The sequence below is a fragment of the Coccinella septempunctata genome, chromosome 3 (assembly GCF_907165205.1).
Source record: "Coccinella septempunctata chromosome 3, icCocSept1.1, whole genome shotgun sequence".
NCBI classification, from domain to species: Eukaryota; Metazoa; Arthropoda; class Insecta; order Coleoptera; family Coccinellidae; genus Coccinella; species Coccinella septempunctata.
Window position 1 is genome coordinate 8,202,579 of NC_058191.1, and position 144,179 is coordinate 8,346,757.

Here is a 144,179-nt window from a genome sequence, read left to right on the forward strand (position 1 = left end):
AATACATATATCATTACTATTATATGAAAGCATTAACAATAAACAGTAAACAGAAAAAAATACGAGCCAGTTGTCTTGTCAATTTATTCTTAATTTATGTGAAATTTTGTTTCAAGCTGAAGTTCTTTTTGCCATGAAAGTACCTCTAATGATTTTGAATGACTTCCATTGATGCAGGATGATTTCTGTTGAAGAATTTAACATTCTTGTAATTATTCGTTAATTTCTTTGAGAGATGCCCATTACCACGGAATCGGATGCATTTCGTCTTTGGGTTGATTTATATTGAATTCTATAAACTGATGTCTTCAACCTTTAGCCAAAGAAGATAACCAACATGAAACTTCATATACTGCATATAAATTTTAGGAATCCCTTCATTCAGATTGTATAAATATCAATTATATTCATCATATTTTCCGAAGTGATTCGACATTGCAATAAAATACGTAATTACTGAGACTTTTATGTAAAACAGACAACATAGCGCTGATTTAAAACCCAAAAATATTTTGACAAGCGTCATAACCTCACATTTCCGTAATATGCAGAGTGGAATGTACCAAATTTCCATGGCCAATCGAGTGCTAAAATAAAAGTGTATGGGGTATACATTTCTGATATTATATAAAGGGTGTTTTTAGAGGATGTCATGATTTTTAAGAACAACTTCTTTCGTTGTATACGTTTTGGTGAAAAAAATTGAAGCTTTCGATGGAGCGAAGAAAATCACATGAAAAAGGTACTCTTATCAAAATACAAAAAATTGAACCGTCTTCGAGATATTTGAGTTTTTGCAGTCACATGATGTCAGCAGATTCATTCATCGCGAGATTCATTGATGAAAAAACTTAAATTTCTCGAAAATTTTTTGTATTTTTTCATGTAATTTTATTCGCTGCATCGAATGCTTCTATTTTTTTCACCAAAACGAATACGACGAAAGAAGTTATCCCAATAAAAACATGACTCAGCCCCTAAAGGAGCTCTCTTCATAACAAGAAATGTAGAAGTATAAAAAAAATTTTTATTTCAACAACATACATTGATGCGCGAAATTTCAATCTGGTGGATTGGATTTTAGAAGTTATGCAGAGAATTTTTTTAATTTTATCAACTTTGGAAGGATATATCTCCCTCAATATGCATTTTGGGCCATATCACCACCAGAAAGCTTGGTTCACATTTTTGACTCACCCTGTATATATAAAATTTGTTTGGAAAATAGGTTCGATTATTTGGAAAAATTTATTATATTTATTCACCTCAATGATAGGGCAATATTTATATTATAGTTCCACCTGTAAATCTTCTATAGCACGATCGAGGATAAACGAGAATTGCTGCTTTGAAACTCTAAAATATGCCTCAAGATTTCTTCTCACAAAATTTTATCTTGCAATATTGAAAATGCCAAAGTTTTTTATTACTTTTATTTGATACACTCTCACCATAACGGTCAGTATGCAACTCACAAACCTAGTAAAATACTGCAGCGAATAGCGAATTGGATGTTGCGTTGCGTCGGTCGCATAACGTTTTACGCCGCGTAAAATGTGTTTTCCTATTAGTACTAGATCCCGCTGCAGAATCACTACGTTTATTACGTACAGAGTCAAACACACATTTTTACATACGTTTATGGATAGGAGAGTACACTGATAACACCGCAGCCTGTCAAAAGTGGCCGCAAGTAATTTTAATTAAATTAATGTTAATCAATATTCGAAGAGAAATTTCGTTCACTCCGTATTGAAATAAAATATCATCCACATCATAGCAAATCATGTAGAGAATACTGAAATCCATGGCTGCCTTTGCACACTTGGCCGCAACTACCTCGCAGCCAGGTGTAAGCAGGTAACATTTCGATGTATTTCTACGTTCATAAAGTACACGGATGTTTTTGATATCAAATTAAAGCTAATTTTTTTTCGAATATGATGATATATGGCTGCCATGAAAAAATGGCCGCAAGTTAGGTCTGCCATCTGTTGAAAACGCGAGATATCCGAATGAGAGTTAGGCTCATTTCGCACCATCGGGTTTTTACCCGATGTTCCGAGTTACACTGATATAATGGGATCTTTCACACGTGTTCCGGTTTAGTTTCGCACCGGAAAACAACCGGATTGCACTTTCGGCGGCGCTTATCGCCGCGAGATTCCCACCATATGGATAAAACCCGATGAATAATTTTTCATCCGGTTGTTTTCCGCTAAAAACTCGACGAAAAAACCCGTGGTGTGAAAGGAGTCTAGGGTTCTCAAGAGTGCATCTGCATTTTTCTTATAACTACGCGTGTTGGAGCTCGTTGTACACAACTCTGTTGATATTATTTATGTAATAACCCTGCGTTGGGCGCTATAAGAATATTGAGAGTTCGGGCGCAATGCATCAAAGGTTTTGATTCAACCCACATTTTACCGTGTTAGAAATCATTGAAACAAAAGATGCTACGGACCATTTTGGTCAATTCGATGCGGCTCAATGCTACTGAGTACGACTGTGTGAAGTTTAGTGCGGAAAATAATGGTTGGCTACTTCTGAATGGTTCCCTGAAACCAACATGGTTTCTGGGAAGTTCAACTCCCAGACAGGTTGAAAATGTATTACGTACCTCAGCTAACAAATCTTCAGATGATGAAGATAAGTCTGATTGCGACGACGATAATGACAACTGCGATTATGAAAGCAGCGAGGAATCGGAGGAAAATGTAATACTGATTTGAAATATCACTTGATTCAAGTGATTGATTTTGAGAAAACACGAAAAACAATTCTTGATATTTAATGACATTTGTACTGAGTGAATGAACAATTTTTTGTTATAAAATAATTCTCTTTATACTTTAAGTTTTTTTCATAATATCCATTAGGTAATTATAATTTTGGATTAAATGTAAAGTCGTTTCTACTTGTTTGAACCCCTTGCTAAAAACCCTATCTATCGACGCACAGAACACAACTGATTCTCCGAACTCGCACAAGCTTACGGAGCTTCTGAGGGGTACTTCGGTACCTATGGAGAATCAGGATAATATGAATATGAATATATATAAATATGAATATGCGCAATGGCTTTAAATACTCACACGGCTAGCATACACATTCCTAATCTAACGAGTGGCGTTGCGCGCCATATCTTTCACTTTATTTCGGATATCTCGCGTTTTCAACAGATGGCAGACCTAACTTGCGGCCATTTTTTCATGGCAGCCATATATCATCATATTCGAAAAAAAATTAGCTTTAATTTGATATAAAAAACATCCGTGTACGTTATGAACGTAGAAATACATCGAAATGTTACCTGCTTACACCTGGCTGCGAGGTAGTTGCGGCCAAGTGTGCAACGGCAGCCATGGATTTTAGTATTCTTTACATGCATTGCTATGATGTGGATGATATTTTATTTAAATACGGAGTGAACGAAATTTCTCTTCGAATATTGATTAACATTAAATTAATTAAAATTACTTGCGGCCACTTTTGACAGACTGCGGTGTTATCAGTGTATTCTACTATCCATAAACGTATGTAAAAATGTGTGTTTGACTCTGTACGTAATGAACGTAGTGATTCTGCAGCGGGATCTTAGACTATATGAAAACAGTGCTTGACGAGACTCTCGCATGAGGCTCGAGAAGAGACTTGGTCCCAGCTTAGAACATAGATACATGGAATGGACATTCAGTGCTACAAATGAACATTGTTTTTTCAATGTTTATTTTCCATTCCATGTATCTATGTTTTAAGGATCCCAGTCCCATGAGACGAGACTTTATATCTTATCAGCAAGACGAGATGAGACTATTGAAGTCTCGTCTCGTAGGTCTTGTGGGCATCAATACCTTGGCGCCCCCTGGAAATTCATTTTTGACAGTTTCAAAAGCAATTGAATAGAAAGATTTATGTATTTGATGGTTTTATTTGTGGCTATTAACGCCCTCTGGATGGCTTCATCGCCCACTTCATCTAGAGTAGAATCATTAACTATTGTGCTGAATACCCAATAGTAAAATGGAGTTTATTTTCTGCTGTAGCAAAGATTTTGTTCGGGGCAGTCTTTGTCGATTCAAAAAAAATATTGCTGTATTTTCGGGTTATCTAAATTAGATTTTCAACCAAGGAGATAATGCAGAGGAGGTGCAATGCAGTTCAGAGTGAATTGAAGAGGTCATGACGTAGAAGAATTCTGTTATTCGTTATCAGTAGCATAGCACAGACAATGGCTAAAGTTATGAAGAAGAAAATTTCAAATAAGTTCAACATCAAAGGGAAAACGCTTTTTCCCATAACGACTAGATCAGTAAGTGCTGAATGGACTTTCACGAGTTAGTCGAGGTGGTAGATGGAAATAAATTATTCAAATTCATTACACAGCAACGGCTAACTATAGTGTGGTGACACCGAATACCATCTCCTATTGCAACCCTATATATTTTTGCTTTCAGCTGAAGCTTGCATTATATTGAACAATATTTCTATGAAATTATTGTTCCTTCACGTGTTATAATTTTTTGTCTGATTGTAATTATTCGATAGTTATCCAAGTATCCTGCTGAAATTATTATTGTTGTTAAGTCTTCGTCAAATAATTACAGTTATCGCGCAAATTAACTCACTCAATTCGACACCAATAAATATTTGTTAAAAATTTATGTGAATTGGGATAATCTGGCATGTAACTTAAAATCTACAAATTTGATGGATACGATATTGAGAATACATGTTCCCTTTATCTTTAATTCATCCGCTAATTATCAAGAACTTCATTCAAATTCAAATTTCGAAATTTTCTCAGAAATAATATTTCCGTGTTCATTTCATCATTAGGAGTGCTCTCCCCTTAAATTATTATTATTGTTTTAAGTGAATTATATACTTCTTGGTTATATACAATCTTTTTCCAGGAACAAGTGGTTGATAATTTTTGAAAGAAACACTAGAATCAAACTGTATATTACATGATAATATTTGAGGTTTTCTTGCTCTGAATTTCATCCCCTATACAAGAGTCAACAACTTACCTGTCAGTTTCTAGTGTATTAAAGCATAGTACTGTAATGTTTTTTCATCAGCTGCTGTGTTCCCCTGATTAGTAAATATTATTTTGACAACTGATACAAATGACGAAGTATATGATGATGAATCTGTGGATATGTTCAGGAATGAGGTGGTTAGCATTGAAATAAAAAATAATGATTTTTATTATAACTTTTTTTAATATTCTTAACAATATTTCGTATTTCGAGGCAACTTCCCCAATATCATTCTTCTTAACATTACATCAACTGATTTATTTGCAATTGTCAATAACAAAGGAACTTTATGTACAACGTCCCTCAAAAAAGAGAATATATACAATATATTTGAACATTTTTGTGCGCATCACTTACACAACTTGGTGAAAAGAGAAACTTGCTTTACGGATAACTAGATCAAGTACACAACCCCAACTGATTTCGAAAGATATGTACATAGTATTGTTGTAAAGGAACAAGTTGACATCAGTCTGAATAACTTAAATTTAACAATAGAGTTTATGTACACTTGTAATATAAATTAGTACCTATTACATATTGCTTTGGTTGTGGAAAACTGTCGTGAAACTAATTCGTGTTAGTCCCTATCGTGCATCGTGAGCTGAAGTGGCTGACAAGGTGGTTGTTCTTTGGATGGTGAATCTACGACTTCGACAGGACTGGAGAATCTCGATTCGGCGTCCTCCAAGTCCGACTCGTCGTTCACGTTGATCTCCTCTTCGGAATCCGACAAGTAATCGCTCATTTGCCTTGCATTTTCCTTCGAATTGTTGCTAGGTACCAGAGCTTTGAAGGCGCTATTCTCCCCTCCCATTTGGTGTAATAGGGAAGTAGCGGGAGCAGTCGATCGAACCAACGTGGAGTGGGGTGAGCCAGGGGTGGAACCTCCTGTGTAGATTGGGGAGGGTGTGAGTCGTCCTGTGTATATCGAGGACTGATTTCCCTGGGTATTGGGAGAAGATCTTTTGAGCAGGTTCATACGTTGGTGCCGTCTCCATTTGGCCCGTCTGTTGGAAAACCAAACCTAGTTACAATATTTACTATTAGTTCAGACATTCACCTACAACTAATCAGAATATAATGATTGCACAGACTGCGGGTTTGTCAAGAGATATTCAAAATAGATCATAGTATCAATCAGAGTACTCGAATGCGCCAAAAAGTGTGTATCTTTACAACGAAAGCGGACATGCAGAATTGCCAGTTTGATCTGACAGTTAAACATATCTGCTACTTTGACAAAAGTAATTGCCAGTTTGCTTTGACGATTATATACAGAGTGTTTTTAAACAAATGCGAAAGACTCAAAGAGATGATTCCTCGATGAAAATAGGAACTGGTAGTTCCTATAATTTTTTTTCGAAATCGACCTCTCTTCCAAAATACAGCCTTAGGAAGGCGATGACGAGTTGACAGTTTTTGATTTTTTCTACTTGTTCTAAAGAACACTGAGTGATGATACTATACATAATATGAAGCACTTAGTAGATGTTACTCATAAAATTTTTTTTAGAACTCATAACTTTATTATTAGGGGGTGAAAATGACAACCCCTGATGATTTTTCTTCAAAAATTGTTTTCGTGGAATATATTTTCGAAAAATAAAATTCTCCTATGGTTTCCCATTCAATTCTGGAGAAAAAAGTCTGTTGCAAAATTTCGATACAGTCGATACTTTTCTCGGAAAAAATAAAAAAACCTACAAGCAGTTCTGATCACTGTTCCTTCGATTTCATCGTATAAATGTTCCATAGAATGACTACCTCCTGCTAAAATACATGTTGTTATTTTCAACCCCTAATGATAAAGTTATGAGATTTAAAAAAATTCTGTGAGTAACATCTACTTAGTGCTTCATATTATCGTATAGTAATAAAAACTGTCAATTCGTCATCGCCTTCCAAAGGCTGTATATTGGAAGGAAGGTCGATATCGAAAAAAAATTATTCGGGAACTACCTCTGCTTATTTTCATCGAGGAATCATCTCCCTAAGTAGTTCGCATTTTTACAGACACCCTGTATAATTACCAACTGTGACTTCGCCAGCTTCTGAAATCAGAGGGCGGGAGCAAGAGGGGGCTAGAAGTTTTTTGAGTTGTCAAAATAAATTAACACATAAACAGTAGGAACATGGATTTTTGAAATCAGCGTTTTTTTCCAGTTCGAAAATTGCAAATTCGATAATATTTTGCATTCACAAAATAACAAATTTACAATTATTTCAGAACGCCGGTTGATTCTATCTGACAAGAACAATCGTATATAGGGTAGGTGACCTATTAGACGTTTACGGAGGACGGATCATAGTATTGTTCTGAGAATTTGGGAACTACGGGCTTTTTTCTGATTAAAATATTTTTAATACTGTAACTTTGCCGCTTATGCGAATAAATATAACAAACTTCGTGACTTCAAATGAAACACCTTATCTATAATATCTTCTGTCGCTTCTCTATCCCCATCTGATTATTTTTGTCACCTATCACCTATCACTATTCCTGATACTTTCGGAAATATCACCGGTTTTCTACAAAAATTGCCAAAAATGAAATGGGCATAGAAAAGACAATTCACATTTTAGGCTGAAATTTTGAAAATACGTCACTGATATCCTGAGGATGAATTTATGGTGAGAAAAACTTGGTTTGTGATATACAGGGTTTTTCAAAATTCTTCGTCTAGTCACTCGGTACAAAAAGAAAAAATATTTTTTCAAATGGAATACCCTACTTTTGATCTGATATTTCCAGAGAAAATCAAGATGTACATCTAAAGATTATACATGATACGTCATGTGTCTATACGAAACCCTATGGTTTCGGAAATAAGTAAAGTCAAATTTCTATGAAAGTGAGGGTGTTCAGCGTCATTCATTCATTCATTGCTGTATCCCGTTACTGAGAATAAATCTACAAAAAGACTCGAAAACAAAACTATCGGTGCGATCAAACTTATAATTTCTTAGGACTTCTTGATTCGACTGTGTGCCCTTCTGGGACTGAATAGACCCAACCGTGACCTACAGATCCTTCCACACTCCGGGCATGGATAGTCACCATCCAGATCTGGCCGCCACTGTATTCTTCACGAGTCTCCATTATAACTGTGGACCAAATACCTCCACTGTGATCTGTCTAACGCTAGTTGTTCCCAGTTATGATTAACATTGGCTGATTTAGGGATTGATGCAGTATATACTTAAACCTCCTGGTTTCCCAGCTCCCTCTATGAATTCGCCATAAAGAGCTATTTTGGAAAGAATTGTGTCTTGCAACCTCAGAATGTGGCCGCTCCATCTGAGTCGGGCCCTCGTTATTTGAGTCTCCATTGTTATACAACTCGCGCGCTGCAAGACTTCTGCATTTGAAACTTTGTGGAATCATCTGATGTGCATTATTTGTCTTATATGACGTTGTTGCGTTTGTTCAAGCTGTTTAATATGTCGTCTGTAGGGCATCCAGCCTTCGCTTCCGTAAAGAAGCGTTGGGAGGACCACTGCTCTGTAAACAGCTGTCTTGGTCTTCTGATTGAGGTCGCGATTTTGAAACACTCTGTCCTTTGGCTTCCAGAATGCCCGTGATGCCGAATTGATACGGTTGTGTATTTCCGTGTCCAGGTTAGCCCTAGTATTTATGAAGCTTCTCAAGTAAAGTTCAGCGTAAGACTAGTGTTGCTACCGCAGAATTTCTGCCACATTCATTGAGACTCTAAAAATCATTGAAAACTTGACTGAAAGTGTTTGTCTCATTCATACAAGGAAATTTGTTTTTAATATATAAAATTAACTAGGCATCTGAACTTCCTCACATTCATAAAAACTTGACTTCATTTCCGAAACCATGAGTATTTCGTATAGGATCATAATACACTATTAGATGCGAATGTTAATTTTCTCTGAAAATATCAAATAAAATGTAGGGTGTTCCATCTGAAAGATTCAACTTTTTGCTGTTTTTCCATCGAGTGAAAAAACGATAATACACCTCGTATTTCACGAACCAAGTTTTATCTACACGGAACACATCCTCAGGATCTCAATGACCTATTTCCAAAATTTCAGCATCCTAAAATATGAAAAATCTTTTCTATGCCCATTTCATTGGATTCATGTTTTTGCCAATTTTTCGTGGAAAACCGAAATATCTCCAAAAATATCAGAAATAGGCATATGGAAGTACAAAACAAAAATACTCAGATGGGGATAGAGAAGCGAAAAAAGGGATTCCCATTTGAAATAACAAAGTTTGTAGTATTCTTTCGTAAAACTGGCAAAGTTGAAAATATTTAAGTCGGATAGATCAGAAGCGTAATCCCAAGTAACCAATTTTTCAGAAACATCTATGATTCGTTCTCCGTGAACGTCTTATATAAGCCACCAATCGTAGGACACCCTGTATAATTGTCAGTTTGAACTGGAGATTTGATAATGTGATACTAAATAATGCTTTTTCATATATTATTGGTTTTTGGTTCTGAGTTTTTTGATCTTCAAAAATGCTCTTTGAAATAAAAACAATTCGGCACATTTTACGAACCGTGTGATTTTAACTATGTTCGACATATGCCTGTTCAATTTTCCGACGGATAAAAAAATTAAAATATACCCAAATGTCCCTTGATACAAAGTGTAGAGTAGGCCTTTCTAATTTTTTCAATAGTTAGACGGACATTTTCAGGGAAAAAGTCTAAATAGGTATCACGTTGTCTTTGGTTAATATTTTGAACATACCTACCTAACGTTTCGGAAGTTTAAGTACTTACAGATTGAAATTGAAGTTGTAGTGAAAAAAAATTCAAAACACGCTTGAATGAAAGTTTAATAGTAATTCTGTTTTACTTTCATGTTGAAAGAGCAGGTGCTGGACCTAGTTCATCTTGCGAGCTTCAAGGCCTAATACCACTCAAAATGAGCAATATAAGAATGAAGTTTGAGAACATTTTTTCTACAATTCAGTGAATACAAACTAATCCAAAAATCTTACCCAAATTGTTCCGGGAAAAAAGCACTTTTGATCGTGTGTTATAATCTCGATGGTTATGAATTTGCACCATTACACGAAAGTTTCTGACTTCACTTAGCAGCCTTGCTTATTTGATCATAATTCAATTCAAATTTATCTTATATCCCACACACACATTCTATTTTTGAATGACAGATCCGCTACTTTACAAATCAAATCTTGCATTGTTATTGAAAACTCCTGAGAAATTAAAATGTTATTACTTTTCTTACCTGTACTCTTGCTTCCGATAATGATGTCTTGGAGGCTAGCCTCTCTCTCGTAGAAACACAGGGGTAATGACTTTTTTCGAACTCTTTTTCGAGTTCCTCAAGTTGATCAGGGCTGAAAGTGGTCCTGTTTCTCCTGAATTTAGGTTGCTCGGAGCTGTCCATGCTGGAGTCGTCTTTGTTATCGATCATATTACCAGGGGAAGAGCTCAGTAAGCTTCGGTCCTGATGCGGTGATCCAGAAGATCCTGGGGATCCAGCCATCGCTGTTGAACCATGTCCTGATGGCTGAAGTGCCAAGGGAGCAGCAGGCCAAAGGGGAGAATGCCAAGGGAACGCCGCTGCAGCGTAAGGATGAGGATGGTATAATCCATAACCAGCGGCTCTGGCGAATTCCGCAGCAGCTCTTTCTGCTGCTCTATTGCGGAGAATTCTGTTTATACTACTGACCGACGGTGCTGTTGCGTTTGTACATACACCTGAAAAGAAACCTCTTTCGCTTAATACCTTTTATTATATCAACAGGATATTTCAGTTTTCTTCAGGTTAATCAGAGGATGGATAAAATATACAGCACATTCAAAACCTACCATAGTGGCACTATTTGAGGTGCCACTGCAATTAATGGCATAATAAGCTGAGGGTTAATAATTTAAACTCAAATGACTAACCACATTACTCCAAAAAAAGTGACAATATAGTTCACCCCTACTTAACAGCCAAAAATTCTTTCTGTAGATAGCATCATTGAGTAAAACGAATTTAATTGATAGGTACTATATTTGACCAACTTTTATAAAAGAAGTGTATTCAATTGAAGAATTTGAACTTTTGATATTCATTAGGATTAGGTTTTCAGCACCACACGTGTAAAAGTGAGGATCTGTTTTCACTTTTTCAATTGTAAATACATTTCTGAACCAATTGTAGTGCTTCAGGTTTTGGGGGTCACTGAATCATCGAAAAAAATCGAAAAGTGAACCAATATGAAAGTGGGATCGAAAAAACTATCCAAAAATTAACCATTAATGAATAAACTGGTTTTCGAAAAACAAAGCCGAATATTGTTTGACAAAATTAAGTGGTATATGGTGACTATTGGTGACCATTTATGATCACGTGAAAACGGTTTGTGCTCAAGATATTTATAATCGGAATAACGAACATTGAACTGGATACGCAAATCTCCCTTTTTTTTTCTATATTTTGAAAATTATTTGAATGAATACAATGGTTTCAAGAGGAATGTATTCGGCATTGAATTCTAATTCATATAAGAAATGAAAAAATTGGAAAAAATATTTTTTTACAAATTTATTTTCACTCCTTGTATAACCGGAAATGATCAGGCACCAAAAATATTTAAGCTCAGTAGAGAATTTCGAACAATATCATTGTCATAATTTTCAAATTTCAAATATGAATATGTCATATGTCCAGTTCTATTTACAGAAACGTCTAATAGGCACTCGAACTTGATACAGGGTGTATACCTACTGTATACATCCCTATTTTGATTCATATTTTCAGAGTTTGATTTCATTGTATTATATACGAAGACGCTTTGATATATATCATAATCATAATCATAATCATAATCTTTATTCATGCTTTACAATCGAAAATTGTTTGCACTCGTCAAAATACAAAATGGACATAATCACAATTTCATAAATAAATAATTAAAATACAAATTTAAACATCGAAATCGATACACAAGTTTCCTGCGGGATCAAGACACAAGTTCTCGTTCAAAAATTCCTCTATTGCGTAAAATGCATACTTAATCAAAAACGTCCTTATAACAGTTTTAAATCCCTTCAGGGAAAATTCTCTGATTTCAGTAGGAATTTTATTATATAGTTTAATGGACATGTAAAATGGGCCCCTCTGTGACAAAGTAAGTCTGAGGAAATCTGCTTTGTAAAGATTTCTACTCCTGGTTTCATACTCATGACAACTCCCATTCTGCACGTAACTATCCTTGTTTTTATGTGCATGTATCAACAATTCCAAAATATAAAGACTGGGAAATGTCAATATCCCAAGCCTGATGAACGCTGGCCTGCAATCATCCCTATACCTCAACCCACCGACAAGTCTAACAGCTCTTCTCTGCAGAGCGAAAATACGACTGCTAGAGGAGCAGTTGCCCCAGACCAGAACACCATAACGCAGCACAGATTCAATCACCGCAAAATAGGCAACTCTGAGTACTTCGCCTGATAACCTATTCGACAACGACTTGAGCAGGAACACATTACGCGATAACTTTCCAGCTAGATGATCAGCATGGACGTCCCAGCGGAGGCAAGAATCCAGAGTCACTCCCAAAAACTTCGCAGAACCTATCAGATCCCTGTCATCACATTTTTTAAGGGAAAATATTAATTCAGTGGTCTTTCTTTCATTCACGACCAACCCATTCGATGTGAACCAGTCAAAGGCCCTCTTCCACGCAGCAGCGCTCTCCTCCAGCACCACAGACAACTCCCCCGAGGTCAAAGAGATAGTTGTGTCATCAGCAAAGAGAATGGTAGTATACTTCTTCAAGAAACCAGGAAGATCATTTATGAGAATTAAAAATAACACAGGGCCAAGGACCGAACCTTGTGGTACACCAAGTGTAATTTGCTGTTTACCCGACCAACTGTCATTGTAGTATACAGATTGATACCTATTCGAAAGATAAGAATCTATCAGATCACAACTATCCTTCGAACAACCATACGCCGCAAGTTTCCCAAGCAAAACCGGACGCGCCACGCAGTCGAAGGCCTTCGCCAAGTCCAGAAATAGCGAATAAGACCACTTACCTTCTTCAAAACATCTAAGGGTATGATAAACGAAATCCAAAATTGCCCCCGAAGTACTTCTACCCTTTCTAAAACCAAACTGGGCCGTACTGAACAAGTTATTAGTTTCGAAGTAATTTACTAATTGTGAACAAAGCAGCCTCTCAAAAATCTTCGACAAAACCGGAACCAACGATATAGGCCTGTAATTCTCCACCCGCTCAACATCGCCACCCTTAAACAAAGGAATAACCTTCGAAACCTTGAGGCAATCAGGATACCTATTATTCGCAATGCACAAATTGAAGAGTCTAGTTAGTGGACCCACGAGATTATTCACATTTTTTTTTATTAATACCGAGGATATACCATAGAAGTCCGTGCTCCTACTACTCTTCAATGCTTTTATGGCATCTCTTACATCATTGAATGAAACTTGGGAAAAAGAAAATAGAGTTCCACTCTCATTCGTGACCAAGCCAACAGGATCAAAAACCCTATCCGATAGTTCCCTGATGGTTTCCTCGGCTACTGACAAGAAGTAGTTATTGAAATCATGAGGGGAGATAGAGGGGCAACAGCGTTCACTCGTAGAGTTTTTTACCGTGTTTATTAAATTCCACATTGTTCGAGGGGGGTTAGTAGAGTTTTTAATAATGTTATCATTAGCATTTATTTTAGCTTGTTTAATTTTTCTTTTATAAATTTGTTTCAATTTATCATGAGCCATTCGTAATTCAGCAGTCTGATAATATTTATACATATCTTTCAACAAAGTCAATCGATTACGCATTTCATGCAGTTCCGAAGAAAACCACTTCACTCCTCCATCACTCTTTTTTGCTTTGATCCCCTTTTCAGGAAATGACGTCAAGAATGAATCGACAACATGATCATTAAAAATACTGAACTTCTCATCAACATCCCCACTGTCTTCAACAATAAAATCCCACGAAAGACCACTCAAAATGTTATGGAATGAATTTAACCCTCCTTGAGTCAAAGGTCGAACCTTTTTCGTCACAGAAGTAGTTAGCCTAGACCAGTTCCATGCATAAAAAAATATCGCGTTATCCTAGCAACGAACAATAACTCATTAGAAGTGTCAGTGTGAAGTTTGAGGTCAAAAAAGTGAACCAAAGTTATGCAAATTGTGAAAATCGAAAAATTGCAGTATCGATCCATCAAGTACCTGCATTTAAAAGGGTTAAGAGGTAAGCAGATTTACGAAGATATGCTTAATACCCTTGGTGATCAATGTCCTTCATATGCGACCGTGAAAAATTGGACTGCAAGCTTCAAAAGAAGGAAATTTTTTATTGGAGATGATGACCAATCGGGAAGGCCAATTTCTGTGTCAGTCCCCGAAAATATCGATGCAGTTCATGACATGATTTCATCAGACTTTCGAATTGAGCTAAACGGTTATCTGAAGCACCAAATATTTCATACGAACGCGTTCATCATATAGTTCACGTCAATTTGGACATAAGAAAAATTGCTGCAAAGAAGATCCCCACATGTTTGAATGTTGATCAAAAGCGTGCAAGGGTAAAAGCATCGCGTTCGATCTGTGCTCGATTTGAAAACGATATAGACTTCTTAAATCGAATTGTTACTATGGATGAGACTTGGGTACATTTCTACGATCCAGAAACAAAGCAACAATCCATGGTTCCCCAAGACCTAAGAAGTTTTGTTTCCAAAAATCTGCTGGAAAAGTTCTGGCTTAAGTTTTTTGGGATTGTCATGGAGTAATCATGATTGATAATTTGGATAAGGGTAGAACAATAACCGGACATTACTATTCGACATTACTGACCACGATAAAAAATTTAAGAGAAAAGACGCGGAAAGCTTTTAAAATGTGTTTTGTTTTTGCAGCACAAAACAATCATGTTGCCATGCAAAAAATTCGTGATTTTGGGTTTGTGTTACTAGAACACCCCCCATATTCGCCAGATTTGGCTCCACCCGACTATCATCTCTTTCGTCAACGAATAAATGTTTGTTTAAAAGGTTCTTCCATTGAGGAGGTAATAAAACCTGTAGAGGTCTGAATTGCAGGACAAGAAGAAACATTTGTTTTTGAAAGGTCTAGAGACGTTGCAGGTTCGCTGTTATAAATGTATCCAATTAAGAGGAGAATATATTGACTAATAAAATATTTTGACATTGAAATTTTGTTTGGTTCTATAGTAGGCTAAGAATTTTTCAATATATCCTCGTATGTATTTAATTTTGTAATTTCAACGTCCATACCCTGAATTCAACCTCTATGATGATGATTATCTCTTCCTACAACGTTCTTCGAAATATATTATCAAATAATTAGGATCAACAACTACGTCGATGTCCATAATAAATTTTAAAAAATAAGCATTCTGCGCGAGCTTGAAACCTAGTCCCAACCTTAGCCGTACTGCAGTTTACACTATTTTGAAGTGAACACGTCTGACGTCATCAAACACTCCCTATTAGTTACGGATCATAAAACCTATCATCAATTCTTGCGTCAACCCTCCAACTTATTTACCCACTTAGAATATCCATTTCTGTAATTTACAGATGATTTATATGATTCAGTAGCTTCGGACTCGAGCCGGGCATAATTTCGACCTGATCGTGATATTTCAACCAATGATTATACCTCCGAGTTCACGGTTGATTTTCGAACCAATTTAGTAATTAAGTTATTAAGTCCAGTACCAGGAATGATAGAAACCCATGAAAAAGTTGGAACGGAACTACGCAATGTCCACCTAGAATCGACCACCTGGAGTCTATCTGCCATTGCTACCCTCCATGGCGATCTGCGGCGCAGCAGGCATCGTGATTGCAATCGCAGCTTCGACACAATCTGAGATGCGTGAAGTATCTGTTAGGAGAAGGAGAGACTTCAAGTTTTATCATTCGAAAACGGCAAACAGATTCGAAGAATGTTAGTTCCTTGATAGGCTTCACATGTAGGTGGGTTAAATCTAAAATGGCAAGCCCATTGTACCTACTTCAACTTCTACCATATTTTTTGTTGGATATGAGTTTTATCTCGGAGAAGTAGGATTTTATAAATTCGTAGAAAAACCTGGGGATAATAGTCCTAAGTCGACCACGGAAGAAAAAAAAGGGCTTGGGATTATAATTTTTGAATTCTGATCTTGAACACCCATATCAACAAGGTATAAAATTTTATAACGAAAGTTGAGAACTTTACGCACCGTTTAATTTAGGATATAAATATTGAAATTTTTAATTTTTAGTGTGTCGCCTACAGGTCAGAGTACAGCAAAAATCATAGGGGAATAACGATTATCGATTGGAAGAAGGTACTTCAAATATTAACTAAGATGTAAATTTACAAATTTTCTTGTTTCCCTTCCTTAAAAATTTTGTTGGTAGTTTTCAAATTTTTTAAAGTACAATTTGATCATGGAGTACATTTTTTGAGTATTTCGAATTCGAATTCAAGGTCACCTATAAGGTGAAACTCAAATATTCAATGGAATATATTGGTCAGAAAAAGTCTGCTAGAATTTCTGAAACTGCATATTTTTTTTATTTTTCCTTCTGATCAATGTTTAAATTGCATAAATTTATTTTTTTCAGATTATTTACTGGATTACTGGATTTATTAGTAGTTGAAATGTATCCTGTGCCTTATTACAAAAAAAGGTCAAATTAATGTACCATGTTGCCAGCCGCAAATTTATCACTTGTTTTTTCTCAATATGCGTTCCTAAATTAAAGGTACAAACGAAAATAGAAGGATTCCTTGAGTAATTTCAAGAAAAAAGTCTCAAAAACACTGTCCCCTGTTTTGCCCGAGAACTCTTCTTAATTGAGCCACTGTTTTTTATTACATTTGAAGAAATGTGAAAAAAGCTTTGTTTTTACTGTACTTCATGGTCTCTCTGTATCTTGAAAACGAAACGTTTGCGATCCCATGTTCATGGGACTTTTTTTCTTAAAATTACTTAAGGAATATCCCCCATATCTCGAATTCAGGAACACCCTGTATATTTTCCTGAATCGCACATCGATCTGCATTAAATACCACTGTGCACAATATAACGATGGTCAACTCAGTATTTTAATGGGACGATATATGATTGGTTAAATGTACAAGGTGGGCAAATTTCGATGTTTTAGCAGTACAGTTTTTAAACCAGAGGAGATACACAAAATCTGATACCCCATTCTCGTTCTCTTTTTCTGAGAAACTAACAATAGTAGTAGTCATTTTTGGCCACTTTCTTTTGTTTTCGAGTTATAAGCAAAAAGTGGAAAAATGAATGAATGACATTGCCAGAAGGAGACTGCTTTTGTTATAGGAAACTCTATTTTTCTGTGCTCGTCAAAAGTTGAAACCATAGAAATATTGAGAAAAAGTGTTTTTGACCGATTTCCATTATTTATATTGATACAAACCATATGATGTTATATATTTTTGAAATCAGTAAAAATTGAGCTTTCAAAAAATTGCACAGAAAACTAGTGTTCCCATTTAAAAAAACATAACTTTGGGTCATAGCTTCGTAATTAAAAATCCTGCTAAAAAGGCGAGCACGCCACTGGATTCTACGTAAAAAAGTGCCTCTATAATGTTTCAATTTCAGAGCTCTATCATCAGTATTAACGGAGATATAAATTTATTTCGATATCGCCATTTTTCCAATTTTTGCTTATAACTCGAAAACAAAAGAAAGTGGACAAAAATCACTACTTCTATTGTAAGTTTCTCAGAAAAAGAGAACGAGAATGGGGTATCAGATTTTGTCTATCTCCTCTGGTTTAAAAGCTGTAGTGCTAAAACATCGAAATTTGCCCACCCTGTACAAATATTCCCAGGTGACCACATTACAGAGCAGAAACATATACAGTGTTACTTGTTTTGTAACCTTAATATAGCATTCAGGGCACAAATAAAGAACAGTTATATGCTCCTATGACCACCTCAAACAAGGAACACATCTCTTCTCCGAAAGGAGCATAAATAGTTGGAACATGGATCATGCAAATATTTGTTTCATGGGTTTCATGGGAGATCACTATTCAACTGACAAAACATCTAAATTGCTAAATGATAAATACATATCCACTTATCAAAACGATGTTATCAATAGCATTTTCTCAGAATCCTCTATGTTTGTTTACGTTTTGCAGCGCCCTCGACGGCAGTTAAAACGCTTATTGTATCATGATCTCAAAATGATACGTGGCAAATAAAGAACAATGTTACAAATATGTTACGTGGATATCATGGAGCGGGAACATGAAATTTACCAAATGTGGATAAAATTCGGATACAGCACAGGTACATCCCAAATATTGTACCTGACACGTGATGGTTCCGGAAAAATAACACATAGGTAACAAAGTTCCCCATTAGATCTGCCAAGAAAACATAACAGATATCGTACTGGACTGGTCACCTCGGTTTTAATGGGGCATGTTTTTCTGAATACTTGTATGCACAAATATTGCATCCTTTTTTGACCAGATTTTTCTTCTTGAAATGTACCTGCAGTGGCATGTGAAAAAGAAGGAGAAACATAGACTGAAATAAACACTCGTGATTTCAATTTGTTTTCAACCACGAGATATATGGGGATTACTTTGAAGTATTATAAGTTTTGTCTGACGACTGACGTAGATTTGTGCAGATTTGCGTTTAGTAAACGTCAAACATCTCGAATTTCTGAAGCTTTTTTCTCAGTTCTGATGTGACACTCGGGTCGAGAGTATTTGCTGGACACGCTCCGGTTAATCGTCTTTCTTTTGGCATGAAGCAGTTCACTCGCATATAGTCATTTCTCAACCCTCTAAATCGGCTGACTTTTCCCTCGTACTTCTGCCACTCGTTGCTTACAATATTGGTATATACCGACTATTGCCACCACCTCTTCGGATTAAACCTGGAGTCTAACCTTTAGACTCGAGTAAAACCGAATCGCCGCAGACTAGTAGGAAGACGATTTCCAGGTTAACTAGATTGCTCTCTCGACCGTTCGTTCTCTTCTTTGGCATCTCTCTGTGTCGTGCCAATGATTATCTGCAGCATCCGTTTCGGATTTATATACACAGAGAGCGGTGAAACGGAAAAAAAGGCCGCTGCTGAACGTGCTTGTGATCGATTGAGATCCTGCGTTCATTGTTGAGGCTTGTTAATGAAATGAACGGAGCAGGTTCATATCAAATCATCTTATTGAGCCCTGTTGAGAATCGAACGGAAGTGAAATAAGTCAAGCTCGTTCAATTGTAGCTAAGATATTGTCCTTCGAGTAATTCGAAAGCTGATTTTGGTATGGATAAAAATAAAATACTTTATATAAAGTACAGTAGTTGAACTCAAAACAGACTATACGATTTCCACCAAATGATTTATTGAACCATGACACGTGTTTCGCTATCATAGCATCTTCAGGTGGGTCGAGGTAAACTCACCTGAAGATGCTATTGTGCATCTGGTGATTCAAATTTGATTATGCAACTGGACCTTATAATAACAGATAACCGCAAAATTGAAAAAGATGAAGATTGTTGTGTGAAAACCTACCAGCAGAAATGCAAGCAAATTTCCAGCTCAAAATTGTGATATGATTTTTCCATCAGCGTCTGATACCCAATCATGGTGAATCACCCTGTATTTAAAGTTATAGTTTGAGCAAAGCAACGTTTTGAAACTATGGAAAGAATATAAGGTATCAAGAAAAAAGACTTCCCCGACCTATAGACATTTTTACATCTACATTTCGGTGTCAACAGCAATAATATTACGAACAATCTGATTCCTTTCTGAGATTTTCTTTATATTTATATCAAGAAGAAATAACATAAATCTAATTTTCGACGACCTGAACAAAAAATGACATTTTAAGTACTAATTTCCGAACGGAAAGTCGACTATTTTTGAAGGCGAGTACTTTTCGTCGTGATTTACTTTTCGTACTGACTTACTTTTCGTCCGGCTGTTCGTCACTAATATATTAGATCCCGGAGCGGTTGAATCAATTTTGTGAATACAGAATTTGATGTAATTATAGGTGCCTGTGACAGTAACTGTCAATTTGATGTCACATCTGAATTAAAAAAAAAGGAAAAATTTTGCATGGCGCATAAACGATGTATTTATTGAACTGAAAATTATTATTAAATTACTCCTGATAACCGAAATCCTTCAATGTATTATATTCTAACGTATAAAAACGAAGGGATGAACACATGTAAATATCCCCTATTAGGTAAACTGTTGGGAACACGACCAATAGGAAGATTGTCCCCTAACGCACCTACAGCGAAACCATAATTCATATCATCAACCGAAATTCAAACCCTCGGCAATTTTCTGTGGTTTGGCTAATAACGCCACAGAGCCGCAAGAACGGCAATGTTACCACACTAACTATCCCTCGCAATTTCGAACTAAACATTGTCATTCTTGGGTTAGGAATTTGACCCTAAGGCTTCGGCAGTTCTCCGTGTTCTTCACGAAGAAAAATGTGCTCATTTCACACGGATGGTTTACAAGCTCATGTTCACGTCACGAATGCGTTTCTTTTAATTTTATTCAATTATGTTACAGTCTGTGAGTGACAGGGAACACGCACAAAAAAGGTATGGTTTCCTCAGCTCACATCTCCATCTAGTGCTATGAATGATGTTTATAAAAAAAAACAATTAGGGCTCAACTGTAATGAACAAGATCAGAAACGCTTGCCAATCTTGTAAATACTCGAAACTCTTACAGTGGAAACGTATCATTTTTGGAAATTATATGTGTTCCTTTCGGTTGCTTTGATCATTTTACAATACTTGGAATTGTGCCGGCTTCCATATTCCAGTGAAACTACATAAGGTTTTCTGTGGTACAGTATCAAGGCTTTGTATCAACTCTATGTGCAGTCGCATTATCTTTAATAACTAACTTTGACATTTTAGAACTTTTTCAGTGACGAAACCATCATTGTTATGCATAAAACCATAGATTAATAAAACACATAAAAAATCCCAAATAATGTCAAAAAACAGTTGATATCAAAGTCATTTTATATTTTTTGTGTGGCAACAAAATCATAGATATTTATCTTCGAAAATGCTTCGAAGGTCATTTTTTAGGTACTTATGAATTCATTTTTTGATAACTAATTACTCCAGCTGTCTCTTTCGAAAAAGTGAGATAGACATAGAAGTTGAAGCGAAGCATTATGAGTTCTTTGAATCATCCCAACCCATTCATTATAACACGTCGAATATGAGGGCTGTTCAAAAACAAGCAGAAAATATTCGCTAGGCGACAAAAATACTTGAACGTACTTACCCTCTGATATCAATCTTTCTCGTATTTCCCATGCGAAAATTGTGGGGTTTTCCCTTTTGTACTGTTCTATTTTCGATACTACTGCTGGTGTTGCTACTTTTGGTTTGCTTCCGCCGATCAAACCAGGGGGCCTCAAAGTACCTGTAATTGACGAAAAATTATTAACTTAAATGAAAATTAAAAACTACGAATTAGAGAACTTTCCCCCGTAACTTAGAGTACCTAGGGTGAGTTTTTGACTCGTACAAATATTTTGACATTAGATCAAAGAAACACTTTTTTCCTATAAATTTTTTTTCGATTCGGCCTTGATAAAAAGATAAATCCATTTTGAATTTTCATAATGAGCTGTGCCACACCTGGAAAAACAAAATTACCTTCTGAATAACTAGCTTAATCTGTGACACTTACACATCTGTGGATCTTTTGTATTCAGCCAAAGTACCAAATTTTTCAAATTCCCCCAGATACTTTTTAATTTTTGAACATCAAATTACTCGAAAACTACGCATTATACGAAGAAATACGAAGAACACTTTTATTTCACAAAACTATCTAATATTCATTGGATAGCGTCCAACTTAGTTTCAAAAGTTGGGTTTTTAGAATTTTTGGTAAAATATAATGAGAAAACTGTAAAACGTGTATTCGAAAAAGATTCATTAAATGAACGAAAAACTATATTCCGAAATTAATTTCATTCGATAAAAACGTTTGTGCGACAGAACTAAACTTTTTTACGGTATTTCAACACCCTTCATCTTTGAAACCGAACCAATTTGGGAAAAATGATAAAAAAAAGTGTTTCTTTTGACCTCAAGAATCTACTGTTAATATTTGTACGAATCAAAGACTTACGCCGTATAGGGGGTTCAATACTCAATGGTCGTACTTTCTATGATTTCGTTCTAGGGTTCTAGTGCAATATTTATTCTTATACAGTGTTTTTGAATGTGTGGGTAGCATCTCCCTAGCCTAGGGGGTCGCGAAGCTTCTGGAGGGAGGTTGCAAATGACTATTCGTCCATTTAAACGTGAAAATTTAGCCTATTTTCAATCTATCAATTTCTTCCATCGCGGATCTCCTACATTGAGAATTAATTCGTTCTCCAAAATACCTAGGAAATTGAGCTTGTTGAATTTTCTTTGGAAGATAGATATACGAACGATAGTGATAGGATTTGAAGGTAGTGTAGGTACCAATAATGTAAGAAAATCCTGAATGTTTCAAATCCGTATTTCACTTATTCTTTGGGAAAAAGCAAAATATGTAAAATGCGAAAAAAATTTCCCAGGTAGGTATTAGTTTCAAGAGCTCCATGAGTTAATAGGACTCGTTAAAAACAAAATATATTGCTTTAATTCCAATTAACCATGATACTGTTCTGACATGAAAAGTTTTTTTTTTGGAAGCTCGTCCTTTGTGGTGTTTAGGAGTACCACGATCTTTTTTGAATAATTTGAAGCAAATAGCACACTTTTCATTCACGGTCATCGATAAGATATTTTATGAATTCAATAAAGGATGAATTTGGAGAAAAAATGAAGGAAATAAAAAAAGAAGGGTAGTGGGTCGCGAAATACTTTTTCTTACTGTGGGAGTTGTGTCATGTAATAAGTTTTAAACTACTGTTCTTATACATGTAATTGTATTCTCGAACTGCAAACCGTTTCTGAAATGTTAAGCTATTTCTAGAAAACTTGCCGTCATTGATGAATTTATAGCGTCCGAGGCTTGGTGGTAAAGCATCGGCTTAGTATACCTTAAGGTACTGAGTTCGATCCCGGGCTAGAGAAGAAATTTTCTAGTCGATACGAGAACGGGCCACCATTCACTGTTGGGTGCTGTACGTAAAGTGGCATAAGGACAAGCCTGCATAGAACTCGTACAAGCTCACAGAGCTTCTGAGGGGTATGTACTTGGGACACTCCGGATAATATATCTGATATATGAAATGATTTAATATGAAAATGAGTGCGACTTTAATCTGCGCCAATAAATGCTAATAAAAAATGCTCTTTACACTCTCTACAGCACAATTCTCAAAGAATATTTCGCCAAATATATACTAGAATAAAAAAATGGAAACAAAATTAAAAAAAGAATAAAATCCAACAGAAAAATCATTGTTACGTGACGGCTGAGGCAACCAACAGAACTCTAAAATATAATTAGAATTGGAACAAGAATTTTCCATCGTTTTCGAAAGAATTCGACCTCGAAATAAAATATCGACAGAAACAACGCCAGTACAACGAATTCAATGTTTGTCTTCCTATTCAGGAGGGATCTGAGCCTCCATGAGCATCGTCGCATGCTTGATAGCTCTCACGCTAGTGCAGCTCGTTGTATGGTCGCCCACAGATCAAACAATTCCACTTTTATGTCGCTTAATTCTTTTTGTCATGAGACCAGACATTGTTTATTTGGTTACATACTGCTCAAGGTTCTTCGAGCGTGACTCCACGTTTCTCTCTGTTTGTTGTTCGCGTTTCGATAATGGAAATTGGGTAATTTGTGGAGATTACCCACGTCAAAATGGCGCCCGACATAGAATATGACCAGTTTAATTGGGTGTGCCTAGAATTTAATGATGATAATGGAAGTGATTGCTGTGAATAATTCAATGGGAATTTTGGGACATGAAACTGATCAAAATTAAGGAGGAAGCTCATCTCCAACTATTCCTCTGTGTTGTCAACTATTTCTTGAGGTATTGGATATTTGACTCACTCACTCTTTTTCAAGAAACCTTCTGAATTTTATTGAACAGTTGGGGAGCCGACGATGCTACATCAGACTTTACTCGAACGTCGTGGAGACCTGGTGGATTTTGAAGATTAGATGGTAGAAAGAAAAAAAAGGTTCTATGATGTATGCACTTTCAGCGGTGGGGAAAGCGTCTGCAGGGTCTCAAATATGTAAAAAAAAATCGTCAGGTGTACATAATCAAGCGTGTCAGATTAAGATACTGTATATGCTCTACGTGTCTATGATAATGAATTCATGCTTATCTGACAGTTTGCGCGGTGGGACTGGCCGTACGGAAGAGTTGAAAATGGTTAAAAAAAATTTCTCCGGCGTGTCAGATTTTTGGAGGATATGTTAATTGGACCAAAAGGAAGCTACTTTTCAAGGGACTGACAATTTGGACGTGACGCAAGGTCAGAGCGGTGAAAATTTAATTTTCATATTAGAGCGTGTCAGATTTTCATACAGATAGTTAATCTGGCTGTTGTTGACGTGTTGACCCATTAATCTGACACTAATCAGGGGGGGTTTTCTCAATCTGACACTTTGAAGATGATAAAAATCCCTTTTTTTCGAATATTTCCCTCCCTGTACCTCTAATCGTTTTTGTATTCATCATAATAGTTGGAGATAATAAAATACTACACAACTTTTGTCTGAAGCAATTTTACATACTCTTAACCGTTCTCGAGTTAGAGGGCGATAAGGGCGAGAAGCTTAGCCACACATGCGGAAGGGCAAGGTCAATGTAGAATGTAGAATCCCAGTCTAATCTACAATTGTCAAAATGACAATGTATTTCTATGATGAATTTCGAAATAAGTCGCGAAAATTTTAGTATTGTCTGTGACTGAACCTTAGAATATACTATTTTCGAACGAGTGAATTTTCGCTTCAGCATGTATCGCTAAACACCTCGCATTAATCGCCATATATATAAAACGTTTGAACGCACAAAAAATTGCTTGAGACAAAATTTGTAGAAAATGTTATGCTCTACAACTTTTATAATGAATGCGAAAAAGATTTGAAGCCCAGGGAAGGAGATAATTCGAAAAAACTGATTTTTGTGACCTTTATGGCCAATTTTTATTGTTTCGGCTTGCTTAAACTGTCAGATTATATTTTTTCCATTATTCTTGAATCATTAGCTTCAAATTAAGAAAAACCGCCACCACGCTGAAGAATGTGCACGTGACTTTTTTTTGCAACTTTGGCGCCCTCCCACACATTTTCGACAAGGTTAAATTGTCAGATTAAGAGAATATATACTTTTCAACTTGTAATTGACCACATATATCTTAATCTGACACGCTCGAGTATGTACATTGATCGTTTTTTTTACTATTCTGACAGGCTGTCCTAGACTATTCCCCCTATATACTAGTCTAATTTTTGGTAGAGGTACTCTACAGGGTCTAAGGTATGTCCCCTTATATTAATCTGACACTCTCGAGTAAATCCCGAATTTCCCTCTTCGGCTCCCCAACTATTAGTTCAACCTAAAGAAATTGTACGGAATTGTCAAAGTTGAGCTGGGTTCAAATCTGAACTCAGCTTGAACTTGAACTGTGCAACTGGGACTTGATGTATCAATCTTTCGAATTCATTCTTGATTTTGAAGAAAAATTACTTTTACCTGCTACTGAAATCGAAGTAGCCTCAAAAATAGGTACTAATATTGAAACTATAAACCTTGTACTACACCTTTATCATACTTATTTCATATCAAAGTGCTCAGTGATTTGGTTCGGAAAAAAATGAGAAAAAAATAATTTCCGAAGTCAATATACACAATAATAACACTATCGAGAGGTATATGAAACAACAACAACGAGGAGAAAAAAATCCAATGAATCGAAAGAGCTGCGGTCCTCCATTCAAATTGAATGGCGATCCTTATTCGGCAGTTACAATTACCAAGGCTCGCTTGATAAAAACCGAGAACTGTTTCCGAGATTCGTCATTGCCACCTCGAATACTTAGCAGCATTGCTTTATGTAATTGCCGTGATAGCAATGGGCTACAAAACCGCTCACATTAGAGTCAATCATATAGACATGTTAAATCTTCGGCGGCTGCGTGCCATCACGAGCTGCAAAACAAATCAGAGTGGGCTTCAATAGCTATCATTGCGTCCGTCGGTTACAAAAGAATAAGACCTGTCCGCATGCTATGGCCATAAACGATTTTATATCACTTTAATGACTCAAGTTTTTCCGATCCGAAATTTATAAGGCCGGCCAATGTGTCGTGAATTTATAAACAGATACACGGTGTAAGATGACGTGTGTAGATGGATGTACCCTTAGTATGTATCTGGATCTCCGATGGCCAGTGACGGTTAAACGTGACTGGAAAAAAATTCAGAACCCTAAAGGTCAGTTCATATTATCCGTCCGTCTCGGTTCAGTTCAGCTCAGCCAAAATATCTTTCAATGTGTTTTATATGGACTAATTCATACTATCCGTCTCCGACCCTTCAGCACCTATCGGCACGCTTACGGCCGACCGACTGGAATTCTTCCAGAGAATATTGTGCGGATGGACTGAAGGGCGTGGTTGGACTGAACGAGACTGAACGTATAATATGAATAAGCAACCGCTCAGTTCAGATCAGTCAATCGAGGGTTTTCCTTTGTTGTGAAAGCTTCTTTGAACTTTTCTTTTGTATTAATTGCGAAATTTTTCACAGTATACAGGATGATTCATAACTATTGGGACAAAGGCTAAGGGCAGATTGTCTGGACCAAAATATGGCGATAGGACCAAATATACCTCAATAAAATATTGCTGTGGAAAAAGATAGAGGACGTTAAATTAATTTTTTTTTTCGTTTTTTGCTAATAATTTCACTGTAGATTTTTTCATCCGTTTTTAAGAAAAACACAATTGAACAGTTCAGAGCATCGGAAGGGGATTTGAAGTAACGACTTATTTATTTTATTTATTTATTTCGACGATAAAGCATAATTAAAAACAATGTAACATAAAATGAATAAACTTAAATTAAGTGTTCTACGTGTCCTCCCCCTACATCTGTGCCTTTTCTAATTCTTTCAATAAAGGACTTTAAAACTTTGAAGAAAATATTATTCTCTCCCCTTATAAAAAATTCAACTTTAACGCCCTCTATCTTTTTCCACAGCAATATTGTATTGAGGTATATTTGGTCCTATCGCCATATTTTGGTCCAAACAAACTGCCCTTAGCCTATGTCCCAATATGAATTACCCTATATAATCGAAATGATTTCCTGTTCATTCTAAAATAGCCATGATGTGTGGACCAATTTTTTTTATAATGTCCAATATTCACCTTCAACTTTTCTCTTTTCAAATATTGGTTAGACACCCAATCCTTTTACCGACTTTTTGTTCCTCTTCATCTTCGTCTAACAATAATGCAAAAGCACAACATTCATTCAGGCGTAATTGCAGCAATAGTTTACGTCCTATGAGATAGGGCACGAAAGAGAAACAACGAAAATAATAATACTGATAATTTAACAATATTTTATAGGGTCCTCGTTGTACTGTTTTGATCAAAATGAAAGGCTTCATGTGTCAAGTGCTGGTCAATTCGAATGCAACCGAAGATTCACGACACACGAAGCGGAATGTGACTGAGACGATCGTGACTGATAATATGAACGCAACCTCCGTCAACGGCTAATGATCCTTCCGCCGGCCTGAACTGAGCGGAACGTATAATATGAATCGACCTTAATTCGAATTGAACAGAAACCAGTCAATTCCAGGACAAAATCAAAGAGCTCATTATATTTTTAGAGAAAAATGCTGAACATTTTTGTCAAGAAGTAGAATAAATGCTTTGAAGGGCTTACTTCCTAGCCTAGTGAGTTACAGTCTGATAAATCACTGCAAGGAGCTCATCTCTTGTAGGTTGGAAGCATGACTTATGCATCTTTATATCAATTCTAGTTAAGTAATGACGTCAGAAATCTGATAGAAACATCATTTCAAGACCGACAAAAATATCTTCTTTTAGGCTTAAGTTTATCATAATACGAAGATTGGTGTGTGATCATTTCGAAGTTTCGTGAATTTATTTAAAAAAAGTAGTATCTAGGCATAAAACAGGCATAAAAAATCCATGATGAAGAAAGATTTAACGGAGGAGTTTACCCGAAGATTGAGAAGGATAATGGGAACTGGTCCTAACAGCAAGAATCTGATGAAAGCGATTAATACCTACTCTTTCTCAGCACTGAGCTACTCCTTCGGTATTATCTCTTGGACCACCACGGACTTAGCAGCCTTACAGAGAAAAATGAGGACGATGCTGACTAAACACAATGAACATCTCCCCAAAAGCTTAATAGAGCGGACAGAGCTGCCACGACATCTTGGGGGTAGAGGAATTGTTGATTTGTCCAACCGTATGTCCCAGGAATATGAAGGACTTCGAAAATATTTCCTGAAGAAGAGGCTACTTCGTCAGAACTCCATCAAGTAGTTTGTGTTGCTGATAGTTCTACTCCGTTAAAACTACAACAGGACCACTTGGAACAGACGAACACTCCGCAGAAAGCCAAATGCAGAAACTGATTGGCAAACCTTTGCATGGAAGGCACCAGAACGAGGTCAATTATGATTACGTCGACATATCTGCGTCGAACTACTGGACGATTGCCGGAAGTTTGTTTCCCGAGACGTAGGACTTCTCTGTCTGTACTGGAACTGGGATCGACCTTATGGCTACCTAGCAAAGGGCCAGCAAAAAAACTCATCAAACTTGACTATACTTTCGTGGAGATTACTTTATCGGAGGTCTATTAATTTCTGTTGTAGGGTTTCCTAAGCTGACTTGTTCACGGTGACATCACTGCATTGCTAAAATGAATTGACTATAGTAACTACAGCTTACGCAGAATAATTTCTGTGATCTGCTACGAATGTCGAGTCGGTGTCACCTGTCTCGGAACCACTAAGTGGTCTAGGTACTTCATTACTCTTCATGGCCACTGCGGGGGTTCTTTAACAAGAAAGCGTGAGCCAACGCCTTGTTTACACAACATTTTATACGGGATCTGATTATTCCTACTATTTTTCAAGACAAAAATCCTGCTATTTTGCTGGATTTGAAAATATTTTCTATTTCAATTTTAAATAGCGAACAATAACTTATGGAACAGAATATCTCTTTTATTGAGAAAAAAATTTAATTCAACGAACTATAACGCAGACGGATTTGTTATAACTGAAAATTAATGCATTGAAAAAATATTCCGGTAAACCCATTTGTCGACATTTCAATTTTAACGACGCCTATCAACGAGCCTATCAATAAAAAAAATCAGTGGTTAGGTATGCGGGTATCTTTATTTCTTCTCATTGATTTTTTCAAATGTCAATTAGAAACACATATTGGTACATAAATACATGTATTGTAAAGTTTGAAGGACCTTATCTTATCATAAAACTCCGCTCGGAATCTACTAACTAATGCAACGTGTCACTTCATAACTTATATCCACCTATCATACCTACTTGGTAGGACCCAAAAATGTCTTTTTTTACCCATTAACTACATCGTGAAATAAAAAAAAAATTCAAATTAACAAGGAAAATACGAAGATATATTGGAAAATTTTTAGCCTACTATAGAACCACACACTATTTCAATGTCAAAATATTTTATGACTCAACATATTTTCCTCTTAATTGGATACATTTATTACAGCGAACCTGCAGCATCTCTAGACCGTTCAAAAAAAAATTTTTCTTCTTGCTCTGCAAACCAGACCTCCACAGCTTTTATTATCTCCTCGTTGGAAGAAATCAATCATGATTACTCCATAGCAATCTCAAAAAACTGAAGCAAGAACTTTTCCAGCAGATTTTTCGACACGAAACTTCTTAGGTCTTGGAGATAGTAGAAATGTACCCAAGTCTCATCCATAGTATAGTAACAATTCGGTTTAAGAAGTCTACATCGTTTTCAAATCGAGCACAGATCGAACGCGATGCTTCTACCCTTGCAAGCATTTGGTCAATATTCAAACATTTGGGGATCCATTTTGCAGCAATTTTTCTCATGTCCAACTTGACGTGAACTATATGATGAACTCGTTCGTATGAAATATTCAGTGCTTCAGATATCCGTTTTAGCCCAAAACTCGACGGTCTGATAAAATCATATCATGAACTGCAATGATATTTTCGGAGACTGACACAGAAACTGGCCTTCCTGATCGGTCATCATCTTCTCTCCTCTTTTGAAGCTTGCAGTCCAATTTTTCACTGTCGCATACGAAGGACGTTGATCACCAAGGGTATCAAGCATATCTTCGTAAATCTGCTTACCTCTTAACCCTTTTAAATACAGGTACTTGATGATGGCTCGATACTCCAATTTTTCGATTTTCACAATTTCGGTGGACATCTTCTTTCTTTTAATTCATTGCGTACCTCTGGTTTATTTTTTCGACCTGAAACTTCACACTGACACTTCTAATGAGTTATTGTTCGTTGCTATGGTAACGCAATATTTTTTTATGCATGGAACTGGTCTAGGCTAACTAGATAGCAATACATCCCCGTGGTACAAATGAACAGATTATTATTCAAGAGTGTGGTAATGATGAAAGGCACTAAAATGGGAATTGAAGATCAATGTTCATACAAATTGATAAAAGCACATACGACAGGAATTTTTTTTTTACACATCAATGTTCGTACGAATTATAAACATTCGTTGAGTTGCAGTGAAAATATTCAAAATAGACAACTTAAGTCCGTTCTCAAAAACCCGATCATAATAATTTGTGAATTTTCAATTTTGAGTGTGAACGTAAATAATAAAAAAATACATTGGATTATTATATTATCCATTCTTCTCACCGTTGCCTATTTCAACATAGTCATTCATAGTAAGAATATGAGAAAATAAAGGTCTATTTTGAATTAACTATATCTTCGTCTTCATTTTGGAGAAGATTCATGAACTGGCCCCTGTAAAAAATTATCAATTCCCGATGATTACTAGCCGAAGCAGGTTCGCGTGAGAATCTCTTCGCATGCAGTGGCGTTGTCTGAGCTTTCGCCCAAGGGTCGGGCTACTTGGAAAACACCACACACGGAACGAACCTCAATTACCAGAGTTTCTTGTAATCCTTTAGTATTACGTTATTTGTTTCCTGGGGACATTTCGCTCTTGCCATAGAGTCGCATTATGTTATTAGCCGTTCCGTATCGCGGTCAATTATCTCGATATTTATGTGTTACTTCAAAATCATGTTATTTGTAAATATTTGATTTTATCTTAATTGGTCGAGTGTGTATGAGAGTCGATCTTGGAGGAACTATTTGTAACGGCAGGATTGCAAATGTCACTATTGAATAATTCATATGGGGGCCCGCGGAGTGAGGCTGGATTGTTGTCTTCATCGGTAGCTAATCGGTGCGGAGCTTTCCTTGATTTATTATCGAAAGACGCCTCCACTGATAGATACTAGCCTGCTGTCGATCTTTATTCATAGCGAGTTGCTGCCAATTCCTGATAGAGACACTATAATGCCTTCATTTTTTCGCTGTCACATGTTGATGACAAGCCGAGGACTCGTCCATATGTTCACGTCCTTTTATGTATCATTTTTTATATTAGTGCTTACGTTGCCTTATCCGCAAAAATTTAAGGAATGAAAAACTCTGTAAATATTACACTTTATTGCCAAACCATTATCGATATCTAGGTAATGTTTAAAGAGTTCGTCGTCAAGTATACGAGGATGTATTGATATCTAATTAGCCTAGACCAGTTCCATGCATAAAAAAAATATTGCGTTACCATAGCAACGAACAATAACTGATTAGAATTGACAGTGTAAAGTTTGAGGTCAAAAAAGTAAACCAGAGTTAGGCAATAAATTAAAAGAAAGAAAATGTCCACCAAAATTGTGGAAATCGAAAAATTGGAGTATCGAGCCATCATCATGTACCTCTGTATTTAAAAGGGTAAAGAGGTGAGCAGATTCACGAAAATGTGCTTAATACCCTTGCTGATCAATGTCCTTCGTATACGACCGTGAAAAATTTGACCGCAAGCTTCAGAAGAGAAAAAGTTTCCATTGAGGAGGATGAGCGATCGAGAAGGCCAGTTTCTGTGTCAGTCCCCGAAAATATCGATGCAGTTCATCACATGATTTCATCAGACCGTCGAATTGGGCTAAAACGGATATCTCAAGCACTGAATATTTCATACGACCGCGTTCATCATATAGTTCATGTCAATTTGGACATGAGAAAAATTGCTGCAAAATGGATCCCCAAATGTTTGAATGTTGACCAAAAGCGTGCAAGGCTAGAAGCATCGCGTTCGATCTGCGCTGGATTTGAAAACGATGTAGACTTCTTAAACCGAATTATTACTATGGATGACACTTGGGTACATTTCTACGATCCAGAAACAAAGAAACAATCTATGGTTCTCCAAGACCTATGAAGTTTCATGTCCAAAAATCTGCTGGAAAAGTTGTTTTAGTTTTTTTGGGATGAGGTAATCATAATTGACTTTTTGGATAAGGGTAGAACAATAACCAGAAATTACTATTCGACATTACTGACCCCTCTACAGGAAAATTTTGAAGAGAAAAGACTCGGAAAGCTATCCAAAGGTGTTTTGTTTTTGCAGGACAACGCACCTGCACACAAATCTCATGTTGCCATACAAAAAATTCGTGATTTAGGGTTTGAATGACTAGAACACTCCCCTTATTCACCAGATTTGGCTTCATCCGACTAGCATCTCTTTCCTCAATTGAAAAAAAGTTTGAAAGGTGAAAGGTCGTAAATTTTCTTCTAACGAGGAGGTAATAAAAGCTGTGTAGGTCTGGTTTGCAGAGCAAGAAGAAACATTTTTTTTGAAAGGTTTACAGACGTTGCAGGTTCGCTGTAATAAATGTTCCAATTGAGAGGAGAATATATTGAGTTAAAATATTTTGACATTGAAATTTTGTTTGGTTTTATAGTAGGCTAACAATTTTTCAATACCTTTATCCTCGCAGGCTGTACCTTTTGAATGTGGTTCTGAGCATGATAATGCCTGTCTTCTCTGACTCTGACTGAAAATTACGGATGCATTCAAGTGGCCGAATTGTTCAATAATCAAAATACTCACCTTGACACAAACTCCCTGATTATATTTTTACATAAGAAAAGCTTCCAACAATGTTTTTGCATTAAACTAGGAATTGAGAACTACATCAACTCCTACACATTAGAAACGAAAATCCTTTAGAGTGTCTATGCAAATTACTGTTGATTTCATTATCTCTATCAAGAAATATACCCTGAAGTAACAAGAGAAATAATTATTTGTCGTAGATAATATGAATTGAATAGGCTCGATCAACGAGTCACACGCATACATGTTTCATTATAATCTTTCGAAGTTTCATTCAAGGATTCAATGCAAATCATTGAAATAAGAGCAATATCCGCCAATTAACTCTTATGTCTAGAACGCTTGATTAAGATCTTCGATGTGAGATAATATATGAAAATCGAAATACGAAGGTTGGGAAAGTTGATAGGAATGTAACGAAATACATAAAGAACAGCAAAATTGAACGGGCTGATTTTGAAACAATGAAATTAAAAAATTTCGAGGGATTTCTTCAGCGCAAAATGAGGAAGGTCTTCAAATCACAGTATTCGCAGTTTGGGGTCAGAATTTACCCCAATATCTTCACCATAAACGAATATACAAAAATGAAATTCAGAAAATTCAATAATATACACTACTAAAAATTGAAAAAAACTGTGTACGTATGTTCGCGTATTACTCAAACACACACACACAAAATATGGTCCTCATGACACTTGATGGCTCAGTGAAAACAAAATAACAAGAAACTCGTTTCTTGTATGTATATGATATTTTTGTGGTCGATATGGACGGTAATGGGTTATTGCAACTCATCTGATGTTGTGTAGTATCAATTGTGGATTAATTATCACGAGTTCAACACCGTTTAGAAGTCTTACATCTAGAACAACGAAGGTCTAACTCAACAAGAAGTTGCTAACAGTCAGCAGGTTTCGCGAAATGTAGTTGGAAGAGCATGAAATCGCTATCGTACTAATGGAAATGCTTCATATACTCATGAGCGTGGAACAGGAAGAGTTACAACTGTCGAACAAGATCGGCTAATACAATCAACTTCACCACATAATCCCTCCTTCACAGCATCCTGAATTAATAGCTCATTTGGGCAAGCATCATGTGGGATAGTGATCAAACAATACGGAAAAGGGCAAGAAGATTCCCTAGGCACTAGCGATTGAGCAGAAGGCAGTGGCGTGTTTATAAGGTTGGGAAAGGTATTTGTTTTGATGGGAGCATACATCTTATTATCTCATTAACGCAATGGTTACAGCGGTAAAGTATCGTGAATTGATTGTAGTACCTACCTCTTATTGTAACCTTTCGTGCAGCCATCCTAAACGATTTAATTCATGTCAATCGACGATAATGCTCGTCCACGAAGGGCCAGAATACATACAAATTACGGAAAAAAATGTCTTGGAATTTTTCGAGAATCTCGAACATAGACCAAATATACAGGGTGAGTTTTTGACTCGTAAAAATATTTTAACTGTAGATTCTTGAGATCAAAAGAAACACTTTTTTCCTATACCATTTTTTTCGATTCGGCCCTGATAAAAAGATATATTTTCAGTTTTCATAATAAGCTGTGCCAGCCCTGGATAAGCAAAATTACCTTCTTAATAACTAGCTAAATCTGTCACACTTAACATCAGTGGATCTCTTAAACAGAGTTGTATTCAGCCAAAGTATCCAATTTTTTATATTTCGCAGATACTTTTTAATTTTTGAAAATCAAATTACTCGCAAACGGTGCATTACACGAGGAAATATGAGGAATACCTTTATTTTACAAAACGTTCAAGTATTCATTAGATAGCTCCCAACTTAGTTTCCAGATTTGGGTTCTCTAAATTTTGGGTATTTTTTTGGTACGTATTGGTCATAATGAGAAAACTGGAAGACTCGGGTGATATCTTTCGTTCGAAAAAGATTAATCAAATAAATGAAAAACTATATTCCGAAATTCCTTTCATTTATTATGGTTTTTCAACAGCCTGTATCTTTTAAACCAAGTCGATTCGGAAAAAATGGTATGAAAAAAAGTGTGTTTCTTTTGACATCTAGAATCTACTGCTAAAATATTGGTACTTGTCAAAGACTCATCCTGTATAGCAGCTCGAGAACGAATAGAGATATCTCTGATCTGCTCTGATATCTTATTATTTCGAAGAAAAAGATCCGAGGTCCTTGAAGATTTTTTCTCTTAGTTTTATAATTTTCAAAATATGATTGAATAGAACATCGTTTCATACTGGGAGACGCTCTGTGTAGCTGTATAGTTCTCAGTAGCGCTTGCCAGTATTGAATAAGGGTCTATCAATTCCAAACGTTCTCCATCGGAGAAAAAGCTATGTTGCTCTGACGAGGTTAAATGAGACCTAAACCATGGTCAGCATCTGCTTTTATTCGATGGAGCGTACTCCATTTGGGACCCTGACGATGGCAAATTGGCTAGTTCAATTCAGATCGTAGCACTTATTGATATTTTCAACAGCGGGTGGTATGCATCTGAATTAATTCTTATTATAGTTTTCAAAATGTTCTCAGTGAGCATCGAATTCGGGACACCTTGTACGCAAATTATGATCTTGAATTTTTGAGAAGTATATATGTACCTATGCAGTAAATACATACTTTTTCATTTCGGATATCGAAAGATATCTTCGATTAATGAAAGTCTCTGAAATAGACCCGTGCAGGCAACCAAATCCATCAAATACCCCATTAAACTTCGCTTGTACGAATACCGAGTAGCCCATAAAAATATTACGGTTTATTGAGTCACCTCCATCAAAATTCCGAGTTTATTTGATTGGTGGCGAAAAAATCGATGGTGCATCGACGCACCTTGCCATGAAATATTAAAGTAGCCGAAAAAATAATAGAAAACTGCGCGGAAACGTCGCAACTGAATAATGGCGGACAGATGCTCGGCACACGGCGGATCGATTGATTCCGAAAAAAAAAACACTGAAAAAGGCCCTAAAGCTGTAAATCGACGACCACGTTCGGTTCGGTTGTCTATAAATTTGTTCCTGCGGTAGCGATATTTATCGGCAGTGACATTCTTCGGCGTTCGCCATCAGCGGATGCCTGCTTTTTGCCCCAGTCTCCTCAGATTTCTTGATGTATTCTGTGTGCAAAGGTCTTATTAGTGCTGTTTAAGGAGTCCATTGTGTCAAAGCTCGGTTTTTTCGCGATTTACGCCAAAACAACAATGATCAACTCGCCAATAAAGTTGTTGCCTTTTTGGGTCTCAAGTATTTACTGTTTCAGGAAATGCGTAGCCAGATTTTCAGTCGGATCGTGCCTTGCGGACGTAGCGCCATCTACGGACTTGAGAAATAAATGAAATTGCCGATCGACTGATTACACTTGCTCGGAAAAAAACTATTCGTCGAAGGACCATGCTAACACAATAAAAGTGCTCTGTCAATTGCAAACAAGTTGTTCACAACATTTGGTTGATTTTCTCTAATATTTCAGATCATTTTGTGCTCCAAATTATACAGCGATTTCTCAACCATCTGAATCATCTGATTTTTCTCTCTTATGAAAAGAGTATATCTATGTATATGTTAGGACTAAGGATAGGTCAGCATAAACTTTAAGATTAGCCGGCTAGACTTAGGTTTATATTCGAGGACCGGCTAAAGTTCGATAAAGTATTTATCTGCGTCAGGGAATTTCATCTTTAGCCGGCTAATGTGCACATTATCTGAAACGAAACGGCTAAAAATGTATTCGATGGATACGCGGAGGGGTGATGTCTTTTGAACGGTCGGATGGGAGAAGACGAACGCACGCAGCCACATTTTTGTTTCAATTTTTAGAATTGAAATATGCAAAATAAATACAAATACCTATGTATTGAGGTGAGCCTAAGTTTTTTAGAATCAATTCACATACAGAAGTAAGATAAACAGTTTTCCACAGGACAATAGAAAAGTGGATAGTCAATTGTCCTGTGAAAAACCAGAACCTCACATTTAAATGAAATATTAGATATTAGATATAGAGTATTTTTTTGTAAACAAAAGTTTGTTTTCCTTACTATACAATAATTGAGATTCATAGAAAAATTTTCTACGAAATAGAAACGGTAGTTTCTAAAATGTTAAAATTACTTTCCAACGTCAATACTTTTGCAAAAAAGAACAAAAAAAAACTATGAACATAAAAATAGTTGAAAACATTTTTTCCATCTGATTTTGTTAAATATTTCTTCCCAAGTCATTGAACATACGGATTCCAAAATACGGCCTGTCGCCACCCTTGATGAATCATCCCGGAAGATTCAAGTGCAGTCATCGTCACAAACAAGATTGTGTAGTAGGTAATACTCGAGTTTCAAGCTTTATTGGAATTTCAGAAAAAAAATAAAAACTGAATTTTAGTCCCCACCTTTTAGGAGTGATATCTCGTAAAGGGGTGGGCTGAGGAAATTTTGTAACAGGAAAGACCCATCTTAATTTCATCCGAGCCATCACCTCCTGAATTTTGTCGCATGAATTCGGGAACGTATATTTCACATATTCCAGATTTCAACGACATCTCGGATAACCTACTGAAAATGAATTGCGTGAAAATATCTCCTGTAGTTTTTCGTATGATTTTGGGTGGGATTAAGAAAGAATGACCCTGTATACTAGGTATGCCCATATAAATGAATAGATGCTACTCATTTCTAAAACCCGTTTGCAACAGCCGAGAATTCTCTACAAAATTCTCGCAAGAAAAGGGCGGACACTATTTAGTACGCAACTGAACAGAGAATTCTACCGAAAGTGCGTATGTAACGGTACATAATTCACGGCGCATGAAATCTCGAGTAAATTTTCTAGAGAATTCTCGGCTGTTGCAAACGGGCTTAAGACTAAAATGTTGCACAACTTAAAATTACATGTCAGCGGATGCATAATAATTTAAAAAAATGATTTGCAATTTATAACAATTCCAAACAATTCGCGAAAATTCATGACAATTCACAACAATTCCTGACAATTCACAACAATTCTCAACAATTCCTGACAATTCACGACACTTCATGACAATTCCTGGAAATTCAATTCAATTCATGACAATTCATGGCAATTCAAAACAATTCCTACAATTTGTACACCACAATTCACGACCGGTTCACCCCTCGGTAATACTTATATTCCTCCAGAATTTGACATTTGGTATTTTGATGAAGAAGTTTGCCGGCACCATTTTTGTCTTCTTTCTCTCCTTTTGCTTACTAATTCCCTTGCAAATTATGAATAATAATAAGGTGAAAGATAACCACTGACTCTACAGTTTTCCCTCACACTCAAAATAGCATGTTCATCTAGAATTTTGTCATCAGGCGTTTAGATTATTAGATTCGCTAATAAGAATGCGTAGAGACACAGTAGAAACAAATATATGTTCATTCTCAATTTCTAAACTTCTTAACAGAATGCTTTTCTGCAATTGAACGTATGTGAAATTCAAACAAAAAATACAATGCATCAATAGTTTGATTATTTCTATTACTATTCCTTTCCATCTTTTTTATTGCCGAAAATTTGTACCCCTCAAGCCTTGGCGATACTTTTCTTCTTTTCTATTAGCTTCTACATTTTTAACCGATGGGCTGTGGTTACACTAAAGTTTAGCCAGCTAGACATAGAAGAAACTAACATTAGCAAATTTCCGATGCTAAACCTGAGTTTATCCGGCTAATCTTACGTTTATGTTCACACCTATATTAAGCCGTAACATAACATATACGATGAGATTCACTATACTCACAAATGGAGTTTCAGTGAAGGTCATGACCCGAAAAGGTGTTTAAGAAAGAATATTTTCGTATGTTCTTAGAATATTTCGGGTGAGAAAAGTTGAGAAACGCAACTGTGCTTGCTTTAAATACGTTCGCAAACTAATTTTGTGAATCTTTCTGTTCGTTTTCCAAAATAATGCAGTGTTAATGTTGAATTCGGAAATTTCACACTACCACGGGTTGAAAAAGTTTGTTTATTTTAGTGTTTGTATTAATGCAGCAAACTTACGAGTTACCAATACTCTCGATTCATCCAATTCGTTTGTAGACATTTAGGTTATGGGCTATAGAATTTCCTGTGAACTCTCTTTCACTGATAATTTCAGGGCGTGATTCGAAAGATCGCAACATGCGTTTATGATTTACTCAGATGGATCAGCAATTCAACTACCCAACTGGATCATCCGATGGATGCCACAACTAAATTATATAGAAATAAAAAGAAAAATTGTTACGTCGATCAATACAGTTAGACACAAGATACTTTAATTTCAGTTTATAGACTAATTGGAAGATTTCCCTCGATAATTACTTATTTTTCGGACACGAAAACAATGTTCGAATCTGCCTGTCCCTAACGCAACCAGCCCACTCCATAATTATCACCAATTGTAGTAAGTAACACTGTATAACACATTGCACTACCCGACGGCAAAGTAATAAATAATTCGTAGACGATACCAATTATACAGGGGTACCCAAATTACAGAGGTATGTTCAGATACTCAAGAGAGCTTGAATAAATAATAACAAAGCCAGCGTATTAATGCGATATGATAATTCCAGTGATTAGAAATGGAAAATATCGAATGGAGCAGGTCGCAGGACGGCCATTTTGTGAATCGCATGTTCTGAAAGCCTTGGACGTAAATAATATGCATGATGCTCGCACAAGGATATCTCATATAACCCTGGCACTGGTACTTAGCAGCATAAGAACAAGCTTATGTCATTAAACAACATAGACGGACGTGGCTGGTTCTGTCTTTATTGCACGTTCATTCGCAGCCACAAATGGAGTTAGGCTGTCCGGAGGTGAAGACTTGTTCAATTCAAATGATCGATGTCAAGTTGTCTAGCTGGATACCTAGTTGAATCATTGATTAGGCTTATTGGAGAGTAAAGATTTCTTGTTTAGGATCTGTTGACCATATTTAAAGCGAACACGAGGTATAGAGGGGGCTGTGTATGATTCCGCAAAAAATACTTCGCTGTCAGCTATTAATTATGACTGCGGATCAATCAAGGAACATGATATTAACTTCCATGATTGTCTGGCTAGTTTGGATCATTAGTTCTAATAATTAACCCTGGAAACTTCACAGTATTTGTCCTGTGACTTGTGGACTTCACAAAATTCATGAAAAAAATCACCACCCGAATCTAGGCAATTTCTTGGAAATTACTAAAGGAAACTCCATGAATTGTTGGCAAAGACAAGACACTGTTGTCCCTGATACTACCGTTTTTTACTAGCATTCAGCTTATTCACAAATCCTTATGCCCAAAGCGATTTTTAAACTAGAAGTGACTTAGTTGAACGCTACATTCTAATATAGACTCTACGGATAATATCATTAAGAAACAGGGATTTCAGTGACTGCTTAAAATTTTTTAGAATTTAAATTTCTTCTGGTTAAGCGATATTTTTTTATCAGGGTTGGGAATAATTTTATTTACTCTTAATTGAAATATGTACAATACCATTCCCAATCTACGAGGATGTATTGATATTTAGCTTACACCAGTTCAATGCATAAAAAAATGTTGTGTTACCACAGCAATGAACAATAACTCATTAGAAGTGTCAGGGTGATATTTAAGGTCAAAAAAGTAAACCAGAGTTACGCAATAAATTAAAAGAAAGAAGATATCCACCGAAATTGTGAAATTCGAAAAATTGGGATATCGAGCCATTATCAAGTACCTCTATTTTAAAGGGTTAAGAGGTAAGCAGATTTACGAAGATATGCTTAATACCCTTGGTGCTCAATGTCCATCGTATGAGACCGTGAAAAATTGGACTGCAAGTTTCAAAAGAGGAAAATTTTCCATTGAAGATGATGACCCATCAGGAAGGACAGTTTCTGTGTCAATCCCCGAAAATATCGACACAGTTCATGGCATGATTTTATCAGACCGTCGAATTGGGCTAAAACGAATATCTGAAGCACTGATTATTTCATACGAAAGCGTTCAACATACGGTTCACGTCAATTTGGACTCGAAAAAAATTGCTGCAAAATGGATCCCCAAATGTTTTAATGTTGTCCAAAATCGTGCAAGGGTAGAAGCATCGCGTTCGATCTGAGCTCGATTTGAAAACGATGTAGACTTCTCAAAACGGAATTGTTACTATGGATAAGACTTGGGTACATTTCTACGATCCAGAAACAAAGCGACAATCGATGGAATGGCGACACTCTGGTTCTCCAAGATCTAAGAATTTTCGTGTCCAAAAATCTGCTCTAAAAGTTCTTGCTTAAGTTTTTTGGGATTGCCATGGATTAATCATGATTGATTTTTTGGATAAGGGTAGAACAATAACCGGAGATTACTATTCGACATTACTGACCACTCTACGGGAAAAAATTGAAGGGAAAAGACCCAGAAAGCTATATCCAAAGATATTTTGTTTTCGCCGGACAACGCCTCTGCACACAAATTTCATGTTGCCATGCAAAAAATTCGTGAGTATCTCTTTCTTCTACTGAAAAAAAGTTTCAAAGGTCGTAAATTTTCTTCAAACGAGGAGGTAACAATAGCTGCAGAGGTCTGGTTTGCAGAGCAAGAAGAAACATTTTTTTAAGGTCTAGGGACGTTGCAGGTTCGCTGTAATAAATGTATCCAATTAAGAGGAGAATAGGTTGAGTAAAAAAATATTTTGACATTGAAATTTTTTCAATATATATCCTCGTGTAGCATTATGAGGACTAAACAAACAAAAAATTTTATGCACTCAAAAATGAACATGAATAACATTTCCGTATATTGATCGTAACTGAAAAGAATCATATATAGTAAAATTATTCTGGAATTTTACAAAAAAAAAAGAACGAAGAAGAAAGAAGTTTCGTGTCCAAAAATCTGCTGAAAAAGTTTTGCATCAGTTTTTTGGGATTGCCATAGAGTAATCATGATTGATTTTTTGGATAAGGGTAGAACAATAACCGGAGGTTACTATTCGACATTACTGACCACTCTGTTTTAGCAGGAGAACGCCCCTGCACACAAATCTCATGTTGCCATGCAAAAAATTCGTGATTTAGGGTTTGAATTACTAGAACACCCCCCTTATTCACCAGATTTGGCTCCATCCGACTATTATTTCTTTACTCAACTGAAAAAAGTTTAAAAGGTCGTTAGTCTGGTTTGCAGAGCAAGAAGATATATTTTTTTTGAAAGGTCTAGAGACGTTGCATGTTCGCTGTAATAAATGTATCCAATTAATAGGACAATATGTTGAGTAATAAAATATTTTGACATTGAAATTTTGTTTGGTTCTATGGTAGGCTAAGAATTTTTCAATATATATTCGTAACACAAATTCCTTATCATTTTTGAGGAAGTAATATAATCTTCAAATTTCAACTATTTCTTCACAAGGTACAGCTCTTGAAGCCTCTTGATTTTTGCCCCAGCGACTAGACATTACCTGTTCGCAGACCAGAAAAAAATACTTGCAAGAAAAATATTTGGCTGGAATGGAGATTTGATAGCCCAAACTTTAAACTATATTGAGGCAAAAGATAAATCGTTCTACAAAAAACGTATCGCAATGTAAGAGCTACGCGACGTTTTTTCTCAATAATGAACATCGTTAAATATTTCAGATTTTTGAATTCATTGCTGAATTACAGCCATTCAGTGAATTTCATCCAGCAGCAATAACTCCAATGAAGAACCCGTCTCGAAATGATAGATGATAGATATAATAATCTAATGATTATTTGTTAAAAAAGTTGAACGGGAGTCCATGTCCATCTTAAAGTACCTACTCGAGATGCTCTCAGTGAGCATCAAATTTGGGACAAATAATTTTTCTAATTTCGACATATAAATTCGACACTTTTTTTAACTCATTGACGTTTTACTTTTCGGAACCAGTTAAAGTAAAATATTTCGCCATGATGATGAAACGATAGGTACTTGCTTTCATAGTAACAGAACGAAAATTGAAATTATAACCCAGGCAATCTTGTGTTCACCCCTTTTCCGAGGCTCAGTGTTGTATGTGTATGAAGAGTAAAAGTCGCCATGATGGGCCCCTTGGCGCGTTGTGTCTTTCTTCCTCTCCTGAGTATTAGAAGGGTTATAATCGAGGTTATAATGCTGATTTTGCTTCATAAAAATCATCTACTGGTCAATGACTAACGTCAAGACCATTAAAAAAAAAGAATGAAAATTCAATAATTTCCGTCACTAGACGATTTTAAAGGAATCTCCAAGAGAAGCTTTTTAAGACGTTTTTGGTTCTTTTAATTCGAATTCATAGCAACATCCTATTCAAAATTAGAAAATATATTGTGTGAAACACCTTGAGAAACACTATTTTTCAAATTTCGTTCTCTTGCGCAACTAGTGAAGCGCTCATTACGAAAAATAATGTTTTTTCCAACTGGTTGCACAAATAACTATTTTATCCAGGAATCCAGGTTTATGATATAAAATGGATATGTCATTGTAATGCTTCAGGTATTAAGTACTGTAGAAAGTGTTCCGTTGAATAAATTTGAAATTGCCTTCACCTAGCCTAGAGTATACTCGAAGACGACAAAAAAACTCGAATTCATAAATATAAAAACGGCATGGCTTAAAACAAGATTTCACGCATGTACCCAATAAAACCATCGCACCAGAAGAATCGTGATAGTCGAAGCTCAATCAGCAGAACCGATGGTACCTATTAATAATCGAAAAAACATTTTTCCCATCAGATGCGAAGAAAGCAGCGAAAGAACGATAACAATTACCTTTCAATAATAAATGGAGCATTTTGTTTCGCAACATTAATCCGGTATGCGGAGATGGCATCCAGATATTTCGTACTGTTTCACGCTGTAACCAATCTCTAGATATGTATGTGAATTTACATTTAACTGTTTCGAAATCGGAATGAATGGCGACCGGGTAATCTGTATCGGAATATGAAATATTACAAATAATAATAGACCATTATGCATTTTAATCCTTTTGGCGAGAGAGCGTTCCTGTGTTCCTTCCGTTGTTTGTTCGGAGTCAAACCATGACGCGCTTTGCGGCTTCTCGAACCATTCGAGCCAACTTTTGTGTTACTGCCGTAATTATATATGTGATATTTAAACTGTAACGTTTAATATTCCCCGTGGATTTCTTCTACTGCGACTGCAATCTTCCCTCGGTTATCTCGATAATGATACGTTTCCAGCGGTAAACGGGGTTATTTCTACGTTTGCTACAATGAATTCCTACTCGGCTTTTCGGAATGCGAAGATGGAAATCACGTGAAATGCACTTGTAGGTATCGAAGAAGTTGACTTAGGCTCCAATTTAGGACTTTTCTTTTATATACAACGTGGGTAAAAAGTAACCCAGAACAGTCATATTTTCTATATTTAAGGGAAATGTGGACAAAACTACATTTGAGGACATAATGGCACGCAGACGCACTGAGATTTTTGCGCCGGATTTCACAGTGCACAGGTGCCGTTTGTGATGTTGGCATACAGCCAAAAAATTTAAATCCATACGGTTTTAGTGGAACTGCTACGAATTTGTTTACGTCGGTTAAAAGTTGTTTGTTCACTAGGCTTCAGGTGTGTTTCATGATGTTATTATTTGTTGTCAGTCGGATGTAGGCCTCCTGGTGCTGAGCATTATTTGGTTGATTTTCCATCTTTACCCTTCTTATTATAAGGGTTAAAATTCTTGAGCTCAATAAATTCGAATGAAACTCACGTGATTACAAAAATTAATGAGCATGTGATTGATACGTTCTTTCATCTTTCATCAATAAGTACCTCAAGAAACAGAGGATAACACTATCATTGACCTGAAAATATTTGAGAAAAATGTCCAAATGGGGAATTCTCCGCAATTTGGGTTATCACAGTATATACAAGTTTAAACGGAATAATTATGAGTTTCATTCATGAATTTTCCAAATGCTGCGCGGAAACTGTTCGAAATCATTCTTCAAATATGAGTTTTCAAAACTTAAATCGCTTCGTTTCTAGTTTACGATTTGTCAACAGCGCCTACTATAAAATCAAAAGAACAATGGCTGCTTTATAAAATAACAGCTGTTGATTTACAGCCATCATAAGTCGCGTACTCACTGGCGAGCCTCAACAGCAACCGGCCATAAAAATCCCATAAAACTTGACGACCTTCCTCGTTCGTCGCAGACTTCATGGACAGCCATTTTTGTGTATCTCATCAAGATAGTGTATTGGTTGTCCTTTATTATCAACGCATATTTTAGTCGATGTTGCCAACTTGTGCAATAGAAACGAAACGCTTTAAATTTTAAATACCCGTTTTTATTTTTCATTTTTAAGTACTTAACAATTTTTTTGAGAAACGGTTGAAATGGTTATTTCAAAATGTGACATTTCAAAGAAATTTCATGAAAAATACCTCATTTTCGTCAGAAGGAGTATTCCTTATTCGGATACAATGAGTTCAAACATTTTATCCTCATAATGAAGAAACATCCTAACAACAACAAAAGATATAACCATCTCAGGCATAAAATGTTAGGGTTGCCATTTTCCTTCCACCCTTCGTTGAGGCTGCACAACGAACCAATCAGTTATACATGGAAATTATAGATATTTGGAAATCAAATCGACCTGTTGGAGCATTTTTCTGTGAATGAAACATACCAGAGATGGTATGTTTTTGTATGTATTTTTTCGTTACTTTTCAAACACTCCGTACATAATGCATACCTATATAACTATCAAGACAGTCTCTGCCGAATACTCGATTACACAATTTGAATTGTGGTAATCGCAGCAGGTTGAATTGTATCACACTTTTTTCTAAACTTTCACTAGAATTGTCCGTTACAATTAGAGACAATTTGCAGTAATCGAATCTAGCCACGTTGATTCTAGGTTTGTTACACGTTACAACTATTCTCTTTGTAACCAAAAACCTAACGAAGAAATAACGATGAAAACTTCTTTCGAAATTACATTGTTGAGAAATAAATTTTAGACGACACAGCAATGATTTTTGTCTTTTCATATAAGGTCTTGAGCTTTATTTTATTCAATTATATTTTCTATTCATTCTGATTATGTCTTCTATTAACCGTCAATGATCGTTTCCAATTTCAGACAACACAAATATCCATACTAAGCCAGAACTGCAACCAATAATTGCAGTTGCAATGTTTCTTGAATTGAAATAAAGAGGTGACTCAATTTTTATTACTTCCCGGCAGAACAATAATGAAAGTATACCTACTTTAGAAGAATAATTGGGTTACTTCATAAAACCTTACTTTATCATTTGGGAATTCAATAATAACGCTAATGGTGGGTACCTAAACAAGAAATCAAAAGTTAATGTAACGTTTCTTACTGATTAAAAGGTTGAAGTGACAGGCTAAGGGCACGTTTTATATTGGTTACTAGAGTAACGGGTTGTTGAATTGTTTTTTATTCAACGTTGATATAACGTGTTTTATTCCTTATTGGATATACGTTGTAAAATCACTATAAAGACGCTTTTCATATTGGTGGTTAGATTAACGCGTTTTCAATAGTTTTATATTCTTTGCTGATGGATGGTAGGAAGGTATATTATTTATTTGTTGTCGTTTGATAATAGCCGTTATAAATTGATTGCTTATTATTATTGTTGATTATGGGTTGAATCAACGTGTGGTTGAATTCAGGTTTCTAGAACCACGCTACGAAATTCAACGACTAACCTCTATTCAACATCACCTTCCATAGTACACTAAGACGTATAATGAACGTGTATGTGTTTATTGGGAGTAGTCAGCCATATATAATGCATATGATCGTCGTGAACGCATGTTGTGTTTGTCGATCGCTCTTAAAACTTTGATAAAAGTGCGTTTACTGTTGTTATTCAATTCAAATTTCCCTGTCTATCGTGTATTAAGAGTTTGAAAGACTATTTTGGATTTTAACTGCCCCCTGTTGTTGTTTTTTCGACTAGTTTTGAAAATGTCTCAGTGTAAGAAATGCAGCAATCGAATAACTAGAAAATCACCCGGACTCACGTGCGGAGGTTTTTGTGGGGATTCTTATCACACTAACGGAACGTGTAGCGATGTTACCAAGTCACAGCTTGCGCTTATCAAGAGCCTGCCAGGGGCGGGCTGGAAATGCGTTGGTTGCCGTACGCGTTCTCCTGGTCAGGCGGGATTGGCGTCGTCCGGGAGTGGTCTCTATCCCGATCGGTCCTTCATCGGACGCCATCCATTGGAGGAACTATGCTCGAAGGATGTTGCTGGTTGTGTGAATAACGACTCTGAGGATGACATGGCGGGGGATTCCACTGGGGTTCCTGAGTTGGCTGATGGGTCTTCGCCTTTGTCCGTTTTAACGAGAGAAATAAAAGCATTAAGAAGGTCAGTGAATTTCTGCTCGGATAAGGTTACTGAATTTGATGGTAAATTGAAGAAATTCAGTGAAATTGTGGCTAAGGTTTCAAAGCTGGAGGCTGAAAATGTGACCTTGAAGAGGGAGGTGGCGGTTCTGAATTCAAGGGTCGAGAGCTTGGAGCAGTCTGCTAGAGCCAACAACGTTGAAGTTCAAAATGTTCCAGAGAAATCGAGTGAGAATCTGCTTGATATTGTGTCCAAGATAGGGGCATCTGTTGGACTACAGATTGAACCATCCGCTCTTGATTACGTTACCAGAGTTCCTACTTCCTTACCTAACAAACCAAAGAACATCGTGGTTAGATTCATATCAAAAGCCAACAGAGATAATTTTCTGGCAGCTTACAAGGCGAAGAGATTGTCGAGTGGACAAACCAGGCCAGGTTTGAGCGTCGATGGAGTGTCGCCGCGTTTATTCGTGAGCGAACACCTAATACTTGGGAGAAAGATACTGTATAAAGATGTCCGTATTCTGGCAAGGGAGAAGCAGTATAAATTTGTGTGGATTCAAAATTCTAATATTCTGGTTCGTAGAGATGAAAAGTCAAAAATTATTCAAATCAGCTGCAAAGACGACCTCAAAAAATTGTAAGTCTTTCACCGATTGCAGTGCGACCACTTTACATCTGGTGGTGTTTGGCGTCTAGGATGGCTCTCTCGGTGTATTACCAAAATGTCCGAGGTCTTCGGACGAAACTTACTGACTTCAGAACAAGTATAATGGCTTCAAACTACGATATCGTTTTCATTACGGAGTCTTGGCTGAGTGAGTGTGTTTTGGATTCCGAATTAGTTGACACTAGTGAGTATTCAGTTTTTCGTCGTGATAGATCTACAACGGGTAGCTCTAAAACTGGTGGCGGTGGTGTTTTCATTGCCGTGAGGAATGGTCTCAGTCCGGCCCTGCTTCGAGATTTTCAAACTGACGCTGAAGATGTGTGGATTCAGATAGAGATAAACAATTGTAAAATTTTCATGTGTTGTGTATATGTTCCTCCGGGGGAAATGAATGCTATCGGATTGTTTGCCGATAATTTAGTTAATAATTTAAAATTAAAACTAGAGAAACATATTGTACTTCTGCTCGGCGATTTTAATTGTCCCGGCATATGTTGGTCTTGGGATGATTCTCATTCTTTTTTAAATCCTCAAGATGTTGAAACGCGTTTCATGCATTTAATTGATTCTTTTTCTTTCTCTGAGTGTATGCAATTTAATTTCGTGCGCAATGTTAATGATAGGATTTTAGATTTAGTTCTGTCGAACTGTCGAAGAGTAAATAATTTGAGACACTGTGATGACCCTCTTGTGTTGGAGGATCTCTATCATCCGGCCATTGAATTTTTGTTCAGCATAGACCGCTTTAGATATTTGGGTGTTGTCAAACCTGGTTATTATGACTTCAGGAATGCTCCCTATAGCGAAATTAATGAAACTTTATGTAGTTTTCCATGGACAGAACTGTTAGATGATATCGATGTAAATAAGAATTTGGATGTTTTCTATGGGGTGCTGAATGAGGTTATAGACCAGAGTGTTATTTTCAAGGTGAAAAATAAAAACTTTCCGAACTATTTTTCTAAGTCTACGATTCAGGTTGTGAAGCGGAAAAACAAATATCATTCTAAATGGAAAAAATATCGTAATATGGGTGACTTTTTTGAATTCAAGAGATTGCGTTCTAGGTCAAAACAATTAATAAAGGCCGATTATTATAGGTACTCTCTGTTGGTGCAGGATGAATTGAAATCGAACCCAAAGAAGTTTTTTAAATTTATTTCAACCAAAAACAATAATCGTGAACTCCCAAAGAGGATGCTTCTGGACGACCGGAGTGCTGATACAGGTGAGGGTGTCAGTGAGCTTTTTGCCGATTACTTCAAGAGTGTTTATACCATAGGACAGGATGACATGTGCCACGAGAATAGGGTTAGTGAGGCCAACCAATACCATCTGGGTTCCCTTCAGTTTAGTTATCATGAGGTCGGGTGCGCTCTCCAGAGTCTGAATATATATAAAGGTCCAGGACCTGATTTAATTCCCCCTTTTTTTGTTAGAGAGTGCAGTGAATCCTTGAAATTTCCTCTTACAATAATTTTCAACAGATCACTTGCTACTGGTGTTTTTCCAACCTATTGGAAAATAGCTTCTATAGTTCCGATTCATAAGGGTGGCGACAGGGAGTTAGTTCGTAACTATAGGCCGATCAGTAAACTTTGTGTGTTCGAAAAGATCTTTGAATCCATAATTTATCCTCATATTTTTCATTTGGTGAAAACCCAGATCATTCCTGAACAATTCGGATTTTTTAAGGGGAGATCGGTTGAGACTAATTTGTTGACTTTTGTTGAGTATTTAAACAATAAGCTTGATAAGCGAGAACAGGTTGATACTGTGTATACGGATTTCAGCAAGGCTTTCGACAAGGTTGGCATATCTGGCCTTCTCTCTGAGCTGAGTGCGGTCGGCGTTCATGGTGTCCTGTTGAGGTGGTTCTCATCTTATTTGGGGGGTCGGAGGCAGTTCGTTGCGGTTCAGGGTTTCTGTTCTGAGCACTTTGATGTGACATCGGGTGTACCTCAGGGGTCACATTTGGGTCCGTTACTCTTCTTGATTTTCATTAATGGGGTTAAGAGCTGTTTTACGAGATGCAAAATTCTGCTTTTCGCGGATGATCTAAAAATATTCATCGTCGTTCGCACCATAGAGGATTGCATTGCAATGCAGGATGAGTTGTCAAGTTTTAGTGAGTACTGCAGAAGTAAAGGACTAGTCATTAATATTTCTAAATGCGCAGTGGTGTCCTTCACGAGAAGTAAGCAACCGATTTACTTCAATTATTCAATTGAAGATGTAACTATTCGTAGAACTCTGGAAGTACGAGACTTGGGAGTTATTCTTGACTCGAAACTTTCATTCCGTCAGCACATAGAATCGGTTGTCAACATCAGTAATAAAACGCTTGGATATATTACAAGACAATGCAGAGAATTCAAAAATAAAGAAGCATTATTAGCTATTTACTACGCTTTTATTCACAGCAGATTAAATTTTGCAACCTCTGTATGGAATCCGCATTATTGTGTACATATTATGAGACTTGAAAATATCCAGAAAAAATTCCTTCGATATCTTGGTTTCAAGTTTGGGCTTAGGACTCATAGAGGTGACCCCGAGAACTATGCTATCAGACAGAAATATTTTAACGTGGTTAGTTTGGAGTGCCGAAGGGATGTGACTGATGTGTTGATGCTGCAGAAACTTTTGGGTGGCTCGTTGGAGCCGGGATTTCTTCTTGAAGGTGTCGTTTTTTATACCCCCCGTGTTTCCTTTAGGAAGCATCAATTATTTTACCTCCCTAGAAGAAATACCGTGGCTGCTCAAAATTCTCCTCTTTATAGAATGCAGGGGAACGCTTCCAGGCTCGGGAAGATATGTGACATATTTTTCGACAGTTCCAGAACGGTTAAGAGTAAAATGTTGGAGGAATATTTCAATCAACTCTAGTTTCGTTGCTTTATTCGGGGAGTTTTGGATTTCATTTATTTGTATTTTTTATTCCCGCCACTTGATGGTGTCTATGGGCGGAAATGATGGGTTTTGTAATTAAATTTTTTGTTTTTTTTTTCCCATATTTAAATATAGCTCTAAATAAAAAAAAAAAGAGGAAAAATTTTTTTTATATAGATTAATTGAATTTTTGAAATAATTCTATGTTTATAACGCACTTTATAAGTTACATTGTGGATACCTTTTTGGGTGTGAAAATCACCTGTGTGTATTCCTAATCTATAAATAAATAAATAAATAAATAAATATATGAGAAATCTGAGTTCGTTGAAGACTCAATGTCGAATCGATTAATGCAGTAGGTACTTCGATACGGCTATCTACTGGATTTCAACAAAAAGTTATATTTTCCATTTGGTCGGCATCGTTGTTTGAGTTATGCGATACTGAGGAGCTCAAATAAGAGCTAATCTCCTTCGATGTCGGTACGCCCCCTATGGTATACTCGAAATGTAAATTTCGTCCAATTGTTGATGATGTATTCTATGATGTACACTTCAATTATTTGAAACATTCAATGAAACAATACATTGAAAACCAAGACAATGTATTGAAGTAAATTCTATTAAATTTTACGTCATACAATACATCCTCAAATTTGTAAAGTTGTTGTGACTAGATTTGATTACTGAACATACTTAGTAGCTGTCCAAGGTTCTCCTTATGAGGAAAAAAAGGGATATTTTCACTTTCTCAATCTTTATAATATTAAAATGTTTTGTCACTATTGGTAGTAAAATGATGGCACCATCAGTTAGCTTTTCGAAGCTACCCACCTCTCCTCCTGAGTGCGCCAATGGAATAATCTCAACCAATTTTCATTGTACTTTCCCGCAAGTTCAATATTTTATGCCATCATTCACTGTCGAAAATTCGTGATGAATCCGTCAATTCTAATAATGATTCCGTGTGATATAAACTCACCTCGGATCTAACCTGGAATCAGCGCGTTTCTCACGTTCAATAAACATTTATGCAGATGATGCATGATCAGACTACTTATAAAACATTAATAATTGCAAATTATACTAGTCAATGCATCTCTAAAATCCTAGGCACATGTCCGTTTAGTCTTGAGGGATAGGATAGACCGAGAAATCGTTCATCCATGCTTAAATAAGTCATGCTTGGAGTTAATAGTAGCTGTGGATAGTAGGGGGTAATAATCTTTTCTCCATATTCTCTCGTATTTTGCCGGTCGTTTTGATAAATGATAGGGTGGTGTCGTTTTGGTGAATTGCCCTAATTATATGCTTGAATCGGAAGTGGATTCGTGGAAGTTACTTATTTGAATACGAGGAGAAAAGAACTCCAGCAAAGTTCGTTGTACCACGTGAGGTTCTACAATTGAAACGGATGACATGCATCGTCTCTTCAGTTATGTTGGGCGGAATTATCTTCTTCGACACGTATTATTGAATGTTACAGTTATTGATATTGAAAGCATTCTAAAAGTTTCAAAAGTTGGGTCTTTTTTCAACAGAAGGCAGAACTCGTCAAACTTCACAGTTTCACCAAAAATCATCTAAACGAAACTTTCAAGATGACGTTATTGGAAAAAAATGATAAACAAGATGCTCACACGACCCTAGAATGTATGAAATATAAATATGTTAATACATGCAGGGACACTTCCCAGAAATATTGTGAGGGTGCGACGATCTGCTAGATAGTGAAATTTTCACTAGTTTAATTTTGGTACTCTTTGGCCTTTTTTGTGTCATAATAAATAAATATTCACAATGTCTTATTTTGTACAATATATGTACATATCACCAAATCATTGAAATAAGTCTTAAAAAGAAATCTAAAGATTACTGTTGTAATTGTTGAGAACAAAGTTCAAAACAAAAAACGAATTGAATGTGAATCATACTTTAAACTGAGAAATTTTCTTGTTAAAAATCTTTTTCTGAAAGTCTCCTAAACGTGACTCTTAACTCATTCAAGAAGGTGTTTCTGCAAACAGTTGCATGATCTCTTGACTGATTCGTTCGCAAAAGTTTCAAAGTTCAATTTCATCATTATATATTATTAAAAGTAAATGACAGATGACGAATATACATCTCAGATACACACACAAGAAATATATTAACAATATCCAATCAAGAGGCGTATAATTTTAAGTAAAATCTCTTATCAAATAGGTGACAGAGCGCTTTCGGCTCTTAAGCCATCTCCACTACCGCTGAAATAAGTTTATATGATCTAATAAAGAAGATGGGTTGAAAGTTGAATGCGCTCTACCGAGTGTTTAATCAAAGTTTTTACTCAAAATTATACGCCTTTTGAGTGAATATCAATATTTAGTTGAGCCTCCAAACCCCCTTCACGTTCGACCTTATGTTCTGAAATTACATATAGATAAAAGTGATGAAATAAGTTGAGAAAGAAATGGTGCACGACAAAGTCCACGTGGTTTTGCTGTAAAATAAAAGATAAAAGATAAAGATTTTGATGACATCAGTAGGCCAGGAATAGGATGGAGCCAAGGACAGATCCCTGAGACACGCCGCTACTAACCACAAAACTCTGAGCAGTAATGTCAGCCACTCTCACCTGAAGCTAGCGATCCAGGAGAAAAAAACGAATTCCAAATCAGTGAGAAAATTTTTTTCCTGACAATGAACGAAAAATGGAACTTTAAAAAGATAACTTCGTAACGTTTCGGAGTCTACATCAGACTGCTTGATCAGACGACTTCCTGATAATCTTCTGAATTGTAGTTTCTCTAATGACATTTGTCAGGTAAACATTTTTCTAATCTGATTTGCTCCTGACAAATAAGTGCAGGAGCAAATCGATTATTTCAATTTTTTAATTGATTTTGTTTTAGAGAGTGAAAACCCTTGAGAATTTCAGAAGATGCAGTGTCCTTCTAGATTCAATTTCAATCGATATCACACATTTATGTCGCGAATGTTAATTAAAAAGAATAATCTCATACAAAAGGAACAATGTTGAGGTTTGTAAACAAACAACATTAATGCGAAGATTATCAATTCGATGTTATTGAAATAATCAATCAAAGATGAATAAAAAATAACCCAACAAAGAGAAACCCCAAACTAAAGAAAAAACCAGAACTTTAACTTTGGCCTAAACTATCGATAAAATATTGCGTTTTTATTATCAGAAAATTTTATTTTACCAATGGCAGTGAAATTTAGGTTAAGCAAGAGAAAAAAAGCTTTGTTACTAAGAACGGCTTTTAACTGTAATGGGTACCAGTTTGATAGATATAAGTAATTAGGGTTGGCCAATATTGTGCTTTTTGCATCGAGGTGGGACTGCTGTTGCTCTCATGAGATCAAATAAGACAAAAACCATGGTAAGCATCTACTCTCCTTCATGGTTTTCAAACCGGCAGATTACCAACCCGGTTGGCAACCATGTTGCTCGTCTGTGAGTTCGAAACTTCTTCTTGATGAAGTGAAATAAAGATGGTTCTTAATTTTTTTTTCCTTTTTCTGATCCCCAAATCGATCCAACTGTCTTATCTGTGTGCTTTCCTTCGATTGATTCCGAAGGTTGATTACCGAATGAAATGAACCAAAATAGAACGGAATTTTTGGTTTTTCAACTAGCGGTAGATTTTTACCCGATAAACACGCATATGCGAACTATTTGGGTGTGTAGATCAGAACGAACAGCCTCGCAGCAGTGTCAACATCAATAATAATTCTCAATGAAATATGGCTCGTGTTACCAATTCAATGAAGACCAGTTTACCCGCGATATAATTTTTTTTCGCCTTCTAGAATTCTCGGTAATCGCGATGCGAGAATTTCGATCTGCAATTAGCATTGTTCGTGCCAAGAAAGGAGCATACGAGATTTACTCCATTTCATACTGGTCTTCCTCCCCTCCCCGGCTTGGAGGATAATTACATCGAATTTGAAGGCACGATATGATCTCCTCGGTGCAATTACGTGATATAATTTTCAGCAATTACGGAATTATTATTATTTCCAACTTTCCAGTGACAAAATTTCAAGGAAATGCACAGAGTTGCATGTTGCTCATAACATATGTTTTACAACGCTTCCAAACTAGCAATTTGTGAGGCAGAAATATAAATTGGGACCAAAAGTGACGCCTCTCTGAGCTGCGGTAGTGACGTTGAAAATCGATTCTTCCTGTTTTAAAAACATTTCATTCGATTAAAACGACGAAACTGAGTCTTACATTTTCAATTCTAAACGTCTGCTTATAGCACAGTGGATGGAAAGTCTACCTAGTAGGTAGTAATTAGGTTTGTTCCTTTATACTTGAGAATCAGTTTGAAATTAGACGGAGTGTTCAAAACTAGCTTTCAAACAGCAACTTGCAGGGACGGCTTCTGTTTGGGAGTATAGGAAATATTTTGAAGAAAATGAAAAAACAAGAATAAAACTGTTCAAATTTAAACGATAGAGTTACAATTTCGAGTGGAGATAAAGTTTTTGAACCCACAGTGGACTAACGACTCACTATGAATAAAAAATTTTTTTGTTGAAGGTTGATTTTCACCATACGTTCCATATTCTTTTCATATACTTTACGAGTACGTCAAATTTTCTAGTATTCACGCTAAACCTGAATATACTCAGACCTCAAAAATGTGTTAGCAAGAATATTTTATGGATATGGTATTTAGACGGAAGATATATGGAGAGGTATAGTTCTTCAGAATGATTTTAGATTTCTGCTTTTAAAAGTATCAGTTTAGTTTTTTTTCTTGCTTGAACCTTTTCTCTCAGAGCAGATGATTCATTTTCTTCAACATTCATCTGAGTAGTTCCTCTTGCACTGTGCAAGTGGATTTGAAACTTCAATTCTAGACGATGTATACAGCCTACAATCTATGAACACTTATGATTTTTACTGAATGAATGCTGGTGTGTCTCAGTACTCGACAATCGTTCCAGCACTTCTCATATTTTATTTTATAAGGGAAGGTTCTAATAATGAATAATGTGAAAATCCTTCGGAAAGGGATGCAGATGAAGCTTGCGTTGGACAGGAACAGGTAATTTCGGACTCGCGGAAGGCGTTATAATAAAAATTACCCGAAAACCACCCAGTAGACTTACAGCAGACATATCTGACACATATCTCACAATCTGATACACCCACGGCGACATCTGGTTTTTTACTCTAAGCTCTTGTACGAGGATGTATTGATATCTACTTATCCTAGACCAGTTCCATACATAAAAACCATAGAAATAAACATTAACTCATTAGAAGTGTCAGTGTGAAGTTCGAGGTGAAAAAAGTGAACCAGAATTACGCAATAAATTAAAAGAAAGATGTCCACCGAAATTGTGAAAATCGAAAAATTGGAGTATCGAGCCATCATCAACTCCCTGTATTTAAAAGGGTTAAGAGGTAAGCAGATTTACGAAGATATGCTCAATACCCTTGGTGATCAATGTCCTTCGTATGGGATCGTGAAAGATTGGACTGCAAGCTTCAAAAGAGGTAAATTTTCTATGGTAGATGATGACCGATCGGGAAGGCCAGTTTATCTGTCAGTCCCCGAAAATATCGATGCAGTTCATGACATGATTTTATCATACCGTGGAATTGGGCTGAAACGTATATCTGAAGCACTGAATATTTCATACGAACGCGTTCATCATATAGTTCACGTCAATTTGGACATGAGGAAAATTGCTGCAAAATGGATCCCCAAATGTTTGAATGTTGACCAAAAGCGTGCAAGGGTAGAAGCATCGCGTTCGATCTGTGCTGGAGTTGAAAACGATTTAGACTTCTTAAACCGAATTGTTACTATGGATAAGACTTTGGTAAATTTCTACGATTCAGAAATAAAGTAACAATCGATGGAATGTCCACACTCTGGTTCTCCAAGACCTAAGAAGTTTCGTGTCCAAAAATCTGCTGGAAAAGTTCTTCTTTCAGTTTGTTGGGATTGCCATGGAGTAATCATTATTGATTTTTTGGATAAGGGTAGAACAATCCCCGGCGATTACTATTCGACATTACTGACCACTCTACGTAAAAAAATTAAAGGGAAAAGACGCAGAAAGCTATCCAAAGTTGTTTTGTTTTTGCAGGAGAACCGTGCACACAAATCTCATGTTGCCATGCAAAAAATTCGTGATTTAGGGTTTGAAATACTGGAACACCCCCCTTGTTCACCAGATTTGGCTCCATCCGACTATCATCTCTTTCCTCAACTGAAGAAAAGTTTAAAAGGTTGTAAATTTTCTTCCAATGAGGAGGTAATAAAAGATCTAGAGACGTTGCAGGTTCTCTGGAATGAATGTATCCAATTAAGAGGAGAATATGTTGGGTAATAAAATATTTTGACATTGAAATTTTGTTTGGTTCCATAGTAGGCTAAGAATTTTTCATAATATCCTCGTATCATACGCCAAATTCTATGGTACTCCGTTACGCTAACCTCTGCTAAAACTGTATCTCATACACGTGCTATTATTATTGTTTGGTGATAAAAATTGCTATGCTGTAGGTATATCAAAAAAATATATACCTATATACTTCTTAAATAGCACTACCTGTTTCCTTATTTCCCATCCATTGTTAGTTACTAATCTCAGACTGAATCCATGTCGCTTGATAGTTTTTGAACGTTTTCCCAAAAATTGGAGAAAACTGCTGTAATTTCCTCTGTTTTTCAAAATTTTGATTTGTAATACTTCACTTGTACAGGGTGGGCAAAATTCGTTGTCTACTGAGGGGATCTCGAGAACTATAGCAGCTAGAAGAAAACAGATGAAACATTTCAGAGCTCATTTTCGGAGAAACAAAGAATGGTGAAAACCGCAGCCTCCTACTTTACTTCGTTTTTGAGTTTGACAATTTCGTGAAGTTCTCATAACTTCTTTGTCTTTGAAGTTACAAATCTAAATGCAAACTTTTATTGAATTTGACATTTTTGTATTGGAAAAAAATCTTTTGTCAGTAGATTCTACGTATGAAAGTGACTAAAAAGGTTCAAGTTTCAGGTCTGTAACTTCAAAGACAAAAAAGTAATGAAAACTTTTCAGAATCGTCAAAATCTCAATTTTTATTTATAACTCGAAATCTAAAAATGATAGGTCGATTCTATTTTCAGATTTGGATTAGTCACGAAAAAAGAGCTAGAGAATGTGTCATCCGTTTCCTTCTAGATGCTATAGTTCTCGAGATACCCTCAGTAGACAACGAATTTTGCCCACCCTGTACAACTGAATGGTACGTTGCATATACTCCTGCATTTGTCTTGTTTTTATCTAACATCACTTTTCCTATGAATACACTGTAATGTTTGAAACATTTTGAGAAAATCGTAGAGTCATTCGGGGCAACTGTTCGCACTTTTGCCTTTCAAGCCATACCCTGTTTCAAATGTTGAAGCTAGGAAAATTAAAACATAATCATAAGATAGAGAATTTTCTTATCTATAAGAAAACATCAAAAAGCAAACAAACAAAAAAGTTTCCTTTCCGCAAAAAAGAATTCAATAGAGAAAGTCGGAGTGCGTTCACATGCCCCGTATTGCGGGTAAGTGTGCGCACCCTCACAGGGTAAGTGAACGCAGTGCTTAGTGAACCACACAATCAAAACAAATTACAAAATAATGTCATCAAAATGTTACAATATTAGAGAAATGCTGTTTATTGTCAATACAGAAGCGCCATTTTACAAGCAGCGCATTATTGTTCGTGCCACAATTCTTGGTGAACACAACACTTGATACATTCCCCTGTTGGTGGCTCTTCATATTTTTCTGAACAAATAGGACAATATTGATCGAGTCTTAACCAAGAAAATCAACAGTGTCATAATTTATTCCTCACTGAACAAATGCCCATATAATGAATCTATGCGCACACTTACCCGCGCACACTTTCCCCAGTAAGGCAAAATTTGAATTGACGTTCTTATAGAGTTGAGCAGCTAAGAAAACCTAAAATTTTTTATTATATATTTAGATTAATATGCCTATGATCGAATAAAATATTGTTTAACACTGAGGGACTCGGAACTTGGACCTGGCAGAATGTGCAGAGATGCTGAAAATTAACAAGAAAACTAGTGAATTTGATTGATTGCAAATAAAAAGTTAAAGAAACGTGGCACGGCGCACTCCTATGAAAAACTAATATGGCGATTCTGCGCCCTTGCTTCACCCAAATGAACCCCTCTTTCATACATTGCATAGTCGAAATATACGCACTGCGCACACTTACCCACTGCGCTCAGTTACCCCGAATGACTCTATAATCTTTTCTATGTTTATTTATACTTCTCATCTCTGCTAGGTGTTTTTTTTTTGTTCTCGATTCCAAAGGTTCATTATAGACATTAAACAACTAAAAAATACAGTATTAAGAATGATAATGAACCAAAAGTAGATAATATTCAGCTTTGCTCAAGTTCTCATGCGTCACGACAGCGAAATATTTCACGTGAGCGAATCGGGGACGTCAAGACACAAAACCCCCAACCCTCCTTATAATTAAGCAGTAGGTACTTTATTCATTTCGACTCGGGCCGAAATTAGCATATCAGATGTTGCGATAGCCATCTCGTCCAGCTCGACCAACAGTTGGTAGCCACAAGTCACCTTTATTCCTGTAATGATCACCGAACGGCCTTATTGTTATCAGTTCGGAGGAACCACTAAGCGTCATAAATTTCCGCTTAATTGTTGGTGAAAAGTCAACGCGATTTATAAAACCCGCCCGGAATTATTTATATCTATAATTCGTAATAAATGATGGGAGTTCTGGTGGTAATCCGAAGATTTGTTACAGATTTTAATTATACGACTTGGGGTCGATTAAGATCTTCATTTTTTTACAAGCGCGTCCTCCGATAACCATCAACGTAATCATATGGATACTAAGAGGAAGCCATAACATTATCTGGACCAGAGTGGTAATTATATCGATGGGTCGAAGAAATCTCGGGGCATTGATTGATGTTGCCGTTTCCCGATCTAATTCGGCGTTGAGAAGAAAATATCGACGAGATGTTAGTTTAATAGATCGATTTGATTTGTTGGTAATCTAGACTAGCTTGTTTTGTATTTACAATTCAGATTATGATCTTTTTTCTTCATTTATTATATTGAGTCGATTGTGAAAGGAGTAACGCAGGAAGCTTCATACCAATTAATGAACATAAAGAGTCTGTTACGATGCTGAGAAATAGAGAACATAATTTTTATCAAACGATTTTCCAGCTTGATTCTTTTCTCCCTGTCTTCTCAGTCAACCCTAACCAACTTGATACTCGAATATGGTAGAATAATCTTATTATACAAGGTGAACCTTTGGCTTCTACATATATTTCAACACTAGATTCTTGGGGTCAAAATAAACACCTTTTTCCTTCACCATTTTAACCGATTTGGCCTAGATAAAGAGATATAGTCATTTTAGGTTTTCATAATGAGCTGTGCCACCCCTGGAAACCTAAAACTGAAGTTTTTCAAAGTACCTATTGAATATACCTATCATTCTGACCTTGGAAATGACCGTGAACCCACTTTCTCCATTTCATTTGGTAAACGAAGTAGGTAATGTTTATAGTTAGCGAAAAACACTGAATACTCTTTTCTTTATTTCTCTTTCATTTTCTTTGATAACGAATTAAGCCTACAACCAACCCTATCAGCTCTGATATCTAATATTCATCCCCAATATGTTATCATTTATGACCGTTGTTCATTTCATATCGTTCAAGAGTTACCAGATTTAGACATAACCCATTTACCCCGGGTTTCATAAAGCTTGATCGGGGAATCAACGCTTGATTGACGAATAGCTGTCAATTAGATTTCCATCGATAATTCAGTCATGATCATTCAGAATATCATTTTCGCATCAAATTAGGATGTTTATACGTCCATTCAATTATTCTCAATTGCTACTTCTTCAATATAGTCAGAAATGAAAAGGTTTCAGTGTTTTCATTTGAGAAATCGAGTGACCGTCAAATCGTTGATCGGACAATCGAAGTGTTATGAAACCCGCTGTTTATCTTTTATTTATATACGGGGTGAATCCTTGACTCATACAAATATTTTAACAGTAGATTCTTGAATCGAAAAGAAACATTTCTTTCCTATAACTTTTTTTCCGAATCGGCTCAGTTTAAAAGATACAGGCTGTTGAAAAACCATGAAAAATGTTATTTTTCTCACAAACGTTTACGAGTAATTTGAAAATTAAAAAGGATTTGTGAATTTAAAAAAAAATGGGTAATTTGTCTGAATACAACTATGTTTGAAAGATCCACAGACGTGTAGGGTCAAAGATTTAGCTTGTTATTCTGAAGGTAATTTTGTTTTTAAAGGAGTGGCACAAATCTTTATGAAAACTTAAAATGGCTATATCTTTTTATCAGGGCAGAATCGAAAAAAATGGTATAAATAAAAAGTGTCTCTTGTACTCAAGAATCTAAGGTTGAAATATTTGAACGTTCTAAACGTTCTATAATCAAAGAGTAACTCTTTGTTTCAAACGTTGTCAATAGGAACACATGGCCATAAAAATTCCTTCAGAATAACAAGCCAAATCTATGATAAAACACATATATATGTGTATATTGTGTTATGTTTCAAGTGGATTCGTTAAACAGAGTTGCATTCAGCCTAATTACCCAATTTTTCGAATCTCAGATTTCATTATTTTTTTTTTATTATTACTCGAAAACGCCACATCGCACAATAAAATATTATGAATACTTTAATTTCAAAAAATTGTCGAATATTCTTCAGTGAGCGTTCAACTCACTTTTAAGAGTTGGGTTATTTGAATTTGTGGTATTTTCAGTGTATGTTATAATGAAGGAACTATGAGATGCATACGAAATTTTTTTCGAAGAAGATTCATCACATCAATAAAGAACTACGAGTATATCACAGAAAATCATTTAATTCCATTGCATCCTTAGTGAGATGTAACTAAAAATCACAATTGTATCTGTATCTCTTCAACCCGGAAAGCCGGAAAAGTTGGTATGAAGAAAAAGCGCTTCTTTTCACCTCAAAAATATTTTGTTTAAATATATGTACAAGTCAAATACTCTGTATATCATCAAAAGGTTTACATTTTTTTTCTGTATATGCCTCACTTTTCAAATTTTTCCGCATTCGTAACTAGCAAAAAGCGTAATTTCACGTCAATTTTCTCCTTCTTCTCACCCTGCATAATACGGCCAATGGTTTCGGAGTTATATAGGTTTGGGACAAAACTTGGAACATAGATACAAGGAATGGAAAATAAATATTTGTTGTTTTCCAAAGACTGGAGTGAGATAGTTGCTTAGTGTCACCAATCACAATTGAGAAAATTGACTCTGACGTCATCGTCACATCAATTTTCATTTCGAAATGGTAGGAGGTATATAAGTTTATCCATGTAAAGCTACTGTCTTAGTGTCGTGCTAGACAGAAAAATATCGAATATTTGTAACACAACAAATACATTCGTAGCACTGCAATGGCCATTCCATATATTTATGTATGTTCGAAGGGATAAAGTAGTTAACCAAGTTTATATCTTGGAAACTGAAAAGAAGAAAATTTTCAGGCAATTAAAGTGAAGAAAAATAAATAAATAATTACTTATTCGTGAGGAATCGAATAAATTCTACAATTTTTTTCCTGGGTGGGGGAAGTCGATATTGGGTAGTTGGGTGCTTATGCTTATAATTATATTAATTATATAATATTTTCTAGTACGCGCCAACATTCGATATAGTCAGGAAATTCTGAATATTTTTCCATTGTATTTGATTTGTGTTGTTCTGAATGGATAAAATAAAATCGAAATCATTGTCATCATGGTCTCTCCATCAATGAGATGGTATTTCTCTCGACACTGAACCGAATTTATAGAAGAATTTGTAAATAGAGTGAATTAAACCTTGTATCTATACTTCTCGTGCGATCAAGAAATAAAATTGTTGTCCATTTATTTATTGTATAACTGCGTTTAATTCAATTTTTCCTCATAATATCGTAAATTCTAAATAAACTTTGTGACAAAATTTCTTTTTCCACCGACCTCATTATAATAGCTTGGTTTAATGTACACGAGATCACCTATTAATGACCCATTTTAATGGTAAGATTTCTCATAAATGCATAATTGTCATGGGCAACCGAACATAAAATTATGGAGAAGCCATCCGAATAATCAATTCATTTGTAAGTCTTATTGATTTTCAGAGTGACGGTTGCATGAGGAAAATTGAATTGTAGTAGGTATAGGTTGCAGAAAAATTATGATCGTTCAAAAGTAACCAATACTGAAACTTAGGCTTCCACTATATAGCTCCACTAGCTATGGACAATGTTCAATTGGCAGCATGAATATCAACATTCTGATATGAGAGTGGAAAATTTGTCTAGGCATTGATGTAAATGTAAATAATAACCTATTTCAATTCAAAAAGAGGTCTACGGAAAAATCTTGTAATCGACTCATTTTTGGATTTAGCGATTGGTAATCTAGAACATTAATAGCTGTCATGGATAAACTAGTTCATTGAATAACTACTATTAATTACCCAATTTCGATATTAAATTTTGAATTTCTGTTAGTTTCCTCAGATGTCCTACATAGGGAGAATTCATGTTTCAAGCTCTTTTTCATTTCAGACTACCTAGTCAAAAAGTTTGAATTCTCGCACAAGTAATAACAATACCAATACCATCCCCTGACCAAGACACAATTCACTCACCTAGCAATTTGGTCACTGCTCCTTGTTGCGATAACATATGCTGAGCAAGGTCGTAATGCCTCAGCCCAAATCTAGAAAGCTCCAGGAATCGCTGTTGTGACACCAGCGAAGCCAGGGGATGACCGGGTGCTGAGACTGCGCTTCCATATAAATCTCTCAAGGCTGAAGCTCCTAGAGAACCGGTTCCTGTGGGAGTGGAAGGTGCCACCGAGCTAGATATTGAGGGTGATGAGGCCACTGAAACCAATATATTATATGAATGTTCATGGATACTTGAAACCAACCAAAATCGTGTCAAGAGTTATTTGGTTTGTGTAATAATAAAGATAATATTTAAAAAGAGAAGAAGGAATTGAATTTATTGATCTGACTATCACACGGCTTTCAGCCGCAGTCTTCGGACAGATAAATACAGTTTGTTCAACAAAAATTCAATATAAAACTAATTGAAAACTATTGGATGGTAATAGTTGTTATGCTAATGATTTCAGGTGTTCGAAAAGTGGCAAAGCTGGCAACTTTATCTTTGGTGTAGACTGTCTCTTGTAGTGGGGTATCAATGGCTCGTTTATGTTAATTTTATTTTAGTTTGAGATGAATTTTATGCTGAGTGTACGCATTTTTTCCAGTATTTATTTCATTTCTGTTATGTGGTATAACATCTGATTGATTATTACCTATTTCATTTATTTTATTGCTAACGCCATCTTTTGTTTGCAGTAACGTCTTAGTGAAAGTGATCCATTTCAAATGATCATTTATTAAGACTCAGTAAAAGGCTTGGTCTTGTACGATTTCAAGTCAATTTGTTGGTACTAGTACAGGTTCCTCTATAATTTAAATAGTTTGTCTGTTCACGACTGAAGCTCGAAAAATGCTGATACGATAAAACTAATAGCATAATTCTAATTTTGGTGAAATTTCAGGCATAATAAGAAAGTACAAAAAAGAGCCATTTGCTGGAATTATAAAAATGCGATATGGAAAAATTGAATAATTAAGAGGACAATAATTTTAATTTAGAATGGAAATTGAATATGAAATGAAGTTATGCTGACTTCTAATAAGATTACGAATACAATTTATCACTAATCAATTAACATCAAATCGAAATACTCGATGACATTCCGTATGCATAATGTCAATTCGTTCCGTAACTAATTAATAATTCTTGATGAAACTTTGAAATCCAACTCAATGCAAAACCTCATATTCAATCTAGAATTTCCCCACAACTTTTAATTCTAAAATGTCATCAATCATACATCTTATCGCAAACGAGAAACTTCAATAGCTGCGACTATAAACCAAAGAAAATTATCGATAGTCACAAGTTGTTTATATATTCCATGTGTAGATTACCATAAAATACAGATAAAAATCAACAGATCCACAATAATGTATTCGGTTAATAAATCAATCAATAAGTAGTATTGGATTTATGAAGTTTTTGCAGGCCCAGGAGTTTGCGCAATGTTTAATATAATAATTAATATTTATAGAGCGTTTCATATTCATATACAACTATATGATACACATTGTGGATCTGGACTGGCAAACCTGTAAATCTTGATAATTGATATCAATTAAAGTTATTACGATACCTACAAAAACCGACACAATTAAAATGTCGATCCAAATACAAAAATGGAATGACAAATTGCCTTTCCATATAAGCTGAGTCCATTTAAAAATTACCCGTTGGTGCAAATTAAAAGTTTTAATTAATGTTCTTTGTCGATTGTCAGTCAGGGCTCGATGCCGAAATATATGTATCTCTAGGCAAGACCAGCAATGATCAATTATAACAACCAGTTCTTTTGTATCGAAGATTCGCCCAGTGCATCCTCAATGAGTGAAGATGAAGCGCAGTCGGACGAACAATCCCTCATAATTTTTTCCATTGTATTATGCATTTAATGGTAATTCGAAATGAAATGGCTGTGAACTCAATTAATGAAAAAATATACTGTCCAACAAATTCCCTAGTTGCCTTCTATACAGGATGTATTTGAAGGTAAGGCTTTTTTTCAACAGATAATCAAAATGGTCAAAATGAAGAGTTTCATCAAAAATCACCTATACAAAACTTTCAAAATGACAAAGTTGAAAAAAAATTGAAAATTATTACTGAAATAGATCCTAATACGACCCTACATTTTTGTTAGCTGAATTATCGCAAAGCAGTGGGAAAAAACTTATCTCCTGATTCGACCATGTAGTTTCGTTTAGGATATTGGCATGAAAATGGAAACTTATGTAGGATTGCCGAATTGTACTCATTATTTTTTAGTAACTTACATGATTTTATGAAATGGCTCATTTCGATACCTACTGACAGAATATACTTAGGACACTAGTGTAAAAAAAAGAATAATACTTCAAAATCTCATCAGTAAAATTCGTCTAAATTATTCACTATTTTTTTCAGAATGGGCATCACAATCTTCTTGTTCGAACATTCCAACAATCGTCGTAAAAATGGGATGAAATGGGGAAATATCATAACACTTTGTCAACATAACTAACATAAGCACTTTCAAGAAACTGCCTCGATTTTCAAATTTTTTTTCACCCTAAATCGCACGATACAACAATAATGATTCTCTCAAAAGTGACCTCATGAATCCAATCCGATGAACTTGGTACTGAACCAGTAATTTTCCAGCCATATGTTTATGTTTTGTTTCGTTTTTGCGATGCTATATTCACCTTCCACAGTCCCGTACTTGAAATTCAATGAAATTTTGTCGAAATTCTAGGGGTTGTATCTCAGCCATCTTGAATATTTTATATGGAAAATTTTTGGTTGAACGACTTATTTTGATGAGTTCTACCTTCTGTCAAAAAAAAAGCCTCATCTTTGAAATAGCCCTGTATATGATTGAATATTGGGATCCATTATATCTTCACGTATAACCTTCGTACTAAATATTTCCTTCACCATTTTTTGGTATTTTTTTCAATAACATTTTCAAGAGCATCGAGTCTCATAATTTAGTATTTTCGATAATTCGATGCGGGTCGTAATAACATGCATTCAAAAAAATTCATCGTTAAGTAGGCTATGGAATTTTGAACTTCGATATTCCGAGTCTAATTTAAATTATGAGCTTGTGCTGTACTATTTTTCAGATGAACTGTCAAGTCAAACTTTTTAATTCTATTAACATTATCTGCAAAATTTCAAAAATCATTCACCTACTATTGAATCCTACTTCAAAATTAGGGAGAAAATAGAAAGAGGGTTGAAATATTCTATTCTTAAATGTTCCAGCAACTTAGAGTTTCCCAATGTTGATTTAGAATCAGATTTTAATGAATCTTCCCAAAGAGCACATTGGAAACAGTGGTTTCGCGATGTGTTGACATTTTTCGTGAAACACGTTTCTTCGAACAAAAAAGGAAGCGGTTGACCAAAAAAGAAAACCCCAGAGATATTCAGCAATGTTGAAAAGTGAAAATATGATGAATCACCACGGATAAAGGTGACTAGATTCTCCGTTGGCATATGCCACACCATTTTGAAGAAAGACATCAATTTGTTTCAGTTAAAATTGACATGTCACTAGAAAATCAAAGAAGTTGATTACCTATTTGTAGCTTCCAAAACCTTTGTATGCATCAGTCAAAGGCAAATTGTAGGACGTATTTTTTTATGGAACTTCGACAGCAGAATGAGAAATTATATCCCTATCTCAAACTATGTGATATTTTCCTCAGGCCTCATTTGAAGAATTCAATTTTCTGAATATTTAGACTAGAACCATTGATAAAAATTCATCATGTTAACAATGATTCCTTCATTTTCTGTAACGTTTATAATATGACAGAAGATGTGAGAAGTGTTAGGAGCAAAGGGAAGGAAATTTCCTGCAACTACTTCATCTATAAAAACACTGAAACCTGAAAATCATTTTGATGAAAATCATGTAATTAAATTTCTTCAGTTCAGTTGTCGATTTTCATCAAAAATCGATCACAATTCATTATTTATAGAGAATTAAACTTATAGAGATTCCAACCGAACATATACAGGGTGGGCTTTTTAAAACGAAACAGACGAGATAACGGGCGGAATAAATTCATTTAGGAAAAATGCTCGGACACGTCGATTTTTGTTTTGAGGGGGACCACTTTCAAGGTCAAATTCACAACTATATCACTTCAACCCTTAGTGTTAGAACACCAACCCCTAAATTTTGAATAGGAAAGATAGGGTGAGTGATACCTAGTGCTGAATTCAGCGTATTTATTTTTTTCTCATTCAATTCATTCGTTTCGAGATATTCTATTTTGAATTTCGTACAGTACCAGTCATTCCGCTAACCATGCTATGTGAAATCAATAATTATTTGACTAATTCATTCTGTGGTTACGATGGTAACCGTTAATTGTCGACATTAGACAACGAAATAATTATTATGGGTTCTTACTTTCTTCAACAATTAAGGTGAAAATGGTTTATTCTTTGGCAGAAAGAATTGAAATAATTTCTGTATTTTTCATTGTTGATGAGAGAAATGAACATTATTTTTATGTCTGGTGTATGGAAGTTATGGAGTTCCATCAAATCTACAAAATAAATGAATAAATTCGCTTGATTCAGACAGCTTGCTTGACGATAATACCATAGTTGTTTCAAATTCAAATGTCAATATTTCAAGAATCAATGAATCAATAATGAAAAAACCAATATGCTGAACTCAGGATGAGAAGATCTTCTAAATGAGGTGAAATTTACCCTATCTTCCTTATTAAAAATTTAGGGGTTGTTGTTCTAATACTAAGGGTTGAAGCGATATAGTTGTGAATTTGATTTTAAATGTTGTCCCCCTCGAAACAAAAATCGACGTGTCCAAGCATTTTTTCGAAATAAATTTATTCCACCCGTTATCTCGTCTGTTTCGTTTTAAAAAGCCCACCCTGTATATTGAGAAACTGAAATAGGTAGAACCCTTTAATATAATAAATGAAGGTATAAAAAACCTAATACCTCGATTCATGCCAGATTCAAGACTTCTACGTACGAAAATAGTGAACTTCGGTTAATACCAAGAATTTTTCCATCCGTCTCAGATTGTTTCAATTCTGACTCAATAAAAATGCTTCTCGTGCGTTGGGAAAAACCATCTACTCTTTCCTGAAAAGCCATTTTCCATACAAAATAACGATATACAGGGTGAGTCTTTGACTCGTACAGATCTTTTAACCGTAGGTTCTTGAGGCCAAACGAAACACTTTTTTGCTGTACCATTTTTGACGATTCGGCCTTGATAAAAAGATATAGCCATTTTCAGTTTTCATAGTGACCCGTGCCACCCCTGGAAAAACAAAATTCCCTTCACAATATCTAGCTAAATCTGTGCCACATACACATCAGTGACATTAAACAGAGTTGCATTCGATCAAAGTACCCAATTTTCCAAATTTCACAGATACTTTTTAATTTTTGAACATCAAATTACTCGAAAACGGCGCATTGTGAGAGAAAAAACGATACTTTTATTTTACAAAACGTTCAAATATTCATTAGATAGCGTCCTACTTAGTTTCAAGAGTTGGGTTCTTTAAATTTTTGGTATTTTTATGGTACGTAATGGTCATAATGAGAAGAACAGGAGATGTCGGTGATATATTGTGTTCGAAAAAGATTCATCAAATAAATGAAAAACTATATTCCGATATTCATTTCATTCTATCAAACCGTTTGTGGGATATAACTGAAAATAACATTTTCTTATGGTTATTCAACAGCCTGTATCTTTTAAACCGAGCCGATTCGGGAAAAATAGTAAAGGAAAAAAGTGTTTCTTTCGACCTCAAGAATCTACTGTTGAAATATTTGTACAAGTCAAAGACCCTGTATAATGAGCTATTCGATGCAGATTATGCATCCTGTATATCATAATTGTTCACATTTTGGGAAGATGAAGAAATTCAAGTCAAGGAAGGACATACATTCAGTCACAGACACTGATCTCTTTAAGAGTTCACTGGTCACAGATCATAAACCTTCAAAATTGTATAGCCTATTTGACGACAATTTTTTGAACGCACGTTATAATAACTGTATACTGAATGAATGACACATGACTTTCGAACAACTCGTATGGATAATAAATGTTCCAATAAAAAAATATCAAATTTCAAGAGCCTTTTTCATAGGCTTGTTATATGACTTTGGTAGTTCTATCAGAGGTATCAAAATCTGCTCTTCCCAAAACTTCGAATGCTAAAAAAAAAGTGATCATTACGAATTCCTCTGGTAGCGAAGAATCAGAAGAACAATCTCTTTCATCGATTCATTTCGTAGCATAAAATATTCCGAACCATTTTTCTTCCAGATCAAGCATTCAACATAGAAGTGGATATTCATGTGACCAATAATCAAATTCAATATCTTAAACGAAAATGAAATTTCTCGGGCTTCATTCCTGCATAAAATTCAACCAGACCAGCGCACCGTGAAACCAGTATTTCAATACCATTTGAGCGTCGATATAAAATATCGCTCCTTAAATATTCCAATTAAATGGTAGCCTCCTCCTTTGACAAATTTCGAATTAATCATCGAGACCATCTGCGAATAATGATTTTTATGAAATCTGTTGAAAAGACTTGTAACGGGGGCTATCAACACATGCTCACCCCGGTGTTAATTTGTAATGGGTTTAGATAGTATCTCTTGCAGATTATTGACCGGAAGACTTCGTAAGCGACGTGAAGAACACCTGTGAGTTTGTCACTTTTCGTTGAGAGGGAAATTATAATAAATTCCTTTCAGGAACTTTATGGCGAAATTTGTTTTGACAGAAAAAATCAAAGTAAAAGAATATATGTTTTTCATCTTTCCACATAAATCTTCGATAAAATAGTCCAATGTCTTTTTTTTATCCAGTGGAAAAAATTTGTGGGCTGAACAAAATTTTCAAGTGATTTTCAACAGACTCTAACTCAAAGATAAATGGCACTACAACAATTCAATAGAGAGGATGTTGTAGCTGCAGGAGTTAATTTTTCTCGGCGCCGGACTTTCTTTTCGTTTTACTTCTTCATCTTCAATCAGATTCCATTTATCCGGTCTAAGACCATGATGTGGCCACTTCTCGCTGAACTATCATAATTTGAACATCAATGGTTGCACTAAAAGTAATTCCGATTTACATATTTTATTCTTTCATAGAGTGACGAAAAAAAAATGAAAAGCATTTTGACGATCTTTTCTTACCCATCAGGTAATTCATCTCAATAATCTCCAATGATTTCCAAAATGGTTAGGCCGAATTACATAATTATATTCATTTTTGATTTCCTGTCGTAGTAGGACGCCACTTATCGTAGCCGAAAGAGTTTTGTTTTGTTACAAATCGAAGAAGAAGTTGAACGGATACTATCGTTGCGTACATACGAGGATGTATTGATATCTAATTAGCCTAGACCAATTCCATGCATAAAAAAAAATATTGCGTCACCATAGCGACGAAAAATAACTCCTTAGAAGTGTCAGTGTGAAGTTTGAGGTCGAAAAAGTAAACCAGAGTTACGCAATAAATTAAAAGAAAGAAGATGTCCACCGAAATTGTGAAAATCGAAAAATTGGAGTATCGAGTCATCATCAAGTACCTGTATTTAAAAGGGTTAAGAGGTAAGCAGATTTACAAAGATATGCTTAATACCTTTGGTGATCAATGTCCTTTGTAAACGACCGTGAAAAATGGGATTGCAAGTTTCAAAAGAGGTAAAATTTCCATTGAAGATGATGACCGATCGGGAAGGCCAGTTTCTGTGTCAGTCCCCAAAAATATCGATATAGTTCATGGACATGATTTTATCAGACCGTCGAATTGGGTTAAGACGGTTATCTGAAGCACTGAATATTTCATACGAACGCGTTCACGTCAATTTGGACATGAAAAAAATTGCTGCAAAATGGATCCCCAAATTTTTGAATGTTAATCAAAAGCGTGCAAGGGAAGAAGCATCGCGTTCGATCTGTGCTCGATTTGAAAACAATGTTGACTTCTTAAACCGAATTGTTACTATGGATGAGACTTGAGTACATTTCTACGATCCAGAAACAAAGCAACAATCGATGAAATGGCGATACTCTGGTTCTACAAGACCTAAGAAGTTTCGTGTTCAAAAATCTGCTGGAAAAGTTCTTGCTTCAGTTTTTTGGGATTGCCATGGAGATGATTGGTTTGTTGAATAAGTGTAGAACAATAACCGGAGATCACTATTCGACATTACTGACCTACGGGAAAAAATTGAAGAGAAAAGACCCGGAAAGACTTCCAAAGGTGCTTTGTTTTCGCAGGACAACGCCCCTGCACACAAATTTCATGTTGCCATGCAAAAGAATCGTGATTTAGGGTTTGAATTACTAGAACACCCCCCTTATTCATCAGATTTGGCTCCATCCGAATATCATCTTTTTCCTCAACTGAAAAAAAGTTTCAAAGGTCGTGAATTTTCTTCCAACGAGGGGGTAATAAAAGCTGTGGAGGTCTGGTTTGGAGAGCAAGAAGAAACATTTTTTTTAAATGTCTAGAGACGTTGCAGGTTCGCTGTAATAAATTACAATTAAGAAGAGAATAGAAAAAATATTTTGACATTGAAATTTTGTTTGGTTCTATAGTAAGCTAAGAATTTTTCAATATATATCCTCGTATAGTATTATGAGGACTAAACTAACAAAAAATGGTATGCACTCAAAAATGAACATGAATACCAAAAAGAGGTATCATTTCCGTAGATATATTCATCGTTACTGAAAAGAATCAGATATAGTAAAATTATTCAATTGTTGGAAATATGCACAAAGATTCGTTCGTTAATTCGTTCGCTGTTTCAACCTGCTTATCAATTGGTTACACTGCATATAGTAGGTACCGAACAATTTTTCTACTAAATTCAAGAAGTATTAATATTGAAGGCCCTCTTGATGTGTTCAATCGAAAAGTCTTCGAATATTTTCTAGTAGATTTTTTCGATTAACAAATTTAATACTTGAAATATATTTTCAAAAGTTATCTGTCCAAAAAATGTCGAATTTCGGGCTAGTTACTTTACAGAATTTTTCTGATTGTACAACTTGACGATGAGGTTTTGAAATTTCTAAGATGTCCTGTTCGCCTTTCAATCAGATGTCTGCAAATAATAACAGGCAGTTTCATAATCAATTTTCCCTTTCATTCCAAAAGTTTTCTGGAATTTCACTAAATAAAAGAAATGAGCGAAATAGGGACTGAAATTCATCTTGAAACTGGCTGTATATTGATTAATAAGTAAATGAATCTATGGATATAGGAACCTTCAGTTAATTTGACGATGTTTTCCTTTAAACTGATGAAAAATTAGGTGTGTGTAACCTATACCAGCCCAATCACGCTGCCAAAATCTCCTCGGGCTTTTATTAACGAATATGGTAGAGAACAAAAGATCTACATGGTCGCAGGCTAACCGAGCCACAACGACCCCGGTTCAATTAAAAAAAATACAGCAGCCCAATCACGCTGCCACAACCGGAAGCATTCCACAATTTGTTACAACTTTATTACAATTTATTACACCAGTTCCGAATTTTATTAGGTACGTTTGCCAATCCCAAGTTATGACTGTTAGGTGTAGGTTTTATATCTAAAGCTACACCACCCACTTGAAACTGTTGAAATAATTGTGATTTGGACTAGAATTTATTAAGATAATAGTTTAATGTCTGGAAAATTAAACACAATTGGGAATTGACGGCATACAGAATTTATTACAAATTCATCACAACGGACTTATCTATGCAAATGTCAATTTTGATCCTTATTCTATATGGGTGTTGTGACCCTTCAGTATCCAGTCGACCTGGTGTAATGAAGTACCAAAGGTAAAATTTTCGATAATACATACCAAAACGAACCATGTCCTTGTCAAAACCGAATCGATGTTCATTACAAATATTAGCTAGGTACATATAATGCAGAATACAGGGTGACCATTCATCACCTGATGGTCTAGTGTAATGAAATATTTCACAATGATAATTGTAGGTCTTGGAATACAATCAGAATTTTCAATTTGAATTTGAGTCTGTTGTAATAAATTTGTAATAAATTCCAGTTCACATCCCATTTCACAATAAGTTCAAAAGGTTACAAGTGGGTATGGTGGCTTGTGGCTTTCGATACAATCTGCACCAAACGTACATAACAAGGAAATGGCGAGAGTAATAAAATTCGGATGTGGTGTAATGAATTGTAATGAAAATATAAGAAACTGTAATATGCTTCCCGTTTTGGCAGGGTGATTTGGCTGATGTAGATTCAAATCAGTGAAAAATAAACGGCAAACATTCATATAAATTGATTAATTGTAGAAAGTCGATTTTCTAGTTGCTATTCTTGGCGATAAAATATTGTTTGAACAACGATCAAATTTGAAATAGGGGCACTTGCTAATGCTATCTCATGAATGTCGTCCTTATATTCTCATCAATTGTATTTCGGGGTAGAACTGAATATTTTTCAAACTTTTATAATGACATTATTTATGTTGTCTCAATTTTCATTATTGTTTTGTATTATCAGATAGATTCGTATCATTTCAGGAAAAGAAGAAATACTTATCTACATTAAACATATAGCAGAAATAGAAAAAATCCTTTCATCTTGCGAAAAATTCAATTTCAGGTAGGTAGGTATATCGATTGAAATTTATTCTGGGATGATTCTGCATTTTCTTAATCTTTTTAGGGTTTTCACTCCCAATCTCTGAAACAAAATCAATTAAAAAATGAAATAAACGGTTATCTCCTGCGTAAATTCTTGCACTAATTTGTCAGGAGCAAATCAACTAGAAAAAATTGTTGCCTGACAATGAACTGAAAATAAAGAACTGAAATTATAATTTTAATGACGGAGCCTGACCATTATAAACGAAATATTAGAGAGTCTACGTGTATTTTATTGGATCAAGATAATAATTTGGCAAATTGTTCGGTAGGAATAGATCATATTTGGATCAATTTACTGAAGAAGGAACTGTCATCCGGTAATCCGGCAAAATTAAATGAATTAACGTTTCTATGCAGTCTCTGTTTCTATGCATTGACAATTAATGTCAAACAAAAGCTACAATTAAGAAGATTTTCGAAAATTGATTTTCGTCTGATTAAATAGTATGATATAGACTCCGAAACGATACAATATGAAATTATAATTTCAGTTCTTTATTTTCAGTTCATTGTCAGGCAACAATTTTTTCTAGTTGATTTGCTCCTGAAAAATTAGTGCAAGAATTTACGCAGGAGCAAATCGTTCATTTAATTTTTTAATTGATTTTGTTTCAGAGATTGGGAGTGAAAACCCTAAAAACATTAAGAAAAAGGTAGGTATATGTCTTGTAATTTATATTATAAATCGAAGTTCATTAGTCATTTTTCGATGGATTGTAGAAGAGTTAATGCAGATTCTAAAATCTTCAAATGCTCAACATCTATCAAGTACAGCCTACAGTCATGTAGGTACATATAGGTATACTTAAAAGTGACTGTCAAAGAAATATACTGAATATGCTCGAAATACCTTGCAAATCAAGAACCACAGTACACTAATTTGGAGGCATATTCATGGAAGTTTCTTTATGTGACTAATAGTCGTTGACAAAATCAAAGTGCCTGTTATAGAGAGTAGAATATAAGGAAATCCTTGGAGATTCCAACGTTCGAGCAAGCGACGAACCTCCGTGAAATATCAGGAGCGGTACTTATCGAATTGGGCAGTTTTTCGCTCCGCTTATTAAATAATATTCGATCTACTGTGTTCGAAACGTGTCAACGGTAGTCCTTTTCATGGCACGGTCGTGTCCAGCATGCTGCAGACTCGTAATCCGACACGTTTTTGGGAGAAAATCAAGGATATCGTATTTCCCCGAATTCGATATCGCATCCCTGCTTCGTATTCGAGCAGGGAAATCGACAAAAATGTTGAAATTTTCTTGGAATTGGAAGCGCATATAAAAATCAAAAATTACTGGATATCACATTGGTTTATGTAATGTGTTCACTCAAAATCGATTAGAAATATTTCCCACGAGGATCATTTCCTGGGTATTTGTTGATGAGGAAAAAGCTAGTCTGTTTTATACATATATACATATTGTTAATTAAAAATTAATTTTTCAAATGCGTGGAATTGTATTATGAGTTTTGCTTTAGTTCAAACATATGCAATGTATATTTTTGTTCCACTATTAATCATATATTGAGTAGATATTCTTGGTTAAAATAATTTACAAGAAAATTTAATTCCTGAGGGTTTTGACAGATTTACGCCGCCATCTTCAGGCTGTTAATAAAAAAATGTGAAGTGGACTGTTCCTTCACATTTTTCTATATACCTACACAACAGAAAGCATTACAGGAACAAATCAAAAATAGATATAAACCAAATATAACATTCTTCAAAAAATTTTTCTTACAATTTAAAAGTGAACAACATAACGAATTTTTATGACGTGCTTTCAGTTGTGTGTACAGAAGACGACATTTTCATGAAGAAACATTTCAATAAAAATTCATTCACATCCCGATGAAGACGGTAAAAATGCCGATGTGATCCTAAGGGTGTTGGCTGTTTTCTTTAAATTTCTTTAACCAATCCTTTCTGCTACTACCGCAAAGTAATTGATGAAAAGAATTAAGGAAGTACTAATTTGAGTCAAAGGCTCCATAACCTGGTTCAAATTCATGATCAGGCTCTGTTCAGAATTTTAGTTTCATAGATATAATAGTTTCACAGATGTAATTTTTTTTGAGAATTGTATTATTATTTTGTGGTTGAAGTTTCCACAAACCTTTCTATCGGTTTTCTTTAAAACTGCCTATATCAACAGAGTTTCAATTCAATTGTTATTTTTTGGATGTTAAGACCAAATCTTGAATATGTGTAACTACAGAATCATTGTCCCCATAACGAACTCAACAGCGCATTTGGAAATTACAAGCTCCAATCTGTGTTTTTGAGAATTCAGAAATTTTGGCAAAATGCATTTGTTTGAAGTTAAAAGCGCACAAAATTGCAAAGAAGTATTTTTTTACTATGACAATAAATCAGTAGATATATCGTTCACCAAACATAAATGCGATACATAGATAGATGTTTGATGTGAAGAATTTGTTGTTCTTGAAAACCATGAAACTAAAATTCATGTTCATATTTTCATTTATCTACTTATTGGAAAGATTAAGATGTTTAAAAGAGATTACTAGGTATGTTTTAACAATATTTCAGAATGAATTTTGGGGAATAAGAAGCAAGTTCAGATTCTGGCTAAGTTCAACTTTGAACCTGACACAACTTGTCAAAATATTACAGACTTGTCGAAGTTAAGCTATGGAGTCTGCTTGGACTCAAACTGTAGACTACAATCGGACCTGAATGCTGAATGTCACAAATGATACGAGACTAGGACAAAACTGAAAAGGATACATATCTTCTTCTTCTGGTATAAGTAGGTATATACAGGGTGAGTCTTTGATTCGTACAAATATTTCAATAGTTAATTCTTGAGGTCAAAAGAAACAATTTTTTCATTTTTTCCGAATCAACTCGATTTAAAAGATACAGGCTGTTGAAAAACCTCAAAAAACAAAATTTATTTTCAGTTATATCTCACAAACGGTTTCATCGAATGCAATGAATTTCGAATATAGTTTTTCTTTTATTTGATCTTTTCCGAACACAAGTTATCATCCACGTCTTCCACTTTTCTCATTATGTACCACAAAATTACCAAAAATTCGAAAAACCCAACTCTTGAAACTCAGTTGAACGCTATCTAATGAATATCTATTGTAAAATAAAAGTGTTACGATCAACAATAAAAATATCTGTGAAATTCGAAAAATTGGTTACCTTCTTTGACCGAATGCAACTCTTTTTAAAATATCCACAGCTGTGTAGTGTCAGAGATTTAGCTAGTTATTCTGAAGGTAATTTTGATTTTTCCAGGGGTGGAACAACTTATTATGAAAACTTAAAATGGCTGTATCTTTTTGTCAGGGTCGAATCGTAAAAAATAATTTCCCAACAAAAATGTTTCTTTTGACCTCAAGAATCTATTGTTATTATAAAATATTTGTACAAGTCAAAGACTCACCTCATATATCGTGGAATGTGCAGAGGAAAATGTTAAAATGATCAAAATATTCAAATAAATGCGAGATTGTTTGTTATGTACCAAGCCAAGAAATTCAACTGAGAATTCAGACAATAACATGAGTGGAAATTAACACTTGTTTGGAATATATTTGGATATGGAAGAAAAAAATTGAAAATTAGTGGTTCATCACATAAGTATATTTTTCTCCGTATTCATTTAAGAAAATTGTTTTCATTAATTTTCATTTTATCTTGGTAAGTCTATTGGCAGTAGGTAACTAGCGATGTATAGATATAGTGCTTTCTGAACGTTGAAAAGTTATCGAAAATTGGCCAGTTTTATACCTATACCTAGTTAATTTCCAACTTTCCTCAACAATAATACTGAATATAAATTGACCTTTTTGAACTTGAAAAATCAAGGAAACAAAATCCGACGAAATATTCTGTTTAGAGGTATTACTTAACTACTTAATTAATGTGATCAGCGGGAGTTGGAAGCAGAGTTAATGAAATGAACAAAAATTCTGTGGTTGCTTCAACGTTTTTTCAACATTTTCTATGCATGTCACCCACCACCTATTTATTTGACAGTTGGCTGATCGTAATTCCTCATCAGCTGTAACCTTAGTTCCACAAAATTTTAAGGTCCGATTAAACTGTCGGTAATCATCAATGCCGCAGATCGAGAAATTTGACAAGTGGAAGGACCATATCAGTCACACAAAACTGCAAACAACCTACCTGTCGGCGGCATCGAGATCTGTGTCGACATTGGCGCAGTATTCGGTGTCGTCAAACCCACAGGATCCATCTTCCAGTTAACGATGGCCCCTCTGGAAGGGGTGACGGGAACAGGACAACAGCCCGACAGTCCGCCAACACTAGAATAATCGCTACCACCCGTCAACGTTGTTCCGTTCGATATCAACATCGCGAAAACAGACTTTTCATCCCAGTTAATGCCGAAGAAAGATCGCGGACGAAACGGTTCGTCGACTGATGTCACGGCAAATACACTATAGATGTTCTATGCTTATCGATTGAGAGAGCACTGACAGCGTTCACGGAAATTGGGGTGAGTCTTCAGCGGTTGGGAGTTGATGCTTCAAGCTCAACAGTGGCAAGCAATACACTGAATGAACCTAACTACCTGCCAGGTAAGCGGTGAGCGCGCTACCTCTGCTTGGGTTGGCTACTTTGCTCGCTCTTTCGCGGCCTTACACACCCTCCTGCTTCCTGCCCACAGCCTGCTCACACTTGCAGGACGTCGAAAAAAGACGGCACGATCCGGTTTCCTTCGGACAAGAAGGAGATAGAAAACCTCCGCGATACTCGATAGTGTAACCATAGATTTATTGATGTATTACTTGCCTCCGTGTTATTTCCATTATAGACGGGGGTTAAAGGCGTTCGATTTATTCGTATTGATATTTGATATAATGAACGAACGATTTATCGGGAATTGTTCGCGAAGGCTCTGTTTCTACGTCGTTTAAACAACTGTTGCTCGTTTCGAAAAATTGGGGAATTATTGAGTCCATTAAAATTTCAATCGTCGAGAATGAGGGAGGACTGAAATACCCCGACTGCTTTATCTTGGCCGATATCACCTCACTCAAGTGGACCAGGTTCTCTGTTTCTTGGTGATTCATACCACTTCACGATTTTTTTAACAGTTAATAGTTTTTTCGAACAACCGTGCAACGCGAAATATAATTTTCGTAAAATTTATAACCACTTGAAATGTTTAACATTGCTTTTATCCAAGTCCCTTCTCGACACATTCACCTCTCGTATTTCACACTTCAAAATGTTATACCTACACTAAGTATACACGTGTCAAACTTGGTGATTATACTTTTCATTCCTAACATCCGAAACTGATCGGTAAGAATCTCTGTTTATATAATTGTTCACGCCAAGTGAACGTATGTCAAAAATAAATGTCGCGAATTTATAATTCATTGTTTATGATTCATTATTCAGATGTGAACCCTTTTCGTATAGGAGAAATCCCGAATTTCTTCGTCTCTTTCAACATGTTGTCTGTCAGCTGTGTTTATTTTCGGTTTCTTTCCTTTGATTCCACCCAAGAAGGAAATACGACACATGTTTGCTACCATCCAATTCAATATGAGATTAGATTAATTCGATATCACATCGTTAATTCTGCTTCAAAATTAAATTTAAATATTTCAAAGTGCTCCTAATTGAATCCTGAATATTATTTAAGTTCAATATTCATGTTAAAACGGTTTCAACCACAAAATCGTTTTTTTGCTTCCGATATTTTCGAGTTTAACATCGGAAATAAAGTCGATACGTAGTGGTGATTTTAAGTCATTGTTACCAGTAGCGTAGCCTTCAGAGGGTACACAAGGATAAGTGTGATCCATTTGTTAGCAACCCCGACTCCAAGGATCCATCCATTTCCATGTTCGTTTGTCAAGCTCGATCACTCTGTTCATGGATAGTGGAGACATCATCAAGGTCCATCTAAGTTGCTCATAAAGGTAAGAATTTTCTTATTGCTTTGGGGGACACTTATCCTTTTCATCCAGTGTGGGGAATTAATTAATAAATACAAAAATATACAGTCCACTCTCTAAGTTTTTGTTTTATGATATTTAATCTATTTGAATTGATCAGCACGTCAGTTTTCTTTCTTTTTGAAAAAGAAGCTGAATTCCACCCAACAATAATAATAGGTAGTAGGTGTACGAACTCGTATCTTGTACCAAATTTCATGATTTTTTTTTCAAATTGATCATGTGGACTGTTTTTATTTTCTTTCTATGCTACATTTTCGATATCTATTGAATTAATTGATCAGAACTATTCAAGCCATCCCCTCATCAAACACTCGAGTGAATGAATTCATACCCAAGATTTTTTTCCTAATACCTACCTAGATTGCATTCCATGTCTACTTAGATACCAAATCTGCACTGGAAGAAGGAAATGCGAAAATTGAAAAGAGTGTCAAAAATTATCGCAACTCCATTTCCATTATGATAATCTATTTTGATAATCCATTTGAGTTTATGTGGAAATATAAAGACATCGGAAAAGATAATATTGATCTCCTCCATTAAAGAAGTTTGGTAATAATCTATTTACCATCATTTCAATTTGGACTAGCATCGTAATAAATGAGGACATCGTAGTCAGAGTTTTCTTTCTCAGGAAGGTTGCTCGAATCTTTCGGTAATTAGGAGTTTGTTTTTAGTTTTCTTCATCGTGAAGGGTTTTCGTTACATGCTTATTAATTTTTTGATGTTGATTATTATTTCTTTTACATTTCATTTTTTATAGTGAGGTTTTTAGATTTTCTGCTCATTTTCTATTTGCTAACATTTTACTATTTTAGTATATTTCACAGGGTTGTTTATTTATTATTTTCTTCAATTATATGTGTAGGCATAGGGGAGACAAAATCTCAAGTTGACGCGGGCAGCCTAAATATTAGGAACGGCTATTATTTTAATTTCTGAAGAAAAATCGAAAAACTAGAACCATCATCCGAAAACAAATAGCTGAAATTTATCAATAAGAATATCGGTCAACCGCAAAAGTCAACAAAATTAGTTCAGATTTACTCCATAATTTAGTTACATATAGAGGGTACCTCAGAATAAGAGGTCAAAAATGCACCATTTTCTTAGATCAAAAATAATGTCAGAGTTCAAATAATTTATCTCTGGCAAATGTTTCTCACAGATGCTTATAACCTTCAGAGTTACGACGCTTAGGATGGCTTTTACTCATTTGCTCCAGCTTAAATCGAGCATATTTTCGTCAAGTAGGTACTTAGAGTCCATAAATATTGTGCACACAATTTGACACAGTTTAATGTATTGTTCTTAGTGAACCTATGAATTCATAAAAATACTATATCATGATATTTGCTAGATATATTATTATTTCTACTTTGAAGATGACACTATAAACTGTGAACATGAACATTTCGAAAAAGTGAGTCAAGCTTGAGGCTTCAAACATTTTGTGGCAATATATCGAAAACACAGTGTTTGTTTAAAAATGAAATACGTTTTTTCGATTAGATGCAGGGTCTCTAATACAAACGGATTTGAATAGTTCTCATCATCAAAGAGTAAATATACTTCGAAATTAATTGAAAGTACTTAATATAAGTAGGATATTACTTACTGTTTCGGACGCACCAGACTGAAATTTTCAGAGTTTTATTACAGTAATAGTTTGAGCTCCTAAGTACCAAGAGTCATACCAATATTCATAACTTTTACTGCGATAGTGATTTTTCATCATGGACTACTTGTCCCCTCACTGAATTTTGAAGCTATTCATGATATGATATGAATTTGTCTGTAAGTTCTTCAATAATATTTTAAATTCTTTTTAAAGAAAATGAAGTAGGTAATTAGGTATATACCAGTTTTTATTCTGATAATAGCAGCCTGTCGTTCGGCTGTGATTTTCCCCAAACTGGTTAGAGATACGCAAAAATGTCAAGGTTCAAAAAGTTGCAAACGAAACAAGGAATTCATTTCGAGTTTTGAAATATATCAGTAGTTACCATCGAAAAAATCTTGAAAAGATGGTATGACCCCTGAGGAAATACCATCCTGTAAGTTTTTAATATTAGGTATATGGCGTGTCCTATAATGTAAATCTTTCATAGTTCAATGCATGATTCAAAGTTGAGCCAAATACATAATATACCTATATCAAAACTGCAGGAGCTTTGAGGAAAAAATTTTTATCTCAGTTTTTGAAATACCTCCACTTATTTACCTATTCATTCTTTCTTTCTCTTCATCAAATCTAATATCTATAGGTATCTGTATTACGATCTGTAGCTACCTATTAGATATCTAGTTTTCCGCATGAGCCTATATCTACTCCGAAATTATTTTCTAGGATGTAAGCCTTTTTTTTCCTTTATTCCTAGGTTCTCAAACTTCCCTAAGTACGTACTATATTATATTGTAAGTGTATATTATATCTCTATTCTTAGATTCTTCAGTGGATTGACAGGAAAAAGGTCAGGTTTATGGAACAAAAACCACTCCTTAAAACAATGCCGACTAGTTTCGATTTCATTCTAAAATCATCCTCGGGGCTCTACAATGAAAGATACATTTTAAAACAAATATTCAATATGTATCTTTCATTGTAGAGCCCTGAGGATGATTTTAGAATAAAATCGAATCTATATTCGGCATTGTTAAGGAGGGGTTTTTGTTCTATAAACCTGACCTTTTTCCTGTCAATCAACTGAAGAATATGGAGTCAAATTTCATAGAATAATTTAAATTTTTTTATCTTTATATAGGAAATAAAGAAGTTTGACCTCAGCAAGTGGCAATTCGCAACCTACTTCTGATATCGGAGATTCAATTTTTTATCTTTATGAATTATCAGGGACATCGGAGGACATTCATGGGTACCTACAAATTCCTAAGTCCAATTATGAGCTTTTGATTGGAATCGCGAGGGCCGTAGGCACGAGCAACGGACGAAAGGCGAACATCAGCCAATAAAGGTGAATCTACCTACAAGGTGGATTTCCTTACTAGATAACCATGAATTAAGGAAATATGTCATAATGGTCCTAGTCCTTACTGAGGTTTTCCTATTATTATTATCTTTTATGTTACTTGGGGCCAATTTCACCAAGGATACATAAAGAACAGTGAGTTCACTGTTCTTTCTTTAACACCATAAAAGTACTTTCTTTAGAGTTCACTGAGAAATAAACTCGCCGATTTATGTCGAGTTCGCATCTTAATTTCAGTTAAAATGTAGTATATCTGTGTTCAGCATTGAACTCTAAAAGAACTCTTCTTCTTTCTTCTTTTAGAGTTCACTAGTGTTGAGTGGTTTCTTTACCCTTCTTGCTCTAACAATTGTTACACAAAGCAGATGTCAATGTTAGAAACAATTTGTTCGAAATTTTCTGAGTAGGTATCACAGTTTATTTTTGGGAATTTCAAAATTTTGGATTCTGCTGCCAAAAAGTTGAGAAAACATGTTATGAACCCTAAATTATTAGATATGCACTTTCAGCACATAGTTCAACTCTTCAGATTATTAGCTGAGTGTTTTTCTTTTGTTGTCACCATTTGGTTTTCCTGTTTTACCCCCTTATAGCTACATACCACATGAAACTTTCAAACATATTTCTACATTTAGCCTTCGCTACCTTCTTCATGAAACGTCACCATTAGGTAAGTGAAAAATTCATATCTCGTAATTGAGTTGTTTCCTTTCGAGGTAAGTTGTTTTTCGTGAAAATGTATCTTCTTTTTTATCCTCCTGATTTCTCATCTAATAAACACCTCGGTCCTCGACTGTCGGAGAAGAACATAAAATCGAAAATTTTCGCGCACAGAACCATATACCTTGTGACGTCGTCGTCAGACGGCCAACACCACTAATAGAGAAAAACTTCTTTGGGCTCGGCATCCCGCAACATTCTGCCGGCCACTTCAATAAATCTCAAGTCGCGTCGATGACAAATTCATTCCAGATACATTTTCTGGTCTCCTCGGCTACCATCAATTTACCGAGGAAGACACTTCTTGTAGCTCCGTAATGCAGCAAAATGTAACCAATAGCTCAGATGTGACTTGATCGTCCAGAACAAGTTATTTAGTTGCACATGGGGCGGAGACCAGAACCCTGTAGCTCCGCCTGTGGCTAAAGCTTCAGCGCACAAAGGCGTGGCCTAGCGGCTGGCAAGGGGGGTTAAAGGACAATTTACCAATAATGTGGGGAATAGGCTCATTTTTAACACATTAAGTCCGGAGAATAAAAGGATAACTACTGAACCTGCGGTTGGAAGCAATCCGATGGGATTATTTAGATAAGTAGACGAGCAGGAGTTATTCTTCACACTTCACACTATACCTGTTCTCGTTTTTATTGAGTGCATGTCTGAACATAAGGATTCATTGTCGACATATTACCTATCGATGATATACACACAACCAAGCTTATTATTATACCCTACCTATGCCTGGAATCGTTCAACACCTGACACCAAAAGAAATTAGGGTTTTTGATGATTGTTTGATTACCTAATGAAAAAAACACCCCCATTTTCTGGTGGTGTTGATTTAAGCAATTCAAGCTTATAGGAACGCATTGACTTGAAATGGAGAGCTATTGGTCAAATTCTCAATCAGCGTAGTTACGTATACCCAGTGGCGGATTTGCCTAAGGCCAAGTATAGGCCCGGCCTATAGGGCGGCCAGATATTAGGGGCAGCTAAGCCTGACAAAAAGAGAGTGAGTGAAATTTTTTGACTGAATGGGGAATTCTCCTCAATTTGGGTTATCACGACATATGCAAGTTTGAAGTGAATAATTATTAGTTTAATTCATGAATTTTTCAAATGCACCGCGGGAACTATTTAAAATCAATCTCCAAATATGAAGTTTTAAAATTTAAATCGCTTCGTTGCTAGTTTACGATTTGGAAACAGGGCCTACTAGGAAATAAAAAGTACAATGGATTGCTGATAAAATAACAGCTGCTGATTTATAGCCATCATAAGGCGCATACTCACTGGCGAGTTTCAACAGCAACCGGCCATAAAAATCCCATAAAATTTTACGACCTTCCTCATTCGTCGCAGACTTCATAGACAGCCATATCATCTAGATAGTGTATTTGTTGTCCTTTATTATCAACGCATATTTCAGTCGATGTTTTGCGGATTTCCCTAAGGCCAAGTATAGGCCCGGCCTATAGGGCGGCCAAATATTATGGGCAGCTAAGCGTGACAAAAACAGAGTGAGTGAAATTTTTTGAGTGAATGGGAAATTCTCCTCAATTTGGATTATCACAGCATATGCATGTTTAAACTAAATAATTATTAGTTTCATTCCTAAATTTTTCAAATGCACCGCGGAAACTATTTAAATTCATTCTTCAAATATGAGGTTTTAAAATTTAAATCGCTTCGTTTTTAGTTCACGATTTGGAAACAGTGCCTACTAGGAAATAAAAAGAACAATATGGCTGGTTGATAAAATAGCAGCTGCTGATTTACTGCCATCATAAGGTGCGTACTCACTGACGAGCTTCAACAGCAACCGGCCATAAAAACCCCATAAAATTTTACGACCTTCCTCGTTCGTCGCAGACTTCATAAACAGCCATCTTTGTCTATCTCATCAAGATAGTGTATTTGTTATCCTTTATTATCAACGCATATTTCAGTCGATGTTGCCAACTTGTACAATAGAAACGAAACGCTTTAAATTTCAAATACCCATGCATTTTCATTTTTTATTTTTACGTTAATTTAGGAAATAACCCTATATAACTATCTGGCAAAGCCTATATAATTATATAACTATACCTATAGTTGGGATAATGCAACATGTATAGATACTTATATCGAAACACAAGTCTTTGATTTTTTATATTAGCATATATTCATTTCACTTGTTATATTATAAGCAGTATAACACTCACTGAGAGAAGTATTTTATTATGAGTAATAAATAATTTATGTATGTATAAATATAAATAAAGATCTCTTTCAGTGAAATAAAGAATTTCACTATTTAAATTCTCCTAAATGATTATCGCTCAATATGAAATAACATTTATTTATGTATAATTCTTGACTTGACAATGAGTGTTCCTGTTTTGATGAAAATTTTTGGGTTGTTTACTACCAATATCCCTTTATTATGGCACCAGCAATACACAGATTATCAGGACCGAACTCAAAATATTGAGATTTATTTTTCAAATATCAAAATTCATATTTTCTGGATCAGTTGAACAATTTTTGTTCTGAGAATTAAAAAAAACATTTAGTTTTTCAATCAAATTAAATTTTTATTTCTCATGGCACACTTGCTCCAAAAGAGAAACGAAAGAACGAAATCAGGTTCATTGTTGAGAGTACAGGGTGGGCAAAATTCGTTGTCTATTGAGAGGATCTCGAGATCTATAGCAGCTAGAAGAAAACGAATGACACATTTCTGAGTTATTTTTCGGAGAAACAAAAAATGGTGAGAACCGCAGCCTCCTACGATACTTCGCTTTCGAGTTTGACAATTTCGTAAAGTTCTCATAACTTTTTTGTCTTTGCAGTTATGAATCTGAAACTTGAACATTCTTAGGCACATTTTCACGTAGAATCCACTGATGAGCTCAAAATATTTTTTTCATTTCGAATCATTAGGTGAACTTTCATTTTTTTGAATGCACACTTTTATTGAATTTGTTATTTTTGAATTGGAAAAAATCTTTAGTCAGTAGATTCTACGTATGAAAGTTCCTAAGAAAGTTCAAGTTTCAGATCTGTAACTTCAAAGACAAAAAACTTATGAGAACTTTTCGGAATCGTCAAAATCTCAATTTTTGTTTATAATTTTTTGAACAATTTTGTTTATAACTCGAAATCTAAAAATGATAGGCCGATTCTGTTTTCAGATTTGGATTAGTCATAAAAAAGAGTTCGAGAATGTGTCATCAGTTTTCTTCTAGCTGCTATATAGTTCTCGAGATCCCATCAGTAGACAACGAATTTTGCCCACCATGTACATTCCTGTTTTCAATTATTTAATTATAATTTTCAATGACACCTGCCGAGATTTCCAATAATGAGAGCCCTGTTCTCAATTTTTTTGTCATTTTGATTCATCAATACATACCAAGTGACGCCAAGTGTTATCTCGTGTATTAACTATGAATTCTTTCAAAATTATCAAATAAAAGGTGCTGATATCTTTCTTCCGAGTCACTTCACATGAATATTCAATGTAGGTATTAATTAATACAAAAAATCCATACTTTCTTTATATTGCAGACACTCACGAAATCATACATTTTCAGTTTCTGTTGAAACAATAATGTACATGTTTTCAAAGTAAAAAAAAACAAAATAAACAAAATACAAAATTAAAAGAAAAAACTACATAAAATGCTCGAAATGTCCTCCACTTTGGCCTAAACATTTCCTTGCTCGTTCCGAATATCCCGAATTGCTTACCGAATTACATTCATAATGTTCTTTATTTTCTGGCTGGGTTTTTCTGTTTTTATAATAAGCTGATCCAAAGTATTGATCTCAATGGAATGTACTAGTGATTTCATGTAACCCAGCAGACATTATAATCCAGGGTATCTTGAATTATGTTTGCTTTGTTCATTTTTTATTTTGAAAACATGGGTAACTACATAATTGCTTTAACAAAAATGAAATTTACCTAATACATCTCAATTCTTTCACTAAAACATTAAAAATAAAAATTGAAAAAGTCTACGACTATAGAAATTGAATCCCAGGTAATAAATGATTACTAAGTCATGTTAAAATAATTATGGATTCAATATAATTTGGATAATTCATCATTAAAAGCAATTTCACACAACTCCAAGTTCTTAAAAACTTAACTTTCACGGTAAAAATTTGTGCAGTAAAACTGTCAGCGAAATATTAAAGTAAACGCCTCAGTTTATTTTTTTGTGGTCTTTTCAAGTATTGAAACACATTTGGAAAATTTCGATTTATAGGGTGTTGTTTCCAGGATTCTAACGATTCCTAATTTTCTTTGTGGTTATTGCATGATACTTTTGAATTTTGAATTAGAAACACATTTGCCGAATATGAAGAAAATATATCGGGTGGTTTGTCTGATATGGCTTCAGGAAGAAATAAGCAAAATTCATAAAACAAAACTGTATCTCGGCTATGAAGACAGTAATAGCCAATAAATGTGGTATCTCCAGAATCTCTTCGGTGCCATACCTATCCGCCTGTTAAGTATTTCCGTTTTCCAATGAAACACCCTGAATAACCATTGAGTTAATAACTCAAATCAATGTTACAAATTTCAATGAATAAAGTTTTTTCCGACAAAAAAATCTGGGCGGCGGATTTTTTAATCGCTTTTTTGAAATCAACTTATAACGTAGTTACGTAACTATCTAATAAACTTTGATTTTAATAAACAGAAAATGCTCAAAATCAGATATATATATATATTCTTTTGAATGTCAGCAATACATTTTTAGTTATCAAACAATATAGCATATGTATGAGTTTTAGCAAAGGTTAGTGTAACGGGGTATCATACAATTCAGAGTATGATACAAAATCAGATAAAGCCGCTTAACAGAACAAGTGATGTATGTATATGTTCTTCAAAAACATCAAATAATTCTGCTTCAACCTGCAACTAAGGAATAGCTACGTACAATTTCATGTCAAACGCTATGTTAATTTTTCGTTATACGGGTACCTGTAATTAATTCTTTTGTTTTACCTTGAATCGTGATTTCCGCCCTCTTCCCACCCACCACCTGAAAAATTCGACGTCACCCTCGCATACAAAATCGTTCCAAGGTTATTGGTCACGATAATATTCATAACTATGCAAATCGCTGAAACTTGTAAGCTTATCTTTGATTCCATACGGTGCCTACCTTACCGACCGGACCGATCACGCACCTAGCATTAACCCCGATTTATATTATTATGCAAATGGCCCTTTCTTATCCATTTCTTATATTCAAATTTTAAAATAATGTTACTGCACCAGGCACTCATTCGCCGTTATGAGCGTTATGATATATTGGGCGGCCATCTTGTGTCCGCTGCGGTAACACGGAAGGGGGTTGAAATCTAAAAAGCGAGGCACGAAATCGCCTCTTAATAACATTCCTGTTTCCCTAAAGCGTTACTGTAATGTCGGACGACTGCAATTATTCAAATATGGAAGGACGCTAGCTTTTTTTATTTATTTGTTGATGATGCGCTTGATTTGATACCCGCAGGTAATATTGGCCGATCGGTTGCAGTAGATCGACATCGACAAAGAGGGATAGACGTAGGAAAATTTTGCAGTGACTTATGTGAATATTCCTTCTTGAAAACATTAACTTTGAAGGAACTGATATATGTAAGTACTTTGATGCTGGCTGAGTTCACGCCATTTTGCAAATGACGTGTTTTTAGGGATACACAATATGCTTTATCCCAGAACTGATGACTGAAGGAATATCATGTGGGGTTTACTCAGCCAGTTCCTACCCCATATGCAACAACTCTCCTGAGGGGGACAGTGTGGAGTGAAGGAATAGCAACCTCTCAAACCAGACAATTGGAAGCGGGAGTGCCTCAAGGATCGGTACTTGGACCTCTGCTTTACGTAATATACGTTTATGATATCCCGAAGAATGCTAGAAATATGCTCACCTTGTACGCAGATGACACAGGAATAGCGTTCAGACATCGACGCCCAGAGATCATATACCGGAGACTGCAGGAAGCCATAGATGAATTACTCAAATGGTGCATCAAATGGAAAATCCAAATCAATGGAAGGAAGACTCAAGCAATATTACTGCAAAAGAGAAGATTGAGGATGGAAGAAAACCTTGAAGTTGATGGAGAAGAGGTTGAATGGAAAAATGAAGCAACATACCTAGGAGTGATGCTTGACAGAGGACTTATATGGAAAACCACATCAAATGTGCTGTTGATAAAACAAAAGCCGCAATGAGTAAACTTTATCCACTCATAGGCAGAAGAAGTCATATGAATAAGAACATCAAATTGACGATGATTAAAACTATTGCGCGACCACAACTCACATATGGATCGGCGGCATGGGACTTCGCAGCCAAGACCCACATCAAGAGAATACAGGCCACTGAGAATAAACTCCTTAGAATGGCGATGGACGTACCCTGGTTTATTAGGAACAAACAAATCTACAAGGACTTGGAATGGGAACCAGTTACAGAATTTATGAAGAGAAAGGCGGAAAGGATATTCGACAAAGCCAAAAAACATCCAAATGAGGAACTACGAAGATTAGTCGACTACGATCCAACGGAAGAAGCTAGAAGGTCAAGAACCTACCACCGAAGACCGAGAGATCAGTTAAGGATTTAAATGTAACCAAAGAAGAGCTTAACCTATAAAAGCTATAGGCAGCATACAACTATCAACACGACTATGATCGTGTGAGAGTCCAGAAACCATAAAAGTCAACTGGTTAATAGGCAAAATGCCCGGAACCTATGAAGAAGCAGTTAAGGGTTTTTAGTGGGTCTCGAGCTCAGAGAGTGAGAATCCCTACACTGTTCTCCCTCAGGACAGGGTGTGTTCGTCTGTTTTGCAGATTTTCCCCCTGCTACACCAAAAAAAGTGTGAAGTTTCTTATTCTTATTATTATTATGATTGAGCTCGAGACCCACTAAAACCTAGGTCTGTTTCGTACCTGGTTCTGAGCATCTGCCTATACACTGTTCTCGTAATAGTTTTATTTCTGCTTGAACACTATCGTGCTGCGTTTAATGTGTTTATCCTCGGTTGGATATCACTCCATTGGATTGTTTGAATAAGTTTCTGTTCTTATTTCAATCCATTCTCAGTTGGTCTCTTGGTCTACTTCTGTGAATTCTTATTCTTCATTTGTCTTTCCCCAGGTCGTAGTCTTCTATTCTCCTGAGTTCTGGATTGGGATGTTCCTTCACCGTTTCTAATATGTACTTGGCTTTTCGATTCACAAACTGTGAGATCGTTTCCAATTTTAAATTTCCATATATATTTGTCTGTTTCTGACACACCATGGTGAATCTATTGCGCTACGTAGCAGCTTATTTTCTGTTGTTTGTATTATCCTGAGGCTTTTTGTCTCGAATGCCCACGCAACTGATCCATAGGTCAGCTGAGGCCTGGCGACAATTATTTTCAATTTTATCTCTTTGGTGATATGACTCCTTCTACCTTTTATATTGGGTTTGAAGCCGGTTCATCGCTGCTTTGGTTTTGTCAATCGCTTGTTTGATGTGACTCCCCAAAACAGTTCTTCGTCTAGTGTGATCCCTAGATACCCTATTAGGTGCATGCAGAAAAACTCTACACGTAAGCATAGCTGCAGAAACGTTTTGAAAGTATAATTTGGTAACAGGCACACTCAGGGTTCCCCCGCTCTGGTTTCGTTGGTGGCTATCCATCTGTCGTACATTCGTCAAAAGCATCTCTGTAAGATAAGATGGCTCGATGGGAAATTTCGTTCGAGTGGGGCACAATGAAGTCTTCTCAGGAAGTCAAGACTTCTCATTGGAATGTCGCCCTCTAAGCCTGATGGTCCTTGGACGAAAAAGTAACTGAGCTCTTACTGGCACATATGAAACTGTTGAACTGTTGGTCTGTAGCAATCTTCTTCTTCTTGTACGTGCGGTGCCTCCACAAGCCTTAACCAAGACCTTGTGGCCCATTGTCCACCCTGCTGTAATTGAAGAAACTCATGCCCAACCATCCCGTATCCATTCCATAGGCTTTTAGCTCTACGAGACAGCTTCAAGTCCACAAAATCAATTGCGGACTGTTTATTTGCAGACCATGACAGGCAAATTACAGTGCCAACTGTTGATCACCGGATCAGAACTCAGACTCACTTCATGCCGTCCTCAGTTTGTCCTACCTCTCATTACTAGACACCGAAGGGATCGACTGGCTTAGTGCAAAGAACGGCTGAACTGAGACATTGAATGGAATAACATTATCTTTAGCTATGAATTCAGATTCTAATTGGGCATGCTTGATGGCCAAGCAAGGGTGAGAAAGCTCCCAATTTAAAGTGAAAAGGCATGAGCACCACGCACTGTCAAATTTATCATAGGGAGCGTTATTGCTTATGGAAGTAGGTTACATTTGGTATTCATTCTAGGCAAGATGACCGCTGTGCCTTGCGTAACGCATGGCGCGGCGTTTGATTTGGTGAAACTACAATACATGTTCTGTCTTATATTCGAACGCTGTTCAGCTTACTCCTCCTACAAACTAATACATAACCACATGTAGACAGAAGTACTTTGGGTCATTTTGAAGACAATCAACTCGATTTGTTGCATTGAACCCATAGATCTCCCGATCTTGTCACTTAAAATACAGTTTGTCATTTTAAAAAAGTATCATCTTTAATATCTCGGCCCCCATGAAAAATCAGAAAAAATGGTAAGGTGAATTTTGGTTCGTAGAGGAACATTTTATACAGTTGGTTCCAATCAATTTGTATCAACCCTGTGATGATGACAGCAACACCTAAAATCTTGAATGACACGGGAGGTCTAGTCAGACCTTGTTTTAAAGATCATTTGATTGCCTTTCCAAACATACCGTAGGTACACTTGACTTTTTTTGTTGATAAATAGCAAAACAATTCACAATAGCAAGAGTTGCAAAGAAACATTAAAAATATGAAACAATTGTCACTAAAAAAGATTTTCAAAATGTTGCCAATATACTTGAATTTCTAGGCAAGGTTTATATATTCTGAAAGCTGTGTTTTATATACAATACAATTTAAATGTTCACAGAGAAAAAATCTGAAGGTGTTGAGTCTGGGAAGCGTGCTGGCCATTCAATTGACCCTTTTCTAAGAATCCCTTTCTGTTCAATATGATCAATCAGTCATATAGACTTACTGGATGAGGTGGTTTTCATCTACATAGAAATATGATTTCAAATTAAGTGTACAATCATAGATCATTTGAAAGAGAAATGAATTGCTAGAAGAGGACTAATTGTATAACTTCCACGCTCCCCAGACTTGACCCCCTTATTTTATCTCTCGGGACATTCATAGTCGGTTATGAGATGTTGAAGATTTAAAGGTTTAGAATAAACACAGCAAAAATTCAAGTTGAAGTCTTTCATACCCTTTCTATATAAGGGATGAATTTGAAAGAATATTATAGTTCCGTCTACAAAATAATTTGACATTTTGAAAATCTTTTATGGTGAACATTTTTCCATTATTTCAATGTTTCATTACTCTTGCTATTCAACTTTTTTTTAGTTTTTAGAACTAACAAAAAAGGTCACGTGTATCTATGGCATTTTTGAATGAGTAATCGAATTATCTTCAAAACACGGTGTCACGCAGGGTTTTTTTTTCGCACAGTTTGGGAAAGTGACACTTTGTGCCAAGGGTTGAACGCTCACGCTTGTAGAAAATGTTGGATGCACAAAAAAATTGTTTTTTCTCTGATAGGCCGGAACTTTTCAGCCGATGTGTTACATTTAGTTACCATTTGTTTATTAATATTGAGTCGATATTTATTTGGTAGGTAATATTCTTTCTAACAAATACTAAATACTTAAATACAATAATATACATGGTAGGACCTATAACTTGTTCCACAGCGGCAAATTCTGCAAACAACAATTTTCTATTTTCATTTCCTTTGTTTTATATTTTGGGAAGAGAACCAATGAAAATTTTCTGACAAAACGCATGCCCCTCCCAAAATATCCTTCAATCATAAAAAAGAACGGCTCTCAGAAAAATGGTTACTTCTTCCCTTGCCATCTGGAATTATTACCTATTGTACTGAATGAAAAACTGAATATTCTTATTGAATGTACAAAAAACTTCTTCTTTTTATTCTTCATGTTACACAATTATTACCCTGTAAATTCCACCGTTCTGACTATTCAACACCGGTCATCCTTTCGAATAAAAACCCAACAATAGCCCATTCTCTACAACCTTTCCAACCCTATTTTTCGCAAAAAAAATATCTTCCATTGATCCCAATCATGATTGCGATACAAAGAGACGTTTACAACCTTTCAGACTGAAACGATTCGTAAAGCATATGCCAATAACCACTTAATACCGCGTTAGATTACATTAATTCGAAATACAAGAATACTCTAAAGCAGATAAAGAGGTGGTGCAAATGGCGCATCTGCTACATATGTAAGAAGTTAGGTATTTAATTATACATCAACGTCAGGGTCTGAGGTATTATTGTAATAATATCCCTATAATCTGTTAAACACACCGCTCGGTAGGGTACACTATCATTTTATATTTAATTTGGGTTTTATAGTTCTCCTGGGATGCCAGGTCTTTTTGAATAATTTTTTCTGCCGGAAAAATGAAAGGGTTCTCAAATTAGACGGCCACTTACGGCACAATGCAAATACAGTAGGTTTGAAGAATTATAAAGAATCTTCAATGAAAAAGAAAGCATCAGGGCTCAGGTGGTTGGTAACACCAATTCATGGTTATATTTCAGATACGTCACACATTGTTGACTTTTTGTTATTTGAATTTTGTGAAAAATATCGAATTTTGTGAAAAATATTTGAGTTCCTGATGAATATGAGTAATGAAACTTTCGTTCTCTGTTCATTACAGATTCTGCCAGGATCCCAGACAATGGAGTGGAGCTACTTTTGGATGCTAAAGTTATGGAAGAATAATACTAATAAGAGAGTACCTGAAATAAGGATAAAACATTTCCTCACGTTCATTTTCCATTACAAAAGCCAATTCATCATCTAAATAGGCGTTCAAAATACCCATTCTGAGAATCCGTATCATTCCCAGTCAATTAATTAGGGAGAATGCTGGCTAAGCGATCCGTTGAATAAGACCGTGAGGTAATATTCAATATTATCAAGTCATTAAAATCACTTTATGCGATACAGCGTAACGCTTATCAGATCCTTTAACGTAGCATTATTGAATATTACGTTGATGTAAATGATTATAGTAATAAAATAGGAAGTTAACATTATATATAATCTATTGAGGCTAGTTTAAAAACACTTAAGACTACATTAGGTTGCTCGTTCTGCTTATTCCTACGCGGGGGCAAAAAGATAACCAAAATTTTTCAAGGAATGCTACGCAGGCAGCTGAAAACAGGATTATCCTATTTCGAATAGCAGAAGGAAATTAACAAAATTCACAGATGGGTTCATTTCAAGTAGGTAATATCGATTTCCTCTTACTCTCAATTTGTAATGGGTGCTGTTCATTATTTTAGTTTTTGAACAATAGCATTATTCGACACAGCTCTCCTAAGTTTTTGATCTACTTATGTTGAGGATTGAAAATAAAGTAATGAACCGAAGAGAAAACCTTTTCCTCCAACTATGATTATAATATATTATATACCTGGTGTCCCAACTAAAACAGTCCAGTATTTCATTTTTCCAGAAAATGCTCAAAGATCATTAGCGCACCCAGAGGGGGGCACGGGGGCACGTGCTCCCCCCAAGTGTCGAAAAGCTAACTGATTTTGCTATGGTAAAACCGTAAAAAACTACTTTCATCAAGCTTGCAGCTAGGCGTGCCCTCCCCAGAACCTATGTGTGTCCCCCCCCATAATATCATTCTGGGTGCGCCACTGTCAAAGATGAGTCAATTTTTATGCAGGGGGAAATTTTGTGACTGCAACAACTTGATCCGCTTATGGCAACATAATGAACTATGAAATATAAAAATTCATGATATGGGAATTGATTCAACATTAAAATCCTAGTGAAACTTATATCTTTATTATTATTATTCATATATATATCCTCATCCTGATTCTCCATAGACACCGAAGTACCCCTCAGAAGCTCTGTAAGCTTGTGCAAGTTCAGAGAATCAGTTATGTACATTATACTACTTACGGCCAGTTTAATATCAAATTTAGTACCTACTTTAGGCTTAAAGCCTACTCAAGTGTTATTTTAGCATGTCTAAGGAAGGCTTTGAAATTAAACTTCAAATTTGATTATAAAACTGACTTATAGTCTTCAGAGGGGACATCAAATGCATGCATTTAATCTAACCTTGAAATTAAAACTCCAAGGTTGAAATAAATTTCAAGGTCATTTCAAGTTTCAATAGATATTTTGAATAGGGATATATGTACATTTTTACTTTTCATAATTTATTCTTCGTAAAAAACTAGGAATATTTTGTCTCTTTCGTTTTTGGATATCGATTGAAATTTAATCTGGGAGGACCCTTCTGAAACATTTTAGGGTTTTCACTCAGTCTCTGAAACAAAATCAATTAAAAAATTGAAATAATTGATTTGTTCTTTAGTGAATTCTTGCACTGATTTTTCAGGGGCAAATCAGGTTGAAAAAATTGTTGAATGACAATGAACGAAATATGGAACTTTGATAACATCGTAACGTTTCGTAACCAGACTCCTTCATCAGACGAATTCATTAAAAATCTTCTGAATTGTAGTTTCGCAAAAATTGAAATTTGTCAATACACGGAGACTATGATTCATTTAATTTTGAGATTAACGGATGACAGTTCTTTTCTCAGTTAATTAATCCAAATACGATCTCTTCCTACTGAACAATTGGCCAAATTTTTTTTTTGATCCAACAAAATACACGTAGACTCATAGACTGTTTAATTGTTTGTTTATATAATAAACCGGTTCTGTCATTAAAATTTTAATGTTATTCCAATTCATCATGTGGTCTCCTATATTAGAACAGACATGATCTTCTGCAATCTGATTATGTATAAATTTATCTATTTTTATGTTCGCGTTTTCTTTTTTCTAGAGGTCTAGATGTTTCACCTGTATTAGTTTCACCACAAATACAGGAAATGTTGTAAAAACAATTTTTTGATTTTGTTTCTCATTCAATGGTTTCGTTTTTGTTAGTAGGTATAGATCTCAAATCAGTTTGTGTTTTAAAAACAGTTCTTATGTTGTATTTGGAATCAATTCTTCTCATTTCTTCTGAAAGGATGATAAATTTGGTTGTTCCTGATCATCATTATGATTTGGCTAGACAAAATTTAATATGGTTTTTTCTACCTGCTTGGTAATGATTATGCCTAAGAAATTCTTCAATAAAGTCAATTTCATTATATCTAATTTCGGGTCATTCGGGTGTAGAAGAAATAAAATGAGCTCCATCATAAAGTGTTTGATACCTCTTTTGACACTCACTTGGTGATTGAAATGAAAATTTCAATATCTATTAGTGTGTCTCTTTTGATTCCTTTTCGTTTTTGCCATAAAATGAATTGTTGTGGACATACGTGTTTGTTTTTTCTTTGAAACAAGGAATATATGTACAATTAGTTATGTTTGTTAGGGTTTCAATTCTTTTCATGCCTTTTTCTTCAGTATGACCTTCATTATTTTGTCTCCACCTGGCGCCATACTCTGTCGAGACCTATTGCTTGCTTATTTTGGAATCTTTCTGTTATAATCTCTATATGTTTCATTTTGCTGAGTGTTTTTTTTCTCAGATTGCCCTGTAATTGAGAGATTTAGGTATTCAGTTTCTTCTGTAAGCTCGCACAAGTTGATGTGCTTTCCCCATTTTTGTGTTAGAAGCTAGTGTAAAATATTATCGAAGATTTTTTGACCAGGTTTCTTTTCTATTATAAGCTTGAGAAAACATTTCCAATATATCATTATGAACGGAAGGCGACCAAGACCTTTTACAATGACTGATGGTAATCCCTACAAACGAGGCAAGTAAAATGATTTTGGTTGCTTCCACATCCATAAAATTCCCTTGATATCGTTTCTAACGTTCTCCGCCACTGGTTTCGTGGCCATCCAATTAAGGAAACAAAACCGATAATGCCATAAAATCAGTGAAACCGGACGGCGAACTAATATAATCGTCAAGTCGAAAATGTCCGACGTGTCCGAGGGTGTCGTGGACGTCTTCTTCGTAGATACGTGGCGATAACGAGAAGGTCCCGTCGTATTTGACCTAATCGCTGTCCACGACCTGGAAGTAAATCACCCGAGACAAGGCAGACCGATGCACACCGCTCGAAAAGTGGTAGGAACCTGCTGTGGGTCGGTAGAGTTCATTCTGGTGAGGTTAATTTAAATATTTTACTCCAGTTGAATAATAGAAATGTTATATTTCGAACTATAACTCAATGACAGTACCTACCCTCTAGGAGTAATTAGATATTTTAGGATTGGGGCAAGAACAGAAAACGATGACCTCTAGTGCGATCATGTATTTGTCGACGCTTCGCAGATTTTCGTCTGCTTCTTCAGACCTAAATTTGATGTTGTCTTCTGATTACCCATCTGAGTGTCTGTGAACAAATGCGAAATCGACCTCCCTTCCAAGATACAGCCTTTGGAAGGCGATGAAGAGTTGACAGTTTTTAATTTTTTTCACGGGTTCTAAAAAACACTTCAACTACACGTAATATGAAGCACTAAGTAGATGTTACTCATAAAATTTTTTTAGATCTCATTACTTTATTGTTAAGGTTTGAAAATAACCGTTAACCCGATATGATTTTCCTTCAAAAATTGTTTTCGCGCGATAGATTTTTTAAGAAATAAAATTTGTTGACTCCGTTGGTTTTTATATGATGATCCAACAAGTGTTGTTCATCTCCGAAGATGGTCTTAGAGAAACTCAAGAGTCACTCCCCCTCCGACATCATCCCTCCTTTTTGGAGTAGGATGGAACTGGAGAGAGAGCTTGCCTGTGTGCTACAATAGACCGCTTGGTTGCAGTGGCAGGTTTGGTTTATCCGTCCAAAACACCCAGCACTGAGTATCAGTAAAAGTGTTGTTCATCTTTGCAGTTTTCCATCGTACTGATGAGGACCAAAAGTCCGAAATACGTGTCTGCGGTTAATATTTCTCAGAGGGTTATGTCCGTTAAATTTCTTCTATCTGTTTAAAACTGTTCTCTCTGTATCCTACGTTTTAAATAAAATTCTCTTAAGTTTTCCCATTCAATACTGGAGCAAAAAAGTTTCTTGCAAAATTTCGATAGAGTCGATATTTTTCTCGGAATAAATAAAAATATACAAGCAGTTCTGATCACTGTTAGTTCATTCCATTTCGGCCCGGTACTTTCACCTTCGAATAAATTTTATTCAACGAATAATGACGTACCGACATTCGATCTATGACAAATAAACTCTTCTAATTAAGTTTCAATGACAGATTTATTCGATGAATAACACTATCTGAAAGTGAAAAGACTGCATTTTTACTAATCTTACGAATAAGACTTAATAAATGCGAATAAATTTATTTATTCGCACGTGAAAGTACCGGGCCTTAATCGTATAAGTATTCCATGTAATGACTACCTCCCGCTAAAATACATGCATATCAACTCTCTGCCTCATAGACCTTCGATAAACTGCTTATAAGTTGTCATTTATTTCGAGAAGACTATCAACCCTATCGTACAGGAGACTTTTTTCTCTAGCATCGAATGGGAAACCATAAGAGAATAGTATTTTTCGAAAATTTATCCTACGAAAACAATTTTTGAAGGAAAATCATAAGGGGTTGTTATTTTCAATCCCTGTTAATGAAGTCATGAGATCTAAAAAAACTGTGTGAGTAACATCTATTCAGTGCTTCATATTATGCATAGTTTTATGACTCAGTGTTTTTAAGAACCCCAGAAAAAAATTGAAAACTGTCAACTCGCCATCGCCTTCCAAAGGCTGTATCTTGGAAGGGAGGTCGGTTTTAAAAAAAAAATTATAGAAATCATCTCTCAAAGTCCTTCGCATTTGTTTACAGATAGCCTGTAAGGGCAGACAATCTTGTATTGTTTGCAATATTTTATAGGTGATGATCATATACAATATTACGCAAATCTATATATGATCTTACTGAAGGTCATTTTTTTCTGTCTTTGCTTTAATCCAACAATATTAAATTCTCTGATAAATTCTTTTATTTCTTAATAGTTATACAAGAAGATTCGAAAAGAATTTTAGTATTCTTCTGAAGTGTACAAATTTTGAATTGAACTTATATCAAAATTACAGAGTAATAGGACCATATAGCTGTACGAAATAAAAGATGGACCTTATTTTCTATTTATATACCTACATATATATATTTAGGTATGTAGCGCTTGTACGAGGAACCGTTTGACGTAATACGTGGATTGCTTTAAATGCAATTTCAGTTCTTGCCACTGAATTTGGATCATGGATACATGACACCATCTTCGTTCTGGGGATGACGGAGAGGAAAAGGATATGCGTTGGACCGTTGCCTGCAGATTACGCTGGGAGAGTAGCCTTCAATATCTTATGCCAATTCATTTCTTTCCATCTTCAATGTCTACTATAGATACTGAAGATAAGGACATGGAAAAAGGCGACGAAGCAAACATAGCCAAAAATAACGACAAAAAGAATAGATAGCAAATACTAAAAAACTGGAGTAAATGACGATATAGAAAATTGAGGCACACCGTGAAAATGATCAAGAGGAGAGATTACTATGCCATATCAGAGAAAATGATGAAGACAGAAGACACAGAAAGGTCACATCAAAAGCCCCGACCACAAAATTTTTAATTCAACCATAAATAATAAAAGATAACTGAAGTTTCAGTTAAAATCACTCCAAACATCTATATGAAATATATAAAAGAATTAGAAAATGCGGAAACTGATCAATGAAGGATATCCACCGAGATTCAATAAAACTGCACCAATTGAGAAAAGAGCAAAACAAACGAAGAAATCGGAAGAGAAGAAGAAGAAACGAAAGGAAAACGGAGTGGATGTCAAAAGAAGACATTTAAACGAAGAAGAAACAGAACTCGCTTAACAATTCATGGAAATTATACAACTAAAACTAACAGAAAAATTGTCTAGCAGAATAACTGCAGACGTCAGAGGTATATATATACACAAATCAAGCACACAAAAAAACAGGACAATAAACAACATAGAGAAAATAAGATGCTCATAAAAATCTCAAGAATCTGCAATGGAATAAAACAGTGCAGACAATATAACACACCGATGAAAAAAATTAATAAAAGAGGTGCTACAGTCATCCAAAAGTACGATATTATACGAATACTTCATCAAGTGCCACCGACGAAAGCTTAAGCAATATAGGCAGGAAAAGTAAAGTACACAGAAAAGAAGAATAATCACAACAATGACAATGGAAGAAACACATTCTACTAGAGGGGAAATAGAAATATACTCAACATCGCAATAAACCAAAATATAAAAAACAACGATAATGGACTAATAATCGTTGTTATTTTTACGTGTCTTTTTTCAGAACGTTATACTTTTCATTCATAAAAGAAAACGTTCAGATAAAAGTTTATACTATACGTCGCCATCTCCATACATCAATATAATTATGAAGGAAGAAGAAAAGAATTACACATCACTTGAGAATTTAAAAAAAATTCTAGAAAACACAACCGAAAATAATAAACTATGTGATCCATAGAGCCTGAAACAGCAGGTCTTAAACCTGGAAGAAACTATACAGAAGGCACTAAAAGAAACAATGGATGAAGAGAAAAAAGATAAATTACCGGGAAACATAAAAAACTTCGTGGATCTGAAAAACATAAAATAAAAATATTGAATTGATGTGGCTGATACTTGATGAAAATGCGTAATTGAACAAAAAACAAAATGAAATGATTTTCACAAACATGTATTTTTGAACCACGACACTTGCTATCACAATAGTTCAATATCATCTTTACGTATAACTAAAAATACCAGGTTGCCAATAAGCTGTTTTCAGCGTTCTTCAAATATTGAATTGATGTGGCCTATACTTGATGAAAATCCATCATTGAAATAAAAACACACACAAGAACCTACCAGAGCTGTGACAAGCACTAAGTTCCAAATAGTGACAAAAAGTTCTCCTGACTCTCGGGCAATAAAAACCGATTTTTCAAGGCTAAATTTTTCATTTACTAAGCACTTTGTGAAAGTCAATCGATTTTTCGAACACTGAACAATGAAGGAAAACTAATAAGGAGAAGGAATAAAATAAAGCAAACCAAATTTCTATAAAAATTTCGGTATACTTTCTCGTAGTTTCAAAATTTCATAGGAAAATAGTTATTTCATGAATGGAAATACGAATTTCAAAACTATATTTTTGGGTTTGTTTAAATGCTTTTTTATTCATCTCAACCATTGTAAAGTACCTATTAAAAATTTAAAGGAACAGAACAAAATACAGTGCTGATGGAAACTTTTTATTTCAGCAGAAATGTTTTATTTTCTCGATTAAACGATTATTGGACTCTGGATCAACATGTAGAAGAACGTTTCAGGTATTCAATAAAACAAACTGCTTTTAGCATTTGTACAACTTCCCAATCACTTCCACAGTTGACGTTCAATCAAAAGGGCGCACGCCAGATTCACCATTCACCTGATGATGTTGAAAATGCCCTTCTAGATGTTGTGAACGAAAAAACGGACAGCCGTCAAAAAATACGTCATAGATAAAATGACACTCTCTAGATACGTGAATAATATATGTTTTCCCCCAATTTCGTCACAACCCAGATGTTTACAACAAAAGAAGAAGACTCCCTCAAGGAACACTTACTTACGTCGGCAAGTCTCAATAAATTATGGTCTTGCGCCTATCCAGACCAGAAATTTCGTGTATGTCCTTACCAAGGAACATAAAAAAAATTCCTGGAAATTGGACAAAAATTGATGGTAAAATATCCTGACTAAACGAAATCTATAAAAAATATTCTGAAGCTGAATTAGAGCTATTAAAGAAGAATTTATAAGTCTAATAAAAAGACATCAACAAAAAACGTTCGGTTAGCTAAAGGGAAAATATTTTTCAAATAAAACACCAACCCAAATCCACAGGTCCACGCAGAACAAGAGCCAAGAAAATTAAACAAAAGAGGTTTACGAAAGAAAGAATATTTAGACCGGTGTATTTCGAACAATGATGATGTCATTGTTGAAAAATATGACGGAGGGGACGAAGATGTAGCCTGCATGTATATATTGCAATGGTTCTTATTGATTCTCTAGGTCTTACGAATTCTGGATCAGGTGTCAGGTGTCACGAAGAATGTGTCGATGTTAGAAAGGGCACAAAATGTTTATATGTGATATTTACCTACAAGTAATGATAAAGGGGCTTCAGTTTATGTCTCATGCCTCCCAGTGCAATGTTTCAATCCACCCATACGTGGGGAGGCTTGAGACAGTTGAGACAGAGCATATTTTTTTGTTTAACGTTTTGTACAGAATAGGAAGTTTATGTTTTGGGAATTCTCTATTTATTTAGTTAGACGATAAATCAAAGAAAATGATGTTATGAAAGTCCTCTTTCTTCATATGATAGTTTCCAAAATAGAAATTCCAGAGAATGTATCTCCCCTCCCCTATCTCCCTTTATCGTGTTAGATTGAAAATGTTTATTACGTGTATATTGAAAATTATAAAAGAATACGAGTATCTGCAAAAAGTTCCGCACACTCTTTGGAATCGTGTTTGTATGACCGTGTAAAATTCCTTCATTTCCTCCTTTGTTTTGAGCGGTGTGAAACGGACTTCGGATCGGTAGGACCCGGTCGGTTCATCAAGAAGTCTCTCGGTGGCTGCAGGCTCCATCCTTTCGTCCAACTTTGGCCTGAAACGAGAACGGTCAGAAAGACGTTATTTGCCGACCAGCGGAGACAGGGTGAGATTATTTCTAGGACGTAAATCTTTGTCCGAGTATCGACATTTCAATACGGTTATCTGTGGTCGGACTTAACAGCTTCGGATTCTGTAATTATAAATTAGGGTGAAGGATGCCTCTAATTTGCTTTTAAAGTAGAAGTTTCAAAGATCCGGAGCTACGGTCAATCGATTAGGTTTTGGTTATTTTTCATTCATTTCGGTGTGAAAATTGGTGTCCCCCATTCATGGATCATTTGTTTTATCTCTGGTAGAATCTTTTCGCATCGTTTCCTTGTTCTTTCTTACCTTTTTTAACTCCCTGCAACCTTTTTTATACAGGATGCTTAACTTATACTATCAATACACCAGAAGATTCCTCCCATCAAGATCAAATGAAACGTTTATTTTCATGCAATACATATATATTTTTTTCAAACATTAAATGCCTTACCTTTTCTGAGCATATTCAGACCAAATCGCTAATCCCATCAGTCAGTGTGCAACGAATATTGAATTGTTGAAGCCGATACTCGATGAAAATTCATAATAATTGAACCAAAAACAGTACCGGGTGAAGTGGATCAAAAATCGAGGTTTTTCAGGAATAAGATCCAAATTATCAGTGCGAGCGGGCTGGCGTGTATATTATAGATTCTATGATCCTTTTGCTATGGTTTAGCCTATTCACCAAAATTTTTGGCTGCTCGTTTTTTGAAATTTTTAGGTTGGTTTGATCCACTTTACCTCATACTTTGGGGTGAAGCGGATCTCACTTCTAAAATTAATGAATATTCACTTCAACCATACGAAGAGTAAACTGGATCAGATGAAAGGAAACAAAATCTATTTTACCTCCTAAGAGCCACTGGTGCCATGAAATCGGAATGAGAACCAGTGAAAAAACAAAATAATCTTTATTCATTCGGTATGAAACAAAACATGTTTTATTTTTAAACAAAGTATAATAAACAACGAAAATAAATTTCTAACAAACATAAAAATAGTCTTTTGAATGTAGGTAATCAAAAATTGTTTTTCTTTTTGTAAAAACTCTTCATTCATGATAATATTGATTGCAATCTTTCTAAAAAAAAGTAGAGCCCTGTTTGGAGTTGTCATCGCATCACGTAGAAACGGCTGAACCGATTTTATTCATTGTTTTTTGAAACATTGCCCATACTTCGTAGAATGACAGAAAAGTCGAATGGAAGACTGGGAAAATCAAGAAAACTAAATGAAATTTCAATTTCGCTCTAATATTTTTTCATCTCTTATTTTTCTCCAATAAGGGTAGATCGATATTGTTTTATAAAAATATCAATATTGATTTTTCCAAAGAATATCGATGCGATATACTGTTGGATATTGTTCTATATAGATACTATAATAATTATATTGCACAAAACATGTATGGAAATATGCCATCACAATTGTTTTTTCACTTCTCCCAAGAAATATCTGCAGATTGGTCATCTAATCAAATTAGTAGGTACGAATGCGTTCAAAGTACATACATATATGTATATAGGAACCCTACTATATTCCCGACATTGAGAGAACAGAACAAGCAAGTCACTTCTGGTGGTTCTGAGATCTGACTCTAAGAATATTGTGGTTATACTCTACCCTCTTAGTCTTCATAAGTTATTACTAATTAGAAAATTAGATCAGTATCTATAAAAAAATACCCCCACAAAACACCAAATATTCAAAGAAACCCTTTACACACTCGATATCACCCAAGAAATAACAATTTTACTTATACCATAAGTTTTGATAGATTACAAGATTAACAAAATGATGATGATAAATTAAAACACTTATGCAAATAAGTCCTTTCCATTCGCCTTATATTATTCATTTACTCAGCCATGTGTGACCCCCCTATCTTGATAAATATTAATGCGAAGAGGCTTCCAGGTGTGAAAACTACTCTGAGCCGATTTCTTAGATACAGATTTTTTGAAAGACGCGTTTAGTCGTTTTGGACAACTAGAATCATAGTGCCTATGAAATAATAACAAATAGCGGATGATTCTTCAATATTTCAAATCATGTAAGGTGTGATGTATGATTGGTATTGGTGCGAACATATTCAACGCAAATACTTAAAATTAGAAGAATGTCTCCTTTCTTGATCTAATTGGTAAACTTCGGATTTGAAATTGAAATTTGTTATCATTTTTTTCAACTCTGAACCTAATATGAAACTATCCTTGTGTTTGTGATTTGATGATGAAAAGCATTATGTTTCGGATTCAATTATCTAATCCGAAATAATAAAGAAGCAGTTATCTACTTATACGAGGGGGGTCATTTGTGACAGATTGAAATATTCAATTGATCTTATGAGATTATGCATTTTAATAAAGTTTCACATGGTAGTGTACTATTTATTGTATGATAGCTTTCTGCATGTACACATTGCTATTGAATATATTTGTACATTTCTGCATAAAATATATGATACATATACTTGATAACTTATGGATTATTTAATTCAATTTTAATTTTTTAATAATACATACCTATATATTTTTCAGAGTACATTTTTCAGAAGAAAATGGAACACTTACAAGAATTGACTTCAAATTAATCTGTTCGTGATTAAAAACAGAATCTACTCGGACTAGTGGAAAATTTGAACCCGTCACCTTCTGCTCTTTTCATGTACCAAAAGTGTTCCCCTCAAAGTATGTATATGACCATGAAGATCAAGCCATTATTTCTATTATCTTATGAACATTCTTCATGCAATAACATTTCTAGACATGTACTATTAATTTGTTGAATTTAGTGATTTCCTGGGAATTTTATGCATTTCTTGGTTATTATGAATGGAGCTGATAACTACCCTTACTGATGTTTTATATTAACATTCATTGTCTTATATCTCATATAAATCGCAAAATTCACAAAAATCACACTGGTAATAGGTATGTAGATTGACAAAAAATAGCCAAATCTTCAAAATACATATTTTTGAATGAAAAATATTTTTTTTCAGTGAATATCAATTTCAAATACAAGAAAAAGTTTTCATCAATCAAACCTTCAATTGAGTATTGAACTGATGAGCCCATTTCATAATATTCACCAACCAACAGAACTATATTCGAAAATTCATCAGAAACAACTAAAACAACTAAACATAACCTGCAATAAAATGAAGTTCATTTCAAATTTATTTTAGAATTCCCGATTACAGAAATCCACAATTCACTTCTAGCGATCACAGTGACTCACTTATTTTCCCCATTTTCGGGGAAACTTTTTCAGTGCGGCGATGGTTCTGCTTTTCTCCACACGCCATAATATGACACATTAGTATTCCTTCTATGATAAAACCATAAATGGAATGCCAAAACATACCAAATTATGTCAAAAAACTTACGTCCAGTTTCATAATCAAATTTAAAGTCACTTAGGCCCATTTGCACCAATCCCCCTTAAAATGAGTACTTACCTAACCATAGTTTAAAGTTAATGGACGCTTAATTTTATTGTCAGTTGCACGACTGCAGCTTAATAGAATCTTAAGTAAAAGGCCCTTAAGTTTTCATATCTAGTGATATTTCAGTTTTTTATTTTGGTGCAACATTCTAGTCTAATAAATCCTTTTCATTGGTTGGCCGGTTGCCAATGATCGTTGTCATTTCATTAACCTAACTTAATTATCTTGTCAGTCAGTGTCAAGTAAACTATTATATTATTATCAAAGAGTGGCAACTTTTTGTTGCTGAACTAGCATTATTATTGATAATGAAATGGATTGTCAAATAAAAGATACTTGACTTTGTTAGAAAAACCACAGCAGTTCTGCAGCCAGTTTATGAGTTCAACAAATTATTTTAAGTTAGAATCCCACCCTTAAATACCTAACGTCCAGTTTCATAATCAAACCTAAAGTCCCTTTAATTTTAATGCTTCCTTTAACCCTACTAAAAATGACAGTAAAGGAAGCTTTAAGCTTAAAGTGTCTTTAAATTGGATTATGAAACTGGACGTAAGTGGTCGATACAGGAGCGCTCAAATTTTAGGCTAGCTTTAGCCATTTAAATGTCACTTTACAGTTGGTGCAACGTAATTTAAGTTAAGGGTTCATTTTAAGGGACACTTAACAGTAAGTACGTTTGGTGCAAACGGGTCTTAAAGCTTAAAGCTTCCCTTAGTGTCATTTTTAGTAGGGTTAAAGGAAGCTTTAAAATCAAAGTGACTTTAGGTTTGATTATGAAACCGGCCGTTACTCTGAAAATATCACATGGATTTGATAGCAGATTTCCATGAAGTGTAAAATGATTCAGGCAACCAAAAAGCACAAATATAATTCTAAAAATGTATGTTTCCACTGTAGGAGATTTTTATAGTAACAAGGTTATTATTTTTTATATTTATTTATTCTTGGTAATAACATCACACGAGCTAGCCTTCAGTTAGTTTAAGTGACGGCAATCTGGGCGCAGAAGAATGAGGCTATGTATCAAATCTTGGTGACATCTTGGTATTTGCTTCTTGAGGTTCCGAGCAACTGCAGGAGCCTCGGAAACACCAGTCCCTAAAAACATGTTTACCTAATCCTTCCAATTCTGACATATGTCGTGAAATGATCACCAATTATTTACGCGAATTACACTTGTCGAATACATATTTTAAGCTTCGTCGCTGGTTTCTATCAATATTTCTATGAAACTATCGAGTGCGGTTATCGTATATTTTCTGTGGTGAATTATAGACCGATCAAGGATTTCATTAAATAAAAGTATTCAAATTGAAAATTCATGATGAGCAGTAAAAGTGAAAATTTTTCCATTCTATTTTATATTTTTGTACCTTTACACTCATATGCATATGATTTGCTTTGTTCATTTAATAGCTGATAAGAACAACAAAGGTTATACTAGTTGAAAATGAGATCGATTATGTACTTTTTGAACAATATTGTATTCAAGAATAGGGCTTCGTATAACAATCATAAAATCATTCTCCTCAACATTGGTGGTCTGATAATATGAAACGTCGAAGGGCATTGACGTGCTTCATAATGCACATAAGAAAAGAATCAATTATCTTATCAGTTTCAGCACACGCAAATTTCACAAACAATGAAAAACTTGATGGGAGCTGTCAGATCAGCGATCAAAGCTTCAATAGATCGTGACTGATAGATAAATTTCCACGTCATTCACGATATCAAAACTTTATATCTTATGTAGCGCTCTTCTTGAACATTAATGGATTTTCTTCATCAGGAAACAGTTTGTGGTTTTCGTCAAATAATATATTACAAACCAGAAATTAAGTAACCATATCGTGAGTTATTATGTTCGAAATTTTTTTACTATGCTCTCACACGATTTCGTTTTCTAACACAAATGGGACGCTTAGTCAAACCTATGATTATCATTTTCCTCACGCAGGTGTAAATGGATGAATAAAAGGTATGGAAACCATTTAATAAACCATGCGTTTTGGCTCCGAATATACTCACAAGGATAATTTCACATTGTGAACGAGTTTTTTCGGTTTGAAATGACAATGTTGGTGTTCTTGGGGATTACTGCTATAGGCAGTAATTTTTGAACGCTTTATACATGAAGTATGGGCTTTAATAGACATTCGTGACATCAATTCCCATAAAAGCATTCTTATTGAAGACTTAAAGAATCCCATGCGTAGATACCCTGAAATTTAGGAATTGTGCAAGTAAAAATTGCTTCGTGTAGTCAATTACTATCATCTTTTCAATCTTTGTTACAGTTAACGGACAATAAGTGGTTAAACTCTTTTCAATCACGTCCCTGGTTGTTTGGTGAATAGGACTGTAGTATTTGAGTTCCTTATTGTAATACAGCTCCAAAAAAATTCAATGATTCCAACTCAATGCGTTACATATGTACATATTACATATGTATCCCATAACTTTTAAAAAAGCTGTGGGTTGGCCACGGAATAATTTTCTTAAGTTTTTGTTACTAGAACGGATTAAGGTTGAAATAACCTTGAAATGTCATTAATGTCAAAACGACTTTGACCGAACTATTTATCATTGAGACTATCACGTAGAACGGACAGCATAGCGCTAATTCAAAACACAAAATGTTTTGACAAGCGTCGTAAACTCACATTTTCGTACTATACACTAGGAAAGTTTGAAATTTCCGTGGCGAGCTTTTATGAAAGTGGATAGAATATAGATAATAATGTTTCTCTGAAAAGTTATGTAATTTTTCAGAAATGCAAAGTGTGGCTATGGAAAATCGAATTTCAGTAGGTAATAGCCCATAAGTTCAGATTTTGTGTTGCGGATTCAGGTTTATTACGAGCATAAACATTGACCTACAGACCTATATTGTGTTGTAAATCTATGCACTGACCGAAAATAATTCGAATTTTGTACTGCTGTTTATGTTCTTAATTTAAACGAAGAAATTGAGGAGGATACTCATTACCTAAACAAGGCAACAAAAATGGCAGCTAGCACTTTTTACTGATGATGTTTCAAAGATTTTATAATTCTTCAATAAAATACCATACCAAGAGGAACGAACGAGTAACACAAAATGGTGATTCATTCCCTGAGGATCGCTAGCTGTATCCCATAATATTCTAATTAGTGTAGCGTATAGCCAGAAAGGAAAGGATATAGTAGGGTAAAGGAAAGCTTCCATGGAAATGAAAGCTCATGATACGCGAAGACCACGCATGCGGGTTCACTGGCTAAATGCGAGAGATACGAACTTATTTCCTTCCTCCCGCATTTAATTACCTTTTGATTATACAGGGACGTACCACTCGTACCAGACGATAATTCGACTAAAAATTTCGGGGTGAAAAATTGTATAAGGACCTTCTACAATGATATCGGTCACGATCACAATTAGGACAGGGGAATAAAAATAAAAATTATTTACGTCGAATTTAATTAATTTCAATATGAAAATATTGAACTCTGTATATGATAGATTTGATTATAAAATCTCCAAAACTAATTAATTCAAGTGAGTCTGCCCAAATCATCAATTACGCCAATCCAGCACTAATACTTAGGTATAATACTTATTCAGCACAAGTAGCTTTACGAGTTCAATTCAAAATATATGTTCGAAAATGAAACCGACATTGAGATTTAAAATAGCATATTATGTATAATAACGAAAATTTTATTTTGATTATTTTTAACAAAGCCCACTCTACCTCAAGATGGGAAATATGAAATATCAAATTTGCAAAAAAATTGATTACCTATTATTCAAGCCATTTCCAATTAATCTCTGTAGAGGTCATATTCTAGTAAAAATAAAAAAAGGATCAACTTCCGCATTGAAATATCATCACTTATCCATAGATTTGCATAACTTAGAAATATTTTCGAATTTTTGGTAGGACAACTTTCGAATTATTGGCAAATTACACAAAACATACTATTACCACTATTGTTATTAGATCACATCTAAAGTAGCTTTTTTGATAGCGGAAATACTTTTTCACTAAAAGAAGAAACTTCAATGTATTATAAATAATTTAGTAATGATATCCCCCCCTGGTATACGAAGTGCCCAAAATAGACAATCAGTATGTCGAATTGTAAAACGATTTATCTTTATTTATCAGTAAAATCACTACTCAATTTTCTTCACTTTTCGTTTTCATATATGATGTATTATTCGTAATCGGAATAGATTTTTAAAAACGTTTTCGAATTGTTTTTTTCGAAAATAACTTGCCTCGAATTTAAATTGGAGTGTATGTGAAACTTTTTGTTTTTGTATTATAAATAGTTATTAAGAACTGTGAAATCATTCAGATGAAACAGAGTACTTGATTCACGAAATCTGAATAGAATACAATTAAATTAGTACTTTTAATTTTGAAATATCATATAATTAATGATACCATACAGTGTTCCTCTTCGCAGGCTCGGAGGTACCTTTCCAGTTTACTTCTCTTACAGACTTGTTAACATAATAAAATAAAAAACTAAATTTCACAAGAATTTAAAAAAAAATTATAACGATTTAAACGCGTGACTGAATTTTATCAGCGTCACTTTTTAATAATGAATTCCTCGAAGTGTTTTTTTATCTCATTTAGAAAAAACTTTATAAAATCAAGTACCCTTACGACATTGATAATGAACCAGTAAGATATTCGAGTGAGGCGGTTGACTTGGGGCTTACACTTGACGAAGGGTTATCATTAAGCACACATATGGGAAAGACAATTAATGCATCTTATAGGTTGGTTGTATTTATTAACAGAAACACTAGAGATTTCAATAGCCCCAAAGTGCTTATTTCTCTGTACTATTCCTTCATTCATAGCAGCTCTCCTTTGCATTAGTAGTAGTAGTAACAGCAAAGGGTATCAACTTGATACTCTTTGGTAACAGTCTTTTATTGCAAATATATACATATAAGCAATTAACAATCGACCGGCTTGAGTGAACTTGTGGATGTTTTATCAGACGAGTGTCATGTTAAAAAATTCACTAGAAACCTCTTCCTTGCATCTTTTTGTACAGCAAACCACTGTTCATATTTCTAGTGTGAACTTGACTCAGTTGCTCTGTAATTTGTGGTTGCTTTGTTGGTGCATTGCACATATTTGCAACCTATGTAAATGTACAATAAATAAATAAACAAATATTTGTTAGTAGGGAACTAACCTAACCTAACCCGAGACCTAACCTAAATGTACAATAAATAAATAAACAAATATTTGTTAGTGGGGAACGGCCAAAAATGATTCAAAGCTAGCTGTGATGTTAGAATAATTTATAAAGAACCTATTTTATTCAAACAACAATAAGTTTTTCTTATTTTTCATCGAATGTGTGTACTACCTATTCCATTGAAAAATAGATTTATTGTGAGGCAGCATTAGTGGGACACTCCGTATAGGGGTTTGATTTAAACATCGCAGTTGGCATTGAATTTTTCTGTTCTGTTCCTCAGTCAAAATCCTCAAAAATAGTTAGTCTAATTTCATATCTGTGGGAACTTCTCTCAGCAAGAAATTTCTTGCTTTTTCCGATTGATGATGTGGCATTGCTTCTAGTGTGTTTTATTAGGGTCAAGAACGAAAAATTTCTAAGTTGAAAAGAGACAATTGCAGAACATATTTTGAATTACAATTAGGGATCCGGAGATTCCGACTCACAAGTCAAGGAAATACAATAATTATTTCTGGCCTTCCTACTCCTCGTAGAACACTCTTCGAAAAACTATCCCATCACACAAATGTATTCGGATCAAACGAAACAGAGCAGAATTACGTCGAATGGGAAGTGGGTACTTCCCTGGTTCTGCTGAATAAAATCAGCATTAATGAGGAAGCCGTTTTCACAATATTACGATTTCAATCTCTCTACTCTGATTCGTGAGTTTCATGCGATAACACAAAGAAGGCATCACTCATAATGGCCCGTATTGCTATACTCCATTTCAGATTGAATTTAAATTCGCTAATTACATTCTCACGCAGTGGGGTTGATGAAAGGTGCCTTTCAGTTCTCGAATTGGCTTTTGGATATTCCTAAACGATGAAAAACTTGGAAAAAATATATTGATAATGAATTAGTTGCACTGGAAAATGGGATTTCTAAACGCCTAGCCCAAAATACATTTATTTTATACGGAGGTTATGCCGGGAAGAATACGACGACAAACGGACACCGTAAACTGAGGTCATGAATGAGCACTTATATCAAGAGGTTTTAATTGCCTGGTAGTCTTAATTAGGGACATACCTACAGGGTGATAATCAGATGTTGAGTGAAATTTCAAAGGTCAATAAATCTTGAACTAATCAACAGACTGATTTCAAATTCTGAATTAAAAAAATCACTACCAGAATAGGAAAATTATCCACTTTGCCTATATAATTCAATATAATATTGAAACTCCAACCTGTAACGTTTTAATTTTTATAACTATAGAAAATCAACTCAACTATACAATCTAAAAACTTTGCTTGGTGTGACTATGCAGGGTGGGTATTGAATATTATTGATGAATAAAAATATTTTTATTTCATTTTCCAATTACCTTGATCGATATATCATTCTGTATTTCACTTATTACTATATCCTTCATTCATTCAACTATGAATGATTACAGAACCAGAAAATTCATGATTCAATTTTTTTTCTCATACCCAATGTCTTGAATCAAATTCTATTGATCCGTGCATTGAAATAGTATATAACATTACCAGCAAGGTAAGAGGGTTTTTACTGGCGAATGGAGGATATAGTTACCTCCTTGAGCCAGTAAAACCCGTTACCTTGCGTGTATTGTTTTATATTTTATTTGTTTCTCATCTGTAAAAAGGTTAGATAAATTCCGAAAAAATCTCAATAATTTGTCGCAAATGTCGTAAGCTATGGAAGCGTTGCCATGAACATGTCTGTTTATTTTTCTTTACATTTGTTTTGGCGAAAGCGAAAATGAATGTACCAAAAGAAATTATTGAGACAGCCAGCAGTGTAGCTTCAAGTTTATTACCTGCAAAATCAGCTTCAAGGTACGAGCGAGAATACGACTTCAAAAAGTGGCAAAACAAAAATAGTGTGATTGGGGTAACTGAAAATGTTTTGTTGAAAAATATGACGTTTAGTTGTCATTTGCAGATTTCAAAAGGTAATAGCGTTTCTGAAACGAAAAAATCAGCGTTATACGCCAAAAAAAACCAAGGTATTAAGTAAAGAAGAAGCTGAACAATTTCTTTCAAATGCTCCTTATGACCAGTGGTTGCTGGCGAAAATTGTAACAATATTTGGGATTTTTGGATGTTGTCGATGGGACGAAATTCTCTCCTTAAACATGAATGTAGAAAATATGGGAAAATACGTTATTGTGACTTTGCGGCAAACAAAAAATTTAACAACAAGAAGATTCACCATAACCGATGATGGCTGCAGCTTCAAGCCCTGCATGTTATACAGAAAATATGTAAATCTTCGGCCTCCTGGAACAGAAAGCCTAAGATTTTTTTGACATACCGACATGGAAAGTGCATTTCCCTTAATGCTGGCCAGCACACTATTGGTGGTGTCCATAGCGAAATATTTAGGTGTAAAAGACCCAGAGTTATACACCGGCCACTCTTTTCTGGAGCCATTATGGTTGCGGATTCGGGTGGAGATATTTTAGCACTAAAGCGTGCAGGAGGGTGGAAGAGCACCGAAATTGCGATGAGTTATATCGATGATTCGTTCAACAAAAAAATCGAAATGTCTAGCAAAATATTTGGTAGTAAGGAGAGTACAAATGTTCTGAAGTCCTCGAGTTCAGCAGTTTCTGAGTCAACAGATGGTTCATCATCATAAAAAATCTGTGTTACTGGAAATAACAATTGTACCATGATTTTCAACATATATAAGGATAAAACAAAATTTTCTAATGTAAATAATACTACTAACTTGTAGAAATTTTGCAAGTTAACTGTCAGTTTTACAAGTTAGTGACTAGATAAAATAAACTTTCTTGATTAATATTGTGTTTTTGGAATTTGACGTTTACAAATGAGAAACAAATAAAATTCCAATTTTCATGGAAACTAAAAAAGAACTAAAAAAATAGTATGATTTTTCAGTACAAAATTACTCAACACTTGTCGACACTCTTGATCGCGTGAAAAAAGGTTCATAGAATTTGATGAATTTCTAATTTTTTGAGATCCGGAGATCTGGAATACGTTGCAAAGCCACATATGAATCGCAATTCACTATAAATGGAATAACCTTCTTCTTCTTCTTCCTTCTTCCAAATATGCTTGTGCCTGTTCCTCATCGTAACTCGCCCTACGTAGGTAGGTTGTCGCTCCAGCGCCTTCTAGGCCGCCCAATGCTTCGCCTTCCTGACGGTGATCTGTCCTTGGCCACCTTCACCATTCGGTCCTCCGTCATCCGAGTAATATGGTCATTCCATTCAATTTTCCTACCCAGCACCCACTCCCTAACATTCTGGACATGGCAGGCTCGTTTGATATCTTCACTCCTTTCTCTGTCCTGCAAAGATTTTTCAGCTATTCTTCTAACTATTCTCATCTCTGTCGTTTCCATAATTTGTTGTGTTCTAGATGTTTCAGGTCTTGTCTCTGATGCATATGTGAGTATAGGCCTAATTGCAGTCTTATAGATACGTACTTTCGTTTCCGTTTCCGAGTATTTGTTTTTGAATATGGTATCATCTAGTTGTGCGGCTGTTCTTGATGCTTTGATAGCTTGCCCTCTCAATTCAGATTCTAGGTCGCCAAAGCTCGTAATTTCGTTGCCCAAGTAACCGAATATCATCTCCTGGTGGATAACCCTGTCATCCACTGCCAAATTACATCTTAGGGGTGTTTTTGATGTGGTCATGCACTTTGTTTTAGACATCGCTATCGTTAACCCTAGTGATTTTGCGATTTTGTGATTATGCGATCGTGTCAAACGGAATAACCAAATACCCTAATTTTCACTTGGAATCAAGAACTGAAAAAAAGCTACGAAAATAGATTCTCACTAAATTTTTGGTGTTGTGTCTACAATAATCGTTTGATTGGTCCCCAGATATTATTTTCTATAGGAAGCACTGAAACAAGAGATCCATAAAAAGGAGACTACTACCATATTTTCCGCGTGATCAGAAATATCGAGAAGAAAGTGGAAAACGCTAGAAAACATGTTCTTTATTTTTCATGTACACTTGGTTCAAACCTTAGAACATAAATACATGGAATGGATATTGACGTGCTATGAATGTATTTGTTGTGGTACAAACATTCGATGCTTCTCTGTCTAGCTCGACACTAAGGCAGTGACGTGAAATAAATAAATTCATATAGCTCCTATCTTTTTGTACGGAAAATTTACGTGACAATGATGTCAGATTGAATTATCTCAATTGTGATTGGCAACACTAAGCAACTATCTCACTCCAGTCTTTGGGCAACAACAAATGTTTATTTTCCATTTCTTGTATTTGTTCCAAGGTTCAAACATTGCTTTATAGGCGAGGTTATAGGTGATTCTTTTTCAATTTGTCCATTTATCTTCTGATTTGTTAATAGAAGAACTAAATATTTGGCAACCAAATTTTTGATGACTAAATTAGGAATATAGTGAAAGTTATATTTTACACAATACAGAGTGAAACACCAATTAAGCTAATGAAAAAATTGAAATAAAAATGTTTTTATTCACCAAAAAAATCGTTGCTGAGTCTGTTTGACCGTGCTGTTTTAGGTTTTTGAAGCTGGGTTGCTTGTCTGTATTCATAGAAATGAAAAAAATGTTATAGTGTCAATGTACAGAATGATCGGATATTAAGGTTTATGGGAAAAGTGAAGAATATTTCTACTCCGACCTACTCCGTATTGATTTTTTCAGTTTTGAAAATGTTGAAAGATGTTGATCGGGTACGGTGACACGAATTCAAAATTTGAAATCAGTCTGTTGATTAGTTCAAGATTTATTAAACTTTGAAAGTCCTCTCATCATCTGGTTATCACCCTGTATATCCTCAACGAAGGGTCTCTGGATGAATCCAGTGTGGGTACCATGTTATAAAAATATATATGTGCATGGTAATAAGAAAGAAGTGAGTCGATGATGAAATAGACAAAATTAATAAAATAAACTTCAGAAATGTCCATTGCCCCATTAACTATGACTTATTCGGAAGTATTAAACTTCTTTCAAAAATGTAGATGTTCATCCATCAGAAAGAAGTCATGATGGATAAGCCGGTACTTAGGGGCTACACACAGATAGCTCATCGAAACGGTTCAATCTTCTTTCACCTATGCATAAATAAACCATACGTCTATTTTTCTTTTCGCAATGGCGATAATGGCTGAAGACATTTCACATTCTCACGGTGAGAGAAGAAGAAGAATAATAATCGGTACCTAACTGTAACTCCATAACCGACCCGCTAGTATTTCCACTTCGTTAATTGGTTAATCCTTTTGTTTTTGTGTTCCATTGTCTGAATGGAAATTAACCAGAAGGATGGATTTGCATGATATCATGATAATTGGAGAGAAAATCCATACAATCGACATATTATGAAAGTACGTATAGTTATCGGCATCCATATCTAAGATCAAACTATACGTTTGCTGAAACCGTTTTCGATTATTTTCCTATATACAAAGTGTTTTATCAAAGCGTGAATAAGAAAAGCTCTCACAGTCAACAACACTTTCAATCATATCCAAGTGAGCAATAGGTAGCCATGTTATATCAGCCAGTTCAAATTATAGGTAATCACATTGCAAATGATTCTAGGAATACACAGAGAAAAATTGTATATACTTAGTCGCAATTATACATAATACAGGGGATAATATGTCCATTTGACGCGTAGAATTATGCAAAAACCATGGCAAAAGTAATTATTGACTAGCAATCATGCCAATTTGCGAAAGACACTTATTCCGTGGTAACCTTCTATTTTCTGGAACGAAGTCATAATGGTAAGAGGGGAGGTGGAAATATTGGAAGATGTCTGTAGTTCTCAGATCATAGAGCGAAAATTAGCTGGGCAACTAATTATTATGCATCAAAAATATACCGAAAATATTCTATTTCACTTGCAGTTGTTGTATTAGTGTGCATTCATATTTGAATTATTAAGTTTGCTTCCATTCCTTCGGTTTTCAGCTTTATCCTTGCTTGATTTGACGATTATTTCATCTTGTTTTTTTGGCCATTTCGAATTTTTTCCTTTTTCATCTATTTTGAGGTTAATGACAGACTGTGACTGTAGGAATGTTATCGAAAACATGCCTTCTTCGTAGTGTAATAATTGATGAATTATGAGAAATTAAAAGGATAATTACCAAAAAACTTATAGACTAAGAGCTAGCAACATTTACGAGTAAGAATTCTATGAAGGCTGATTCTTCAATATACGATTTCTTGAACTCACTTGAACAGAAAACGTCTGCCAGTTGAGAGACATTGCGATTGCGTTCACTAATTCGCACCTTCATAGATGAAAATGATGAATTTGCACTCATTTTAGGAAGATTTATTTTAGAATATGAATTTTTGGCAGACGTTTTGGCCGTTGCTAAATGCCCGCCATCATCAGCTATTTAAGTGAGCACCTACAGCTGTCAAAATCTTAGAAAAAAGCCGAATATCTCAGAATCAGTGCTATATAGGATTATGGCTGTCATACCAAAGTTAGCTTAAAATTTGACAAGGAATTCAAAAATGCAACAATATACAGAGTGTACCATTTAAAAAAAAAATTGATACCAACGGGGAAAAAACGCACCTTTATTAAGGTCGGTTATAAAAAATAAAAGTTCAATCGATTAGAGACCAGTTTTGTATTTAACTTTTTCTTCTAGCTCCTTTAGTTTCCACAATAAGGTATAGGCACACTTTAACTCAGACACCCTGTACCATATGTTTTATTTGCTATGACAAATTCCTTCCTCATATTGGGCTTATTATTCTATTTTTCTTCTGATTTCTTTTCTGGAATGAATTTTTCGAAAGGAAATCTTAGGGGAATGAAAAGGTTTGAAGGAATTTTTCAGCTTTCACAAAATTACCTATTTACGTAATTTATTATTATATATATTATTTATTCGTATTTCAAATAACTTTTATTGAGAAATTCACGGTGCCTGAAAATAGGAGGCCTAAGAAATGTCAGCATAAAAAGGGTTTCAAGGATTTAGTTCTGTACAGACGTACAGTATATCTATTAGGGAATTCTTCTGTTATAAATAACGAAAATAGAATAATAGAAAATGGCAATTAGTAAAAAAATTTCTAATTTCTGTTCAATATGAAAGCGTTTCTTTTCAGTGGCAGCTGAAATACATGTCACTGAAAAATTATTTATTAGAACAAAAAAATCCGAAACGCCCCCAAGAAACAGTTGAAATTCCTCCGTTTCCGGCATCCACAATGACAGGTAGACGATGTTCCGGTATATGACCAGATGTACTTATTAGTGTTGTTTTATCTGATTAAATATGTAAAGCTGAGATGTCATCATATTTAAATTAACTGTGTATACTGCCGAACTACAAATTTCAGATGGTGAAGATAAGGGGGGCCATGTGGCAGAAGACGCCCTCGTTCTTTTCAACCACTTAAGCTACTTAAATCGTCTTATTAGCGACTCTATCTTCTTCTGCAGGTCCGAATTCGAAAAATTATGTTTCACATGTACTTTGAAACTATTTCTTTCCACCTTCTACTTCCATCTATTTGAAAGAATAGATTGGATTATAAAAATACATAAAGGGTGTTCATAAAAATAGTTTCAACATCGAAGTGGTCGTAGAAATATTCTAATTTTGTCGATTCAATTAATTTTCACATTTTTGAAGGCAAAAGGTTCACGAAATTTCAATAAAATTGAGAATGAAATAATATGGATGGCTGTGACTCAAGTGACTGTAATATTTGAATTAATGAGACCAATTTTTTGTAATGACCATGTATATGTATAATTCAAAACATAATTTATTGAATTTTGATTCTGAAGTGAGATGAAGTCCAATTCTCGCTAGACTTTGTGAGGTCAATTGAGATATCGAATTTTATAGAATTATAAATATCAAGTCCAATTTGCACTTCTTGTTTCAAGGATTGTTAAAATAACCTCAAATAGTTCTATTCGCTATGTCCTTATGATATAAATATTAAGAGAATATATAACAAGGCTATATTCAAAGAATTCTTTGTGACCTTGGTGCTAGTTTTTCCTAAAACTTTTTAGGGTTTTCACTCCCAATCTCTGAAACAAAATCAATTAAAAAATAAGAAATGAACGATTTGCTCCTGCATTAATTCTTGCACTAATTTGTCAGAGGCAAATCAACTACATTGCCTGACAATGAACTGAAAAATAGAACTTTGAAATTATAATTTTATATTGTAGTGTTTCGGACTCCTTCATCGGACGAAAATCAATTTTCGAAAATTTTCTGAATTGTATCCTCCCAGAATGAATTTCAATCGATACCTTGGTGCTAGTTGCCATTGTGCCATTATCCAATCCCAGATTTTGTTCACGCAAACGACATGCTTATCGATTGATTTTGATTAATCTGGATGGCTGGGAAATCCTGAACAATTTTCTGCTCTGCTTTTAGAAATAATTTTTGAAGTTCTTGATGAATTACAGTTGGATTTCCTAAAGCTATTTGAGCAACACTGTCTAGCTGCTTAGTGGTAAACCTTCAGGACTTCTTTGTCTGTTATTCATATTTCATGATTCCAGGATTCTTCAAGGAACAATGAGTTATTGAAGCAGAACATGATTTACTAAAGTAAATATCCTGCTTTAATTTCATCTAATAACATCACCGCATCCCTCGTATAAACAAACAATTAGATTCAACATTTCAATAATTCAAATAATAAACTGTAACAATATCAAGTGGAGTTTAACGCTTCATTCCAACGGTTCACAATTGAAAACAGTTTTTTCTGTGCAATTTGAAAATTGTGTTGAAGGTTTTTTGGGATATCTAGTCAAAAAAAATACACATACATGCAGCTCACACATATAAGTTATTTGTTCTCCCTTGAAGTGAACTTTTTGGAAGATCAATTTGAATTGGTTGTTAAAAATTTGAGACTATGCATATTGGAATTTTCTGTAATATGCTGACTTTTCAGCTTCACAGTATTTTATGCAGCTTCATTTATGGTAGGTATCTAATAATGTGAACGTATCTCCACGAAAATGTTTTGTTCTTCTGCGTTCTATGAAGAATGATTTGTTGCAAACTTTTTCATGGCAAATTCAAGAAAATTGAAAATTCATTTCAAACTACTAGAAAGAATAGGAAGTTTCGGCCCTATCCTTCGAAGGACATGAATTTTGCTATCGATTTTATTGTACATTAGTTTCCTATATTCCTTATGAACTATTTTACCTCATCATAAGTACTCTTCAAAAATATTTATTATTATTGTTCCTAAGATAGTGGTCAATAATTTCTCTAGATAATATCTCTGGAGACCTGTGCATTTTATTATTCAGAATCTTGCAGTGAACCATTGAGTATCAAATTCTAGAAAAATGTTTAAAATTCAATGATTAAAGCAATAGTTACAGGAAATAAATTATATATGGTTTTGTAGATAGACACATCATTTTTTTTAACACACTCATTGAATGGTTCACCGTCTTACACTGAATTTCTTTCAGATTTCTATGAGACCTATCATTAGTATTGTTATTTTTTTTTTGCATAGTCTTGATATGGATTCAGAAACCAAATCTTCTTAAAATGTTATTTAAGGCAATTATTGATGAGAAATAACTATTAAAATGATAAAAATGTGAAAAAAAAAACTCGGTTTATACCTCGGTATATACCATTGTTTCAAACTTAGTGAAACACAATATTTCATCCATTGATTGACAAATGTTATCTGCTTTCCTTTTTCAAATAATGATTATTAAGTTCGCATACAAATTAGGAAATTTATATCTCTGAAGAATTGAAAGTTATTTTTTTATCAAAATTTTGTGTTTCTTGAACAAAAATCAGGTTTCACTAATTATTTTCCTCAAATTCGAAAAAATATCAGTTTCAAAGATATGTCTCTACCCTATGAGAATCTTAATCTAAAAACTTTTTAGAGAAGTGAAAAGATGCTGATTAAAGTGGACACTCATTTTATTGAGTTCATTTTGGCACCAAATTATTGAAATATTATATTTATTTATTCAATGTACGATATTAGACTTTTCGACAAAATGCAGAAAATCATTGGGTTTAGAAAGAGTTTATAAATAAATAAATATAATATATTTTTTGCAAAAAGGAACGAGTGAAATACAATTTAAGATTTAATCATCTTTCGCATGAACATCAAGATTAGGTGCATCTTCTGATTGCTGTTTGTGCAAGGGACGATATGTTGTATGTACAATATGAATTTTGCCACCTCTGACGAACCGTCCTTGTTCAAAGGAAGAACTTCGCATTTGTCCATCCTCTGTTAGTGACAGATCTGTCCATTTCAGGCTGTCCTTCTGGTTTAATTTCACCATCTTACAATATTTAAACTGATGTATGAAATTGGAGATCTCAAACCTGATTTCACACATATTTAATTATATGTTATCATTTTACACACATCCTTAACCAAAATTGAAGAAGTTGAAATATACAATATAAATCTCAAGATGATCTTCCTATCAATGTTGAATTCAAACGTAGCCTTGGACAAAACATTTGAACATCAGCTCAGCAAAAAACATATAACTAATCCACTGTTCTATTTCCATTGTATGGGTGGGTTTGATTTGAATCAATAATATATTCCGATGACAACTAAATTGAGCAAGCATTTGAATCACCATTGTAAATATCAAACATTCGCAAAGAATTACATGCACTACCCATATTCACAAAAATTTTCTATAGAAATTTCAATAGCAAATGGGGGAACACATTATTATATGGCTATGTTTATGCACTGTTGACACTTGCATGGTTAGAAATTTTTTACACTTTCATCGAATGTATTGAATCATACCTTGTCGCGTACCGCTGTAGCTGAAATGGCTCGTTCCGTTAATAATGTCGGCTTTTAAAGACGTCCCTGGATAAGCCATGTGGCTCAAGGAGCTCCCCCGATCCTACCAACCACTTAAAATCGTTTAAATCGTCTTATTAGCAACTCTATCTCTTGTAATACATCTCTTTGTTTTTAGATGGGGTGTCTAATTGTCCGTATTCTATTTGAATATCTTCATATTACCAAGAACGAAAAATCGTTTTATATCCTGTATTAAATTATTATTACCTAATTATATGAATATGTTTAAAACACACCCGCAAAACGGCCGTATGCATTATTCATGTACAGTTGTATATGTTCTTCATTACTGAATACTTATTTTATGACAGAAAGGTGGTCGAAATATTGTGGGGAAGATTCATTAAAGAGTTTTGTAATTGAATATTAATTAATGACTTTGTATTATTCAAGGTTTTGATTGAAGTCATTCCTACTACAAATGGATATAACAACTGATGTATATACATGGATATCAAGTTCTTAACGTAAAATGAAAATATAAAATAATATATTGTTATATTGTTACTTTTCAATATTGAACTTTAAAAGTTTTTTAGAGTTCAATGCTTTTCAATCCACACTATTATGATATTGTTCATTCAAATTTCTAATTAGTTCTTATGTGTTGCGTGATATACTTGATCCCAAATCATTTTTATATTCAATGTGGTTGAGAATGAGAAACACACTATTTCTAGTTAAAAAACTTTATTTTTTACTCTGTAGGCGATCGATTTCGGTTTTCAAAAACCACATTTTTATATTCCTCGTAGGTTTTGTCAGTTTTTCAGCAAAACACGAGATTCTCGATGTTAGGACAACAAATTTTCAACCTGAGATATTTTTATGGCTATTGGATGCATAGGGATACTTAGCTTTATATCTTACTCAATGCAATAATTGCAAATTGGACCCCGGTTTTACAAAGCTTGATCTAGGAATCAACGCTGAATCAGCATTCAGAATATCATTCTCGCATCAAATTATGATCTATGTATATACGTCCATTCAATGATTCTCAATTGATGCTTCTTCAAAATATTCAGAAATACAAAAATCTCAGTGTTTTAGTTTTTGGAAATCGAGTGACTTTCAAATCGTTTTGTGAAACTTTGAAAAGTTATTATGATATTATACTAGCATATTCGTGATAATTTCTGTTATATTCGATGTTGAATCCCATGAAAAATTTTTTTAGTGTTGTGGCAGTAGTGAAAGTCAGTTATTTGCTCCTCACAAATTAATCACATAGAAGTATACCTGGTTCTCTTTCTCAAGTGTGAATAAAGTGTATAAAGACGAATCAGGAATGCTTAATTTTTTTTGCGACGCCCCTTTTAGAAGATATGTGCATCCATGTGTTACTCCATAATTCATTTTTTTTTGTGAACTTCCGAACGACTCAACCGATTCTGGCAATTTGTTGAATTTGAGTCGATACAAATATTAGAAATGATTTATTTCCAACACATTCAGGAAATGAATTTCCTACTTATGTTTATACTCTTGGGTCAATCGAACAAATTGAAAAAATAATTGTAGCAATTTTGAATATAGATTCATTTGCATTGAATTTCAGTGTTTTTTCATTTCAAATACTTTTCTAGATTACATTTTTATATTTTACTAGCTGACCCGGCAAACGTTGTTTTGCCATATAAATAATTTCCATGTTGTATCATAAAAAAATAGAAATTAAATTTTTTGTCTAAAAAATACAAAAAAAAATTTAGGGGTGGACTACCCCTAACATTTAGGGGGATGAAAAATAGATGTTGGCCGATTCTCATAGATAGCTGACCCGGCAAACGTTGTTTTGCCATATAAATAATTTCCTAATGATTAAATTACTAAAATGGCTATTAAAAAATAAGGGTTGATCGTAGAAGGGTGAAAATTGAGGATTGTATGTATTTTTGTATGTTGTATCATAAAAAAATAGAAATTGAAAATTTTGTCTAAAAAATACAAAAAAAAATTTAGGGGTGGACTACCCCTAACATTTAGGGGGATGAAAAATAGATGTTGGACGATTCCCATAGATACCGGATAAGCACAAAAAATTTCATCAAAATCGGTCAAGCCGTTTCGGAGGAGTATGGTAACGAAAACTATGACACGAGAATTTTATATATTAGATTCAAGTGATCGAAACCACAGAAATTATTGGTGACCAAATATTAAATAAATAAATATAAATAAATAATAACTTTATTTCAAGGAATCTTCGTACAAAGATCAAATGAAATTGACGTCACAAAAATACATTTACAAACGCTTTGCAGCTACAAAGTATTCGCTCAGTGAATATGGCTCAATATCAATAAAACAGTTTTTCAGTCTTTTTTGAAAACATTTATGTTATTTAAAATTCTTATATTATTTGGAAGTGCATTGAATAATTTTATGCACATGTACGAAGGATGTTTTTCCGTTATGGATAATCTATGAATGGGATAGTGTAGGTTTTCTGATCTTGTGTTATAATCATGCTGAGTAGTATATACCTCAAACTTTTCTCTGTGCTTGAAAAAAAATATCAAATAATCAAATATATATAAGGCATACAGAGTTAAAATTCTATTATTCTTGAAAACTCCTCTACAAGACTCTCTAAAGGATAAATGACACATAATTCTTACAATTTTTTTTTGATCTTTGAAAATTACATCTACCGCTGAACTACTTCCGCAGAAAATTATACCATACCTCATAATTGACTCAGCGTTCGCGAAATAGACTATCCTCAATTCTTTCTCACTTATATACTTTGACAATGTTCTTATGCCAAAACTGATTTTACTTAGTTTAATAGATAAGTATTCAATGTGATCATACCATTTCAAAAATCTATCAACATATAGACCCAGAAACTTTACAGAATCTTTCACTGGTACACTTCTATTTCCGAGCTGCAAGATGTCATTCAGATCTCGGCGCGATTTATCAGTACTGAAAATTAATACTGCAGTTTTGTCCTCATTTATTATAAGTTTATTGGAGTAGAGCCAATTTTTGATTAGTGTGAAAGTTTCATCAGCTTTATCACCGAGAATTGAAAAATTCTGACCTTCTAATAATATGTTTGTATCATGTAGAAAACAAGTAATAGTAATTAAGAGGCATTTGATTAATATGCACAGAACATTTACATACAGAATGAATAATATCGGGCCTAGTACACTACCCTGAGGTACTCCTGTTTCAATCTTTTTGAACTCTGATTCAGACAACACATCTTCGACTCTTACAGCAACTTTCTGATGGTGACTTCCGAGGTAGGACTCAAACCACCCTTTTACCTCATTACGAACGCCCATTTTTTCAAGTTTTTTGAGTAGATAACCATGATTGAGGCAATCGTATACTCTTGTTTGATCAATAAATAAGCCTAAACCGAGTCCATCTCTTTCCAGTATTTTTATTATTTCATGAGTGAATTGAAAAATGGCTGTGATCGGAGACCTACCCCCAAGGTAACCATGTTGTGAGTCACTAAATATTTTATTTCTCATGCAAAATTCTACAAGCCTTGAAGACATCGCTTTTTCAAATATCCGTGAAAAACTAGGGAGAAGGCTTATAGGCCTATAGTTTTCAAGTGCATTATTAAGCTTGGTCTTCATTTTCAAGGCCTTCTGGGATGTTAATTATTCTTGAATAATTATCATATGGATGTTCGTATCATACCTGATTCGCTTAAAGTTATGTTGAATCACTTGTTTTCCCTTCCAAAGCATCTCTTGACATTTAATATATTTTTTCTCTAGACAGTCAGTTTAAAACTGTTTGTTTTTGCGCGTTTGTCGAAGTTTGTATCTGGAAAAACGATGGGTATTATTCCACTCTATGTATATCACGTTTAGAGTTCTGCGATGGCAGCTCACTTGTTCCACGGCGTAGAAATCATACAATGTTGCCAAATAATGCTTTGAAGTAGGTACGTCACGAACTTAATGTTTGCTGATTTAGGGACTATTCATTAGAAAAACAATCTAATTGCTGAGTGACATTTTAGCAGATATACTTTCTCATTCTGCTGGATGAGTCTTTCACTCGTACAAATATTTCAACAGTAGATTCTGGAGGTCAAAAGAAACACTTTTTTCCATACCATTTTTTCCGATTCGGTCCTGATAACCAGATATAGCCATTTCAAGTTTTCATAATGAGTTGTGCCATCCCTGGACAATCAAAATTACCTTCAGAATAACTAGCTAAATCTGTAACACTACACATTTGTGGATCTTTTAAACAGAGTTGTATTCAACCAAAGTTCCCAATTTTTCAAATTTCAGAGATACTTTTTAATTTTTGAACATCAAATCACTCGAAAACGGGAAAATATGAAGAATACTTCTATTTTACAAAACGTTTAAATATTCAGTAGATAGGGTTCAACTTACTTTCCAGAGTTGGGTTCTTCGAATTTTTGGTAGTTTTATCTTACGTTATGGTTATAATAAGAAATCTGGGAGACTTGGGTCTGATATTTCCTGTTTGAAAAAGATTCATCAAATAAATGAAAAACTTTATTCCGAAATTCATTTTGATCGATAAAACCGTTTGTGAGCTATTAATGAAAATAACATTTTTTTAAGGTTTTTCAACAGCCTGTATCTTTCAAATCGAGCCGATTAGGAAAAAGTTGTAAACGAAAAAAAAGTATCTTTTGGACACACGAAACGGCAGTTGAAATATTTGTACGAGTCAAAGACTGAATATTTCCTGATAGTCCATGAAAAGGTTCCATCCATCTAAAATTTTCGCATTGAAGTCAAGAATAATAAAGTTTCTCCAATTGGAAACATGAGTGGAAAACTTGGTGTGTTAATTTAAACCTGATACCTTTTACGCCATTTCGTGAGATTCCATACCAGAGCAACGAAATTCATCATCGTTTCCAAGCAGTAGAAGCGATGATGAATGGCGCATATATCAAAGAGGATGTGGGTATAAAAGATACAAAACAAAGACTGAAAGATGAATTACAATCCATGTGTGTACTTCAGCCATACGAGAACCACAAAACATAATCCGAGGCCTGCTGAATTGATTGATACAAAATGTATGGCGGCTATTCATCAACGACCAGAGATAGATATTGGTTTTTGACTCGATACATCACGAGGCGCGGTTCTATATTCCGTCAATTCCCAATTACAGACCTATAGAATCGATCCTCGCCTCTACTCCTTGTGCTAAAGTAGCAATTACGGAGGTGGAGGGATTAGTCTTGATCAATTCATTGATTGCAGGTGTCATAAGAGATATTCGTTAATCAGGGTCTGTTGGATTTGAGGTATCTCGGATATATGGGGTGGTCTATCTTTTTTTATAGAGATGGAATTGATTTGTTGTTCCTGTCATACCAGATACATAGACTCTACTTTATATCGTCGGGAATGAATTCCTTACAATGAAATAATCACTTCTGGTTTATGATTTCAAAAAAAGAAGGGTAATCACTTTCTCTACTCTACTTTTGAAATAAGAAAGTTACTCAAACAGAAGTTTATTTGCACTATGTTTGTTCCTTTAATTAAAAGAAAAATCTATCAACAACTAGACTACCTGTTCCGCAGGACCAATTTTCAATCCAATAATTTTTATTTGCATAATTTTCACAAATAGTTTCTTTAAAAAGAAATTCATCCTTGAACTGACCAGTTCCTTTCTGAGAGAAAACATACTTCGCAAATATTAATTTATTACTGCACTGCACCATACCAAGGATATAAAGACCAATTGGATATTCGCTCAATCTATACAGGGTGAGTCTTTGACTCGTACAAATATTTCAACAGTACCTAGATTCTTGGGGTCAAAAGAAACACTTATTTCCTTTATTATTTTTTACGAATCGGCTTGGTTTGAAAGATACAGGCTGTTGAAAAATCATTAAAAAAATTCTCACAAACGGTTCTATCGAATGAAATGAATTTCGGAATATAGTTTTTCATTTATTTTATGCATCAATCTTTTTGAAACACAATATATCACCCAGTTCTACCATTATGACCATTAAGTACCATAAAACGACCAAAATTTCAAAGAACCCAATTCTTGAAACTAAGCTGGACGCTATCTAATGAGTATTTGAACGTTTTGTAAAATAAAAGTATTCTCCATATTTTCCCATATAATACGCCGTTCTTGATTAATTTGATGTTCAAATATGTATATATATTCACATATAACTATGTGAAATTTGAGAAATTGGGTACTTTGGCTGAATACAACTCCATTTTGAAGATCCACAGATGTGTTAGTGTTACAGATTTAGCTACTTATTCTGAAGGTAGTTTTGTTTTTCCAGGGGTGGCACAGCTCATTATGAAGACTTAAAATTGCTATATCTTTTTATCAGGGCCGAATCGAACTTCTTCTCGAACTTTTTTATGGGTTTTCTCTCTTTGTTACTAAGAAATGCTTCTACGTAAGTAGTTGATGCACTATTTATGAGAAGCAGTTTTTTCAATGTTGCTTATAAAACTATTCAAGGTTGGCAGTATTTCAACTAATTATAATTAAAATATAAATGCGTATTACGCGAAAATTTTTGTAATTTGTATGTCAAATACCTCACAGCTAATTATTTTGAATTTTGTATTTTGATACTTATGTCTTCAGGGTAAATTAAAAGTAAATACATTTTAGCGTTCTATAGTTCTACCACTGAAGTCATTAGAAAGTCACTTGGACATGATTTGAAATATCCTTGTCCCCTTTATGATTTTATAGCGCAGCTTATGATAATAATCAATAATAACAATTCTTTATTAATCCCTTCGACATAATTGAGTACAAACTTCATAATATTGTCAAATCCGTTCTCATAGATACGCAAAATCGTCCCTCAAGTGAAAAATAAAAAAAATGAAAAAATGCTACTTTCGGTAATGTTTTTTTAGATTCAATAAATCGTACCGACCGTTTGATTTTCGGGACGGCTGCAGAAGAAATATATTTTTCTTCTATTGATTAATGTAATGGGTTAGATTAGTTGTGCTCTATTTACATCTTACATCACAACAGGTTATATTATTCAATCTGTATTTTGAATGGAAAAAGTTAAAGTACTGCTTTTTAAATATCGTAATTCGAATACCCGATTAACTATTTTGCAATTTGTATTTCAGTTGAAGCTGTCAATTTCTTGAAACAATGCTGCCTAAGAAACAATATCGAAATAATGTAAATGAAATGAACGCGACTGCGCTGATATAAGTTAATGAAAATAAATTAATTATCGGAATTTTTAAAAAGTGGAAAAGTGAGGTTCTGTTCTGCACATTCTCATGAGCAACATGAGAAGAACAGTCATTCGTAGCCTGATAAGAAACATACAAGGAGATTGACAAATAAAAGATTTAGGAGCTGAAGAAAAAGACAGAAACATCAATTATATTTTTCACTATTGTTTGTTGTATTGTATTATTTATTGTATGTCAGCTCAGGTAACATTTAGTGGCATCACTAAATGTAACTCAAGGACAGTACTGTCACCTAATTCCATAGTAATAATCTATAATTGAGGGGTTCAGAGCAGAAGTGAACCAAGTCCATTCAGCCTAGTTTTGAGATAAATGGCTCAGAAGTTGTTTTTTACCAATTAATTCAAAAGTGACTGCTTTAGATTTCAAAAGGTTAGAATAAGCATACATTCTAAAGAAGTCACTTTTGAATTAATTGGTGATAAACAACTTCTAAGCCATTTATCTCAAAACTAGGCTGCATGGACTTGGTTCACTTCAGCTCTGAACCCCTCAATTATAGGTCTCTAATTTTTTTTACAGCATGAGATTCTTTGTCAGTAATGATAATTCCTTCTCTATGTCACCTACTGATCTCAGTGGTCAGATCAAGGAACTTATCGCATTTCAATTTTTTTGTATAATTTCGATTCGAAGATGTATAGTAGACGTATAGCCTCTTTGATTTAGTGCTCATGACATTCATTGTGAATATAGACAGGGGTATCATCGAAAAAAACCAACTATATGAGATGAAACTTCGATATAAATAATATCCAAGACATAAACCATAATGTGGGACATTATTTTCTGTCAATAAAAATTCCTTCGACACCTTCGATAATCTTAAAGTCCAAGGATCTTTTACATGTTTGCCCCACAAAAGCGGCACAATTCAGACGAGAATGCTCACAATTTGCCGATGTAACATGGCCCCAGCATGCCTCAATTCGTTAGACCGCTATCAAGACGATTAATATTTGTTTCGTTCTAAGCCAACTCGGATGCCTGTATAGCGAGCTGTATTAATATTAGTTAAAATTCTTCTTATATTGATGACAACCTCCGGTAAAACTTATTGCCTCGGATTCCAGAAATGTATGGCATTTTGACTTGTTCACTCAAAGACCACCTTTAAGTCGGACTATTTCTATGCCATTTCTAATTAAACTGCCTGGAGAGCCAGCGAATTTTTCTTTAACAACTCACCGCACCATTAACTGGTCACTTGAGCTCTTAGATCATTGAATATTCAGTTTAATAAAAACAATTTCCTCACTTATTGATCAATTAATCACGGATTGTTTATACGGCAAATGATTCCTGCCCTGATTGATATCGGAAATCAAATCAATAACAATTTTCACTGGTATTTCATTAATCGTCAATGTTTAGTTGACGGAAGATCTTTCTTCAAATGTCTCTATATTCGTGAATGAGAATGAATACAAAAAATCAGGAAGGCACTGAACTCGCCAATCGCTTCTTATGGGTCCAGAAAAAAATATGTTTTCCCAGTATTTCCCGAAATAAGACTACTATCAAATTGAAACGAATTACTCGAGTCTGAAATAACGTTTTGAAGGATTATGTGATACTTGTGTATCTATCATAAAGCGAGACAATTGCCGAATATGACTTTTTTTCGTCGACTTCGCATACCTTTATGAAAATAAGTACTCACCTGTTTGCTGGCCTCGGCTACGTCGCCGTATTTTCTAATTCCTTTAGCTCTGGAGTAGTGTTAGTGATATCCATACCGCTATCACTATCCATTTTTGATTATGATGAGTAGGTACTAGTATTCAAACTTAGTTTTCAGTTTATTCGTAAAATCTGTCAGATTTCGTAAGGAATTAGTTTGACAACAGAAAGTGAGTTATTGCCAACTTATATTTGTATCAAATCCCGGATTCACGAAATGTACTTATGTAACAATGTAACTGCAGAGAATCCTCGGTGCATGAATTCACGAGAAAATTCTCTAGAGAATTTTCGGATTTAACAAACGGGCTTTAGTGACGAACAGCGGACGAAAAATTCTTTCCTTCAAAAATAGTCGACTTTTCTTTCTAGAATTAGTACTTGAAATGTTATAATTTTTTGTTGATGTCGACAAAAAAGGTTATTATCTCGAATTTCATATCTGAAACTTAAAAGTCATTCTCCTTAAACAGCTAAACTGGTACTGTATTTATAGAAACAGTTAATTTGAAATATGATTACAGTGAATCATTGAGTAAATACTGTGATGATTTTTTTTATGTAAGCATCGGCATCGACTACACAGATCATTACAAACATACCTGTTTCAAATCTCAAAACGTACTACATTAGCCTACTTTGAATCACTTTTATTGTTTATTTATTTCTATGAATTGTATTTTTTTCTTATACTCCTTAATCTATAGTTGGGTGTAACCCGTTGAACATTGTGAATTAAATTAAATTAAAATAAGGCGTTCAATATAACCTCAACAAAACGAACATCAACCAAACAAATATAGGGAAACACAGACAAAAAGATATAAACAAATATGCCCAAACAACCCAGACCAACAACAAAGCAAGCATTCTCATTCTGGTCAGTGGCAGATAAATTACAGTAAAAACTATTCGATTATTCTCAAAGGTAAGTTAAATTTTCGTTAATAGTCGTGTTTGATCCAGAAACGTTATTATCGTTCTTTCAGATTCAGCTCCACATTTAATTAAGGATAACTACAAAGTTATTTTGGATTTCTAATTCTTTACAAATTTCTTGAAATTGTGGACATTATAACATACCAGAATATGTTTGACGGTAAGTATCTGATCACATTTTGTACACCTTGGTTGGTTAATTCCTCGGAGCATATATACAGGGTGTATTTGAAGGTGAGGCTTCTTTTCAACAGAAGGTAGAACTGGTCAAAATGAAGCGTTTCACCAAAAATCACCTCTAACTTTCAAAATTGAAAATGATTACTGAAATAGATCCTAATACGACCCTAGACCGTTTGTCAGCTGAATTATCGCAAAGCAGTGGGTAAAACCTTATCCCTGATTCGACCATGTGGGTTCGTTTAGGATATTGGCTCGTTCGATATTTACGTGGTAATGAAAATCTAAACTTAGGATTGCCGAATTGTTCTCATTATTTTTTAGTAACTTACACGATTTCATGAAATGGCTCATTTCGATACCAACTGACAGAAGAGACTTAGGACACAAGTGTAAAAAATAGAATAATACAAATCTCACCAATAAAATTCGTCTAAATTATTCACGAATTTTTTCACAATGGGCATCACAATCTTCTTGTTCGAACATTCCAACAATCGTCATAAAAATGGGATGAAATAGAGAAACATCATAGCTCTTTTTCAACATATCTAACATAAGCACTTTCAAGAAACTGCCTCGATTTTCTACATTTTTTTCACCCTAAATTTCACGATACAACAAATATGATTCTCTCAAAAGTGAACAATTTTTTGTTAAACGACTTATTTTGATGAGTTCTACTTTCTGTCAAAACAAAGCCTCACCTTTGGAAACACCCTGCATGGAGACGTTACGTTTGTGTGTGCTATTCTTAGTCTAGTGAGTGTTACATTTTTTCGGCGGTTTAATTTAGGCTGTATCTGCTAATATTTGTCTAATATCTGATTGTCTGGAATTCTGGAAAAATAGAAGCAATAAGTAAAAACACTGTTATTTCCTCATGAAATTTCCTGACATCAAAAGTAATCATATATTTCTCTCTGATTTATCGGAATTGCAAATTGATCCTCAGTTCCAATGCAGAAACCAGTTTCATGGAGTTGAAATTGACTTTTTCAAATCTCCTGGTCATTTTGATTTTTGCTGTCAAACTCATTTTTCACCTGAAAGAAAATCGAAAGTTCTGGTAAAATTCAGAGCTCACAAAGATCGTCTACTAGGGGTATGCAGAGTGTTTCACCGCGATGGCCTATTAGACATTTATGGAAAACTGCTCATAATTTTTGCTTTAAATTAGTATTTTAGAGTTTTTGGTAATTCACTTCCTCACTAAAATACACTGCGCAACAAAATTAACGCACATTATGGAAATCTCAAATTTATTCTACAACTGAAGGTGTTCTCAATGATAATTATTTTTATCAGAATTATGCATACATATGTTATCCACTTTCAACGGTTTTCTTCAATACAGATGTTTTTTCCCAGCAGGAATAAAAAAAGATGATATTATCAGATTGTGAAAGTATTGGCTCCATTCTAAAATCAGTTGATCTCGATCAATTCTAGCGATCAATAGTTTTTCTTTCGTTTGATTTTCTACACTCGATCGCTATGCAACGCGAAACACGCAATTTGACCCAAGAGGAATGTGCCCAAGCGGTAGTTTTGCGAGAAGAAGGGTGGACATACACAAGAATTGCAGAAAGGTTTGGAGTTTCCCATACAAGTGTGTCCAGAATGTTGCAGCGATTCAGGGAGACAGGTATGAATGTCCGAAGACCAGGACAGGGTAGACCACGGGTAACAACTGCCATTCAAGAACGTTACTTGATAGTTTCTTCGTTGAGACAACGGTTTGCAACCGTTCGCCTCCTTCAAATTCAGCTTGAGCAAACTCATGAGGTGCAAATTAGCACTCAGACAATAAGAAATCGCCTCAGAGAATATGATTTAAGGCCTCGTGTCGCGTCAAGAGGCCCAGCTCTTACCCCAGCCCATCGAAGGGCGCATTTGGATTTTGCGAGAGAGCATATCCATTGGGAAGAGGCCGATTGGGAAAGAGTTCTCTTCACAGATGAGTCTAGATTCTGCCTCTACCATTGTGATCGACGTTCCCTTGTATACAGACGTCCACATGAAAGATATGCTCAGTGCAATTTCCTGAATACTAGTGGTTTCGGGGGAGGATCGATTATGGTATGGGGTGGAATATCTTTGACTGCTCGCACAGACCTAGTGGTCGTTGATAATGGAGCTATGAATGTTGATAAGTATATAAGGAACATTCTTGAAGAGCATGTAGTGCCATTTGCCCCATACGTTGGTGAAAATTTCATTTTTATGGACGATAATGCCAGACCCCATCGTGCGCGCATCGTTCAGGAGTACCTTGAAGAGGTTGAAGTCTCTCGAATGGAATGGCCAGCAAGAAGTCCAGATCTCAATTCGATTGAGCAGGTTTGGGACAACCTTAATAGAAGGCTGAGAAGTTCAGAAAATCATCCAGCTACTCTTAATGACTTAGGAATCCAACTCGGAGAAATCTGGGAAGGATTAGATCAGGACATTTTAAGATCACTCATTTTGAGTATGAACCGTCGTTGCCGAGCTGTAATTAACGCAAGTGGTGGAAATACCAAGTATTAAATCACTTATCAGCATTTCAGTATTTTGAAAATTGTTCCTTTCTCTTCTTTCACATAATATTCGGTGAAATCCTGAATTTTTCTTCCATTTAATGTGTCTTGTTTCGTTCAAAACCTTCCCGAGAGAACATAAAAATAAGTTATAAAGTCAATGTAGAGTTAACTTTCATTAAAATTGAGATTTTCAGAATGTGCGTTAATTTTTTTGCGCAGTGTATTTTCAGACCTCTGCAACTTCCGGTCATACCGGAAACAGCCTCCTACTTTCTTATTTCAAATATATATTTTTACGTCGTCCGATAGCTCAGGTATTTGATAGCAATTACAAAAGTATGCCATGATTTGGATAAGAGCTCAATAGTTCATGAGTTATTGGTATTCTTATGCAAAAAATGGTGAAAATAGGAGGTCATACTGTTCGGAACTTTTTTGCCGAGGAGGTTTTTTTAAAGAAAAATCTTTAACATTTTCACTTTTTTCATTATGTAGTACTACAACACAACACTGTGCTGTTTGGTTGTTCCCAAAATACAGGGTGAGTCTTTGACTCGTACAAATATCTTAACAGTAGTTTCTTGAGATCAAAAGAAACATATTTTTCCTTCACCATTTTTTACAAATCGTCCCTGATGAAAAAATAGAGCCATTTTATAATAAGTTTGATTTTCCATAAAGAGTTGTGTTACCCCTGGTAAAACAAAATTACCTTGAGAATAACTAGCGAAATCTGTGTCACTACGCATCTGTGGATCTTTTAAAAAAAACGACATTACCTTAAGAATAACTAGCTTAATCTGTGTCACTACGCATCTGTGGATCTTTTAAAAAAAAACAACATTACCTTGAGAATAACTAGCTAAATCTGTGTCACTACGCATCTGTGGATCTTTTAAACAGAGTTGTAAGCAGCCGAAGTACCCAATTTTTCAAATTTCACAGATAATTTTTAATTTTTGAATATTTTATTACTCGAAAACGGTGTATTATACCAAAAAATTTGAAGAATATTTTTATTTTATAAAACGTTCAAATATTCATCAGAGTGCGTCCAACTTTGTTTCAAGAGTTGGGTTCTTTGAATTGTTGGTACCTAATGGCCATAATGAGAGAACTGGAAGACGTGGGTGACATCTTGTATTCGAAAAAGATTCATCAGATAAATGAAAAACTATATTCCGAAATTCATTTAATTCTTTGTGAGAGAACTGAAAATAACATTTTCTTATGGTTTTTCAACAGCCCGTATCTTTTAAACAGAGCTGATTCAGAAAAAATGGTAAAGGAAAAAAGTTCTTCTTTTGACCTAAAGAATCCAGTGTTAAAATATTTGTATGGGTCAAAAATTCACCCTGTATACAGGGTGTTTATGAATAAATCATCAAATTTGACAAATTGGATTCATCAAAACTCGATAATTTTAAATTACATATACTTTCTATTGTTTCAGACGATTTTACTTAAAAAAAGAATCACCACCATTTTTTTATCATCAAGAAGAAGAAGAAGAAGAAGAAGAAGAAAATGACTTTAGTGGAGCATGCCCAAATGGCCAACGACCGCGGCCTTATAGCAGAGACCATAAGGTTCGATTAAGATCCATGAAGAATGCCGATATTATTCGACGTTTCACACTCAGCTTCAGGCCTATTCCATGAATTTATGCACAGAGCTTATTAATTGCCAAAATTGGAAGCATACAGGTAGGTATTGAGAACCGTCGAGTAATAAGTTAATTTCAATAATTATCGGAAATCACACTACCCGATAAGGGGAGCAACTCACTTTCAGAACCGTCAATATGCTCAAATAAGGAATCCTTTAGGAATAATTACGGAATATCAATTTGGGAAATTGACCCGTAATTGCAGCAGAGAAATGCCATGATAACAGGGGCATGCGGAGTGCAGGAGCGGATTAAAAGCAGCCAGGGGCGTCTATGGCCGGGGGTACAACTCCAGGGGACGGGGAAGGAAGTACCAACCGAATTTTATTTTCCGAAATTACACACATTATCGAACGGTAATGTGTCTCTCCTTTCTCCCGGAGTGAAAACTCATTTGAATTCGGTTATTTATTACGGCGATCTCGTTTGTGATCTACATTAATGTAATTACATGTCGGTTACCTCTTAATTTTGACGACTGCTTCACACCTTTCCACTTCTAACTTGTTAATGCATGATATATGTACGGCACAACAGATGTTTGTGTTAAAGTGTTATGTTTCATTTATTTTTTGTGCTTTTGTGAGAAGTACCATGGAATACAGCACACCTTACTTTCATGAACACATTTTTATAAAAGAAGGAGTGCAAAAAGATCCAAAAAAAATTTGAACTAAAGATATTCCAGAGATCAACTTTTGGAGGGTTATAAGAGTGCATTGAGACGAATGGACTCATGAGTTTGGAGGACAGAAGGATGCTACATGACGGTATATTTCTTCATAGAATCGTGAACAATTACTTTGATTTACTTCATCAATTTGAACTTCCCAAGTGTGATTTCCATTATTTTCCGAAAGCTCGAACATCTTTATATTATCATTCTGTTTTCCTTAGAATAGTGCGATATTATATGTATATATGGCACTTGAATAGTTTACTCCATTCACTTTTATTTTAGCGCTCGGTTGGCCATGAAATAATTTTCTCAAGTTTTTGTAACTAGAACGGAGAAAAGTGAGCACTTATGAAATGTCGTTTATGTCATAACGCCGTTGCCATAACTAATGTCAATTATCAATCAATATTACAAAAATGCCGAAAGTGATTGAAAAAGAGAGAAGACAGGGTTTCAGGAAGTACTATTTAGATTACAGGCACGCTAATTTAAATATTAGGTAACCCTGATATTCTATAATCTACAATATATCGATATATTCAATGTATGTGAATTTATATAATGTTTCATCTGACTCTAAAGGACTTAAATTTTAGCTGAATGTTTCCACAATCACAAAGATTGTGAATGAAGAGGATGACGAAGAATTTCCTTCTATTGGGAGACTCACAAAAGTGGTGGCATTTGAGAATTAATTCTATTTTAGGATGAACGAATGCTAAAAGTTATGTACTACAGGATTTTCGATGAATGTCATCGTTCCAGAAAATTAATTTTTCTTTTTTCATTCGACTTGTCCTATACATTGCAAAAATCTTGGAGGATCAATAAATATATAATAATCATTATTATATCAAAGTATTAAAAATAAACAGACATAAATACGAGCCATTTGTCCTGTTAATTGTCAATTCATGTCAAGTTCCTCTTGCCCTGAAACTTTCTTTAATTCTTTCGACTTCCATTGATGCAAGATGATTTTTGTTGAAGAATTTAACATTCTTGTAATTATCCGTTAATTCCTTCGAGAGATTCCCATTCGAACCACTGCATCATCATTTCATCTTCGGGTTGATTTTTTTGAAATGCTGAAGAAGATAACCAACAATCTTCTCAAGCAATTGCATAATATGTGCTAATGATTCAATTTTCTTCCATAGCAAAAATAAATATATTTAAAAACTGATCTCCTATATTTTGCATGCAAACAACTAGTTTTAGTACCTATGCCTTCAATCAGTTTGTATGAACGTCAATTATGTTCGTCACATATTTTCCAAAAAAATCCGACATTGTGATAAAATACGTAATTACTGAAACTTTTACGTAGAACGGACAGCATGGCACTGATTTAAAACACAAAAATATTTTGACATGGGTCGTGACCCCATATTTTCGTACTATACAGAGTGGAATGTGTCAAATTTCCATGGCCAACCGAGTGCTAAAATAAAAGTGAATATATAGAGTACCTATAAGTATTGAAATTCATATTTCCATGTGTAGATTTCGTAGATCTCTGATGTCATGTTTGCTAATGTTATATCGAGTCAATTGAACTCAAATGGGATAAATATAAGTATGATTTGTAAAATTTCTGCCGAGATTTCTGCTGACAGCTTGCTCTTGGGTGAGAATGTTTTGATCTCTTTATACCACAGTGTATGTAGGTACCTACTTATCTTTTTTTATCTTTTTTTGTAATTGTGTTGGAGAACCCCTGTAATTGGATTTAATTTGTTGGGGTCCCTGATTTGAATAAATAAAATATTAAAGAATAAAGGTTGGAGCAATATGGGCGTCAATATGTTTTTGACGTATCCCAACATTCTTTCGATATAAATTCATACCGCTCCTAATTCAAAAACTCTCTAGGGTTCATGAGGGAAATGTGTGAAACTGTTTAGTTAGAAAAAAGGCCCTGAACAAATGTCTCCACAATATAATCTAGCGCACTGATCCATACGCCATATAAAGGATGAGAGATTGAAAGTTGTTGGAAAAGTTATAGTGAAAAAAATATTATGTGATATTTTTCATTCTCTTCAGTTTCTTGTTCTTTTAATTTTTCATATTAGTTCAAATATTTTATATTTTGTATCTATAGGAACATTTCATGGGCATTTCTGAAATTCATATTTGTTCTTTTATTTCATGGCCTTCGAATATATTTACATGCGTTATAAGCATTATAGCAGCCTTATTTTTATCTATCCTATTTGAGAGATGAATTTCAATTTAAATCCACAAGCACAAAAAAAAATCACCCCTCTTCTTCGATACTCGATAATTGACTACTCTATCTGAGCAGTCAACATATTTACATGCCAAAAAGGAGTAAATGTGTCCAGAATAAACAGAATGTTAGTCCGAAAATCTGGGCACACTAAAAACTGCCAATTGTAATAATTGGATACAATACATCAATCTAGGAATCGATTTCACAAACGTTTCATGTACTTATCAACTGTATAGGTTTGAAAATGTAAAGGACTAATGACTGCCATATTTTCGGAAGTTTTTCGAATTCGGCTATTTATTACATCTACTAATTTTTAAGCGTCTATTAAGTACCTCAAAGAGAAAAGCATTTGATAAGTTTAATTTGATTGGAATATTGTTACTTGTAACGATAAAAGAATAAATGCTTCAAATACGTATATCATTTTACGAATTAGCAATAAAGCAATCTCTTTGCTCTCCTAAAAACTAGATGATTATTCAAATAAGTTTTGTCAAAACATATTATTACAAAGAAAATCGTCCGAAAAAGATATCCTTCCAGTATTATAGTATTTTCAGCAGAACCAACCTTGTAGAAATCTACAGAGTGCAAAGGGCTGTTTAAAAAATAAAACATCTTTCTCATAATATGTGAAGATTGCATGGTTTCTTCTTCGCTACCGGCCAACACATATTCAAGCTCATTCTTCGATCGTGTTCCGAGCATAACGGCGAGATTCAACAGCATAATATCAAAAGAGAGATCCACCCCTGGCAAAATCTCATTCGGCTTCGGTGCAATAATATCCTCAGGGTACACATCAAAAATATTTTGCATCGTAACCCAACGCATCTGCGAGAGTTCTGCATTTACTTTTGTTAAAAACCTCCTGACCCATTTCGGTTACAACCTTGCCTTATTAATAATTAAAATTTGCGTAGACGTTTTTAATGCCGAATAATTTCAAAATTATATATTTTATCGAAAGCGAAAGTCCAGCACCTGTACTTGTCGAGATATACACATGGCGACGAGAGTAGTTAGCTGAGGACCATTTTTACGATTTCGTTAAGTACCTCTTGCGGTTTCAAACATCAAAGGTTAGTCTCATTATGATTAAGAAGAGTTAGGTACTTGTAATTTTCCGCAATTAATCTTTGTTTTATAGAGTTTTCAGTTATTGAAACTGAGAATCATCTTAAATTATACTTCATTCAAATTTATTTTAGCAGTCGGTTGGCCATGAAATAATTTTCTCAAGTTTTTGTAACTAGAACGAAGTAAGGTTGGCACTCATGAAATGTCGTTAAGGTCATAACGCCGTTGCCACAACTAATATCAATTTTTATTACGAAAATGCCGAAAGTGATTGAAAAAAGAGACAGAGTTTCAGGAAGTGCTATTTAGAATTCAGGTCCGCTCATTCAAATAGTTATACCCAGATATTCTGAAATCCACAATACGTCAGACGGTGGCGAACATATTCAATTTAAATAATGTTTCATCTGAATCTAAACGACTTACATTTCAGCTGAATACTTCCACAATCAGAAAGATTGTGAATGAATTGGACGACAAAGAATTTCCTTCTATTGGAGACCCAAAAAAGTGGATGCATTTGAGAATTTTATGTTTGAGTGAATTTTCGTTTTCTACAGGATTTTCGATAAATGTCATCGTAGAATAAGTTCCTCAAAATGGATTTTTCTATTTTTCATTTGACTTGTCCTATACATTGAACTTCCTTCAATTCCTTTTACTTATATTGATGCAAGATGATTTTTATTGAAGAATGTAACATTCTTGTAATTATATGTTAATTCCTTCGGGAGATACCCATTCCCAACCACTGCATCATATGCATTTCATCTTCGGGTTAATATTTTTGAAATCTACAAATGATGTAAGCCAAAGAACATAACGAACATTAACTCTCCTTACTCTCCTCAAGCAAGTGCATGTTATGATATTATACTGATCTCTTGTATTTTCCATGCAAATAACTGGATTTGGTATGCCTTCAATCAGTTTGTATAAACTTCAATTATGTTCGTCACATATTTTCAGAAGAGATTCGACATTGTGATAAAATACGTAATAACAGAAATTTTTACGTAGAACGGGCAACATAGCGTTGATTTAAAACCAAAAAATGTTTTGACAAGCTTCATAACCCCACATTTTCGTACTATACAGAGTGAAATGTGTCAAATTTCCACGGCCAACCGACTGCTAAAATAAAAGTGAATGAAGTATAGATACCTACTTATTAATTCCAGCTAGATTCTTGGTTTTACTCGGTGTCCTTTAGCTGTCATACTTTCGTTCATACTATACATATCATTTCTGGAATTGGTTGTGAATTTCAGGTCAATTTTACTCATTTAACTAAAATTTTTTTTCCTATTTCAGATTACAGGTTCGCGCTTGAAAACTCCTCACTGTTTTTTTCCTAGGAAAAACCAAGTATGCATAACGAGGTGTCCTTCAATTACAACAATTTCAGCTTATTTTGTGACCAGTTCTTTTTTAACTTTCTCATTTCCCAACACTCACGGGGGAGGCAATGTTTGCAGGTTGTTTTCACTGAGACTTTTTCTCAGCGTGTGTGGTTTGCCAAAACGAATAATGTTTTTTCAACTAAATAGTGTGATCCTTCAGCCTCGGGCGGTCTTGTATAGGTATTAAAAAATATAGGTTCGAAAAATCTTGTTATTCGAATACATCAAAACAAAGAAGTTCAAATTTCACATTTTTTTCCGAATATATAGATCATCACAAATATTAGATATACAGGGTGTTTCATTGGGAAACGGAAATACTTAACAAGCGAATAGGTGGCACCGAGGTGGTTCTGGAGACACCACATTTATTGGCTCTTACTGTCTTCGTAGCCGAGATACAGGATGTTTTATGAATTTTGCTCGTTTTTTCCTGAGGCCATATCAGACGAACCACCCGGTATATTTTATTCAAAGCTCGAATTTATCATGCAATAACCGCAAGGAAAATCCAGGTCTGGGTTAACAAAAAATTATCAATCGTTTGAATCCTC

At 34.9% G+C, this 144,179-nt stretch overlaps 1 protein-coding gene and 1 long non-coding RNA gene across 2 annotated transcripts; one reads left to right on the forward strand and one right to left on the reverse strand.

The window, feature by feature from the left end:
• Positions 1-5,208: 5,208 nt before the first annotated feature.
• Positions 5,209-80,192, reverse strand: LOC123309851 (paired box protein Pax-6-like). Its single transcript, XM_044893140.1, has 5 exons — positions 78,895-80,192; positions 63,998-64,234; positions 21,393-21,533; positions 10,284-10,759; positions 5,209-6,072 (listed from the first exon to the last, which is right to left on the reverse strand). The coding sequence occupies exons 1-5, from the start codon at positions 79,082-79,084 to the stop codon at positions 5,626-5,628; spliced, it is 1,491 nt and encodes a 496-aa protein (XP_044749075.1). The 5' UTR covers positions 79,085-80,192; the 3' UTR covers positions 5,209-5,625.
• LOC123309852 lies at positions 79,960-107,008 on the forward strand. The gene is made up of 3 exons (XR_006537295.1): positions 79,960-80,040; positions 95,328-95,572; positions 106,931-107,008. It is a non-coding gene; the product is annotated as an uncharacterized LOC123309852 (long non-coding RNA).
• The last annotated feature ends 37,171 nt before the right edge of the window (positions 107,009-144,179 follow it).

Excerpts from the sequence above, each read along its gene's own strand:
- LOC123309851 (XM_044893140.1), bottom strand. The coding sequence starts at position 79,084 with ATGTTGATATCGAACGGAACAACGTTGACGGGTGGTAGCGATTATTCT. Across the intron at positions 21,534-63,997 it reads AGCAGTGACCAAATTGCTAG|GTACTTTGAGGCCCCCTGGT; the intron begins GTGAGTGAATTG and ends CGTCAATTACAG. Across the intron at positions 6,073-10,283 it reads TATCGGAAGCAAGAGTACAG|GTTTGGTTTTCCAACAGACG; the intron begins GTAAGAAAAGTA and ends TATTGTAACTAG.